Below are 107,665 nucleotides of genomic sequence, written 5' to 3' on the forward strand. Positions count from 1 at the left end.
AGAGAGAGAGAGAGAGAGAGAGAGCAAGTGGAGGAGAAGGGCAAAGGGAGAAAGAAATCCATGTTCAGCAAGGAGCCTGACCTGGGGCTTGGTCCCACGACCCTGGAATCATGACCTGAGCTGAAACTGAAATCAAGAGTCAGTCGCTCAACTGACTGAGCCACCCAGATGCCCCCATAATTCTTTTTTAATTCAAGTATAATTAACATACAGTGTTATACTAGTTTTATTATATTAGAATCAATATAATGATTCAGTAATTCCATACATTTCTCGCTGCTCATCAAGATGTGTGTACTCTGAACCCCCTTTATATCACCCAAAAAATGTGGAACATTTCACAAATTTGTGTGTCATCCTTGCTCAGGGGCCATTCTAATCTCTGTATCATTCCAATTTCGGTATATGTGCTACGGGAGCAAGCACTGCTGACCTCTGCTTCTGACCAAGACTTGGAACTTTCCCTCGCTCCCACGCCAGCTAGTTAGTGACTGAGCTGTGGAACCCTGAGCACTGGCTTAACTTCCGTGGGCCTCGGTCTCTTTATCCAGTGTGTTTTGACAGAATGGGGAGGAACAGAAACAAATGAAACAAAGTTCCTTTTAGCTATATTAGATTTCCTGAGTCTATTCTAGGAGTGTAAGTCAACACAAGCAATGTTATGTATGTGGAATAGAAATTAGTTAAGTTAAAGGAAACACATAAATCTTAATATTCTCAATGTGATTCTTTGTCCTAGTAAGAGGAGCAATGTCACCATCCTGGGAGCAAGACCAAAATTTGTAGCCTCCTATCTCTATTTGAAGGGTCACACCCTTTCTTTTTGTTTTGCCAATGCTATTCTTTTTCTTTCCTGGGTTTCTTTCTTTCTTTCTTTCTTTCTTTCTTTCTTTCTTTCTGGTGGGTGGGGAAAGTATGATCCCAGAGTTTATTGGAAAACGGAAATGTTTCTCCTTCAAAGATGTTATTTTAAAATGTTAATGTTTTGGGGGGTGCCTGGGTGGATCAGTTAAGCATCCAACTCTTGATTTCGGCTCAGGTCATGATCTCACAGTTTGTGGGTTCGAGTCCCACATTGGGCTCTGTGCTGAGAGTGTGGAGCCTGCTTGGGATTCTCTCTTTTTGCTGTTTCTCCCTCTCTCTCTTTCTACCCCCCTCTCTCCCTCTCTCTCTCTGTCCCCACCCCCCCTCTTGTGCACATATTCTCTCTTTCTCAAAATAAATAAATAAACTTAAAAAATTGTTAGTGTTTTTGCAACTTATTGGCAAGTATATTTTATAAGCTCTCTGCTACCGGATATACCTTATTGTAGGAGGTGATGACTGAGGGTTAGTAATCATTTTTACTGAAGCTCAGAAAAGAAAAAAATCACCAAACAGCTTACCCAACACGCTGATTTTTTTTTAAGGTGGAAGTATTTTCAGAACATATTCATTTCTTCATAAATCACATTCATGTATCCCTTTGTTTTTCCTTTTGTTCTTTGTATCAAATACCCCGTCAGTGTTCAAATTTCTCATAATTGTTTCGCATTTGGTTTGTTCAAATTAGGATCCAAGTAAGGTCTACACTAGCCATTGCATTAGTTAATAGCTCATTCTTTTTACTTTATGCTCTTCCCCTGCTTTGTTTTTCTCACCATAAATTTGTTATGAAGGCTCTGATTTTTTTTTTAATTTTCTTATTTATTTTTGAGAGGGAGAGAGACAGAGCATGAGCAGGGGAAGGGCAGAGAGAGAGGGAGACACAGAATCTGAAGCAGGCTCCAGGCTCCAAGCTGTCAGCACAGAACCAGATGTGGGGCTCGAACTCACAAACCGTGAGATCATGACCTGAGCCGAAGTCAGACGCTCAACCAGGAGCCACCCAGGAGCCCCAAGGCTCTGATGTTTTGAAAAACACTAGATTGCCAGCTGTCTGAGTGAATGGAAATGTTTCCTCCATCTTTGTGTCTTCCTCTTCATTTTAAACATCTTATTTATTTTGAGAGAGAGAGAGAGAGCAGCGGAAGGGCAGAGAGAGAGAGAGAGAGAATCCCACACAGGCTCCGCACTGTCTGCTCAGAGCCTGACCCTACAAACCATGAGATCATGACTGGAGCCGAAATCAAGAGTCGGCAGCTCAACGCTCAGCCGACTGAGCCCCCAGGGCACCCCTGTGTCTTCCTCTTTATTAACCAAAGCAGCACCTGGGATTTAGCAGGCTCAATAAGTATTTTTTTTCTTTCTTTTTTTCCTTATTTTTGAGAGCAGGAGAGAAGGGGGAGAGGGAAAGAGAGAGAGGGAGACAGAGGATTGGAAGCTGAATCCATGCTGACAGCAGAGAACCGATGTAGGGCTCAAACTCACGATGCTTAACCAACTGAGCCGCCCAGGCGCCCCAAGTACTTTTTCTTGTTGTATTATAGGTACTTCTACAAAGCCTCCTGTTCTATTTGGATGCTCTAGTGAACGCTGAATGAACTGCATCCATGCAGTCCCAAACCAGGGTTGGTTAGCACCGACTTGAACATCCAGTCGTTCCGTATCACACTGTTGTTCTTTAACCATCTTGTTCAGAGAACCGTTGTCTGGCTTTTGAGCCATGCTGGGGTTGGCGGGGGGGGGGGGGGGGGGAGGATTCTAGAAGGTACAGATGAACATGAGGTAATCCTGCATTCCTGTTAAGAAGCTTAAACAACTGGTAACAGGTAGCTTGTGAGAAGGGACAAAGCAACAGTTTGTTCCCCAATCCAAGACAATTTCAGTGTGTGACGGAAAAGACAGCATCTTTTCTCCCTTCCCTTCATACGAAAGCAAAGAAGAGGGGCACCTGGGTGGCTCAGTCAGTTAAAGCTCTGACTTCAGCTTAGGTCATGATCTCATGTTTCCTGGGTTAGAGCCCCACATCAGGCTCACCACTGTCCGTGTGCAGCCTGCTTGGGATCTTCTGTCCCCCTCTCTCCCTGCTTCTCCCCCACTTGCACTTTCTCTCTCTCTCAAAAAGAAACATTAAAAAAATTAAAAAAGAAAAAAAAAGAAAGTAGAGAAAAGAGACTCCTAGCTACAGGGTAGGGGCCTCACTGGAAACAGAGTTCCTTTGAGATCTGGGCATCTGGAGTGCGGCCAACTCATTTTTGAAGGGATTTGCATGGAAATAATGGATATGAGGCCCAGCTTTATACCCTGTGCTGTAATAAAACTAAAGAGAAGTGGTTTCTCCTTTAAAATCCTGAAACTAAGTTTGGCATCTTGCCTTAGGCCTGCATACTTTATTCCTTTTTTTTTTTTTTTTTTAAGGTGTAGGGAAAGAGTTAATTTGATTTTCCATGTTTCAGATAATAAGAATTTTGCTGACTTGCTCTGGTTCCAGGGAACTTCATTGCATGTTTTTTAAACAGGCTGGCGTTGCAGCTTTCCTTCTGGAAGTAATTTTTTCCAGCTCTGAGACCTGCCCTCTGACCCCAAGTTCAATGGGTAAGTGGAATGACAGAGTCTCTTCATTTTGTTTAGAAGGCTTAGTGGCACCGATGGCCCCAGTGCAGGAGAGCCAGCTGCCTTCACTTCTTTTAAAGTAAACATTATTGGGGCCTTAAAAAAAATTTTTTTTTGTAGGTATAGAAAAACTCAAAGAAAGAAATAAAAATTGCTTGCAATTCCACCTTCTAGAAATAATCTTTTGTAATATAATGATAAAATTCCAGTTCCCCCTCCCCAAACAAAAATAGGGTTATAGGGGCACCTGAATGGCTCAGTGGGTAGAACATATGACTCTTGATCTCAGGGCTGTGAGTTTGAGCCCTGAGCCCTACATTAGGGGTAGAGATTATTTAAAAAAAAAAAAAAAGAAAGGATTGGGGCGCCTGGGTGGCTCAGTCGGTTCAGCTTCCAACTTCAGCTCAGGTCATGATCTTGTGGTTCATGAGTTCAAGCCACTCATGCTTTGGATCCTCTGTCCCCCTCTCTGCCCCTTCCCTGCTTGCTCTCTCTCTCAAAAATGAATAAACATTAAAAAAAAATATTTTGAGGGTGTTTTAAATGTTTTCTGAGTGTTAGTTCCTTTAACCAGTGAGGAGGGGCAGAGTGCAGGAAGTTAGTATTAGTTCCTGACAAAGACTCTCCTTGACCAAACTTTGGGTCAGGCTCCTCTAAGCCTTCTTTCTTTTTTTTTTTTCTTTTTCTTTCTTTTTTTTTTTTTTTAATTTTTTTTTTCAACGTTTATTTATTTTTGGGACAGAGAGAGACAGAGCATGAACGGGGGAGGGGCAGAGAGAGAGGGAGACACAGAATCGGAAACAGGCTCCAGGCTCTGAGCCATCAGCCCAGAGCCTGATGCGGGGCTCGAACTCACGGACCGCGAGATCGCGACCTGGCTGAAGTCGGACGCTTAACCGACTGCGCCACCCAGGCGCCCCTCCTTTTTTTTTTTTTTTTTAAGTAGGCTCCACAGCCAAAGTGGGGCTTGAACTCAGGATCCTGAGATAAAGAGTCAGGTGCTCCACTGAGTCAGCCAGCCAGGTGCCTCTCCTCCAAGCCTTCTTTCTGGATAAGCCTCACCTTTGGGCCCCAAAGTGTCTTCTGCCTGCCCAGTCCAGCCTTAGCCAGAATCCTGCCAAGGTCAGTTTAGTATGAATCCCTGAGCCTTGATATCTGATCAAGTTCTTCACTCCCCACCTTTGATGTGTAAATCCTTGACCTGCCCTTAGCCAGGAGTCCTACTAGGTCAGTTTAGCAAGAAACCCCCTCCCCCGGAAGTCTTGTTAGTAATTTTCTATCCACTAACTCCCTCACTCTGCTTCTTGGCTGAAATCCCAAGCTCCTCTGCTATCTTTGCTTTACAACTCTCTGCTGTCTAGACTTTGCAAAGTTTTGAATAAAGTCTTCCTTACGAGTTTAGCAAGTGTTGGAATAATTTTTTCTTGAACACTTCTCACGTCAGAATCATGGGGCTTCCAATATTCTTAGCCTTTAAGTGTTCCAAACTAAGGATCCTCTTTTCTCCAATATTTATTTCTCTGTTGGCCTCTTGCCATTGGAGAGATAAAGTGGACTGTTCAAAGGCAAATCAGAATCAGCTTTGGGATATCCGGCTCTCAGCCTCTGAATTTGCGTCCCTTAGTGTCTCATTGGACTCAATGACTATTTAAACTACATTTGGGTTTCTATCTTTGGGTGTGAAAGTGGAGTTGTAGCATCAGGAAGCTGGAAGGGACCCTAAGACGTTCTTAGGTTGGCTAAGTATTTTTACTCTCTTTTTAAAGGAAAGGCTACCATGGTCCAGAGTCTTGTATTGTCTGAGGTCAGTGGCTAGAATAATGGAGCTAGAATAATGGAGGTAATTTGTGGTGTGTGTGTGTGTGTGTGTGTGTGTGTGTAAAGAAATGGTATTAAATGCCTTTCCCCTGCCCCCACCTCCTCTTCTCTGCTCTTTGCATCAACACAGTTGCTTAGCAAAGCCTCACATTGCTCCTTGAGAAATACAAACAAAAGTCTCCAGGATTTGTTCGTTTTTTCTTTTCTTTCTTTCTTTCTTTCTTTCCTTTTTTCTGGAACAGGGGAAAAAACATGCTGTGGAAGCAGAAATGGTCATAAATAAAGAGAAGCCAGACAGAAAATGATTTCTAAATCAGCCTTAGATGTCAAGGCATGATTGTCTTTTTAAAATTTTTAAAAAAGTTTTATTTATTTTTGAGAGAGAGAGACAGAGTGCGAGCCGGGGAAGGGCAGAGAGAGAAGGAGACACAGAATCTGAAGCAGGCTCCAGGCTCTGAGCTGTCAGCACAGAGCTGGATACTGGGCTTGAACTCATGAACTGCGAGAACATGACCTGAGCCAAAGTTAGCTGCTCAACCAACTGAGCCAGCCAGGTGCCCTAAAGCTTGATTTTCTGAGTTAAGGGGGAGGACCTTCAGCCCGATGAATTTTGGTATGGAAAAATATTTTGAAGCAGTTCATCAAAACATCATCCTCAGTGTAACATGTGTGCTGTAAACAGACTCCAGAGAAACCACTGCACTCCAAATGTGTGGGTATGGCCTGGGTGTGTCTCTTCCTTGAGGCTTTGCCCTGGCATTGGCTGTTGGATAACCAGGTCTTCCTGTGACTCACCCGCAACCCAGAAATGCTTTGGTGTGTGATGACCCCAGGCTAGTGGGAAGCAGCAAAAGTGGAGTTATTCTAGATGGAGTACTAGTTAAACTGGACTTGATGCAAGCAGAATGAATCTACGGCTCAGGTACTGGACTATGTGCTGGGTGACAGAGATGAGTCAGTCAGGAGCCTGGCCCTCCAGGAATCTCAGGTTGCCTGATGAGACAGATAATTAAGTATTACAGCCCTTAACACATAGGGGTTATAAAAGGGTTAACAATGTGCTCCAAGAACAGATGATACCTTGCTGGATTTGTCCCAGGCTTCACGAACTGAGCTTTGGAGGATATCACCTGGTGGAAAGGGGGAAAGCCTTCCAGGCAGATGGAATAATGTGAGCAAAAACATGGGAAGATGTGCAATTTTGTGTACCTGGAGTACCCCGCCGTCCTTGTGTGGATTGCAGGAGTAGAGCAAAGATAGAAATGGAGATGAAGCTAGAAAGACAGGCTGGGGTTAGAGTGTGAGAAGCATTGAATGCTCTACTCAGGACAGACCCCAGGAAGATATGAGCATCAAATGATCAGGTTTATCTTCCATAGCAATTACAAATGTAGCAGGCATGCTTTTGTTCCTCCTTCAGGTTGTTTTCTGAACCAAATGAAATCTTTTTTTTATGTTAATTTTTGAGAGAGAGAGAGAGAGAGAGAGCATACATGAGGGTGGGGGGAGGGCAGAGAGAGACAGAGGATCTTAAGCAGGCTCTGTGCTAACAGCAAAGAGCCCAATGCAGGGCTTCAACTCACGAACCGGGAGATCATGACCCGAGCTGAAGTCAGATGCTTAACTGACTGAGCCACCCAGGCGCCCCTTGAAAGTATTTTTTGAACAAGTATTTGCACATGGTAATACACAGTGAAAAATAAGCCTTCCTTTGATCTTGTTCCCCATTCCTCTCTCTACAGATGACCCCTGTGATGACCAGCCTCTTATGTACCCTTCCAGAGATTTTCCAGCCAAACATGAATATATATGCCCATTTCCCCCCACCCCCCATGTTTTAAATGCAAGTAGTGAGTCTACCTTTCTTTTTTACTTCAAAATATATTGGGGGGTGCCTGGCTGGCTCAGTCAGAAGAGCATGTGACCCTTGATCTCAGGGTCATGAGTTTGAGTCCCACGTTGGGTGTGGAGATTACTTTAAAAAATACATCTGGGGGAGTGGCGCCTGGGTGGCTCAGTCGGCTAAGGCTCCAACTCTTTTTTTTTTTTTTTTTTTAATGTTTATTGATTTTTGAGACAGAGACAGAGCATGAATTGGAGAGGGTCAGAGAGAGAGGGAGACACAGAATCTGAAACAGGCTGTCAGCACAGAGCCCAACGTGGGGCTCGAACTCACGGACTGTGAGATCATGACCTGAGCTGAGGTCGGACGCTCAACCAACTGAGCCACCCAGGCACCCCAAGGCTTCAACTCTTGATTTTGGTTCAGGTCATGATCTCAGCATCATGGGATCAGGTCCCTTGTCTGGCTCCATGCTGAGTGTGGAGCCTACTTGAGATTCTCTCCCTCTCTTTCTGCCTGTCCCCTACTCATGCGAGCACAGGCTCTCTCTCTCTAAATACATACATACATACATACATACATAAAACATCTATATCGATATAGATACAGATATAGCTTTCTGGGACACTGTCTTGTATCAATCAGTACATAAAGTTTTGTCTCAATCTTTTTAACTACATAGCATGTTCTTTAGATGTATATATAGTGTTAGAATGACTTTGTTCTTTCTCAGGCATAGATTTCACTGAAAAAAATTATTTAAGAATCCTTTTATCATGAGACTTTTTAGTGTACCTTTTAGTTTGACTACTGTGTCCCTCTTTAAGTGGAGAATGATACCAAATCTGTCTTCTAAAAACGTTTCCGTGTCTAGTCTCCAGAGATCGCAAAGACGGAGGGCCCCTGAGAAGATTCCGTTTCTCTAGTTTTGCCATGTAACACTGGCCATTCAGGTTGGAGACCTTGTTTTCCATGAACTCTTTTTTTTTTTTTTTAACGTTTTTTTATTTATTTTTGAGACAGAGGGAGACAGAGCGCAAGTTGGGGAGGGGCAGAGAGAGAGGGAGACACAGAATCTGAAACAGGCTCCAGGCTCCGAGCTGTCAGCACAGAGCCCGACGCGGGGCTCGAACTCACAGACCGCGAGATCGTGACCTGAGCCGAAGTTGGAAGCTTAACCGACTGAGCCACCCAGGCGCCCCTTTCCATGAACTCTTAAGACGTGTTCCATTTGGGAGGAATTTGGGGATATTTGTGAGGTAACTGATCCTTTGGGAAAACAAGTGGATGCATATTTGGCTGTAGTTTAAATTTCTCTCCGGGGCGCCTGGGTGGCGCAGTCGGTTAAGCGTCCGACTTCAGCCAGGTCACGATCTCGCGGTCCGGGAGTTCGAGCCCCGCGTCAGGCTCTGGGCTGATGGCTCAGAGCCTGGAGCCTGTTTCCGATTCTGTGTCTCCCTCTCTCTCTGCCCCTCCCCCGTTCATGCTCTGTCTCTCTCTGTCCCCAAAATAAATAAACGTTGAAAAAAAAAATTAAAAAAAAAAAATTTCTCTCCTTACAGGGGCACCTGGTTCCTGGTTGCTCAGTTGGAAGAGCGTGCAACTCTTGATCTCAGGATCATGAGCTTGAGCCCCACACTGGGTGTAGACATTACTTAAATAAATAAACTAGGGGTGCCCGAGTGGCTCAGCTGGTTGAGTGTCCGACTCTTGACCTCGGCTCAGGTCATCATGTCATCATGGTCTTGAGATCGAGCCCAAATGGGGTTCTCTGCTGGGTGTGGAGCCTGCTTGGGATTCTTTCTCTTCCTCTGCCCCTTCCCTCTGCTCTTTCTCTCTCAAAATATAATTTTTTTAATAAATAAATAAAAGAAACAAAATAAAAGTTAATAAACTTAAAATAAAAATAAATACAATTTTCCTCCTTACAGTCTTCCCCCTGGTTTTGTTAATTGGACTAGCTTAAGTAAAATGATAATGGAAATGTCACACATCTGAATGAATGTTTCCACAGTTTAAGACAGTTCTACCTCATAATTTCAGGCCGTGAAACCTCATAGCTGGGTCTACTTCACAGCATCCCTGTAGCTAACAAGGGCCTGATTGTATATTTCCAGTTCAAGTACTTGGGAGACAGAAGCAAGCTCAGGACAATTTTTCAGACCAGGCGACAGGTCCAGTGAGTCAGGGCATGGTGTCTGGGCTTCCTCATCTAGCCTGGTGTGTGGACAATGTTGGCATCTCTGCTTCACCGTCTATTAGCCTCGTCCTCATAGGCAAGTGGCCTAAGCTATCTAAGCTTTATTTTCCTTTCCTTTTCTCTTCTTTCTTTCTTGTTCTTTCTTTCTCTTCCTTCCTTTTTTCTTTTTTCCTAGTTTTTGTTTCTCTTGTGGAAGATGTGGCTTAATATTACCCTTTTCAGAAGGTAAAATTTGAGGATAAAATTAGATTGCACATGTAAAACCCTTAGTACAGTTCTAGGCATAGAGTGAGCCGAGAATAAACGAGAATTATCATTACCCTTATTATAATGGAAAAGACACTGTGCCAGATGCTAGAGATAACAGAGACAAAAGTTATAGTTCTCCAGGATGGGAAACACAGCAAAGGTATCCTTGATCCTGCAAGGTTAGGGCTACCATAGAGAGAACTCACCGGAAGAAACAGCCCTCACTGTGGAGCTTATACAGGCATAGGAGTGTAGGTCATTTAGACTCCCTGCTGTATTTACCCATCCATCGCCATCAGAGTCAGAATTCAGATGTGAGATGGTTGTCTCAGGTTTGCATGTTTATTTGAATTGAGAATGTGTCTGACTCGGGGCACCTGGCTGGCTCAGTTGATTAAGTCTCTGACTTTGGCTCAGGTCATGATCTTGAGGTTCGTAGGTTTGAGCCCCGCGTCGGGCTCTGTGCTGACAGCTCAGAGCCTGGAGCCTGCTGTGGATTCTGTGTCTCCCCCCTCTCTCTGTCCCTCCCCCACTCGTGCTCTGTCTCTCTCTCTCTCAAAAATAAATAAACAAAGAAAGAAAGAAAGAAAGAAAGAAAAAAAGAAAGAAAAGAAAAGAAAAGAAAGAAAGAAAGAAAGAAAAGAAAGAAAGAAAGAAAGAAAGAAAGAAAGAAAGAAAATTGTGTCTGACTTATTTGTCATAAGGAACCCTGATCAGTGGTTGCCCAACTCCATCTCTTATCACCTGTGTGATCAGGTCGCACTTCTTGATCAAACACGGCTTGCAGTTTCCTCATCTATAAAAAAATATAGAGATACTGGGGCGCCTGGGTGGCTCAGTCGGTTGAACATAAGATTCCTGGTTTTGGCTCAGGTCATGATCTCCTGGTTAGTGAGATCGAGCCCGCATCTGGCTCTGCACTGACAGTATGAAGCCTGCTTGGGATTCTCTCTCTCTCCCTTTCTCTGCACACCCCCGCCATCTCTGTCTCTCTCAAAATAAATAAGTAAACTTAAAAATACATAGAAATACTAACAGTAGTTAACACAGAGTTGTGAAATTAATGCCCCCAGTGTATAGTGTTCAATAAATGTTAGCTATCATCATTTAATAACATCATCTATCATTACAAGAATGATTTACAAGAAGCAGGGTATAGATGATCTCCGATTATTATGGTTGTTATTGATGATTGATGAGCTGAGGGAGCGGAAAGTCTGGAATGACCCCTGGGTCTGGCCAAGCATCCCTCCTCCCTCTTATAGGGCCAATTTCTAGTAGTAATAACAAACGCCCTACCTCTCATTAACCTGTCTTTCCTCCAGGAGCTCTCACCCAGTGCCCCAGTCAAGGTTCCAGCCTCTGTCCTCAGCATATGAGCTGGACCACCTCACTCAGAGGCTCTGGCTAGAGCCTGATAGATCACAAGCCCCTCTCCCTTCAGTCCTGGGAGCTCCTGGGACAAGACGGGTTCTCAGTCTTTTGGGAATGCCCGGAGCCACGCCAAGGCTGAATTCCACGGACTTCGCCACTGAGCCTCGCCAATCGGGGTGGCACCTCTGGAACACTTTACATCCCTCACCACCTAAGTGTATAGGATATCCGGGGGTTGGGGGGAGGGTGGGGAACTAGATCCCAGACCTCAGAAATTCATGTGTAGAAAGAATTTTAGAATTCTTAGATTTCAGTTCCAACTCTTCATTTTACAGGGCAGTAAACGGAGGCTCGGAGACAAGGGAAGTAGCGAGCAAAACAGCAGACCGAGACTCAAACCTGGGTCTACAGACTCCCGGGCCCGAGCGAGGTCCTTGACACCCGCGGGTTGTCCCTGGTCGCCTCTCTCACTAGGAAGGATCCCAAAGCCAGGGAGATGGCGGCCACTCCGGTCGGCTCAGCTCTGGGGACCAACTGGCCGTGCTACTCGCGCCGCGGTTGAAAGAGGCTCTCGGGGGCTGCGGGGGCCCCCGCAGGACTTTGAAAAGCCCCAGCGCGGCCCCCCCCGCCCCGGGGTAGGGGAGCTCTCGGTTGCCCCGGGAGCTGGGAAGTGCAGAGAGACACGGGGGTGGGGGAGGCAATGGGGGGCAGGGCGGCGGAGTCCTGCCTGGGGTGGAGCAAGTCCTGGTAACTCAGCCCTTGGAAACCCCCATTGGGCGCCGGCGGGCGGTCGAGGACCGTGGCCGCTCCCAGGCCTCGCGTCCCGCCCCACCCCCCGACCCGCCGAGCACAGCCGTCCCCGCCCCCAGGAGCCCGTTCCCCCGGCAGCCGGCGCCGCGCGCAGTAAGCCGATTCCTCCCGCCGCCGGTGCTCGCTCCCGACCATGCGCTAGGCTGCGGGCCCCGGCCACCCGTGGCGGCATGGCCCGGCCTGTGCAGCTGGCACCGGGCTCGCTGGCGCTGGTGCTGTGCAGGCTGGAGGCGGAGGAGGCGGCGGCGGCGGGCACGGAGGAGCCTGGCGGGCGCGCGATCTTCCGCGCGTTCCGCCGCGCCAACGCGCGCTGCTTCTGGAACTCGCGGCTGGCGCGCGCCGCCTCGCGGCTGGCCTTCCAGGGCTGGCTGCGGCGCGGGGTGCTGCTGGTGCACGCGCCTCCCGCTAGCCTGCAGGTGCTGCGCGACGCCTGGTGCCGCCGGGCGCTGCGCCCCCCGCGCGGCTTCCGCATCCGGGCGGTGGGTGAGTGCGGGACCCGGGCGGGAGGGGCGCCCCGCGCCGGCCGCGGGGACGGAGCCCTGGCCACCGGGGGCGTGTGCTGCCCGGGCTCTGCTCTGGGGCCGCGGGAGCCGGGGGAAGAGTGGATGGGCGGCCCGTGGGCTGCTGGAGGAGGGCCGTCCTCCCAAGACATTTCTTCCTGCCAGGACACTGAAGCTCAGCTCCCCCCAGGTCTGCCTGGCCGCTGCCCTGGGCCAACTCCGGGATGCCTCCATATCCCAAGTCTTTCAGCCAGTGGAGCCAACAGGTTCCCGGCCGAAGGAACTTTCTACTTAGAAAAGTGATGCTCTGGAGGAGCCACGGGCCACCCAGACTGGGGTCAGGGGACAGAGGCCTCTGCCCCTGCACCATGAGTATGCTTAGGAAGGATACTGTTTCTGAACTGGTTGCTGCTTTTTTTTAATGAATGAATGAATGTGCTTAGGAAGGATACTGATTCTGAACTGGTTGCTGCTTTTTTTTTAATGCATGAATGAATCAGTGAATCAATTTATTTATTTATTTATTTATTTATTTATTTATTTATTTATTTATATTTATTAAAGTTACAGGCTTGGAGCGGACAAGTCTGTGGTTTCTATGCCCTTCTGTACTGGGTGGTGTGGTGGTCTCGCGGTTCAGGGCCTCGTGGAAGGTTTGGGGTGATTAACTGCTTGGGAAAAAGAAATGACAAATGGTGCTCTGAACACAACCCATCCCATTAGCCTAAATAGAAGGAATTCCTCCTTTTCAGCCTTTTCAGAGAGCCCGTTTGTTAGAAGACAGACAGCAACTTTTTGCTTGTATCAAACAGCTTCATTTGAGAAACGAAAGCACTCCACCGTTGAGTGGTCTTTGACACCCACCACTAAACTCCGGAGGGCTTGTCAGCGCCCCGCCACAGTCTCGTTTGTTTGCATTTAAGAGTGGGGTTGTGACGACCATTTGATGGTGTGCTGTTGACAAGTCACCAGTTGTCCAGCCCTGAATTTTGACTCCTACCAAGGACACCCCTCCCCCCCACTCAGTCCATAAATCCTCCTCCTTCCGTGGAACAAATAAAACATTTGTTTTACATCCTCTGGGAGAAGGGAGGTGGGGTGGGGGTTGGGAGGGTACAAGAGGCACTTGATGTTGTGTATCATCTGCTCAGAGATGATGTCTCAATATCAGGGCCAGTGAGGCTAAATAAACCTTGGCTTTTCATCTCCGTGCGTTCCCATCTTTCTGGTACCCCTGCCCCACTTTTGTTGGGGGGCAGACCACTTTAACTCTTCTGTTAAAAGCAAAAGAGAGCTCATTTCAAAGCCACATACACACACTTCATCACCTTTGACTTGTGGGAATTATTGAAGAAAATCGGTTTCTGACTTTAATAGCAGAGAGCTAAGTAGCCAAGCCAAAATTCTCACAGGGAAGGGGTCTTTCAGACAGGCTGGATGAAAAACTCTTTTCAGCTCTGTGTCCTCTGTTTTTCTGGTTTGAATTAGTGGTTGCATTCTCTGTTCCCCCACCCCCTTTCAAAGGGTGAGAAAGAGTATTGCAGAGAAGGAGTGGATGGAGTTGGGGTCTGGACCTGAGGGTGACACAGAGCACTTGTGCTAAGCCAGAGGCAGCCATGGTACTACCTCCTGGGGCCCATCAAGCAGTGGAAAATGCTGGTTCCCGGGTTGGCCCTGTTTTCTGCCATTTGAACAGTGCGGTGGACAAAGAAAACACGTCACCAAGTACTCTGATTCTCCACCCACTAGATACTGCTGCCTTGTTGCAAAACTCAGGATGCTACAGACACTATAGCCTGTGGAGTGAACAGTAACAGGGGTCTTTATGCTGGGTCATCACCCCTGACTTGGGTCTCTTAGAAGGAATGGTGTTGAGGTTTTTAACAGAGTCCTGATAAGAATTTGGACATTTTAGCCGGAATTTGCACAAAACCACCTATTAGGACAATTTGGATAGCAGAATGGAGAAAGATCTTATTTGATGCAGGCCAATGGATGCACATGGGGAGGGGGGTTATTTTAAATAGAATTGATAATTACTGATTTAACTTGGGGTCCTGGGGTCACATCAGAGAACTGCATCAAGACAGCTCTCGGGCCATCTCAGTCCCAGAATGTGGTGAAGGAAGGAGGAGCTGCTTCCCCACAAAGAAATTGGAAGTTTCTGTTCACTTGCTTTCCTGAATCTGGCAGCATTGACTTTCAGAAGCAAATATGGGCTTCCAGGAAGGCAAGAAAGAACAATGGTGCACTCTTGTGGGTACTGTTACTTTGTGGTGAAGAGCAAAATGTTAGCAAAAAACAAAAAAGATCAATTTGGTCAGATCAATTTGGTTCCTTTGCTGTAGATTTTTTTTTTTTTTTACTCCCATATAAAAGTATTTGTGCATGGGGAATGCTGTTGGCCAGCTCAGACAAAGCGCAGGGAGGGAAGGAGAGGTGGCCACCAGCTTTATAAACCCATGGTACTCTGCTGGGTTCTCCTCCTGGGCTTCTGGACCTGGAACTCCTGGGGCCTCATAAAATATGAGGTAGGAGTGCCCTGGTTGAGCGGACAAGAGTGACTGGAGTTTCCACTTTCTGGTGCAGACCTGAATTTAAGGAGGAGTTTATATTTTCTCCTTGTTTTGTGTCTTTTCTTTCCCTCTTCACTCTCCACCTCAACTTCCCTCTGGTGAGAAAAATAGTTCCCAGACTGAGAGCATTCTCCTAAAAAGAGGGACATCTTTAACGTGTGGGCCAAGAGCTAACTCTTCTTTTGTGCTCCAGTCTTCCTGTCTCTTTTTGTTTGTTTGTTTGTTTGTTTCTAATAAGCAAGTGACATTAACAAATGAAAGGGGTGAGCTCTGGAAACTGGAGGGAAATATCTGCTCTGCAAGCTGAGCTACTGCAGGTGGTTAGGGGTGGGGGACACCTGTATTTGTTTGGCTGAATCAGTTGTTACTCTGGGACCACACCTCCTGGGGTGGTGAAAAGTTAATGATGGCTTCCCAGGGTAAGAGAGGGAAGGCCACTTGGCCAAACAGTTTGTTCCTTTCTCCTGAAATTTATAGCTGCGGTGTCCCTACTCTTTCACCCCTAGCATGGCCTTCCATCTGTTCTCATTGAATAAAAATGCCTGTGGCTCTTTCTAAATACTTGCTTCATTAATCCATTCATGTGTCAGGTGCTCTTCTGAGTGTGCTTGTGTTTTAATGCATACTTCATTAAGAGCTGCTCGTGTACAAGGTGAAAATAGAGTCAGCCTATTTCCTTCATGTTCACTTCAAGGGGGGATAGCTGAATGGGAGGCTATGTGCTAGAAGTTGGCTGGCTCAAGTGCCTGGGCGGCTTAGTTGGTTAAGGGTCTGACTCTTGATCTTGGCTGGAGTCATGATCTCATGCTTTGTGAGATCGAGCCCCACATCAGGCTCTGCTGTGTCAGCTCTGAGCCTGCTTGGGATTCTCTCTCTCCCTCTCTCTCTGCCCCTCAAGAGCACACTCTCTCAACTCTCTCTGTCTCTCAAAATAAATAAACATAGAGAGGTTGGCTGATTCACACAGAGTCTTTTCCATCCCACTGTGACATGTGTGGGCGCTGCAGGGTTGGCCTGTGATTTAGTTGGGCAAGAGTTCTCTGGCATGTGATTTGGGGGGCAGTCTGATCAGGCAGGTCAGACTGGTGAAAGGGAGGTGATAGAAGGATCTTTCCACCTCTCCCCATGTCCCTGATACATCCTGGTTTGCCTGAGACTGCCCTGACTTTAGAATTGATAGTCATGCATTTTGGGAACCCTTTTGGTCCCAGGCAAACTGGGATGATTGGTCATCCTAATTTGGGGGAGAATTGACATTTTAGCAATCCATGAACGTGGTATATCTATGTTTGAGTGTTCTTAATTTTTCTTACTAAGGGCTTGTACTTTTTAGGGTAGAGGGCATGAATATCATTTGTTAAATTTATGTTCCTAGGAACTGTATGCTTTTGGATGCTACCATAAATGGAGTTGTTTTACCTTTTTTTTTGAGAGAGAGAGAGCAGGAGTGTGATCAGGGAAGGGGCAGAAGGAGAGGAGAGAGGGAATCTTAAGCAGGCTCCATGCCCAGCTCTGAGCCCAATGAGGGGCCCAAGGCAGGGCTCCATCTCACGACTGTGAGTCATGACATGAGCTGAAATCAAGAGTCAGATGCTTAACTGAATGAGCCACCCAGGAGTCCCCCCTTAAGTTTTTATTTATTTTTTTAAAAAGATTTTTTAATGTTTGTTTATTTTTGAGAGAGACAGAGAGACAGAGAGAGAGAGAGAATCCCAAGGAGGCTCCACACTGTCAGCATAGAGCCTGATGCAGGGCTCGAACCCACAAACTGTGAGATAATGACTTGGGCCAAAGTCAGACATTTAACTGACTGAGCCACCCAGTCAGTCTTTGTTTTAAAGTCTAGTTTGTCCGACATATGTATCGCTACTTGGGCTTTCTTTTGATATGCATTTGCATGATAAATGTTTTTCCATTCTCTCACTTTTTTTTCTTTTTTCTTTAAAGTTATTTATTTATTTTGAGAGAGAGAGAGAGAGAGAGAACAGACACAGGATGGGCAGAGAGAGAGGGAGAGAGAGAGAGAATCCCAAGCAGGCTCTGCACTATCAGTGCAGAACCTGACGTGTGGCTCATACTTACGAACTGTGAGATCAGGACCTGAGATGAAACCAAGAATCAGACGCTTAACAGACTGAGCCACCAGGCATTCCTCCATCCCCTCACTTTCAATCTGCAGGTGTTCTTAGGTCTGAAGTGAGTCTCTTAATAGGCAGTTAGGCTGTCCTTTTTCACACCCTGTGTCTTTTGATTGGAGTATTTAGTCTCTTTACATTCAAAGTAATTATTGATAGATACGTATTTATTGCCGTTTTATCACTTGTTTTGTGATTGCTTCTGAAGATTTTCTCTGATCCTTTCTTGTCTTTTTCTCATGGTTGGCTGGTTTTCTTTATTTGAATTTCTTTCTCTTTATTCTTTACATATTTAAAAAATTTTTTCTAATTAATAGACTGTGTTTCTTTTTTTTTTAAGTTTATTTATTTTGAGATAGAGGGGGTAGGGAACAGAGAATCTGAAGTGGGCTCTGTGTTGATAGCCCAATGCGGGGCTCAAACTCATGAACCGTGAGATCATGACCTGAGCCAAGGTCAGATGCTTAACTGACTGAGCCATGCAGGTGCTCCAGTATTCTTTGCATACTTAGTCTGTCTTTTCCTCTTTTAAAATGTCATTCTAAGGTGCCTGGATGGCTCATTCGGTTAAGCATCTGACTCTTGGATTTCAGCTCAGGTCATGATTTCACAGTTTGTGAGATCGAGCCCCATGTTAGGCTCTATGCTGACAGCATGGAGCCTGCTTGGGATTCTCTCTCTCCTCTCTGTTGTTCCCCCCGCTCGTGCTCTCTTTTTCTCTCAAAATAAATAAGCTTTAAAAAAATGTCATTCTGGTGACGAGAAATGTCTAGCCTGCTGAGAAAATAATGGTCATGTCAAGATCATTTAGACAGTCACCAGGAACAAATATCTCTGTCCCATGTCTTCTTTCTCCCAAACACATCTTCATATCTCCCCAGTCTTTTGTAGCTTGATTATTCCTTTTCTTCTGTTAGGTGGTAAGCTGGAATAATTCTGTCCGTTTTGCAGACAGGAAATGGAAATTAGGACTGTCATGTGGGTGGTGGTGTGTGTGTTTCTTGCCTTCCTCTTTATTCACTACCAGTCTTCCCATGGTTCCTGTGAAGGTTCTGGCATTTTTCACAAGCCAGTGCCCTGGCCCTCACTCTCCCTGTGAGGCTATCAGATTGCCACCATGGCTTTGGTCCACTCCAAGGCCCAGGAAATGGCAGAAACAGCTGCTCGGACCATGCCCCTGCTCTTACCTCTCTCCTTTCTACCCAGGATCCTTCCACACATGTTTTTCTGGCTTTGTTCTGCCAGATGTTACCTTTCTCCTTATTCTGTGCTGAGACAGCTGAACAGTTCAGTCCGAAAGAGCCAAAGGGCTCACAACAGGGTGTCTTGTAGGCATATTGTTACCAAGCTGGATGATCTGTATGTAGCATCTGGGCAGTTAATGAGTGTTTCTGGCTCCATGTTTTGAATTAGCAACTGGTGGATAAGAAAAGACACCTCGAGTTGCTGCCATGTAGCATTGAGGCCCAGTGGGATGAAAAGAACCATTAATCTGAAAATCAGCTTGGACTCCTCTGCCTTCTTTCTCATACCCCAGGCCAGTAGGTCACCAAGCTCGGGGAAGCTTAACTCCTCAGTGTTTCTTTTTTTTTTAAATTTTTTTTTTTCAACGTTTATTTATTTTTGGGACAGAGAGAGACAGAGCATGAACGGAGGAGAAACAGGCTCCAGGCTCTGAGCCATCAGCCCAGAGCCCGACGCGGGGCTTGAACTCACGGACCGCAAGATCGTGACCTGGCTGAAGTCGGACGCTTAACCGACTGCGCCACCCAGGCGCCCCCTCAGTGTTTCTTAAACTCAGTTCTTTCTCTCCATTTCCCCTGCTAGGCCTTTGTCCACCCAAGATCTTACCATTTCCTACCTGAGTTTTGACTTCAGCTTCTTGCCTTTTTTGTGGTGCCTCCTCTTGGCTGGCTCCGTGCCCTTCAGTCCATTCGCCACCTCACAGGTAGATGGACTAATGGCATCTAAAATGCGTATCTAATTCTGCTCTTCCTCTGCTCAGATACCTCTGCTGCTCCCCTTTGCTTTTCAGAAGAAGTCCAGAGCCCTTAACATGCATCACAGTGCTTCTAATCCCATTCCAGCCAGAGCCTCCTTTTTCTCCCCACCTTCTGAAAGGTGCCTGCCTTCCTGTTACCAGTCAAGGTTCAGTCAGATACAGAACCGGTATGAGATATATATATATTCAGAGATTTATTACCAGGAATTGACTTTTGCATGATTGTGGGGGCCAGGGAGGCAAGTCCAGAATCTGCAGTTCTCGCCATCATGCAGGGCAGGCGGGGACTCTGAGGCACAGCCAAAGCTGCTGTGTATAGGTAGAATTTCTTCTTTTGAGAAGCCTCAGTTCTACTCGTAAGGCCTTTCAGCTGATTGAAATCTAGATTAGGTAGGATCATCTCCCTTACCTAAAATCAACTGAGTGTAAACTTTAATCACATCTATAAAATATGTTCACAGCAGCCCCTGGGTCAGCGTTTGATTGAATTACGGAGCTGTAGCCTAGCCAGAGTGATGGTCGAGACTGACCATCACACCACCCTTCGGCCAGACCTGAGTGCCACCCTCTGAACAAGCTGGGCTGTCACCGAGGGTGTCCGCATGCTGTACCCTCTGCCGGGTGCCCAAAGTGGGTGCTCTTTGGTCTCCCCCATGCCAGCCATTGGCAGGCTTCCCATCACTGGCTGTACTTACGTGCCTGTTGCTCTTCAAGGAAAAGCCAGTTATTGAGTTATCCTTGAGTTTTAGACACCTCTGTTCTTACCTCTGTTGCTGACTGAGGGGTGAATGTCCCAGAAGGTCAGCTCCACACTGTTTGTTTGTTTGTTTGTAAAAGATGGTCATCTTCCTTCTCCCATTGTGCCATGCATCGAGCCTTTTATTTCTTTTTGTATTTTAGAGAGAGAGCAGGGGAGGGGCAGAGGGAGAGAGAAAATCTCAAGCAAGCTCCACGCTCTGAACATGGAGCTGACGCGGGGCTGGATCCCACGACCCTGGAATCATGACCTGAGCCGAAATCAAAGAGTCTGACACTCAACCGACTGAGCCACCCTGGCACCCCAGAGAAGCACATTTTAATAAAGCAAAGGGGGAGGGCCTGTGTCGCAGGGCATGGCCCACATGGGGAACCACAGGCAGCCGGGCACGGCCGGAGCGTGGAGTGGCACGTGGGCAGTGGCGTGAAGGGCCTAGAGAGGGGCTGGCCTGTGACAGACTCTGACCACCATACTGAGGGGTGTGGATTTGAGCCTGAGGCCACTGAAGAGTATCAAGTTGTGGGGTGAATAATGCGTACGTTACACATTACATTTGACATGGTGCGTAGGAAATCTTTCCCAGCCTTATGTGGGCATTATCTTTCCTCCAGAGTGTTTTCTGCAGTGGTGGTTCTTTTGGAGGGTTACATAGCCTGTGGACCTACTGTAGTTTGTGCCGTTTGCGCCCGTGAGGTGGTGGTCTGCCCTCCGAGTAAAGCTGTAGGGAGAGGCCGAGGGCCATTTAGGACACCCAGATCTAATCCTCTGCCACTAAGCAGCTGAGTGACCAGCTTCTGATCCAGTCCTCTGGGTGCCTCGGTTGCTTCCTGTTGGCAAGCATCCTACCTGCCCTTTCTGCAGAGTTGGCCTCAGGCTCAGATGGGACACCCTCTGGGAGAACACTTTGGAAAGTACAGAGTGCAAGAACCCAAGAACCAAGCCTTTCCATTTATTTATAAATCTTTTTTATCTTTCATCAATTTTTGTTAGTTTTCAGTGTACAAATCTTTCACTTCCTCAGTTCAGTTTGCTCCTAAGGATTTTATTCTCTTTGATGCTATTGTCAATGGGATTGTTTTCCTAATTTTCTTTTTGGATACTTGTTAGTGTATAGAAATGCAACTGATTTGTGTATGTTGATTTTGTTCCCTGTAACTTTACTGAATTTGTCAATTAGTTCTAGCAGTTCTTTTGTGGAATCTTTTCGAGTTTTCTACGTGTATGATCATGTCAAAAAGTGATTCCTCTCCTTCTTCTCCTCCTCCTTCTCCCCCTCCCCCTCCCCACCTTTTTTTTTAAAAGTACTCTGCCCTCAATGTAGGGCTTGAACTCAGCGCTGAGATCAAGAGTTGCATCCTCGGGGCGCCTGGGTGGCGCAGTCGGTTAAGCGTCCGACTTCAGCCAGGTCACGATCTCGCGGTCCGTGAGTTCGAGCCCCGCGTCGGGTTCTGGGCTGATGGCTCAGAGCCTGGAGCCTGTTTCCGATTCTGTGTCTCCCTCTCTCTCTGCCCCTCCCCTGTTCATGCTCTGTCTCTCTCTGTCCCAAAAATAAATAAACGTTGAAAAAAAAAATTAAAAAAAAAAGAGTTGCATCCTCTATCAACTGAGCCGGCCAAGTGCCCTGTACTTCTTCCATTTCAATTTAGATGCCTTTTATTTCTTTTTCTTGCCTAATATCTCTGGCTAGGCTGAATAGACGTGATGAGAGTGGCCATACTTGTCTTGTTCCTGATCTTAGAGGCAAGGCTTTCCGTTTTTCCTCATTCATTATGACCTTAGCTATGGGCTTCTCATAAATGGCCTTTATTGTGTTAATTTAATAAGGCTAGTTTAAGGTAATTTTTTCCTGTGTTCATGGATTGGAAGACCTGATGTGGTCTACAGATTCATTGCAACCTGTCAAACTCTCAATGACATTTTTTACAGAAACAAAAAAACATTCTAAAATTCATATGGGATCACAGAGGATCCTGGATAGCCAAAACAATCTTGAACGAGAAAAACAAAGCTGGAGGCATCACGATTCCTGATTTTAATGTGTTATAAAGCTATAATAATTAAAACATTTATGGTACTGGCATAAAGGTAGACATATACACCAGTGGAACAAAATAGAAAGGCCAGAAATAAGCCCACACATACACAGTTAGCTGGTTTCTGATAAGGGTGCCAAGAATACACAATGGGGAAAGGCTCATCTCTTCAACAAATGGTGTTGGGAGAACTGGATATCCACTTGTGAAAGAATAAAATTGGACTCTTTTCTTAGACCATACACAGAAACCAACTCAAAATGAATTAAAAACTTGGGGCACCTGGGTAGTTCAGTTGGTTAATAAGCATCTAACTCTTGATTTTGGCTCAGGTTATGATCTCATATTTTGTGGTTTCAAGCCCCTTGTGGGACTCTGTTCTGTGAGCAGAGACTCACTCTCTTCTTCTCTCTCTGCCCCTCCCCTGCTCACACACACACACTCTCTCTCAAAATAGATAAAGTTAAAAAAAAAAAAAAGATTCTCTCTTTCTCCCTCTGCTCCTCTTCCCCACTTGCACTCTCTCTAAAATAAAATAAAATAAAAAAAAATGGATTAAAGTCTTTTTTTTTTTTTTTCAACGTTTATTTATTTTTGGGACAGAGAGAGACAGAGCATGAACGGGGGAGGGGCAGAGAGAGAGGGAGACACAGAATCGGAAACAGGCTCCAGGCTCTGAGCCATCAGCCCAGAGCCTGACGCGGGGCTCGAACTCACGGACCGCGAGATTGTGACCTGGCTGAAGTCGGACGCTTAACCAACTGCGCCACCCAGGCGCCCCAAAATGGATTAAAGTCTTAAATGTAAGACCTGAAATTGTAAAACTCCTAAAAAAAACAAAAAACAAAAACCTAGAGGAAAAGCTTCATGACATAGGTCTTGGCAATGATTTCTTGAATAGGACACCAAAAGTACAGTCAACAAAAGCAAAAAAAGGCAAGTGGGACTAAAGTACAAGCACCAAATATTCACAGTGGCTGTGTTCTCTCTTGTATTGATTATGGTTGGGGTGTTCTGTGTGCATGTGTGTGCTCATGCGCTTCTGGAATACTTTTTATATTTTTAAGATATTACCTTTTTTTAGCGCCTGTTATTTTGATTTAATGGGTTGCTTAGGGTAACATATGCACCTGGTACAAAAGGGCACATAGTAAAACGTCTCTTTTCGCTGCCCCCAGCCGTATTTAGTTTCTCGGGGAACAGCTGCCGTGCCTGGTTTCCTAATCCTTCCAGAGATAGTTTATACATCTACAAGCAATACAAAGGTATATATTTGCCCCCATTTTTTACATAAATGTTAGCATGTTACAGGTATCTTTTTTTCTTGGAAACACAAGGTTTCTAGAAAGGTCGTTAAAAAAAAAGTATAAATGCAAGGAAGCTAACAGCACTGATCCCGTTGCGTGTGGAAACACTAGCTGTGTGGCATGTAGACAGGTATTACATGGAAGAGTTTCCTAGGTAAGTGCGTATAGAAACCACATTTAAACAGGTTTTGTTACTGCAAAGACTTCTGGGAGAACTTAGTCTGTTGACTGCCTGCATCTAGGAGGCAGGAGAAAGATCTGAGTGCTCCAAGCTTGTTCTACCATTGAAACCTCTTTTGCCAAACTCTTTCTCAGGGAGACGTTTGAGGAATTCTTGGGAAATTCTGGGTTCCTATGGAGCGTCTTGTAGAAGGAGTTGATAGGCTCATCAGGTGGGCCCAGAGGCCTGTAGAGGGCCTCTGTCTCTGAGCTGTTGTGATAGTGGGATGGAGAGAGAGAAAGTAAAAACTGCCAAAGCACACCTACCCTGGGGAGTCTGAGCCATGGAGTATGGAAGGTTGGGAGGGGAAATGGGGAACATGGACAGAGTCTGGGCTGTTTGAAGAGTACTAAAAAAAATTTCTTTTTAACATTTATTTATTTTTGAGAGAGAGAGACAGTGTGAGCAGAGGAGGGGCAGACACAGAATCTGAAGCAGGCTCCAGGCTGTCTGCACAGAGTTCGACTCAGGATTCGAACTCATAAACCGTGAGATCAAAACCTGAGCCAAAGTCAGACGCTTAACCGACTGAGCCACCCAGGTGCCCCTATTTGAAGGGTATTAATCATGGGACTTGGGACTGAGTTTTCCCAGCATTCTGATCCTGCAGCCCTCCTTTTATTAATGACAGTCACCATGCCTGCCCTGCCCCCAGAGTTGTTGGGGCTTTGGATATGGAAATGCCCTAATCAGATATTACACACACACACACACACACACACACACACACACACACACACACACGCACACAATTAATGGAAGAAGTTTCAAGGAGTTGAGTTTGACTTCACAGGTTTTATAGGTCAGAGGGCTTTCAAAGGCTCCCTGGGGGTTCAGCTAAATTGTGCTAGTTAGGGAAAGTCAGACTTTAAATTTTAATGCAGGGTACTCTTTAGATCAGCTGACTTTTTACAGATGAGGAAACAGAAACTGCTTGCCCAAGATCATTTGCAGAATTAAGGTTTTTACATGATAATTTAACTTAAAAAAATTATCTGTTGGGGCAAGAATGTTCAAAATGATCCCCTTGCTGAGTCATGGCACCTCTCTATGGCTCTGCCGCATTTCTTTAGCTGTGATTAAGGATCAGTAAGTCCCTTGTGAAATTCTTTTTCTCTTTTAATTTTTATTATTTTTTTATGTTGATTTTTTGACAGAGAGAGAGAGAGAGAGAGCAAGCTGTGAAGGGGCGGAGAGAGGGAGAGAGAATCCCAAGCAGGCTCCACACTGTTAGCACAGACCCTGATGAGGCTCCATCTCACAAATGGTGAGGTCGTGAACTGAGCCAAAATCAGGAGTGGGACGTTTAACCGACTGAGCTACCCAGGCACCCCATATATTTTTTAAGTGTTTATTTTTGAGAGAAAGAGAGACAAAGAGAGAGAGAGAGAGAGAGAGAGAGAGAGAGAGAGAGAGAGAGGATCCGAAGTGGACTCCACACTGACAGCAGAGAGCCTGATGTGGGTCTTGAACTCATGAAACGTGAGACAGAGACCTGAGCCTGTCAGAAGCTTAACTGACTGAGCCACCCAGGTGCCCCGTGAAAATTCTTTTTAAATCAAAACAGCTTTTGTCTCCTCAAGTCTAAAACCATCAGTTGTAAGTGTATTTATTTGATGGAAGGGTCTGGCAACACAAATTTTTCCATGGCTGATTAGTCTTACATAAGTGCAATTGCTTATAAGTTACATTTTAAAAATGAAATATTTGGCTTCTTTTTGGGGGGTTTAGTGAGGCATAATTTACATACAGAAAAATTTATTCTTTTTAGGTATACAAGTTTGAGTTTGGACAAATGTAAACAGGTAACCACTACCACAATTAAGATATAGGGTATTTCTGGGACGCCTGGGTGGCTTAGTTAGCTAAGCGTCCAACTCTTGGTTTCAGCTCGGGTCATGATCTCATGGTTTCGTGAGTTTGAGCCTCTCGTCGAGATCTGAGCTGGCAGCTCGGAGCCTGATTGAGATTCCCTCTCTCTCTGCCTCTACCCAACTCACACTATCTCTGTCTCTCTCAAAATAAATAAATAAACAAACTTGAACTTAAAGGTATAGTGTATTTCCATCACCTCCCCCCCCAAATTTCCCTAGAGTCCCTTTGTGATCAGTTCCATCCTTCCACCCTGATCCCGACAGCCACTGATCTGATTTCTGTCCCCATAGTTTTGCCTTTTTTGGAATGTCATAAATGAAGCATTTTGAGTCGGGCTTCTTTCACTTTGGATAATGCTTTTGAGATTCATCAGCATGTGTATCAGTAATTCATTCCTTTTGTTGCTGAGTAGTATTGTAACTTGTAGATGTTCCTCAATGTGTCCTTCCATTCACCCAGTTGATGGATACTTGGGTTGCTTACAGATTTTAGTGATTATGAATAAAGCTGCAACGAACATTAACTAACCACAGGTCTTGGTGTGGGTATGTGTTTTTATTTCTCTTGAGTAAATACCTAGTGGGATTAGAGAGCTGTTTTCCCCAGTGGCAAAGCATTTTGCATTCCCAATGTAGGAGTATTCTAGTCTAGCATTTGATACTGTCTTTTGTTTAGTTTGATAGTTTTTGGCTATTCTAATAGATGGATAGTGGTACTTCATTGTGGTTTTAATTTGTATTTCTCTCATGCCTAGTGAGCTGAGTATCTTTTCATGTGTTTATTTGCCATTTGTATCTTCTTTGGTAAAGTGTCTGCTAAGATCTTTTGCCCATTAAAAAAAAATGTTTTTTCCCTTATTGGATTGTACAAGTTCTTCATATATGTTAGATACAAGTCCTTTATCATATATGTGTTTTGCAAACGTTTTCTCCCAGTCTTTTTTTAAAATTTCTTAGAAAATGTTTATTTGTTGAGTGCCTGGGTGGCTCAGTTGGTTGAGCGTCTAACTCTTGATTTCGGCTCAGGTCACGATCCCAGGGTTGTGGGATGGAGCTGTGAATCAGACTCCACGCTGACTGTGCAGCCTGCTTGAGATTATCTCTCTCTGTTTTTCTGGCTCTCTCCCCAGCTTGCGCACTCTCTCTCTCTCTTTCTCTCAAATAAATAAAATGTAAAAAATTTAATAAATATGTTTATTTTTGAGAGAGAGAGAGAGAGAGAGAGAGAGAGAGAACGAATGGAGGAGGGACAGAGAGAGAAGGAGACACAGAATCTGAAGCATGCTCCAGGCTCTGAGCTGTCAGCACAGAGCCTGACTTGGGACTTGAACTCAGCAAATGGGAGATCATGAACTGAGCTGAAGCTGGATGCTTAACCAGCTGAGCCACCTAGGCACCCCTCTCCCAGTCTTTGTTTTGTGTATTATTCTTTTTACCAGCACCTTATGAAAATCAGAATTTTTAATTTTAATGAAGTACAATTTATCAATTTTTCCTTTGTGTGTTTGTTGTGTCCTAAGAAATCTTTGCCTTACTAAGATCATAAAGATTTTTGTCCAAGAAATTTTTAAAAATTTTATACTTCTGGTTTATGTTTGGTTTTCTGATGCATGTCATGTATGTGTTTGTATATGATATATGTGTTGGGGTTCATTTTTCTGCATATGTATGTCCAATTTTTTAAGAACTATTTGTTGAAGAGACTGTCCTTTCTCCATTGGCCCTTTGTTGAATGGAAATTGACCACATATTCCTGGACTATGTTCTCTTCCTTTGATGTCTATAACCTGTCATTTCACCAAAACTACAATGTTTTGATGACTAGCTATATAGTAGATCTTGAAATCCAACTTTCTTTCTTTTGTTTGTCTGTGATGGGTCCTTTTCTTCTCTTTTCTTTTTCTTCTTTTTTTAAAGGGTCGTGTCACAGTAACTGCGTATTAGGACAATGTCTCAGTTACATGGGTTGATTTGTTTATTTTTTAAAGATTTTTGTTTTTTTAAGTTTATGTAAGCGTTCTACACCCAACATAGGGCTTCAACTCATTACCTGAAGATCAAGAGCCATATGCTCTACTGACTGAGCCAGCCAGGCACCCCCCCCTTTACTTTTCTGTACAAACATTAGACTCAGCTTGTCAATTTCTACAAAGAATAAAATCCTGCTAGAATGTTTATTAGGATTGTGTTAAATCTACAGATTAATTTGAGGAGGCTTTATATCTTAACAACATTGAATCTTCTGATGTATATATCTCTCTCCTAAATCTTCTTTTTTTCTGACTGTGTGTTACAAATGTAAGTGTTAACCTTTGACCTCTGGAGTCTTTGAAAACCTGTGAAATCAAATGCCTTCCAGATACCAAGGAGTAAGCAAGGTAGGTGCAGGAGGAAGCAGAGGAAAGAGAAACCGCAGAAGACCTATTTAAATTCTGGAGAGGCACAGGGGCACTGAGGATCAAAAAGGAACAGATCCTTTAGGAAAAATTAGAAAATCCGTATCAACTAAGGGGAAAAGTATTTTGAAAGGCAACTAAAGATGATGCTAACTTAAGTTTTAAGAGCATCAGCAGATACCTGTTTATTGTGGTGATTTGGGTTGGTGGGGGGTTTTGTCCGGTTGGGAGTGGGTTTGGGGATTGGAGGGTAGAAACGTTTTCAAGGAGGCGACTGGGTGGCTCAGTAGGTTAAGAGTCTGACTCCTGCTCAGGTCATGATCTTGTGGCTCATGGTTTGAGTTCCGCGTTGGGCTCTGTGCTGACAGCTCAGAGCCTGGAGCCTGCTTCCAATTCTGTGTCTCTCTCTTTCTCTGTCCCTGCCCCTGCCCCATTCATGCTCTGTCTCTGTCTCTCTCTCAAAAATAAATATTTAAAAAAATTAAAAAAAGGAAAAAGAAGTGTTTTCAGGTCTTTTTCCTGTCTGCACCCTGCCTGGAACTGATCAAGGCCTTTCCTTTAGTTGTTGATCAAGAACCATGCTAGGCCAGCTCTGACCTGGGTGCCAGGAGGGCACAGTGAGCAGTGCAAGGTCTCCTAGCCCTGTGGACATAGGCCAAGTGGCATTTCCTGCACTGAGAAACATACCTGTCATTTTATTCTCAGTTCTCCTTCAAGGCAGAGGCTAGGAGGCCACCCCCAGTTCCTGCTAATTGACCCAAATTAAAAGGTGCTAATTCTGGCCAGACTTTATCCAGGTCAGGCCCAACCCAGCTTCACTGCTGCCTTCCACCAAAGCCCAAGTGGGTTACAGGCCTCCTTCTCCCAGCCTTTGCTTGGGCTCTTTGGGGGCCTCTGATGCCACTGGTTAGGGCCAATATTTAAGAAGGAGGAAGAGCGGTGTGCCTGAGTGGCTTAGTTGGTTAAGCCTCCAACTTCAACTCAGGTCATGATCCCATGGTTCATGGGGTCAAGCCCATGTCAGGCTCTGTGCTGACAGCTCAGGCCTGGAGCCTGCTTTGGATTCCGTTTCTCCCTCTCTCTCTGCCCCTCCCCCGCTCAAGCTCTTGAGAGCGCGCACTCTCTCTCTCTCTCTCTCTCTCTTTTTTTTTAACGTTTATTTATTTTTGAGACAGAGAGAGACAGAGCATGAACGGGGGAGGGTCAGAGAGAGGGAGACACAGAATCTGGAACAGGCTGCGGGCTCTGAGCTGTCAGCACAGAGCCCGACGCGGGGTTCGAACTCACGGACCGCGAGATCATGACCTGAGCCGAAGTCGACCGCTTAACCGACTGAGCCACCCAGGCACCCCTCTCTCTTTCTTAAAAAAATAAACATTAAAAAATTAAAAAAAAAAAAAAAAGAAGGAGGAAGAGGGATTTCAGAACATAGTGCTCAATAAATACCAGTGGTCAAGAACACTGGCTCTGGAGCTAGACTGCCTGGCTTCACATCATATCAAGGCTACTGAGACAGTGGACAGTGTGTTTAACTCTCCATAGCTCTACCTCCCCGTCTGTAAAACTTACATACTACGACTACATTGGGTTGTTGGAGTAGTAAATGAAACAATGCAGGTAAAGCACTTAGAAAAGTGCCCAGCCAGCAATGATGAATCCTCAGTAAATGCTAGCAATTCATTATTATTGTGGATCACACAGAGTGCCAGGCCAGGCACTTGGGCAGTACTCGAATCTGCCATCAAACCGTCCTGGAGGCCTCATTCTGTCACTCTGGAGGGTGTACTTTGGCCATCTTGGTTCCATGTGACAAAAGATCACTACTGTGTTGAAACAGACACAGAAACAACTTTTTCTCTATTACGGCTGCACTAATATTTATTAGTGTGCCCCAGGCTTTGCTTTCTCAGATTCAATCAGGCATTAGTGGCCTCTGAGTCCGTGAGACCTGGCTTCCATTCCTAACTTGTCCTTGCACTGGCCAGTTCCCGGCTGCCTCTGGACTTGAGCTTCAGTCTGTAGAGTGGGCGTGTTTCCTACCGTGTTGTGCTGTTCTCGTCCCACTGAATCACTGAATGATTCTCGCAGGCCAGTAATTCCTGGCCTTTTCTGACTGTTTGATATATAAATCATTATTTCCTAAAAATAGGGAACAATCTACATTACTTTTAATCTAGAGTGAATAAAAATTACATTTGAAAAATTGAAAATTGCATGGTTTTGTTATGCCCAGAATTCGCGATCCCCAAAGACCACCAGGGAGCCGAGTCCGATGCAAAAGCAAAGGCCTTTATTCGAGCTAGCTCGAGCTCAATCTCCTACCTGCACCGACGCAGCGGTGAGATGCCAGAGAGAGAGAGCGAGTTTCAAAAGCACAAAGGTTTTATAGGGGTCTAGGGGCAGTTGGTGCGGTGATGGTCGTGGCCTTAGCCAATTGGCTGGGGAAGGATCAGAGTCCCCTTGCGCAGGTTGCCGGGTGTGGTTTGAACGGGAAGTTTGAACGGGTGAGCGAGAAGTTACTCAAGGGGAGGGGGTTTTAGCGGGTGAGCGGGAATTTCTTTCTGCGGTTTGCCTGGAAAAGGGGGCCATGTCGGGGACATAGTCACTCAAGATGGAGGACACAGAACAAAATGGAGTCGGCCGGCCTAGGTCCACTCTTTCAGTTTCTGCCCACTTCCCATCTGACAGAGGCACTTGCAGCTTCTGGGAGCTACAGAAGGAGTCCTAACCAGGGTCGTTCATCGCTGCATCAGACTGCAGAGAACCATGATGCTCAAGGCGAGCCCCTGCCTTGTCTTCTGTGTGGGAGGCCTCTCATGTCTCTTTGACCCGAAGGTTCTGTGCACAGAGATGGCAAGCCAGTAAGGCTGGGAGCCTGGTCTTTCCATCCCTCTACACCAGACTGTGATTCCTATTGGAAGAGAGGTAAAAAAAAAATTACCTGCAGGGAGCAGTTTGATATTTGCTTTGTTTTTGTTTCGTTTTTGCCCCAGCCTTTGCCAGAATCCATTCTAAACTTTTCATCATCTCACTTCTCCATAACTGTAAGAAAGGGAATAAAAGAATGGTGTGGCCTTTAAATGGTAATTGTGGGTCACATAACCTGGCTGTCCCTGGAGAGCAGTGGCATTTGGTGATGGTGCTTTTCAGAAAGCCCAGGGCTGTGTTTTTTGTTTTTAAACTGAGCTTAATTGTCTAGCCCTGCAGTTGCCTCTAATTGTATTTGCTGGTTGAAAGCCCTGGTAATATATTTTTTTTAATTTTAAAATTTTTAAAAATTTAGTGTTCTAACTGAATGCACTGTAAAGGTATTTCCTTGATGTGCCTTGAGAAGAAAGGCAAAGACAGTCTCCTCAGAGGGAAGCCTGATTCTCAAACCCAGGGCGCTTCACAAAGACAGTGTCTTCTGTTTCTGTTCTCACCCTTTCATCCCACACAATGGATTAGGGCAAGGTGTGGCATATATAGGATTGGTGATGGCACACAAGTTGATTTAGATATACATTTATTTTTTTAATTTGTTTATTTAAGTAATCTACACCCAACATGGGGATCGAACTCATGACCCTGAGATCAAGAATTGCGTGCTCTACTGACTGAGCCAGATAGGTGCCCCTAGATACACATTTAACCATTAAGCTTTTTTTTTAATGAAGTAAGGTGTATCTTCTGTTAATAGCTAATAATACTGATTTTCCACTTACAGTTGGGACATAAAGTTTCTTTAGTAATGATTTTAATACAGTTGATTTTAAGATAAATATTATATATGTAGATAGGTCCCAAATCCCAAATGTGACCCAAATAATTGATGTTTAGGAAACGAAGGCTTAGGGTTTCTGAAACACTAACTTTTCAACTTCCCTAAACCATAAGGAGCCCTGGTGGGTTTGGTGTTGCAGAAGAAGCTTCCTTGGAGTTGAATACTGTGTACATGCTCATTGTATGTATGTGTGTATGTATGTATGTATTTATCATACTCACTTTAAAGTTGACACTTTTGTCATTAGCTGAGATTCCATGACATTGCATTTGTTTGTTTTTTAATATAATTTATTATCACATTGGCTTACATACAACACCCAGTGCTCATCCCAAGTGCCCTCCTCAATGCCCATCACCCATTTTCCCCTCATCTCATTTGTTTGCACTTAGACTTTTGTGTAGTTTTGCCAGCTTCTTGAAGGGGGGGGGGGCTGTGGGAGGGCTGGAGTCATAGGGACCTTCCTGACCAAGGAGGCAGGAGTGAGAGGTGTGGTTCCTCTGGACACCAACTGATTCTCTGCAGATGCCAACTGGGTGTGTCCCACAATTCTGACACTGCCCGGAGTTAGCATCAGACTCCACACGTTTTAGGGTTCAGTCTCACAAGATTGGCCCCCCTTTCAGATAACTGTTGTAAGTATTGGGTCCCCCAGGTTACCAACACTCCTAACTTGACTATAAAATCAGGAGTTACCTGGGGTGCCTGAGTGGCTCAGTTAAACGTCCGTCTGACTCTTGATTTCAGCTCAGGTCATGATCTCGTAGTCCTGAGATACAGCCCTGTATCAGGCTCCACGCCCAGTTTAAGATTCTCTCAATCTCCCTCTGCCTCCCAAAAAAAACAAAAAACAAAAAACAAAAAAAACCCCAACAAAACCACGCATTCTCACAATCACCTCATGTTCATTAATTTGCTAGAATAACTCAGAACTCAGGAAAAGTGCACTGTTACGGCTTGTTACATATTTTTTTAATGTTTATTTTGAGAGAGAGGGCACTGATAGAATCCCAAGCAGGCTCTGCGCTGTCAGCACAGAGTCAGACTTGGGGCTCAATCCCATGAATTTTGAGATCACGACCTGAAATCAAAGAGTCCGATGCTTAATCGACTGAGCCACCCAGGTGCCCCTCAGCTTATTATAAAGGGTACAACACAGGAAACAGCCAAACAGAAGGGATGCATAGGGCAAGGTGTCGGGGAGAGGAGTTCAGTGGTTCATGCCCTCTCCAGCACCTTGGTCTATTCACTAATCCAAAAACTCTCCCAACTTCGTTTTCATGGAGGTTTCATTACATAGACGTGACTTACTAAATTATCGGCCATTGGTGAAGAATGAGATGTCCAGTCCCTCACTCATCCCCAGAGGTTCGGGAGTGGGGCTGAAAGTTCCAAACTTGTAATCAAGGCTTGTTCTGGCAACCAGGCCCCATCCTGAGGCTATCTAAAGGGGCCTGGAAGTCACCCTTATCATTTAGGGAATTCCAAAGGTTTTAGGAACCAGGAACTACGCCAGGAACTGGGGATAGAGACCAAATATCTTTCCATGTATGATAAGGGGCAACACACAAAGTCAAACACAACTCTATCCTTGCAAAAAGGATGGAGGAAGAGGGAGCCTCAACATTATAGGAAATTTGAGTGCTCCATGAGCATAATGAATCATGTGGATCTTAACTCACTTTCTGATACACTCGACATCCAATTGTGGCAGTAAAAAGTCATCAAATTTTAAAATCTTTTAATTAGAGTATTGTTTGGTTTTTAATATTCATCTTTATTAATTTTATCTGGAATGCACACCTGAAGTGTTCTGGGTCAGAGACAATTTATTCTTTTTATTTTTTTTAAGGTTATTTATTTTGAGAGAGAGAGAAAGAGAGCATTATGTGCAGGGGAGGGGCAGGGAAAGGGGGAGAGAGAGAGAGAATCCCAAGCAGGCTCCTCGATGTCAGCTCAGAGCCGGACTCGGGGCTCTGATCCCACGAACTGTGAGATCATGACCTGAGCTGAAATCAAGAGTCGGTTGCTCAACCAGCTGAGCCACCCAGGTGCCCTAGACACGGTTTATTCTTTCATCACTTTCAATATGTTGTACACTGAGAAAATAAAAATAAATCTGTATGCACTGCCTTCTGGCCTCTGTTGTTTTGGGTGAGAAGTCAGCTGTTCATCTGTTTGGACCTCCCTTGTATGTGAGTTGTTTTTCTCTGGCTGCTTTCAAGGTTTTCTTCTTGTCTTTGGCTTTTGGTACTTTCACTCCACTGTGTTGTGTGAAGCATTATCTTACTTGAAGTTCTTTGAACTTCTCAGGTATGTAGATTGGTTTTCAAAATTTGGGAACATTTTACCATTAATTCTTCAAATCTTTCTGCTCCTTTCTCCTCCTCCCGAACTTGTGGTATTCCTCCTCAGACATACACTGGTGTACTTATTTTTTTTTTTATTTTTTTTTTAATGTTTATTTACTTTTGAGAGAGAGATAGAAACAGAGTGTGAGCAGGGGAGGGGCAGAGAGAGAGGGAGACACAGAGTCCAAAGGAGACTCCAGGCTCTGAGCTGTCAGCACAGAGCCCGACGCGGGGCTCGAACTCACAAACTGTGAGATCATGACCTGAGCCGAAGCCGGACGCTCACCCGACTGAGCCACCCAGGCGCCCCTACACTGGTGTACTTAAAGACGTCTTGCATTTCTCTGAAGCTCTGTTCATTTATCTTTGTTCTGTTTTCTGTTCTTTGGCTTGCTCATGTGATCTCTACTGATCTTCAAGTTCCCTGGCTCTTCTGCCATTGCAAATCTGCTGTTGAGCCCCTCACATGAATGTTTAAGTTGGGTCATTGTACTTTTCAACTCCAGAATTTGTGTTTGGTTTTTATAGTTTCTCTTCATTGATACTGTCTATTTGGTGAGACGTTGTCTTTATACTTTACTTCTTTAAGCATGGTTTCCTTTGGTTCTTAGAACATATAATGGCCACTTTGAAGTCTAAATCTGTCATCTGGTCCCTGTAGGCAGTTTCTGTTGCCTACTTTCCCCCCTGCATGTGGGTCACAGGTTCCTCGTTCTTTGCAGGTCTTATGTTGAAAACTGGACCTTTCTGGTAATCTATTATAGCAACTCTTTCCCCTTTCTGGGACTTGTATTTGATTTTGTGGCTTGACTAGGCTAGGTTAGTGAAGCCTGTTTCCCCCCAGCAAGAAGCCACCCTGAGGTGAGGTGCGCAGCCTGAGTGGTGACAGTTCCCAGGGATAACGGTGGCTTTAGCAGAGTCTCTTTCCCTGATCCCCAGTTAAGAGGTCTGCTCTGTGAGGTGCCGCACCACTCTGATTAGGCTCCAATGACAACTGATTGCTCTTTTGTCTTCAACAATGCCCCAGGGCAAACTTGCCAGCAGGCTGGTCCAATTAAATTCCGGCAGGGATTGTTTTTTGAGGTCAGTCTTTTGAATTTTCTCCTGACCCCAGGAGTTTGGTTGTTGTTGTTGTTGTTTTTAGCTATCTCTTTTTCTGGTTCACTCTGGTGCACTAGCTGGTCTATAGTTTATTCGTTGTTCTTATGAGGAACTGTTGTTTTTAGGAGTGCCCTAAGGCTTGAACTTTCCAACAGTCTTAAATAAAGTCTGTTCCTTCAGGGAGTGCTTTGGAACTCTTTTGGACTGCCTCTGTCCTGCTGTGGGTGCTGGGTACCATGGTAGCCTCTGGTCTTCTGTTTGCTCTCCCAGGGTGGGACCTATGCCCTGTGAGTGAGTTGGGGTGAAGGTGTTGGGGTCCCAGTGTTCTTGGCTTGCTGCTCCTGGAGTGGAGCCTGGACTAGGTGGGTAGGCACTGGGTAAGAGGAAAAGAACCCTTAATCCTTCAGCCACACTCACCAGTAATTGAAATTTAGCCTCTTCAGCTTGAAATTGGAGGGGATGGAAAATGCTGGCAGCCTGCCTCTCCCAGTGAGACATGGTAAACCTTGATTGGGAGCTGAGGGAGGGGGAGCCCAGACTTCTTGACCATATTTACCTGTAGTGGAGCCCTCATCAAACTGAGCTGGGGTTTGGAAGGGTGGGGTAGGGAGGGGGTTGTGGCTTAATTGCCACAGACTCTGTTCTTACCAAATTGTACTAGATTTTCTCGAATAAATGTTTCCTCATTTGGCATAGGACCTGAGAAGAATTTCCAGGGACTTTGGCGGTTCTTTTTTATGGTTGCCACCAGCTTGTTTTGCTAGGAGTGGTCCAAAGAATTTCTCACACTGACATCCCGAAGTGGATTAGTTATTACTTCCGTAACAACTACATCAGTCCTGGGCAACACCATGGGAAGCAGTGGAGAAAACCACCCACACAAGGAGCTGGACGTTCCATAGACGTGGGACTGAGAAAAATCAATTTTCTCTGACTTTCCACAGGAGAAGGGCAGCAGCCCCTCCTCTCCCTCCCGAAAGGAGAAAAACATTTGCTACTTGGAGACAGGGCAGAAAGCATTCTGGGTTCTCTAACCTTATGCAATGTAAACACATCTCTCTAGGGTCAGATAAACTCCAGCTTTTTGACCTAGAGAAGTCTCCAGGGTTGTGGGTTTCATTCCCCTTGAAATAGAAACACATACCTTCAGAATTAGGTGAATCTCTCTGGAGCTCCCTACCTATACAGTTGAAAATTAATTTTCCAAGACTTGGCTCTTAGCTGATTTTCAGCAAATTTATTCAGGAAATCCCAACAGTGCAGAAACACAAAAACTATTTTCTCTCTACCCAGTGATCCCACCTCTTATGTTTCTCCCTAGATGGCTCCTGGTAAGTTTTTCTAGAATATGCCACTCCGTTGGTCATTTTCTTTTAATCTGACTGGCAGGAGACAGGACCAAATCCACTGGATTTGTCTTAAACAGCACATACCCAGCTATTGTTATGCCCAGAATTCGTGATCCCCAAAGACCACCAGGGAGCCGAGTCTGATGCAAAAGCAAAAGAGCCTTTATTCGAGCTAGCTCGAGCTCAGTCCCCTACCTGCACCGACGCAGTGGTGAGATACGGGGGAGAGAGAGCGAGTTTCAAAAGGACAAAGGTTTTATTGGGGCCTAGGGGCAGTTGGTGAGGTAATGGCTATGGCCTCAGCCGATTGGCTGGGGAAGGGTCCGAGTCCTGTTAGGCAGGTGAGGGGGGTGGTTACTCAAGGGGAGGAGGTGTGGTGAAGGTGAAGGACACAGAACAAGATGGAGTCAGCCGGCGTAGGCCCGCCCTTTCACTATTTCCCCCAGAACTCCAAGGGCAGGATGAGGTCATTCCCACTCCAGTGGTCTTCGCCTCAGCCTCTGAGGTCCTTCTGGTTTTAGTCAATTGAACAAAATCTCATTTACCATCAAGGTCTACCTTAGAATGGCTGGTGGCTTCCTCAGGTTTCTGAATCAACCTTGCCTACCTGGCCCGAGGCATATACCCAGGTTCAGCTGGATGTATTAATACTTTGTATGGACTTTGCCACAGCCTGCAAGAAGGAAATCTAGAGCAAATTCCGTCATCCTTGTAATTGGCCCCAGTGAGTTGAAGCTGACCTGAATGTCTTTGAGGCTGAGATGGGGCCGTAAAGCCCTTCAACTAAAATGTGAGGAATAAATTTCATACCATCTTTCTAATGGAATAACACTGTAGGCAAGCTGCCCTAAGAGTATGTGTCTGAGGGCTCTTTGGTCTACCTGCAGTGTTTCTATAAACACTTGAACATTCCTGATAACCGTGTCTAGGTGTAGGTCAGTGTTTTCACCAGAGAGAAGTTAATGCCTGCCTTTCGAAAACACAGCCCCAGAGGGCACGCGGGGGATTATACATCAGTTAGGCAGCATAAGTGCACAAGATCCCTAATGTGGCCTTCCACCAGTTAATAGGTTTTGGGGTTCCCCACTTCAGCCCAAATAAATCAGTTCAGTTCTTGTTTTCAGAGGGATTGCCTTCAGGCAATCAGTTTCAAGCAGTCCAGCTTGCTCGCGACACCCGATCATCTGTTCCCGAGGTGCAGACGGTACCTGGAGTTGTTATACGTGGACCATGTGGAAGCTGGGCCCACCCCCTCCTGTCCGGTCAGCTGTCAGGCAGCAGGAGCACGCTCAGTGGTCAGTTTGAATTTGGAGTGCTCACAGCAGCAAGGAAGGCAGTTGAGAAGAGGAGTACAGGGCAGCAGGTCAGGAGAGCGTCTGGGAGGAGGGCTCCAGGAGCAGATTCTGGAAAACAAGCGTCATTAATCCCCTGCCCTCCATCTCCTGGGTGTGAAGTTCTTCCTTCTCTAGGGCCTTGCTTTTGACTTTCCTTTCATCGTTACTGAGTCAGTGTGTCTCCTTACTGTGACTTCACGAAGTTTTTCCCATCATACACTCCTCTCATCCAGACATTTTGTCCACAAGGGTTGGGTGTGAGAGAGACAAAAAGCCTTTTCACAGAACATTTGCACACAATTCAAACAGACTTAATTATGAAATCTGCATCTCCTGAGACCCTTTGCAGGCAAGCTTACCTGGGATGATTGTCGGGGGGAGAAAGATACATCATATGCAGGAGACTGGTCAGGGCAGAATTCTGAATGAAAACATTTTTTGAAATAGATCTATACTGCCCTCACTCCTACCTTTCTGACCACGAGCCAGTGAAAAGCTCAGAGAATCTGCCCTCCCTGGTGACGGCTGCATTGATCATCAAGCTGCCTTCTTGAGGTGTGCGCACTGGGAGAAGGCGAATCCGACCAGCAGCTGATGGTTAAGTGACCTCTGCCAGAACCAGAGAAGGCACAAATGACCCGACTGCAAAGGTCAGAAAGGCTGACTGCAAAAAGCCAACAGCAATGAGATCCCACCGAGGGAGGTCCCAGAGTCCCCTCTGATTCCGTCCACCTGAGCGGGCGGAGGGGCTGCTAGGGATGGGGCAGACTCCGCCAGCGGTGGCCTCCTGGACAACAGCCCTTTCCGTGGGCACCTGTGTGCGATCCAGACAGGTCCGCCCGTATTCAGGATTCGTTTCTGCAGCTCACAGCCTCACAGAAGGATGTCTTTGAACATTCTCAGAGTTCAGCTCACAAAGCGGGGTAGGAGAGAGGCACCACACCTCTTTTTAGCTTAGGAGAGCTGAAAACCTGACTCTCCGCCCCTAAAAGCCAGTGGCTTTTCCTTGCTTGGGGCGGCTAGAGGAGATCGCTCTGCCCCTTTCTCATGCAAAGCAGAACCGCTGCTCGGCTAGCAAGGCCTTTCTTACAAGGATTTTTGTAAAAGCTCCTTTTACCTGTCGGTCATGGAGTGTGAGTTGACCCATTCCACGAATGGGCACATCTGAATTCCACAAGAGCTCCTTAACAAGCTCATAAGCTGCTTTTCAAAAAAGATACTATGTTGTATCCATGTCAAAAACTTCTACTACGGTGTACCTGACTCTGGAAGCTGTCCCCCTTCTTGCTTTGGCCTTACTACCTTTCCTAAGGCAAGCATCACAGCAAGAATCTGGCATGGAGACTTGTTCTGTCTCTCACACCTATAATCTAGTAAGATTTCAGGTCTCCAAATTAATGGTAAGAAGCCAACAGTTTTCTCCCTGTTGCCAGAGAACCTCAGGGCTAAGAGACATCCATTCCACTCACAGGTGACAAAAGGCAAGGGCAGCTTTCTCTTTGCAGCCTTCCGTGATGGAGGAGGTGAGATGATCCCTCTCGAGCACTTAGGACAAGCTTATAACCTCCAAATCAAGTTCTGCCATACATTCAGGTGTAACAGCACAGACAACAATACAAAGTCATTTTTAAGCTCCTCTTTTTTCCCCACTGCAAATTTTTCCACAAACTCCTAACAGTTAAAATCAGCATTTACAGGGATAAAATCACAGCTGCAGGGAGAAGCTGTTTCCTCCCCGGTGGGGAATGTAGAAGTGGGGCAAAATGCAGGCAGCAGGGTGGTGTTTTATAACAGCCCTCTCCTTTCTCTTTGGCCTATGTGAGAATGCTCCAGGACTCCTTCTGCTAGCTCACAGGCCAGGCCAGGCGTTCCACTCTGCATTCCTCAGCATCTCCATTTACCCCCGAGTCCTCTCTCCACAGAACTGTCAACATTCCAGGCTCCCTGTCCCCTGGTGGGTGTAAAGGGATTAGTGCAGTGCCTTCTGAGACAGGAAAGTCAGCTGGAGTCTGGAGTCGCAGGGGAACTAAGGAGCAGAGGGGAGCAAGGAAGCCTCTCCAAGGTGGTTCTCCACACCCTTCCCTGTAGTGTTGACTCAATACCTGTAGCTGTGCAGTCCTCCCAGTCTTGCTCTTGCCTTGGGAGCTGAGTAAGTCTCTCTTCTCACCTGCAGGAGAGCAACACGAGCTTCTCCTGTCCCACCTGAAGCCCACCGTTAAGGATTTCTGGGTCCACCCAGAGCAGAGAGCAAAATCCCAATCCTCACTTTCCAAGCCTATCTCCTAATCCCTGCCTAACAAATTTCTCAATCTTTTTAACAGATCTGATTCCTGTGGATATCCTTTAAATCCTGCTAACCAGCCTTGGGGCTCTGTCTCTTCCAGTCAACCACGTGACAAATAGGATACCATCACCTTTGCTGCCGTAATAACTGTTGGGCTTTTTGTATGCACCTTTATCAATGAAAGCCAGTTGGCAAAATCTCCAGCATAGGTGGTGAGACACTCCCTAGGTGAGGGATGGAGAAGAATGGATTTTCCTTGCTTCTATACAGAAGAGGCAACTGCTTCCTTCTCTTCTCCCAGAAGGGAGAAAAACCTTTGTTGCTTGCAAACAGAATGGAAAGGATCCGGGGTTCTCCTTCTAACCTTTTGGAACATAAATACATCTCTGCAGGAGCCAGAGCAACCCTGGTGGCTCCAGTTTTTATGACCTAGAGCTATTTCCAAGGTCATGGGTCTCATTTGCCCTTGAAATGTAAACACACCTTCGGAGTTAGGTCAGTCTTCCGAGAGTTCTCTCACTACATAGTTGTAAATTAACTTAGCTGAGGATCTCAAGATTTCAGCAACATTTCTCCAGGAAGTCCCAGCTCTTCAAAGTCAAAGATTCTACTTCTCTTGCTGACAGTTTGCTCCACTGTGCAATGTTGGAAGCTGGACAGATGCGTGACTCTCGTGACCCAGAGGTCTGTGCTGCTCCAGGCACTTCCACAGGAATTGTCTTTGCTCTCCTACAGCTGAATTCAGGCACCATGCATTGGGCTGCCGGCAAAGATGTGAGGTGGCAGCGGCCTGAGTAAGAGGGTTGGTGAAATGAGCAGTGTGTGGGTAGCAGGAGTACGGTCTGTGCCGCATTTGCAAGAGGGGATATTTCATAAGTGAAAGGAGAATGTCAGTCTTAGACTCCTAGGTAGGAAGAAGAGGGGACCAGAGAAGCAATAAGCTGGGAAGTAGTATGTCTAAAAGATGTGTTGGAGGCTCCTTTTCTGGGCTGAGACCAAAGAGAGTGAGGAAAAGAGTGCATTTGTTTTGAGTGGGGTAGGGAAGCCATGTCCATGTGGAAGGTGAAGGGAAAAGTCAGCTAACCGTCGCAGGCGGACCCTAGCAGTTTCTGCCTGGACACACAACGTGATGTGCATGAACCCACACTCTTTTTTTTTTAATGTTTTATTTATTTTTTAAGAGAGAGAGAGCAGGAGTGGGGGAGGGTAGAGAGAGAAGGGACAGAGGATCCAAGGCAGGCTCTGCGCAGACGATAGAGAACCTGATGCAGGGCTCGAACCCACGAACTGTGAAATCATGACCTGAGCCAAAGGCAGATGCTTAACCGACTGAGCCATCCAGGTGACCCACAAACCCACACTCTTTCTGCCGGCATGTAACCTAAGCAAACATCTGGCTGCCTTGGGTCAGAGGTGCAGGAATGGACAGCTTAGTATGAAGCAGGTGGTTCGCTCCCAGAGGCAGTGGTCCTATGACCCCACATGTAAAAATCAGAGCCATGGATGGTAAGCAAGGCCTACAGCCTCTTTTAAGATTTCTCAGGTGGTGAACTTTTCATTTCTAAGGCAATGACCTCGTGAAAAGGTGCTAAAGGCCTGCTGAGGTATGGGCACATCTGCCCAAACGTAACGTGAAGCCTTCTGGGCCGAATAAAAGGGAATTCACAATCTTAGAATCGACAAGTTTATGTCATTAAAGTCTCTAACAGCCTGGAAGTGCTTCTCAGTAAAACTACGTTTCTATGAATTGTTTCCCCGGAGTGGCTTTTATCTTTAAAAGTTGATATTTCAGGAGGCCAGAGGAATCTGTAATCAACTTGAAAGCAGCTGGGGCATAGCAGATAGTCTGGGAGGAGTGAAAGAGACCATTGATTTAGAAACGCAGTGATGCTTTCCTGATTGGGGCAGGAGCGGTTCCCAGGTGGGAGAAAGGGTGGCTGACTTCGCTGAGTGCCCTGTTCCGGGGGCCTGGGCAGGAGCCTGCGGCAGGGATTATCCTCCCTGGATTCTGGGGGCAGGTCCCGTTCATTATTCTGGGTCGCCTCATCAATAGGAAGAGGCCCAGGCCAGGCTACAATTTTTGTGATGCTTTTAGTAAAGTATACGTGTGTGTGTGTGTGTGGCCTGGAGTATAAGTCAGCACTAAGTTTGTATCTCATGATGTAAATAAAGTAGAGCCTTCTCCCAGGTCCCGTCACCACAGAACCCAACTATCTTCAACAAATGGCAGGGATTACCTACTCCTGAAATAGAAGTGGTGTTGTTATTCATTATTTGCCTCTTCACGTGCTGAGTTAATCTTACATCGACGTGAGTGGTGATACTGACTTATTGGCTGCATTTCACAAGACTTCCTTTCAGGAGAGATTGAAAGGCATCCCGTTCTCAGGGCTGTAACTGTAGATATCCATTTGGAGAGCGAGCTGTACAGCTGTGACTGTTCTTATCTCCCCCTCTGTGGTTTCTACAAGCAATGACGAAATCCTTCCTCATCCCGAGGAGAGTGCCTATTGTAGCCTCTTTAGGACAGATTTCCCCGAGCAGTTAAAACGTAGCAGTACTAGCTAAAGTTGCTGCTTCTCATCCTTCTCGTGGCGTGTTCCAGACCTGGCATGATAGGAGGAAAGCAGCAGAAGCCCTGACACCTTTCTTGTGAAGACCCGTCAGTATAGCATTTTGGCTTAAAGTCACCCAGCTGCCGTAGAATCCAGAAGCTTCACTCCAGCCCTTGGCAGGGCAAACATTTTGCCCACAGTGGAAAACCTGAAGGGGAAACAAATGTCAAAAGCCCCTGACTAAACATGTGTTTTGCTGCAGATTATAGAAAACCCTCTCAAAATGGCATGAACACGTGAAGGGTGGATTTGTCTCAGAACAAGAAGGGACAGGTCTGGCTCTTCTCATTCATGATGATCCTGCCCAGGCATCCACAAACTTCTGAGAATGGCATTCAGGAGGGGGACCAGGAAGACTGAGTCCCCGTCCTACCAATGATAGCCCTCCTCTTGGGCTGTGATTGCCTCCAACCACTGTTCTTCCACTAGAATCAGAGCCCCTGGAGGCCAAAACTGTATTCTGTTCACTGTTGTATCTCCAGGAACTGGCATATAGTAGGTACTCAATAAATATTTGCAGGATAAGGAATGATTGAATGACTGTGTTGTTACAATATTACGAATACCTAAGCTACACCATGGGAGCCGCTCATTCAATGTTTCTTTAAGTGGTCCCTGTAGGAGGGAGAATGTAACTCTAGCTGATGGGTTCCGAGAACAGTTCAGGGGAGAGTCAGTCAGCATTTGGGCCAGTCCTCCTGACGGGATTTTGAAACACGGGCACGGGGAGATGAGAGTACAGACTATTCAGGGAGAAGTCACAGCTGAAGGGTAATACTAGGTTTTGGAGAAAGATTGCTGCCAGGTATGACTGGGAAACACGGGGTTAAATAAACTAGATTGTCCATAACAGTTCTCAGAGCTTTTAACAATGCCACTGTGACTCCAGGCAGTGTTTCTTAAACATTTGGCCTTGGGACCCTTGCAGAGCATTTTATGGAATGAATTTTCCACAGAACACATCTTGGGAAACACTGATCTAGCTCGGTCCCACATTCAGAGACAAGGAAACTGAGACTCAAGAGAAGTGGTTTAGCCAGAGCCACATAGCAGAACCAGGTCCCTTGCCCACCAATATAATGCTCATTTGTAATACGAAGACTGCATAATAAAGGACAGCTTCTTCGTCACGGGGAACTTTTTATTTATCTGTTATCCAAGCAACAACCTCGGTGCTAAACATTTCCCCCAGTTTTGCACAGTGGTATTTTATATTCATCACCATGACTCTCAGCTGCCAGTCACAGCCATTGTGTGTGTGGCCTCCAGACTCTTGGGGAGAAGGTTCACCTTAAATCAGTCCCAGGTTTGCCTCGAGGGCAAAGAAAAGATTTTCTCCTGCATGGCCATTTTTAGGGAGATCCAGGACCATTGCAGTTTACAACCTGCGCCTCTCTTCTCAGGTGTTCCTGGTCCCCAGCCCTTACATCTGCTGAGGTAGGCAGAGCGGTGCCCCAGACTTGTCCGCCTCCAAATCCCTGGAACCTGTGAATATGTTACCTTACATGGCAGAAGGGACTTTGCAGATGCAATTTTATGTCATGGACTTTAGGAAGATTATCCTGGATTATCTGGGTGGGCGCAATCTAATCACATGAGCCCTTAAAAGCAGAGAACTTTATCTGGCTGGAACAGAAGTGAAGCCACAGGAGGGCAAGTCAGAATCGCGGTGTGCAGAAGACTCCATGCTGTCTTTGAAGATGAAGGGGGCAACAGGACAAATATAGATGGCTTTAAGTTGCTGAGAAGAGGCTCCCTTGTGACAGCCATCAAGCAGATGGAGACCTGAGTCGTAAGTCCTCTAATCAGAAGAAAATGAATTCTGCCAAAAACCTGAATGAGCATGGAAAGAGACTCTCTCTAGAGCCTCTAGTTAGAGCCTCGGCCAAGGGACCCGGAGCAGAGGAACCATTGTAGCCCAGGGGACTACTGATGTGTAGACTGTGAGATAATAAATTTCTGTTGTTTTAAGCGAGTAAATTTATGGTACTTAATTTTGACAGCCTGAGAAAACAGACACCCCTGGGATAAAATCTTGAACATCCAAAGTGGAAGCCTTAAGGGAAGAGAGGTTAGGGAAGGGCACCAAAGGGCCTGGAGGGCTTTGGGGCTGAGTGCTGAGTTTCAGTGTTTTTTAAAAAACCAGCCAGTTTGAGTCATGCACATCTTCCCCGTCACCCCCCACCTCCCCACCGGCCAGGTGTCCTTGTATCTCTACCCAAAATGAGGTGGTCATGGCGGAAGGGTGCTAGAGGCCAAAGGGCTCCCCAAAGTAGGACCACCTCTGTCTTTTCTATACCCCATGTACTGTCTGATGACTGAATCATGGAGTCTGTCATAAATGGCCCAAAGCCTCTGCAACTCGTTTGAAAGTGGTTATTAGTGGCTATATCAGTTGAAAAGAAAGGGGCTGCTAATTCACAAAGACTGACAGGTTGAAGTGTGGTTATTACAGAAGACAACACTAAGGACTCCTGGTGTTGGACTGGCCCAGGCTTCCAAGGCAAAGCCTTTAGCTTTTCAACAGAGGGCATGTCCCAGAAGGGAAAGCATTTGTCTAGGATTTCAAAATAAACATCACCGTGCTTGAGAAAAGATTTCAGCTTCCATGGCAGATAACCTGACTAACCTTAGATCTACAGCCTGTTTCTGAGTCTTGGTACTCTTCAGTTTCTAAATGTGGAGGAAAGTGTTTGCATTCTTTTATTTTACTGAAGTAAAAGGGAGACATGGAGAGGGACTTGGTATTGCTGGTCTGAAACCTTTTTGTTCCTATTTTGTTTGATTTTCTGAACCTATTTAAGGTTCTAACACAAGAGATCTAATTATTTAAAGCTATGGAGATTTTTGCACAGTGTCTTATCTCTGATGAGATACACATTGTTACAAAATACTTTCATTTTTAAAAGAACAGGATTAATTTTAATGTTAAAGGAATCTGGAAATTCTGCCTTGGATAAAAGTGGAGTTAAAAAATCAGGGAAGCTTCTTGGATTACTTAGAACAAAACATCCTTTTTTTTTTTTTTTTTTAATTAAACTTGAGTGTATTTGCAGACTGTTTTATTCATGCTCCATTGTCATCTCTAATGCACGTAGAAGATACCTTTCCCACAGTGTGATTCAATACAGGCACCCAAAAAGATGGTCTCAGATTTCATGTGTCCGGGTAATTAGCTGAGTTTGAGCGGCTCAGTTAAACCCTTTGAAGGTCAATAATGCATGAATTTCTGGCAGACTGCCTAGCACGGAGTCCATAAACTTGTATAGGGACTAAACATTGTTATAGTAGAGAAAATTTTGTGTTTGAAATATGAACTAAATGATCTTAGCATCAGTTTTGCCTAGAATTTTATGGCAAATTCATGTTTTAGTGGGACAACAAAAAAGTTCTGATGTGAGTGCTTTCCAAATTTTCAAAGAAGTCTTTCCTCTGTTTTGCATATTTGGTAGCACAGTCTCTTGTGAACCTTAAAATCGTATTTTAGTACTCCCAATTAAAATGTCAGGATTTAGATTCCACGAGGCGGCCCTCTGGGAATGTGTCTAGGTGTCTTGAAAACATAAATGTAAATATTACATGGTATTTAACTTTTTTCCCCTAAAGGTAAAGGTTTTATAGAAAACTTTAATTTTGGCCCTGAGATTTAACTGGAGCATTCAGATAGCAAAATAAAACTCAGTTTCGATAAAGATGGGTTTTTCTTCCCAAGTTTTCTCAGTGGACAAGGCAAACGTGGGATTGGGCCAGGCAGATTGCTGCTTGATTTTGGTTCTGCCTTTCTCACTTGGGAGGCCTAGGATCACACGGTTTCTTTGCATCTGGCTCTTTCCTCCAAAATGGTTATGATTCCAAACCTCCCCTTCAAGATGTGGAGCGAGTATGTTGTTTGAACCCCAGTACTGCTGCGTGGCATCCGACGCTCACTCTGGGTGCCGGGACTGATCACTGTCACACTTCTGTTGGCTTGTGCCCCCCACACCCACTAACCCTGGAAAACTAACCTCACCGGACCGGCCACTAGGCTGACACCAGTGCTCCCAGTTATGAGAGTGCAAAGTTGAGGCTCGCTTAATTTTACTAAAGCTTCCAACTGATGATCTGTAACTGGCAGATTTAGGAGTCTGCTGTCCCTGGTTGGAGGTTTCTCTAGTACCAACAGCGTTGGGGGACAGTTTGCTTGGTCGACTCCAGCTGCCTTACCTGGGTCCGGTGAAAGGCAGTCTTGCTGTATCCATATTTGTCATGAGTGTACCTCCTGACATTTTACACTGGGGTGTGAGTATTTACGCCTCATGAATTAGCCAGGAAATGACTTTTTTGTAGCCACTTTGCTGATAGAAAACAGCCAAGATAGGGTATTCTTCTAGAGGCCTTCCACCAGAGGCATATGGACGAGGCCTTTTGTCTTGACATAAAGAAGCCACCTCCTTTTCTTCAGTTTTGTTTGATTTGTGTTTTGTTTTGTTTTCCTCTCAGAGTTTTGATGAGGAGTTTGCACTGGATCCTCATAGAGCTATTGTCACCAACTCCAGTAGCAAGCTGCACTTCAGGCTTCTGCCATCAGCTAGGGGCTTTCTAGGCCACTATTATTAGGCATCAGGGGCAGAGATTGATTGCCTGGGGTTGTATTTTTTTTTTTTTTTAACTTTTTTTTTGCGGGGGGGGGGTTATATGAATTTATATCCTTCGCACAGGAGTGCAATTCCAGTCACAGTTGTTGGATCCCAAGCCGTAAGGGGCCTGCTTGTCAACCTGTGACAGTTCAGAACTCCATACTTTCATTTCTGATTGGACTTCTACACACCACATCTATTTAATTTGCCTTGTGCTGTTTTTTTTTCTTCTCCCCCAAAGTGGACTTTTAAAGAATAATTGTTTTAGAACTCATAATTTGGAAACTCAAAAAATATATAAATAGCAACTAAATCCTTTGGGAGTACAGCAAGTTAGTAACAGAAAGTCCTTTCGGAAAAGATGGCATTAAATGTAGTAGGCACCAATATATATGGTTCGACTTTGTTGGTGTTTTGGTCAAACCAGTCTTTCAGCCTAAATGCTTTTCCCATTTCTGCAGCACCCAAGAGTGCAAGACTGTGTAAACAGAGAGAACATTGTTGGGAACTGTTTACTCTGGCACACAGCCTCTCCCAGCCTTCTGATCACTGCTACAGGTCAAGGGTCAAAGGTCCACGACAGGCCTGGGCTTAAGGGTGCTCTTCAATTACTCCATAGTAATTGAGGATAAAGCCAAAGGATTGCCTTTTCCTCACTGTGAAATCTGGTCACATCTGTAAGTGGGCTCTTCTACACAGAAAGTTAATATTTGGTGGAAATCTCTGTTAAGGGTTATTTACTGAAAGAAAAAAGATGGCTGTAGCGTGAAAATGATTCCTGCGTCTGTCACAAATGTTCCCATGTCAGGGTTCACTCTGCTTTCCTGCACAAACAACTCTTGATGATTTATGCACCTGAAGACGTATCTTACCAATGGCTATGAAGGAAATGTTCTGAGAAACGTTCTCTAGGCTTTGTTTAGAGGGAGCTCCGAAGCAGAGGTTAAATGCAATTTAACATGTTCCTCCAAAATGCAATTGACATATTGCTGTATTAATTTTAAGGAGAAAAAAAAGGCCACTTGACTTCCTGGTTGATAGATTTGTTGACTCTTAAAATACTCATTCCCACACCGTGGTAGGAATTATGAGTACAATTTCTGAGAGTGTCTTTGGATTTGGCAAGCAGTGTCAGGATTCTTTAAAAGAAGTTGCTTGGGATTTTTTAAATGTAAGAAAAAAGTTCTGTTTCTCATTTATATCTGCTTGTTAACTAAAAGTGATCGTTGATTATCTGCTTGATTTTATTTTTATGTAATCTCTACACCAAGTGTGGGGCTGGAACTCACAACCCTGAGATCAAGAGTTGCACACTCCATGGACTGAACCAACCAGGTGCCCCTAAAAGTAGTGCCTTCTGAAGAATCTATATTTAACTTTTATTTTGAAATAATTTTAGATATACGGGAGATTGCAAAGAAATGTACAGGAATATCCCGTGCATCCCTCCCACCAGCCCCATGAAAAATCCATTTTGACTATTTTTCCTGTGAAAAGAGGAAATAAATTTAAGGGTTGAGCTAAAAAACGGGCTGCTTCAGTGTATCCCGAAGGCATAGTGGAGATCAGAGTATTGGACCCCCACCCTTCCTACAGCTTCCTTGTTTCATTTGCCAAAAAATGGACAGTACCGGCAGAGGGCGCGATAGGGATGCTGACGCTCTAGCCACTCATCTCCTTCCTTTTAATGCTTCCTCCTCCTCCCATCTCAAAGTTCAAAGTGACTGGGTTTAGGGTAGGGATGAGGTGAGGCTTGAGAGTGGATTGTGTGGTTGAGCAAAACTTTTGAAGTTTTGCCTTATACTTCGCCAATACTCTAGCCCTAAACTTTCTAGGAGAGACCTTTCTCCTCCCTCTTTTTTAAAAATTTTTTTTTTCAACGTTTATTTATTTTGGGACAGAGAGAGCATGAACGGGGGAGGGGCAGAGAGAGAGGGAGACACAGAATCGGAAACAGGCTCCAGGCTCCGAGCCATCAGCCCAGAGCCCGACGCGGGGCTCGAACTCCCGGACCGCGAGATCGTGACCTGGCTGAAGTCGGACGCTTAACCGACTGCGCCACCCAGGCGCCCCATCTCCTCCCTCTTTTTGAATGAAGGACTTCTAGTCCACATGAAAGTGCGGGGGGAGGGTGCGGGGGGCAGGTAACCAATATAAAATCACATACAAGAAAAAAGTCACCTAAGAGTGTTTTGGGAGATGAGGAAGAAAGATACCGAAAAGTCACTTATTTCAAATTAAGCACATAGAGTTATGTTAAAGAAGCATGGAACTATTTGAAATTGTACCTATATTTTTTCTGGTTGAGGAGGGAGATGAAAGAAAAGAAGGTAAATCCCAAATTCTGAGGGAAGAAAGAAAGGCAAAGAGGGAATGAAGAAAGGCAGAGACTTATTACACTCAGCTTAGAGGTAGAGTCTCTAGGAGGAATTTGAGGTTTAGGTCAGCTATCGTCCCTCTGGACAGTAAGCTTCAGAGCATCATCTCTTATCACTGCCCTTAGAAACGTTAATCGATTAGCCATTCATCCTAGCTTCTCAGAATGCTGTAAGTATCCTGGCATGACCCAGTGGAAGAGCCACAAGTACACAAGAGGAGAACCTAACCTCAGTTGCCTCGGTGGCAGACGGCAATTCTGCCCTGTTGTGACCTTCCAAGTTCGGAGATGCCCCAGTCTGCCAGATAGAGAAGCTAAAGTACACAGGGAAACAGACCAATGTTATGTATAACAGCAAACTGTTTACCAGTTTCCTTATGACAGCCCTTTTTCTTCATGCAGATACAGTGAGTACTGTGGGCCTCTCACCAGCTGGCTACAACCTTTCATACCTTGCCAGCCCTCACCACCTTCCTTCCCCCTCAATAACCAGTACAATGTACTGGCTTCTCCACTATCACTAGGGGAATCAACTGCAGGGCATAACCAGGTTTTCTCAATTCTTTGCCTTCCTTTTGGCTACACTTGACTCCCTGTGCCTCAGGGCCATGTTTATTTGTTGAATGGTTACCTACTTTAACATTGCTGTCATTACCACCCTAACCCTCTACCATTCCCAAGTGGACCTCACCTGGGAAGTTGTTAGAAATGCAGAATCAGAGGCTCAGCTTCAGACCTTCTGAATCAGAATCTGCACGTTAGCACAATCTCCTGGGGATTCTCATATGCACATTAAAATTCGAGAAGCCCTGCTGGCCTCCCTGGCTCTCACCCTTTTCTATTGCAGATTGCCACTTCACCTGCCAGAAACCATACTTCCATCATCTTGAGACCCAGGGCTCCTTCATAATCTTTGTATTCATTTTTTTTTAATTTAGTATACTCCAAGAATAGCTCTTCCAACCCCCTTTCCACTCTTCCTCTCTTCATTCCTGTTTTTTTTTCTCCTATTCCTATCCTTTCTTTCCCTGCCTTAACTTTACAGAGATCAGATGACCTTGCTGTGCTAATGTTTTGTTTTGTTTGTTTTTTTTTCCTTTATGCTTCAGTATATTTCTGGTGTTCTACCACCCTCTATTTTCAGATCTCAGATGATAATATCTTCCCTGTTTCTAAGGCAGTTCTTCTACCTGTGCCTTTTGTGCATTGTCCTATGCCTCTCTTCTGGGATCTTGCTGTCTCCCTGGTCTTCTGTCTCCCAGAATCATGTACATTGTTTCCGCTAAGCCTTTCTTTTTTGCATCCAAATGTGCAGAGATCTTCTTTTAAGAAAATCACAAGATACACACACATTCATATTCACTTGATCCTACTCCTTGCTGGTTTGCATTCGATTTTTCCTCTTTCACAATCGATTTTTCCAACAAATGGTATAGAACAATGGCTTGTAGTTGGGACAGTCTTGCCTTCCCCTGCCTCTGGAGACATTTGGCAATGTCTGGAAGTATGGTTGCTGCAACCGTGGGAGATGCTACTGGCATCTAGAAGTGGGTGGAGACCAAGGATGCGACTAAACATGCTACAGTGCACAAGACAGCCCCACACAACAAAGAATTATGTGGCTATGGTGACCAACCATCTTGGTTTGCCTTTGACTTTCTCAGTTATCACATTGAAAATCCTATGTCCCAGGAAACCCCTGAGTTTTAGTCATCCTGGGATGGTTGGTCACCCTATTATCATGCCACAAATGTCAAAAATGCTGAAGTTAAGAAACCCTGCTTTAGAAGGAGGATCCATTAACTTTACTTTTTTCTCACCAACTCCCTTCCCTTCAACTTGACATTTAGTTTTGGTATTCTTTTCTATGGAAACAACTCTTAATGAAAGTCACCAGTGGTCCCCTTCTCATCACGAAATTCAATGGCCGTTTTGTCTCCTCCCTCAACCTTTTGATCTCATTCAAACATTTTGACACTGTTGCTTTACTATTCACTTTGGAGCATTTTATTCTACTTTTGGTTCTCTCCCTTCTACTCCCATTATGGGGCCTTCTCTCTTTTGTGGGTCCCTATTTCTATTATCTCTCTCTTTTTTATGGGATTAGTGGCTTTTATTTATTTATTTAGAGAGAGAGAGAGAGCGCGCGCACCTATGAGCAGGGTAGAGGGCCTGAGGGGGAGAGAGAATCTTGAGCAGACTCCATGCTCAGTGTGGAGCCTCATGTGGAGCTCCATCCCTTGACCCTGGGATCATGACCTGAGCTGAAATCAAGAGTGGGACACTCAACTGACTGAGCCACCCAGGTGCCCCTATTGTCTCTTAACTGTAGATAGTCCTGTAGTTAAGTGTTCCTTGGCTCTCTTCCTTACTCTCCCACTGAAGAATTTACTCCACTCCATAGTTTCAGATCTCATCTGTATTAGTTGATTCCCAAATCTCTTTCCTGAGTCCTAGTCTTTCATGTCCAAGTAACTGAGGGATTCCCTTGGATGTTCAGCAGAATCTAAAACTCTAATGTGAGTAATAGCAAGTTAAGGACATTTATTTAATACGTTAGCAAGGAGGAAGGACAATATGGTCTAGCTTCCATTTCCAGTCGGTCTTCCACTTGGGTCTGATATAACCCTTCAGCTCTATCCAACCAGGATAATTCTGTTCATGCTTTTATATACCTTGTGCTTTCCTCCTTCCATGGTTTTGTTCCGTGGCTTTATGCTTGTGAAAAACATTTCTGCACTTTCTTTCCTTCCTAATCATTCCAATCAGGAAAATGTGGAATGATGAAAATACTGAATTAGGAGTCAGAAGACCTATTTCTGTCACTCTACTTGCTGTCTGACCTTGGGACAATTTCTTGAGCTTTCAGAAGGTTTTCTATATATGTTTTAAATTTTATTTATTTAAAAAAGTTTTTAAATTTAAAAAATTTTTAATTTTTAATTTTTTTTAATTTTTTTTATTTTTTTTATTTTATTTTTTTTAATTTTTTTTAATTTTTAATTTTTTTTTTAATTTTTAAATTTAATTTTTAAATTCTTTAAACTTAATTTTGAGAGAGAGACAGAGACAGAAACAGAGCATGAGTTGGGGAGGGGCAGAGAGAGAGGGAGACACAGAATCCAAAGCAGGCTCCAGGCTTCAAGCTGTCAGCACAGAGCCCTATGCGGGGCATGAACCCATGAACCACGAGATCATGACCTGAGCCAAAGTCAGATGCTCAACCGACTGAGCCACCCAGGTACCCCGAAGGTTTTCTGTATTATAAAGAAGAATCCCATCCCCGCCTGCCTCAGATAGCTAATGTGGAAAAAAAAATGCTTTGAAAGATGAGAATTACCATATAAGCATTGTCCAACCTGTACTCTGATAGCACTTTGTGCCTTTAATCTGGGGACTTACTATCTCTTACATGTAAAGCAGTGACAAAGTCTACAAACTTCTCAAAAAGTAGGGACCCTAATGCAAAACTTTTCTTCTATGCTCTCTATCATTGTACATATCATGTTAACAGATTCTGAGGAAAAAGTGATGAAAAAAATAGCAATTCCATGTACTATTCAGTTTTTATTCTTGATTCACTAATTTCAAATATTAAAAAAAATTTTTTTTAATGTTTTATTTATTTCTGAGAGAGAGAGAGTATGAGTGGGGGAGGGGCAGAGAGAGAGGGAGACACAGAATCTGAAGTAGGCTCCAGGCTCTGAGCTGTCAGCACAAGAGGCCAATATGGGGCTTGAGCCCACGAGCTGTGAGATCATGACCTGAGCCGAAGTCAGATGCTCAGCTGACTGAGTGACCTGCAGACGCCCCCCTAAACATTTTTTACTACAAATTTATCACCTTTCCTTTTTTTTTTTTAAACCTCCAATTTAGGTGATGTCTTTCCAGTGCAAATGAATCCAATAGCTCAATCTCAGTTTATACCTTTGGCTGAAGTTCTTTGCTGTGCTATATCTGATATGAATGTTGCTCAGATTGTGGTGACACAGGAATCACTATTGGAGCATTTGATGAAACATTACCCAGGTAGGACAGCAAGTTTCTCTATTAGTTCATTGTATGTGTTTGCTTTCTATTTATAAGTCATTTTTTTTAAAGAGGTTTTTCAGCAACTTAAAAAAAATTTTTTTAATGTGTATTTATTATTTATTTGAGAGACAGCACGAGCTGGGGAGGGGCAGAGAGAGGGAGACAGAGAATCCCAAGCAGGCTCTGTGCTGTCGGTGCAAAACCCGACATGGGACTCAAACCCATGAACCATAAGATCGAGACCTGAGCTGAAGTCAGACACTCAACCAACTGAGCCTCCCAGGCGCCCCTATTTAGAAATCATCTTAAACATGTGAATAAACTGGGCGATATCTACTTTTTTTTTTTTTTTTATTGTAGACCCTTGTATTAGAGCCCTGCTAGGAAAAGGCCTGCATCAACAAATTTAATAAGGGTATTTCTTTTACTTTCCGAAGGAACTTTTTCAAAAATTATGCTTATGGGTTTAAAAAAAAATTTTTTTTTAATGTTTATTTATTTTTGAGACAGAGAGAGACAGAGCATGAAGGGGGGAGGGTCAGAAAGAGAGGGAGACACAGAATCTGAAGCAGGCTCCAGGCTCTGAGCTGTCAGCACAGAGCCCGACGTGGGGCTCGAACTCACGGACCGCGAGATCATGACCTGAGCCGAAGTCAGACGCTTAACCGACTGAGCCACCCAGGCGCCCCTCAAAAATTATGCTTATGACAACAAATCAGATTATAGAAAGGAGTGCAGAGCAAAACAAGGGAAAGTTCATCTTCTCCCCCCCTCTCCCAGCCAGTCACATCCTTCCATTGCCACCTCCCAAGGGCAACAGCTTCTAGTCTCTTTTCCTGTGTATACTTTCATAAATTGTATTTGAGCATATGTGTTCTATTTTTATAACATAGATTGGATCATTTTTTTAAATGTTTATTTATTTTTGAAGGACAGAGAGACAGAGCATGAGCCAGGGAGGGGCAGAGAGAGGGGGAGACACAGAATCTGAAGCAGGCTCCAGGCCCCGAGCTGTCAGCACAGAGCCTGACGCAGGGCTCCAACTCACAAGCCGTGAGATCATGACCTGAGCCGAAGTCGGGCGCCTAACTGACTGAGCCACCTAGCAACCCCAAATTAGATCTTTACATTCTCTCTGCCCCTTGCCTAGGTTAAAAACATATTTTAGAAATCTTTCTGTATTATTATATATCGATCTATCTCATTCTTACACAGCTGCCATGATATCCCAGTGCATGAATGTAGGAGAGTATTTTTTGATTAATTAATAATATTATTATTATCTTTAAAATAATTTTAAGGATTTTATTTTTAAGTAATCTGCACCCAACATGCAGTCAGGCACCCCTGCAGAAGAGTATTTAAAAAAATTTCCCATTGTAAAATATGCTCATTGTAGAAAATCGAGAACATCTAGAGAAGTAACCACTTATGGTACCACCACTCAAGGAAATCAATGTTAATATATGATGTATTTTCTTCCAGTGTTATTCAAAAATGTTTTCACAACATAAATACAGTTTTGAACGCTGCTATTTGGAAAAGGGAAAATTTTAAAGTTTATTTTGAGAGAGGCAGAGACAATATGAACAGGAGAGGAGCAGAAAGAGAGGGAGAGAGAGAATCCCAAGCAGGCCTGGCACTGCCAGCTCTGGAGCCTGATGCGGGGCTCGAACCCACAAACTGTGAGATAACGACCTGAGCTGAAACCGAGAGATGGACACAACTGACTGGGCCACCCAGGCACCCCAGGAATTTCTTTTAATTTAATTTAATTTAATTTAATTTAATTTAATTTAATTTAATTTAATTTAATTTAATGTTTAATTTAATGTTTAATGTTTATTTATTTATTTAAAAAATTTTTTTTAACGTTTATTTATTTTTGAGACAGAGAGAGACAGAGCATGAACAGAGGAGGGGCAGAGAGAGAGGGAGACACAGAATCTGAAGCACGTTCCAGGCTCTGAACTGTGAGATCATGACCTGAGCCGATGTCAGATGAGTAACTGACTGAGCCACCCAGGTGCCCCCCCTCACCCCCGGGGATTTCTTTTAAAAAGATTTGTTACCTTCCTAGTTTGAAAAACTATCATAATATTGATGTTAGATAGTTTGCCCTCCCCCTGACACAAGCTGGTTTTCATTTTGTCTTTAGATTATTAAGATTTAAGCTAGGAGACTGTGATTATTTTTAAAAACTCTTCAAGAATGCTTTCTTGAAGTGAACATTTAAATTTGTGATGGGTGGGGCACCTGGGTGGCTCAGTCATTTGAGGGCCAGACTTTGACTCAGGTCACCATCTCATGGTTCATGAGTTCGAGGCCCACATCGGGCTCTCTGGTGTCAGTGCAGAGCTGGCTTCGGATCCTCTGTCTTGCTCTGCCCGTCCCCCACTTACGCTCTCTCAAAAATAAACATTTAAAAAAATAAAATAAATTTATGATGGGGTTATATAGCTTAGTGTTTGTATTTGAGTGGACTCATTTTTTTTCTCTATTTAAACATTAACTTAGCCCTATGTCTTTGTGTGGGCCAAAATATATTCCCATTTTTCAATTAAGTTATGATTATTATTAATGCCTCTTTGGCATTTTAATCACATATATTAATTGTGTTACAGTCAGCTCTGGGTTCATCAGGCAAATGTGTGGTCATTTCTGACTTACTGACTTCAGGCATTGAAATGTTTTTCATTCAAAATCTATCAGTGTAATAAAATGCTTGTTTGTTTCAGGCATCGCAGTTCCACCTCAAGATATTCTCTATACCACTCTGGGAACTCTGATTAAAGAAAGGAAAATTTATCACACTGGAGAAGGATACTTCATAGTCACTCCTCAGACTTACTTCATTACGAATATAACGCCCCATGAAAATAAGAGAGACCTATCGGATGAAAGCTGCCAGATGCCAACTTGCGTTACTTATCTGGTGAGCGTGGAGAGCTGTGCAGAGTTGGCCCAAGAAAAGGCTGCCCCCATTTCTCACTGTCAGTCTTGCCGGTGTTTCCCTGATCTGTGCACTCAGGATGTACAGGAAACACTGGCTGCTGCAGAAGTGACTAGAAAAAGCCAGAAAGGTCTGCGGGAATCCAAATCTTTGGGACAGAATCAAGCAGTTTCCCTGTCTGAGGGGAATCACGTCTGTGAAAGCACCAAACCTTTACCATACACAAAAGACAGAGAAAAAGGCAGGAAGTTTGGCTTTAGCCTCTTTTGGCGTAGTATATCCAGAAAGGAGAAATCCAGAATAGAGCACAGTAGTTTCTCTGCCCAGTTTCCACCAGAAGAATGGCCTGTTCGAGATGAAGATAACTTGGACAATATCCCTCGAGACATTGAACATGAGATTATCAAACGAATTAATCCCATTCTGACTGTTGACAATTTAATCAAACATACCGTCCTAATGCAAAAATACGAAGAACAGAAAAAATACAATAGCCAGGGCACTTCCACTGATCTGCTGACAGTCAGGCATAAATATCCTTCAAAAGAGGGAGTTAAGAAAAAACGGGGCCGGTCTGCAAGGCCTCGAAGGCGGGGCCATTCTCATAGGGATAGACACAAAGCCAGAAGTCAGGGAAGTGAGCCTCCTCCAGGAAGCCTTAGACTGGAGAAACATCCCAAGTCCCCTGCTGCACAGCCCACCTCCAGAATTCAAAGCCCAAATGAAGCACTAGTTCAGAAACCACTTGATGAGAATCCATCAATGCTAGGTTCCCATTTGCTTTACAAGAAGCGGATTAGTAATCCTTTCCAGGGTTTGTCTTACCGAGGGAACCCAACAACCAAAGGGCACGACATCCAGACCAGTGATCTGAAACCAGGTCAGATTGGACCAAAGGGAAAGCCTTTCCAAAGGTCAAGGTCTTTGGATTCCTCAAGAATCTTTGAGAGTAAAGGCAAACAGCCACGTGCTGAACAGTATGAAGATAAACTGACAGCAGAATCCATTTCTATGAATAACTCTACCGTCAAGCCTATCAGTGATGACTTTAGAGATCCCCTCTCAAATCACTCTCAAGGTAGTGTTTTGCAAAATGGTAGTAAATGTTTTTCCTTTAGGGAAAGCCTGAGGAGACACGATGTGTATGGTGGAAAAAATGAGGTAATCCCTGAAGTCTTGAGGAAAAGTTATTCTCACTTTGACGCATTAGGGGACGCAAAAGAAACACAGTATGTGCTGCCATCACAAGGTTCCTCCTCTCTAGGCCATGCTTCCTCTGCGTGTAGACTAGTTGATAAAACAATACACCAGTTCCAAAATCTTGGTATTTTGGATTACCCAGTTAGTATGAACTGTTTGAGACAACCTGAGAGACAAGAGGGAGACTCAGAAGAAACACGAGTAAGAAAGGCATTTGTCCAGGAAACAAAGACTGTGAGTCCAGAAAACGAAGGGCTTTCTGAGGATAACCAGGCCTTGTATCAGAAGGAAGTGGAAGATGATGATGGAGCCTGTAGTTCATTATATCTAGATGAGGAGGACTTTTCTGAGAATGATGACTTATGTCAAATGCTGCCTGGCCGCATTCAGTATTCCTTTACAGGGGGAAGCAAGTGGAATCATTTAGGAAAACAAAAGGGGACTGAAAGATTTCTGACTGAGTACAACCGCAGAATACACAGGTCTGAGCCTCAGGTGCTTAAAGGAAATGAGTGTTACAAACCCACTGGGTTGTTCACTAACCCAGGTGAAAGCCAAACACCTAAACTCTCTGCTGAAAGCTGTGGCCTCAATTCAGGGACTCGGTCCAGTTTTAACTATGAAGACGGACCCAGTGTTGCTACATGTGTGCAAGCCTCAGCAGATACTGATGGAAGTGTATTTGATTACTATAGCACAAGGAAAGCCACTTCTGAGACTGAAACCCTACAAGACTTGGTTGGTGACATAGGAAAGAAACCAGCTAGCTGGAGTCAGGGTGCTCAGAATCAGGAAGTGAGAAAACAGTTCATGCAAAAGTTAGAACTTTTCAGCCCTTCACACATGCCAGTGTTGGCTCAGGATGTCCAACATGAACACAGTCATCTGGAAGGAACAGAAAATCACAGCATGGCGGGAGACAGTGGAATAGATTCTCCACGGTAAGTGTATGTAAAAGTGTTTGATTAGCCACTATTCCTCAGGAATTATTACACTCAAGGGAGTACTGAATGACCCAGTAGGAGACTCCCCTGAATACACTTTTTATAGTGATAGAATTCTGCCAGCCTTTACTGAATGAATTGTATAAAGTTAAAATGAAATCTCTTACATAATAGGATAGAGTTCATTTTGAATGTGAACCAAAATTTGTTCCACTACTACTAAATCTTGAATTATTTCTAAATATAGGAAGGAACTGCTATAAATGAAGCACTTCCTGAACTGAGGGCTAGAAGTTTTCACTTATATTTCTGGTTCTACGCAGTTCAGAAAGAGATGCAGCTATTTTCCACTAATCTTTTCCATGTTTGTTTAAATTTTTTGTTTACATTTATTTATTTTTGAGAGACAGAGAAAGACAGAACATAAGTGGGAGAGGGGCAGAGAGAGGAGGAGACACAAAATCCGAAGCAGGCTCCAGGCTCCAAGCTGTCAGCACAGAGCCCAACGCGGGGCTCAAACTCACAAACCGTGAGATCATGACGTAAGCCAAAGTCGGAGGCTTAACCGACTGGGCCACCAGGGCGCCCCTCCATGTTTATTTGTTTAAATTAAACATTGTACGTGTTATGAAAGTAATATGCACATAATAGAACATTTGAGAAGTACTGAAAAGCGTTTTAAAAAACACCTATAATCACCCTACCGTTTAGATGTGTTTAAAAAATCCTTTTATATTTGGTATATTTATAACACTTCAGTCTGAACATATTGATCTATGTATTTTGTCTAAATGTTTTCCCTATACTGTCATTACTGTTTTGCATAGTGCTTTTTTCAGGGTACAGTGTGAACATTCCCCTGAGGTTATTTAATAGTTTTCAAAAAGGTCGTCTTAAAATTTGGCATATATCTTTACCAGTTTTTTATTATACAAAATTATTATATACTTCCTTCTGAAAAAGTAATACAGAAATGTAAAAGGTGAAACTGACAGTCTGCATTCCCCAACCTTTTCCATTGCCTTTCCGTTGAGGTGACCTAAACATTGTTGACAGTGTGGTTTATATTCTTTCGGACTTTTTTCTGTGCATTTAGAAATATAATTATTTTTTTTAAAAAAGAAGAAATATAATTATTTTTTAACAACAGATCATACAGAGCTGTGACTTTCTTTTTTCACTTAACGTATCATGCATATCCTGCAATCAATACATACGGATCCAACTCATTCGTTTTAATGGCTGCTTAGTATTCTGTTATGTGGACTCTAGTATTTATATAACTATTATTGTCCCTCCTTTGACATTTAGATTCCCATTTTTTTTGCCGTAATAAATCAATCTTCAGTGGATTGTTTTCACATATAAATGCTTACAGACATTTCTGACTCTACCTTAGGCTAAATTCCTAGAGGTCTGCAGTTTAAAAATATATCTTTACTTCTTATTGGGAAACGGATCTTTTCTGCTTGAAAGAATTGTTTAATTCATATCAAGTCTTTTTTTTTTCTGGTTTTGTTTTGTTTTTGTTTTCTGAGAGAGAGAGCACAAGCAAGGGAGGGGCAGAAAGAGAGGAAGAGACAGAGAATCCCAAGCAGGTTCCGCACTGCCAGTGCAACCCCAACGGGGGGCTCGAACCCACGAACTGTGAGATCACAACCCAAGTCAAAACCAAGAGTTAGAGGCTTAACCGACTGAGCCATCCAGGTGCTCTTCATATCAAGTCTTGAAAGTATCAACACATAGTGTCTCCAAAGTAAACAATGGTAGTGTAAACCAACAAGCTATGGGTCCCCTTTCACTTTGGCAAAAGCAGAAACAGAGGGCTGACCAGAACCTCATAAAACAAGGACCCTTGCCTATAGTCCTTGGGCATTTACTTTCAAATGTCCCCTCTCTGTAAAGAGAGCTTTTCTACTATTCTTCCTTTCTAATCTTATATTCTAATAAACCTTTGCCTGCTGCTAAAAAAAAAAAAAAAAAGCAGAAACAAAAATAAAATCAAACCCAAAACAGGTAAGGGCAATTGCTCCTTGACTTGCATGTCAAGGACATGCAAGAATTTAAATTTGTCAGGAATATGCGTGAGAATTTAAATTTGTGAAATCTTGAGAAATTTGATTTCTTTTTTTAAAAAAAATTTTTTAATGTTTATTTATTTTTGAGAGAGTGAGAGAGACAGAGCATGAGTGGGGGAGGAGCAGAGAGAGAGAGGGAGACACAGAATCCAAGGCAGGCTCCAGGCTCTGAGCTGTCAGTACAGAGCCTGATGCGGGGCTCGAACTCACAGACTGTGAGATCATGACCTGCGCTGAAGTAGGACGCTTAACCGACTGAGCCACCCAGGCTCCCCGAGAAATTTGATTTCTTAAAAAATTGCGTATAATATGGTTCTCTTAAAAGACTTTTAAGTATAATCAAGAAAAGGAAGAGAAGATAGCATTTGAACATCAACTCTGTGCCATAATTGTTACGAATTAGAGGGACAGAGAAGACCCACAAGATGTTGCTACCCATAGGAGATTTGCACTTTAGTTGAGTAGACCAACAAAACATAAGTAGCCGAATTGAACTCAAGAACAAAGTGGAGGGTGCCTGGCTGGCTCAGGTGAAACCCACACTGGGGGTAGAGTTTACTTTAAAAAAAAAAAAAATGAAGTGGAAACTCTCTGTAATTACTGAAGAGATGTGGAATTAAAAGTAGTGAAATGTTTGGGGGGACACTTATTGGAGGATACATTTTTGAGGCATCTCTCTTTTTTTTTTAAAGTATGGTGATATTAGTTTTTTTTTTTTTTTTTTAAGTTTATTTGTTTTGAGAGACAGAGAGCGAGAGCAGGACAGGGGCAGAGACAGAGGGAGAGAGGAGAAAAAGAATCCCAAGTAGACTCTGCACTGTCAGCACAGAGCCTGATGTGGAGCTCCGTCTCAGGAACCATGAGATCATGACCTGAGCCAAAACCAAGAGTCCTACACTTAACCAACTGAGCCACCTAGGAGCCCCAAGGCATATCTTACTGTAATGAGCAAGTGATGGAGAGGATGCAAGGTGAGAAAAGGGGAATGTCAAAAGCAAAATGCCCAAATAGTAATGTGACTTGGCTGAAGCAAGGCAGATGTGTTAGATAAGGGACTAACCTAGCCTACAGCTCCTTAGAAAGGAATCTTGTCAATATGAAAAATGTTATGGGCTTTTCTCTTTCATATGACGTCTCAAAAAAGAAATTACTCAAGAAGGTATGGGTTACTTCACTTGTAGGGAAGAGTTTTTTAGGGAACTTGTTATTTCTTTTTGTTTCTTTTTTGTTAAATTTGTGTATTTATTTAAGTAATCTCTACACCCAGCGTGGGGCTTGAACTCACAACCCCAAGATCAAGAGTGACACACTCTTCTGACTGAGCCAGCCAGCCACCAAGGAACTTACTGTTTCTGACTAGAATATACTTGATATTGGATCTGAGAAGATGTTCAAAAAATATGAACTTCTTGGAAAGCAGCTGCCAAATAATCGAGGTGCTATTGTGAAGCCTTTAAAATATAAGGAGCACTTTAGGGGCACCTGGGTGGCTCAGTCAGTTAAGCATCTGACTTTGGCTCAGGTCACGATCCCACAGTTGGTGGGTTCAAGCCCGGCGTTGGGCTCTGTGCTGACAGCTCAGAGCCTGGAACGTGCTTCAGATTCTGTGTCTCCCTCTGTCTCTGCCCTACCCTGCTCATGCTCTTTCTCTGTCTCTCTCTCAAAAATAAATCAACATTAAAAAATAAAATATAAGGAGCACTTTAGATTTTTAAAGGTTAACTTCTAAGCGTGCTTTAGTGTTAGAAAATGTTATATTGCTTCAAAGTAACAGATGAAGGTATGATGCCTTGATTAGAAGCCCAAGCCCCTTTGGAAGGTAATAATTCTGTTATTTTTAATATCTTTAGGACACAGAGTCTGGCATCTAATAATTCAGTCATTTTGGATGGACTAAAAAGAAGACAGAATTTTCTGCAGAACATTGAAGGCACAAAGAGCGGTCAAACACTCACATCCAATTCCTTACTACAACTAACTCCAGTCATAAATGTTTAATTCTTATTTTTCTTTTGGAAACTCTTTGGTAAAAAGGTACAGCATTAATATAGAATATTTTAATTAACCGAATATGTAAGAATTCTTTAAAGCCAAGTATGAGATTCTGTTAATCTCATTACATATTTTGTTCTAGTTGCTGTTTTTCCCCCTTTTTTTTTTGACATTTTAAAGCTTTTTTAAAAGATTATTTTACTATGAACTTATTGGGAATATACAGATTATTTTGCAATTAAACCATAAAATACATGGTCCTTTTCCAATTAAATGTGATTAACTCAAATTTTCAGATATTCATTAATTTCCCAATTACATAGGATGTTAATTTACTATACTCAGTAGTGAATTTCTCTACCTACACTAATCCACTCTTATGTTAAGTGCATTTCACCAGATTTCAACACAAAACTCCCGAAAGTAGTGTATTAAGGTTGCTTAGATACTTTGTTTGCAACTAAAGTCTTTTATCATTATCAAAGTTTATATAGATGTATTGGGTACTTTGCAACAAGAATTTTTTCTCTCTAGTCATTGCTGCCAAAGATCTTTTCTGCAACCACCTTGAACGTGAACAGATGGCCCCACATCATACTGACTGGCAATGTCCAAATACGTGTGGCAGCAACTGGGTCTACTGTTTTTCTGGTTCCTCCTCACATTCAAGGCACTCTCTGTAGCATGGCAGTGAGAAATCAGGATGTTCTCAGAGGGTAGAGATAGAAAGGAAGCAGAATGGTTGCAGAATGGCTCGTGAGTGCAAGGAGGTTCTGAATTAGAGATTTAGAGAAAAGATGGAAGATGGATGATAGTTCATTTACATCTGGTCTATTTCCACTAAGACTTAGACAGCTTTGCCAGAATTTTTTCTGGCTGGCCTTTTCAGGCAGGTAGTGGAATGGTCCGTTCTCTCAGGTTTGGGGAATATGGAGCAGTCAGGACTGGTTTCAGCATATTGGATAGATGCTAATGCTGACTTATGGTTCAGGGGATGTTTCTTCTGAGAGGTTTCTAAGGGTTGTCAAGGCCTTAGATCTCAAGCATGACTGAATGATTGGAGAGTGCCTCTTTCCAACTGTCACCAGTGAAGACAAGATAACAGTGAAGGCAAGATGAAGCTTGGCACCATAGAGAGCTGTCTCCAGGCTCTGGGGGAGTACAGAGAAGGAGAGGTCACATATGCCCATGTGCAAAAGTAGCGGTTGGCCCACTCAATTCTGACTATTGGCTTGTAGTGGCTCTGAGCAACCTATTATGGCATTTCCAAGAAGATCAGCTGTGGTCACAAGGACATTTGAAACCCTGGGCAAAGCACCAAGAAGGGTAATTTGTATAGAAAGGCCTTGTGTGGGAGGCATTTTTTTAGGGGGTGTGACAGCTTGGAATCATCGTCAGTGAATGAAAGTTAGAATAAAGATTTCAGCTCAGATAAAGAACTTCCCACTAGTCAAAACTACCCATAGATGAAATAGACATTTTATAAATGAAAGCATTTCCCATTATTTAGGGTATTCAAGCAGAGACTTAGTGATCCTTTGATTGGTATATACTTAGCATAACAGGATAGCTGAACTAGATGATTTTTTAAATTAAAATTTTTTAGTGTTTATTTTTGTAAGAGAGAGAGACTGAGCATGAGCAGGGGAGAGGCAGAGAGAGAGGAAGACACAGAATCTGAAGCAGGCTCCAGGCTCTGAACTGTCAGCACAGAGCCTGATGTGGGGCTTGAACTCACGAACCATGAGATCATGACCTGAGTCGAAGTTGGACGCTTAACCGACTGAGCCACCCAGACATCCCAAAAATTCCTCTCGACTGTAAGGTTTTGTTCTTACAAGATTCAGTGAGGGTTATAGGTCAAATATGCCTCAAGGGCGGGGGGAAAAGATTAAGTGAGGATCCTACAAAACACTGAACTCCTGCAAGATTCCAGAGTTCTTCCACTTCTCCATTTCTGTACTATCCTTGTTACTCCTTGGCAAAGGGAGCAGCAACAACTCGTTCTATCTTTGATATTGGACCTGGACAAGTTTCTTAACAGAATGAGGAATCCAAAGTATTTTGTGGCTCTAGTCACATGTAGGGACCAATGAAATCCGTCTAATTTTGCCACTGGATGCATTATGACACTCTCTAGATGTATTAAATGAAACCTATTGTGAGACCAATAAAACCTTTCTTCTAAAAGTTGTGTTTCTTCTAAAACACAACATATGACAACAGATATTAAAGATGGGTATGCGTGTTGTTTGGGAGGTTATTCTCTAAATAGGTGGCTTGCATTTTCCCCCCCAATATTGTGTGTGATGACATTAGTTCTTGATTTTTCCTCCACATGACGGTTCCCTTGAGGTAGCATGATGACCTGAGTTTAGAATTCAGACAAATTTGTTGTTGTTGTCGTTGTTGTTTTAATGTTTATTTTTGAGAGAGAGAGACAGAGCATGAACAGGGGAGGGAAAGAGAGAGAGGGAGACACAGAGTCTGAAGCAGGCTCTAGGCTCTGGGCTGTCAGCACAGAGCCTGATGAGGGGCTCAAACTCGTGGACCATGAGATCATGCATGACCTGACTCAAAGTCAGATGCTTAACCGACTGAGCCACCCAGGTGCCCCTGTTTTGTCTTTTTTTTTTTTTTTCCCTTTTAATGTTTGAGAAAGAGAGAAACAGAGACAGAGACAGAGTGCACGTTGGGAGGTGGGGAGGGAAGGGAACACAGAATCTGAAGCAGGCTCCAGGGTCCGAGCTGTCAGCACAAAGCACAGAACCCATTGTGGGACTCAAAACTCAGGAACCGTGAGATCATGACCTGAGCCAAAGTCTGATGCCCACCCAACTGAGCCATGCAGGCACCCCAGATTCAGACAAATTTGAATCCCAGTTACAATCCTTGGGAGCTGTGTGATGGAGAGAGATTCCAAACTTCTCTGATTCAGTTTTCTCATCTGTAAGATATCTACCTTTCAGAACTGTTGTAAGATCTAAGGCTCATCTATTCAAAGTGCCCAATGCAGGAGGCACCTGATATTGTTATAAATATACATATGCATATTTTTATATCCACAAAACTGGTCTGAATACATGGCCTTCTATATAGGTCTCCTGTTTTTGCTAAGTTGTCCTGAATTCCTCCATTTAGAGATTCAATCCTTTAAGATTTTTTTTTTGTAATAAAGTATTTTTTATTCTTTTTTAAAAAAATGTTTATTTTGAGAGAGAGGGAGGGAGAGGCAGAGAGGAGAGAGAGAATCTCAAGCAGGCTCTATGATGCTGTCAGCAAAGAGCCCGACATGGGGCTCAATCCTATGAACTGAGACCTAATGACCTAAGCCGTTAAATCAAGAGTCAGACACTTAACCGACTGAGCCACGCAGGTGCCCCTAAATTAAGATTATAAGAAATTTCATCCCAATCCAAATCTGGATTTGCCTGGGGAGTTATTATGTCTTGGCTAATAGGAAATATTATGCCTGATGCTATAGGAATAAAATATGCAAATCATGGGGTTAATTTAGACATTTCATACAAGATCATCCTCTCTCATCTGGGATCTCAGACCCCTAGGAATCCTCAGAGAGTAGCTGGGTTCTGCAAGCTATTTTCAATATTTCAAAGATTCTAATAGAAATTGTATATTTCCTTTGCTTAACTCCTTACTAATTAAAACCTCAAGTTTCTTTGGCAGTGGCTGAAATTACACCAGCCCCGTAATAGAACACCATCACATGCTGGTGTGACATTGCTAAGCTGCATTTGTATCTTATTTATAGATTAGAATGATCATGAGTCTATTACTAAATGCAATTTAGCAGACAGAGGTTTCAAAATGTCAGATATGTCAGGAAAAAAAAATGGAGAGAACAAGAACAGTAGTAGTGTTGAAAACTGGGAACGACTACATTTTGAGAATCCCTCCTACAGCTGAGAAGGCTTTGGGGGAATGCGGGAGAAAGACTACTGCCAAAATGGAGTGGGGAAGAGAGACACGGGAGTCATGAAACAAGAATGGGGGGGTGGGTATCAAAAACTCATGATTACTTTGCTGGCCTCTACAGATCTGTCTTCCTTTTAAACCTTAGATGCAAGCAGCTTCCGTTAGTAGTAGCAGCTTCCATTTTTTGGGTAACAGTGCCCTCTCTGGGTAGCTGATGTCACTACTCTTCCACCATTTGATTCAAAGCATTTACGAAGTAATTGGCTAAAAAACCAGTAAGACCTCTCTCTAAAAGTTAAAAAGCCCACCCCCCCCCCAGGTGTGCGTGGCTGGTTCAGTTGGTGGAGCGTGGGACTCTTTTAATCTTGGGGTTGTGAGTTCAAGCCCCACATTAGGTGCAGAGATTACTTAAAAATAAAACCTTAAAAAAATTCCACCTTTGAATTAGGAGCTACATACATTAAGTGTACATGTGCTAAACGTACAAAAGCTGTGTCTTCCTCGAGGCTGTTAAAACCTTGACCTAAAGGTAGAAATGTAAGCAGCTCTGTATATCATCTTCTCTACAGTACTGTTTCATCAGCTGATCCTTCCAATTTCCCTGCACTACCAGCAGGGAAGGCATGTTTGTCCCCACATTACTAACAAAAAGACCAGATTTTATTTATTTAAAAAAATTTTTTTTAACATTTATTTATTTTTGAGAGACAGAGAGAGACAGAGTATGAGCAGGGGAGGGGCAGAGAGAGAGGGAGACACAGAATTCGAAGCAGGCTCCGGGCTCCGAGCTGTCAGCACAGAGCCCGACGCGGGGCCCGAACCCACACACTGCGAGATCATGACCTGAGCCGAAGTCGGACACTTAACCGACTGAGCCACCCAGGCGCCCCACAAAAGACTAGATTTTAGAGTTGAGTTGGCCAAGGTCATGTGGCTAGCAATGGAGGAAACATGTCCTGTTCCCTCTTTCATTTTCTCCTTACTTCTTTATACTCTAAACATTCATTCTATGCAACAGTGTCTCTTCATCAATTTATAACTGCTCCTTAAACTGTTTCCATGTCCTAACATTTAAGCATGGTAGTTCAGTTCCTTTTGTCACATAAAACTGAAATGCAGATGCAAAATGACTTTTTCTTTTTAACTTTCTATTTTTTAACTATAGAGTAAAAAAACCAAAAAGCAAAAAAACCCCTAGCCCTGTAGGCTTGAGAATGACCAGAGAGAGGCAAGTGTAAGTCCCCTTTCTATCTTCCAAGATCAGACAAGATTGGGCATGTTCAGGGTAGTATGGTCGTAGACCTCTTATTTTTATATCTTAAGGTCATAGAGTTTAAGGAGCTGAAGCCAAAGGCAAGATAAATCTTTATAGAATCGAGAAACAGATGAGGTATTCTCTTAAATTTTAAGAAATTATATCAGTGATTTTGGTAAGATATTTTGGAAAATAAACATGTTCTAATATTATATTTCGAATTACTTGTACATTTAAATTATGCTACTCCTTCATGTCCTCTCCAATAGATTTTACTATCAGATACAAATCTCTTGAGAGTTATAGTGGGAACAAATATGAAAGAAAAAAAAGAATTCTCCATCCCTTCATTACCATTCCCAAGTTTTCTAGTTGAGGTCCCTGGAGAACATATAGCTACCCAAATTTGGTAGCACCTAATTTTTTTCCAGCTAAGCCACAGCTTGGTGAAGTTACTTATGACTTGGTTTAAGACACCAGACAGAGATTTGATTCAAGGAGTTTGGGGCTTAGAAAGGCAAGGGTTGTAGAATGTCCTAAATCACAGAAGGTCATTCTGAAAAACACTAATATGCTTGTTAGTCTCTGGCATAGGGAGAGTTGAACAGTCTAGTCCTTTTTCTTTACATACCTGCTATAAGATCTCTGATAGAAAAATGAATGCCAAAAATAGAATCTAGAGGAGCTAAAACCTTTACTTCATCTATATTTGGTCTTTAACCACAACATACTAACATCTGTCCCTATTATTTTCCCAATTTTACATGTGTGAAGTTGCCACATCCACTCCGTGTTCCTATGCACCTCATGCTCTGTTGTAGGGCTACAAAGACCTTCCAATGGTAGAATTGGGGTGGGTGTACGAGAATGGTAGAAAAGGATTTACATCTAGAGATGCACAGCGATTCTCATACTCTAGAGAGATGCATTTTTTCCACGATCTTTTGCTGACACTCTTTGTTCACAGTATGGAACCCATAAGGTGACTTTTAGATACACAGTCCTTTGACTTCAGGCCAATTCACAATAGGGCAGAAGGCCTGTAGCAATCATTTGTGGTTTCAGCTATTCTGGACCAATAGTTTGGGGCAACTCCATGATGTATATAGCAATATGTAATGTTGCTAAGACACAAGTCTGATGCCGAGGTAACAAGGCTGGTGTCTTAGAAATTGTCAAGTGGTCGTGAAGTGCTCCTGCACCTACAATCTCAGTTTGGGTTCTCATTCTCCACTCAAGGGTAGCTGAGGTGAAGAGATCATGAAGAGATAAAGAAATGGCTTTGAAAAAGAACGCTAACCAGCCAGCACCAGTGGCGGAAGAAAAGAAGCATGCTAAGGAATCAACCTTTTGTATTGTCGAAAGGTTTCCAGTTTTGTATGAGGTTGTAATTTAGGGGCGGTTAATCTCCAATAAAATAAAATCCTTTTATTCGCTGCAACTACGTCATCTGTCGAAGACATTTAGGCTTGTTTTTCTCTCTACGTTTCTCCCGAGTTTTCCTAGTTATTATTTCATGGGAGCATCTTCCCCCAAACGCTTTGCGAAACAAAGTCTTTATGATGGTGTGGCAAGAGAGCACTGATCTCAGATTCAGAAGCGTTCTCTCTAGTCCTGACTATGCCACGAGCTGGTTTTGTGTCTTCAGACATGTAAATCCCTTTCTCGGGGTTTAGTTTCCCCTCAGTCACTGGGGAGTGTGGAAAGAAACTAAAATGAACCAAGGACCTATTTCCTGACTAAAACTTAAGACTTGAGAAACGACTGTCCAGCCCTGACCCTCACTTCAAGCCCCCCTAGCCCACTCCGGACCCCACCAACCCCTTCCCAACAGCCCCGGACCGCCGGCTTCGCGCAAAGCCGTTAGACGTTAACGCCTCACCCCGAAATGGGCGGGCTGAGGCCTGCAGCTTCCGGCGGCAAATGGCGAGGAGGCGCGTGGCGCTCCCCACCGGCCCTGCTCGGGCCTGCCCACGCGCCATCCCGCAGCGGGCGGGCCCCTCTCCGCCGCAGTTCAGGGCCTTCTCAGCCCCAGCAGTGCTCCCTGGAAAGCCCCAAAGCGACTCCGCAGGGCCGAGGAAGACTGTTCGGAGTGGGGGAGGGGGAGAGAAGGAGAGGAAAGAAAACCCGCATCATTTTATGCTAATCAGTTTGCTCATCCTTTATGGAGACTGGCCAGGGTTTTACCCTAGCAGCCAATCACTTTAGACCAAGGGTGGGCCAGTCGAGATCGCTCACACTCATTGGATGGAAGGTTGCAACGCAAAGGATGAGTTTAAACCGAGAGTATCCGGGATTATTTTTCCCCGCCGCGCGGTGCGTGTCCCGGAAGTGACGTAGGCCCCGGCCGGGCGGCCGCCCTGCCCCCGCTTCCTTTCACGCTGCCGCTGCCCGTAGGTGGTTGTGGCCACCGAGCCCAGAAGGAGGCGGCGGCGGCGAATGATGCCTGGGAAACTCCTCTGGGGGGACATTATGGAGCTGGAGGCACCCTTGGAGGAGACCGAGAGCCAAAGGAAGGAGAGGCAAAAGGTGCGCTGGATGGGCCGCGCCTCCTTTTGGGCTGCGCCGGCTTGGGCGGGGAGGGGAGCTGTCTCTGATCTGATGGCCTGTCAGAACCTGGCCGGAGCATCCCAGGGCCTCCCCTCGCGCAGCCGTCGTCCCTCCTGAATGGTCATTCCGGAACCATTCCCATCTCCACACCCCGAACCTGGAGAAGGGCTGCACTAGGCTTTGGCCGGGCCTCCAGTGCTCCCTCAGCCCTTCCCGTCGGCGACTACGAGATGGGCAGACTCAAGTTCCCATCGCCGTGGAATCTGTTCTTTCTTTCCTCTCCTTGCTTAAGCAGCGAGGCCTGTTACTTGGTTCTTGTTGGCCGCGTTAGAAGATGGTTAAGAAAATGGTTGCCTTGAATATGTGTTACTTCTCCGTCAGCCCGACCTGTGAGCGAGAATCTTGGGGAAAGCGATCTTAGGTTTACAAACCTCGAGAGCCAGTCTTTAGAGGCTTAAGGAAAAGTGTCACAGCCGACATTCCCAGGATTTGGCTGTGATGGAGACCGTGTGGGTTGTTTTACTAGTAGGCTTTACTGTTAGTATTTTCATTTAGACCCCAAGTGTTTAATGAGCTTAATTTGTGCCACACTCTTTGCTGGGCACCACAGGATTTAAATAAGTCCCTGCCCTCAAGGACCCCGTAGAGGAGTTGTTGAGAATTCCCACCCTAAACCTCAAAAAAAAAAAAAAAAAAAGAGACCCAGAGAAAAGAAAACAGAGCTAAGGTGGGTGAGGAAGCTGTATTTGAAGGCTGACATTTGACAAAAAAAATGAAAATACTCTGTATAGCCCCAGAGAGCAGAACCTACCTTACCTTATCACCAAGGTAAACTTTGCCATTCCAGCCAAGTGGTTATTTTTTTTAGTCATGGTGAAATACATATGACATAAAATTTGCCATTTTAACTATCTTAGAGTGTAGAGTTTTGTAGCATTAAGTACATTCACATTGTTCTGCAGCCATCACCACCATGCATCTCCAGAACTTTTCCATCCTCTAAACTGAAACTCTGTTCTCGTTAAACACCAACTCCCCGTTGCCCACTCCCCTCAGTCCCTAACAATCTCCATTTTACTGTCTTTCTCTGTGAATTTGACTTCTCTAGATCCCTTATGTAAGTGGAATCACCAAGCAGTTATTTTAATTTTGGCTCCTCCTGAAATACCTCTCCTTTTGCATTCAAATCCTGTCTCTCTGTCAAGGTTTAGTTTATATGTGTTTTCTAAACACTCCAGTGTACACATCCAGTAATCTCATTCCCCTCTGAAGTCTTGTTCCAGTGCTATCTTTATCATTCGATTGGTATCTATTCTGTGCTGCTTTGTAAAGTTAGCTCACTTTTCTTGTGTGTTCTTCTCAGATGTTTCCAGAGATTCTTGGGGTAAGTGGCCATATATTTGTCCATCCTTACATATTAGTACATTCTTGTAAATTGATGGCTTTCACATTGTACATTCTCCAGAAATACTTGTTGATTTTTCTTTAACTGTGAGGGATAACTAAAGATTTGGAAACACATCAGAGTACCAACTAACAAAAACAGAGCATTTGGGTAGTGATCTGGCATTGAGTTGAAGACAATTTTGGATTTGGATTTGTAGAACTATGAAGCTGGGCTGTATGTTCTCAAAACTGGAGTGCAGGGGAGGAAGGAATCATGGAAATGTTGAAACCATGAAAATGATATGAAAGCGTACACAGAGAACTTAGACTTAAGGAGCATCTACAGAAGGAGGCGGGAGAGGAATCATTAGGGTAGAGGTAAGAGGATAAGGAGGGAATCTGGAGTGTCATGGAAGCCAAGGAAGTGAAGAGTGTCAAGCACTATGGATCTGATGTGGAACAGTGTATTTCATCACCTTGCGATATCTCTGGGCTTGGACTTAGAGTCCTCTCTTTACCTTGCTTCATTTCCCTCAAGTACATGGCCCCAAAGCATTTCTAACCCCAAGGCTGGCTCTGTAAATAACCTTGTTTTTCTTTGGAACTTATTGATTTGGGGAGATGTGGGTTAGTTCAGTTATGAAAGATCAAATGTATAACATGTAACTGTATAATTTATGTTAATGTAAAGCTCTACTGTTTACAAAGCATTTTCACATATGTTACTCCGTTTTCACAACATCTCCATTTTATGGATGAGAAAATTGTATGTGAAAGTACTTTGTAAAATTTATGTAAATCATGGTCAAAATTTTGGTGGCAGTAGTGTTTGTTATCACTAATAACTATTACCTAATTTATTTTGAACATTTGACCAGGTAATTCTGAAGTGCTAAATTGCCAAATAATTTTTGCTGTTTGCAAATATTAAAACACGGGTCACCAGTTTGGCATTTTAGAAGTAAAGTTGCAGAGTAGTCTTTTTTTCTTTTTTTAAAGTTGTATTAACAAAAAAACTTTTTTAAAAGCTTCCAGGGTTACTAATATACTTGTCTTTCCATGGGAATATAACGATTGGAGCTTTACATGAATTATTTAGGTTTTTTGTTTTGTTTTGTTTATTCATTAACCTATTAATTATCAGAGTTCAGAGAGGAAGCATGATGTGAAAAGAGCATGGGCTTTCAAATCAGACAGAGCTTGATTTCTAGAACTTCCACTTGAAGGAAATCCTGCATGTGAGTCTTTGGCAAGTTATTTACCTCTAATAACTTCCGTTTCCTCATCTGTACTATGGCAAACGTAATACAGGTTCGCTATCCCTTATCCAAAATCCTTGGGGCTAGATTTGTTTTGGAATTCAGAATTTTGGGGGCTTTTAAAAGGGTAACACCCCAGTAGGGCTTGGGGCCCCCAACCTATGATCAAACACCTTAATATTAAATATGAATATGCATACTAAGTGGAATAAGTAAAGGTTAAAAATAGCCTCACATCAGTTTGAGTCAAATTTTTCCATCAATGAGTTCAGGTTAGGTAAGGTTTTGTCTCCAAATAAGTTACCAAAAAACTTTCGGTTTTCAGAGCTTTATGGATATCGGAATTTCGGATAAGGGATTATGGACCTGTACTTCCCTTATAGGGTTGTTATGAAGATTTAAACAAGATAAGCCGAAAGCATTACACAGTGCTGGGTAGGTACTCAATAATATTAACTTTTTTTTTTTTCTCTTGGAGATATTAGAAGTTTTTGTTTTTGGATTTGGATATGTTTTTTAATTTACAGATCTCGGGTTCTCATCTTTTTCTGAAAGGAGGTATTTTGATTTCCCTTAAATCATGTAATTGGATTAGAGAGGGGCTAGAGGCCAAGTCTTGAGAATGCAAGAGATGGGATGAGAAAGAAAGCAATAGGTGAGGCTTAGGCTCGGCATTAGCAACCAGTTGATTTTTACCAGGTAACTTTTCAAGGTGGTTGGGGGTCACTCTCTAACTTCTCTAGAGTCTTAGGAGACCTTGTGACCCTCTTGTCACTGCTTCTTTGTTTTTCCACAGAGTGATAGAAGGAAATCAAGGCACCATTATGACTCAGACGAGAAATCAGAAACAAGAGAAAATGGTGTGGCAGATAACTTGGATGCTCCCAAGCCCAAAAAAGCTAAAATGAAAGAGAAGCTAAATGGAGACACTGAAGAAGGATGTAATAATAGACTTTCAGATGAATTTTCTAAATCTCATAAGTCAAGAAGAAAAGATCTGTCAAATGGAGATATTGATGAATATGAAAAAAAATCAAAGCGAGTGTCATCCTTAGATAGTTCTACTCATAAATCAAGTGATAATAAACTAGAGGAGGTATGGATACTTTTTGTTTTGCATTTGCCTTTATCCTTGAAATACAGGTTAATTTGATTTTTTAGACTAATTAGAATTGATTCCATGATGTTTCCTGCTTAGTGTCCAATACCCTCAATTGGACGGGGAATCTGTACAACTGAAACTGGAAACTTTTTTCCTTTGTCCCTTGTTTCTGTCATTGTATTTTGTTTTTCTTGGGGTGGAGGTTGGGGGAATGGTCAAATGTAAACCTTTCCTATGCATTTGGGTTCCTAAATAGTTTTTCCAAATTGCTTATTGATGGTGATCTGCTTGCATTTCTTATGGTTATTTCAGTCCCTACCAGTACTCATGAATTGACATCTGACTTCCTGAAACAAGGTACATAAAGCCTCTTGACTTTGTGTATTTTGCCTTCTGCTTTTTGTGCTTCTGTAACAATAGCAACTTTAAGTGATCTTTAGGTCATATTGTAACTCAAAAGCTGTTTGCATTTTTAAACAGAAATGAACCGTATAAAAATGAACTGAAGAAATCTGTTTTCCAGGGTATTAATTTTTGTGGAGTTTAGAAAACATGCTTAGTATAGAATTTGTATTCCTGAACCCATTGCTTTTGCCTTTATCTGTTAGAATAGATATTTTCTTGCACAGAATTTGTCCAATTTGTTCTTGCAGTTTTCCTCTAGCAGAGTTCATAGGTTTACCTAGGTATTATAAACTGTCAGTTACTCAGGTCTTCAGACAGAAACAACTTTTGATAGTCTTAGTAATTCTTGGTATTAATAATTCCTTATATTTAATTTTCAAAAAATACTTATTTTTGGGAGAATGCAAGTGGGGTGGGGCAGAGAGAGTGGGACAGAGGATTGGAAGTGGGCTCCACACTGACAGGCTGATAGCAGCAAGCCTGTTGTGGGGCTTGAACTCACAATCGGTGAGATCATGACCTGAGCTGAAGTTGGACGTTCAACTGACAGAGCCACCTAGATGCCCCAATAATTCTTTATATTTTAAAATCTGATGGTTGCCGATAATTTAAATAGGTCTTAGCCTAGCTTATTGTGTAAACTTTGGGGAAACATACTGAATTTTTGCCTTAAAATATGGTGTTTCTTTTACTTGGGAATTTGGTATTTGTCAGGAAGCACATATGTTGAGAGTTGATCTAAATAAGGCCCTCCAGGGAACCTGGAGTGGTTCAGTCGATTGTGCATCCAACTTTTGATTTCGGCTGATGTCATGATCTCAATGTTGTGAGATCAAGTCCCATTTTGGGCTCTGTGCTGAATGTGGAGTCTGCTTGGGATTCTCTCTCTCCCTCTCTCTTTGCTCCTGCCACGCTCACACATGCTGTCACTCTTTCTCTCTTTCAAAATAAATAAATAAATAAACATTAAAATAAATAAACGAGGCCCTACAAGTTTGTATTGCTAGTGGCAAAATGTACAGAGTTGCTTTTGCTCTGTTGCGATTTTATCTGGTATAATGCTCTGTATTATAATAGGCTTAATTGTTTATTATTTTATTTAGATCATATTAGGGTTCAGGAATTCTATTCGTAGGCATGTGTCTTAAGGAGATAATCATGAGGTGTATAGGGTTGTATGAAACTCTTACTATGATGTTGATAATAGTGGAAAATTTATGCATTCTAAATGCATACTAAATGCCTGATAGTAGGCAATTGGTTTTAGAAAATATGCTACATTTATGCAATACATGACATCTATCCTGAAGGTCATAGAAGAATGTTAAAAAGGTGTTTAGTGTATCTTATTAAATGAAAAACACAGATTATAGAACAATATATACAGTATTATTGTATTTTAAAAAATTTATATGTGCATAGAGTGAGGATTAGAGGAGTGTCTGTTTCAAATGTGGTATCAGCTGACTGGATTATAGTTTTATTTCTGTTTATATGTGGTTTCTATAATGAAAATGTATTACTTTTGTAATAAAATTTTTTCTTTTAATTAAAAAATGATAGCTTTGAGGTTGCTTAAATAGCTTACAATTTCAGTTTGATATTATGTCTTTTATCTGGTTCTCTGTTTGAAAATTGCTATTGTGTATGGTTTTGGAACAACTTTCTTTAAACACACCAATAATAAACTTAACAGGTAGATAATATTGTCTTTCTTCTATATACATATTGACCAGTACACAAAGTTTCCAATAGATGTTAAATGATAATATCATGCTAACCTATGTATATGTTAAAGAAACTTTCAAGCTTGCAGGAACTTTGCTTTGTTTTGGTGACCTAAAACATGCTTTTTAGAGCCATAGAACAACTTTTTAACATTTATTTTTAGAAACAATCTATTTTTCTCATTGTGTAATATTTTTTTAGGATGGTTTATAGGCTTCTGCTAGTCCTTGTAATTAATACTGCCTGTATCTGTGAATATGGCTTAGATGATCAAATAGTGTTTTTGTAATGTTTCAGTCAAATGAAAATATATTTTAATTTATGTAGTAGCTGTATTTCCAAAGGGAGTTTTATGTGTGAGTGAATCATTTTTAAATGTACTATGGGAAAATGTATTAAGTAAACTTGGTATTTAAAGGGATGCTTTTGAAATTAAAAGAATTTTCCACTAATTGGTTGTGTAAGTTAATCTATACAATTTTTGCAAGTAGTAACTAACTTTGATTTGTTAGCTCATTTAGTAAAGCTAAAATTGGTAAATGAGTAAGAATCTAAATGCCTAGTTGAATATGAACTATTATTAGTTAGAACTTTGATTTCATTTTGACAGAGCCTAACACGTGAACAGAAAGAAGGAGCCTTCTCCAATTTCCCTATTTCTGAAGAAACTATAAAGCTTCTAAAAGGTACTATGAACTTTAATGGCTATACAACTGAAAATCTACAACTAGATTTTATAAAAATCTTTGCCTCTTCTTACCAAAAAGAGAATATAGAAAGTGTAAGAGAAATAAGCCCTTCTTTAATTGCAGTTATTTCTACATCATCCTTTTTGATATTCAGACCGGTTTTTGACTTTAATTGTATGTATCTGTCAAGAGTTCAGACCAATTTTTAAAAAATTCCTCTTTGGGGTAGGAATAACTGTAAATGTCACTAGGTGGTATATTTTTAGGCTGACATAGAGGAATCTGGATTGTCATTTTCAAATAAATATATTTTTTCCTAACGCTAGTCTTAAATATATTTCAATGAAATCTCATTTTACAGGTCGAGGGGTAACATATCTCTTTCCTATTCAAGTTAAGACCTTTGGTCCTGTATATGAAGGAAAAGATTTAATTGCTCAAGCACGGACAGGAACAGGAAAGACATTTTCTTTTGCTATCCCCTTGATTGAAAGACTCCAAAGAAATCAAGAGACAATTAAAAAAAGCCGCTCACCAAAGGTAACCATTATAGGGAGTAAAAGGTTTAAACATTACTCTAATGGTTAGGGAAAGAAAGAGTATACTGATCTTAAGTTCAAGAACCCCCGAGATAGAAAAGTTAGCTCTGTGGCATAAAGTAAAAATTTAGGTCCTAAAGCAAAAATTAGTGGATTTTTTAATATAAATCTCAAGGTGAATGAAGTAGTTATTACATATGAGTGTAATGTGTATGGATCCATAGATGTTTTTGATAAAGATGTTTGTAAACATAGATGTTATAAAGCCAGCATGTCTAATTTTAGGTGTATTTATAGGGAATATATTTAGTGACCTTGTCTTCTTTTTTTTCAGTCTTGACCTTTGCTTTTAAACAATGAATTTGCTAAAGAGGTATTCATTTATTTGGTCATTTAGTTAATAATCAATATCATTTATTTCACTGGTTGATTTTTTTAAAGAAGAGATTATAGAAATGATATTGCTAGTCCATATGTTATTGGGGTATTAGAGATCTGTCTTAATGTATAAGTAGGAGAGAGCAGAGAGGACCTAATGAAATTTTAGCCTGAAATTTGATGTTTTTAGAACCTGTGTTCACTTTAAGGTTAATAAAATAAAAAAGAAAAAATCAGCATCATGATTTGAACAGATAATGTGACTAAAAGTAATTTGTTCTTTGAGATTCCTAAATGGTATTGCAATATGAAAGTAAATTCACATGTATGAGTATAATTAAGTCATAAAGGCCAACAGGAAAAACCTTTTTTAGAGAGTTTTGTTTCTTTGGTGAAATTAGGAAAGACTGCAAGTAGTAGAAATAGGACCCTGCCTTAAAAAGCTTTTATGCTAGAAGGGCGTTATTGGAGATTCCAGCTCCACCACTTCTAGCTGTTTGACCTTGGACAAGACTCAACTTCTCTAAGACTCAGGTTCCTCATCTGTAAAATTGTGATAATAATGCCACCTCACAGGGTTTTTGTGAGGCTCAAATTCTGTAATTTGGCCAAAGCACTAGTGGTTGGCTCGTAAACGTTTGTGTATTCATTTCACAAATATTTTTTGGGTATCTGTTCTGTGCCAGGCATGGTCTCAAGTGTAAGGAATTCAGTAACTTAAATTGACATAAATCCTTGCCTTCATGGCAGCTTATATTTTAGTGGGTGAGACAGACAATAAACAAAAAGGTAAAATATGAATATTTAATATGACATAAGTGCTCGGGAGAGACAGTTAAGGAGGGGTGGAGGATATGAAAAGAGTTAAGAATCTCCTTGAGAAAGTGAGTTTTGAAAAAAAAAAAAAAACCTGAAGGAAGTGGGGAGGATATTATCAATATAAGCTGTTCTTGTTGGCATTGGTGCTGTGTCTTTAAATACTACGACTTTAATGTTTAGATTTCTAGTTTTAAATGCGCCTTAAAAAAAAAATCTTCTCATTTTGAATTTAGTTGTCTTTAGAAAAGTATCTTTTTATTTTTTAAATCTCTTGCTTAGGTACTTGTTTTGGCTCCTACAAGGGAACTGGCAAACCAAGTAGCCAAAGACTTCAAAGATATCACTAGGAAACTCAGTGTGGCGTGTTTTTATGGTGGAACATCCTATCAAAGCCAAAGTGAGTAAATATGTAAGAGGGTAGTGCAAAGATCTACTTGCTACTTAAATCTAAGGAAATAATGTGAAAACGTATATTTGATTTTTATATGTTACGGTATTTCTCTCCTCTAACAGTTAATCATATTCGAAATGGTATTGACATCTTGGTTGGGACTCCTGGTCGTATCAAAGACCATCTGCAGAGTGGCCGATTAGATCTTTCTAAACTGCGCCATGTTGTACTTGATGAAGTGGATCAAATGTTAGATTTAGGATTTGCTGAACAAGTTGAAGATATCATCCATGAATCCTACAAAACTGGTATATCCTAATTCCAAATAAACACATTAGCAATTATTCTTTATCTAAAAGTTATGAATTTTTTATTTCATAATTATTATTACACTGTCCCCAGCCTTTAAACAAAACTAAAGTTATTTGGTATGTGTTCTCTTCCTAAACAAGAGAGTATGGTGACGTACTTTAGCATATTTGTTAGCTTCCTACAGTTTCTTTCGTGTATTATTTTTTATAGTCCATAGTTAGATTTACTAACTCATTTTCACTGATTTCTTTGGTCATTGTCCCTTCTTAAATTCTCACCTTTTTTTCTGGGTTCAGTTTTCTTCATTTTTTTCCCCTAATTTTGAAAGTTGAAAGTTTTAATAATTGCAGTGAAGTTCGTATGTTCAAATTTTACCCCAAGTTTTGAATTTTTAATTATTTCTTTGAAGTTTGGGGGGGGGTTCAAGAGCTGACTACATCATGGATATTAAGAAAGCATTTGAATTCTTTTTGTTTATTTAAGATTCTGAAGACAATCCTCAGACTTTACTTTTTTCTGCAACTTGCCCACAATGGGTATACAAAGTTGCAAAAAAATACATGAAATCCAGATATGAACAGGTTGACCTTGTTGGAAAAATGACTCAAAAGGCTGCAACTACTGTGGAAGTAAGTAGCTTTCTAGCATGAGAGATTGTAGCTTTTAGTTGGTATTTGAAATTTGTTGAAGCTAAACTTTTAAGTTTTAGATACCAGTTCAGGCCAAATCTCTTTTTTCACCTTTAGTCAGTAAGATACCTATGTATTTCTATGGTCTGAGATTAAGGAGCAGAATAGAATAAGTAGAAGAAAATATGTAAATAAGCAAGTCCTAACAAGAGATACTCTACAAGCAGCCATAGAGAAGCACTTAAAATATGTAGAAAGTGACAAAGGAGACAGTTTATATCAATATGAAGAGAATAGTGCTGATAATAGTTAGAGCTTCATCTCATACCCTATACCAAAAAAGGTCTCAAAAGAGTTTTAAAAAGTGAACCATAAAATTTAAAGCAGGTGTAGATGAACAATTTTTTGATTTCATGGAAGGGAAAGCTTTTCTAAACATAAAGTCAGAAGGAAAATGTTGATAATTTTCACTCCATAAAAATTTAAACCAGTAGTGTATATATTTTTAAAAAGAATGAAAGGGGTGCCTGACTGGCTCAGTTGGTAGTGCATGTGACGTTTGATCTCAGGGTTTTGAGTTCCAGCCCTGCATCGGACTTAGAGCTGACTTGCAAAAACAAAAAAACAAACAAACAAAAGACACAAAAAAGAAAGGATTAAAGATGGCATTTGCATTATTTATGGTGGGTACCGTGTATGTCACTTTCTGTTTAATAGATGTACATATATATGTATGTATATATATATATGCAAATAAAAATGGCTAAACAATGGTATAATGTATAAGTACAATGGAATGGTTAAAAAGAATGAATTTGAGTGATAAAAGCCAAATTACAAAGTGATATGTACAGAATTACACTGTATTTTTGTGTGTACAAAAAATACACAAATAATGCTAAATGGATTCTTTAGGTATTTATGTAAATGTATAAAGATAGTCTGGAAGGATAAACATCAAACCAATAATTACTTTTGGGAAAGAAGATTTTTATAGTATGGGATAGTCAAAGGAAACTCTTACATTTTGTAATGGTTGAAAATTTTATAAGAATACAATGCATCAGTGAAAAAAATTTATTAAGGAAGTTTTCAAACATATGCAGAAATCGAATATTATGAGGGACTCGATGTACCCATCACCAGGCTTTTTTTTTTTTCTTTTAATGTTTATTTTATTTTTGAGAGAGAGAGAGAGACAGCAAGAGCAGGGGAGGGGCAGAGAGAGAGGGAGACTGAGAATCCCACGCAGGCTCTGTGCTGTCAGCGCAGAACCTGCTGTGGGGCTCAAATCCATGAACTGTGCGGCCATGACCTGAGCTGAATCCAAGAGTCTGACGCTTAACCTGCTGAGCCACCCAGGGGCCCTCATCACTAGGCTTTAATGATGATCTTTTCTATACCCCCATACATTCTTCATTCCTACATTGGAAGCAATCTTGTCGTCATTTCATCTTCATGTAATTGTTTATATTTTGAAAAGAATAAGTGTTCTTTAAAAAACAAAACAAAAATTACAAAGTTATCACATTAGAAAAAAACCCAATAATTTAATATTATTGAATATCTAGTGCCCTTGTTACCTTAGTTGTCTTTTTTTTTTTTATATAGTTTCAGTTTGGATCCAAATAAGATCTTTGAATTGCCACTGGTTTATATTTCTCTTAAATCTTATAATCTACAGGTTCCTCTGTCACTTTATTTTTACAATTTTTTTTTGTTAAAAGGACATGATCATTTTTCAAATGATACATTTCCCACAGTCTTAATTTTGGTAATTGGCAACCCTGTGGTGTTATTTAACATGTTATTCCGCTTTCATTTTTCTGTGAATTGATGTTTGGATTGTGAGGCTTGGTCAGATTTAGGTTCTTGTTTTGTTTTTGTTTTTTTTTGAACCATGGTGAAGAAGCAGGAGTGTCATAGGTGGTACAAAAGATTCTTCATTTTCTTTGTTCTTTTCTCTATTTTCCAGGTGCTGTATAATTAATGTGTATTATATTTTATAATTTTTTTAAAGTTTATTTTGAGAGAGAATGCGTGCGCACACCTGTGGGAGCAGGGAAGGGGCAGAGAGAGAGGGTGAGAGAGAGAATCCCAAGCAGGCTCTGCCCTATCAGCATGGAACCTGACTTGGGGCTCGAACCATAAATCACATCATGACCTGAGCTGACATCAATTATTGGCCACTTAACAGACTGAGAGCCACCCAGATGCCCTATTTTTATTATTATTATTTTAAATGTTTATTTATTTTGAGAGAGAGAGAGAGAGAGAGAGAGAGAGAGCATGCACATACCTGCACAAGTGGGTAAGGGCAGAGAGAGAATCTCAAACTGAGCGTGGAGCCTGACCTGGGGCTTGATTTTATGTCTGTGAGATACAAGATCACGACCTGAGCTGATATCAAGTCTCATGTTTTTTTTGTTTTTCTTGTTTTCTTTTTAAATGTTTATTTTTGAGAGGGAGACAGAGACAGAGTGCAAGTGGGGATGGGCAGAGAGAGAGGGAGACACAGAATCTGAAGCAGGCTTCAGGCTCTGAGCTGTCAGCACAGAGCCCGAGGCAGGGCTTGAACTCATGCCACGAGATCATGACCTGAGCTGCAGTTGGACGCTCAACCAATTGAGCCACCCAAGTGCTCCAAGAGTCGGATGTTTAACCTACTAAGCCATCCAGGTGCCCCTGTATTACATTGTAAAAACAATTTTATTGAGATATAATACATGTTAAAGTGCACAGATTTAGAATATACAATAGCAATTGAAATATAATACATGTTAAAATGCACAGATTTAGAATACACAATTTTATCCCGAGCGTTTTTAAAAGATTTTTATTTTTACTTTTTAAAATATTTTTTAAGTTTATTTATTTATTTATTTTGAGAGAAAGAAAGCCTGTGAGAGTGGGGGAGGCAGAGAGCAATTGAGAGAGAGAGAGAATGAATCTCAAGCAGACTCCATACTCAGTGTGGAGCCTGATTAAAGATTTTATTTTCTTTAAAAATTTTTTTTTTTTTTTTTTTTTTTTAAATTTTTTTTTCAACGTTTATTTATTTTTGGGACAGAGAGAGACAGAGCATGAACGGGGGAGGGGCAGAGAGAGAGGGAGACACAGAATCGGAAACAGGCTCCAGGCTCTGAGCCATCAGCCCAGAGCCCGACGCGGGGCTCGAACTCACAGACTGCGAGATCGTGACCTGGCTGAAGTCGGACGCTTAACCGACTGCGCCACCCAGGCGCCCCTAAAAAATTTTTTTTTAATGTTTATTTTTTTGGGAGAGCGTGAGCAGGGGAAAGGCAGAGAGAGAAGGAAACCCAGAATCTGAAGCAGGCTCCAGGCTCAGAGCTGTCAGCACAGAGCCTGACGTGGGGCTCAAACTCACAGACCGCGAGATCATGACCTGAGCCGAAGCTGGATGCTTAACTGACTGAGCCACCCATGCGCCCCTACAGATTTTATTTTTTAAGTTATCTCTATGCCCAGGATGGGGCTTGAACTCACAACCTGGAGTTTAAGTGTCGCATGCTCTACTAACTGAGCCAGCCAGGTACCCCTCCCAACATTTTGTCATGAAAATTTTCAAACACTGAAAAGTCAAAACAATTTTACAGTGAGCACCCATATGCTCATATTATAAATTTGTTATTTATTTATTTATTTATTTATTTATTTATTTATTTATTTATATTTGAGAGAGTGTGCAAGAGGGGCAGAGGGAGAGAGAGAATCTTAAGCATGTTCCAAAGCTCAGTGCAGAGTCTGATGCAGGGCTTAATCCCACTACCCTGGGATCATGACCTGAGCCAAAATCAAGAGTCAGATGTTCAGCCAACTGAAACACCCAGTTTCAGTAGGCACCCCTACAAAGTTTCTGAGGCAAAATTCACAAAATTAACTGTATAACATGTATATATTCATGATGTTGTGCAACCATAGCTTTTGTCTACTTCCAAAACACATCATCACCCCAAAAGGAAACCCAATAATCATTAAGCAGTTGCTCCCCATCATCCCCTTTGCATAGCCTCTGGCATCACCAATCTGCTTTCTGTCCCTATGGACTTACCTATTCTTGATGCTTCATAAAAATGTAGTCATACAGTACATGACCTTTTTGTGTTGGGCTTCTTTCCGTTAGCATATTTTTGGGTTTCATGTAATATTTGCAATTTTTAAAGGTGAGATTTACATATTAAAAAGCCAGAATTTCAAGTATATTTGTTTAGTTTTGACAAATTCATAAATGTATATAACCTGACCTCCTAACCACATGTAGAAATATTACCATCATCCCAGAAATTTCCCTCATGGCCCTGCTCAGTGAAGTCCCCCATCCAGGGACAGCCACTGTTCTGATTTTTTCCACATAGATTAGTTATGCCTATTCTAGAACTTGATATAAATGGAATCCTACTATGTGTGTTCTCTTTCTGTAAAACTTCATTTACCTAACGTGTTTTGAGATTAATCCATATTGTTGCATGTATCAGTAGTTGATTCTTTTCTCTTTTAGTTTTTAGTTCCTTTTAATTACTGAGTAGTATTACATTGTATAAATATACTAGTTTATATATCCCTTCACCTATTGATGGCCGTTTGTATATTGTTTTCAAATGGGGTTCAGAAGAATTGTCGTTTTATTGTCTCCCAGAAAGGCCAATTCTTGAACAGATTAGGAAAAAAATATACAAGGGAAGTCATTTTCACTAATTTTAATGAAACAGATAATTGGTATTTTCTTTCCTCAAAGCATTTGGCCATCCAGTGCCATTGGTCTCAGAGGCCAGCAGTTATTGGAGATGTCCTTCAAGTCTACAGTGGGTCTGAAGGGAGGGCTATTATTTTCTGTGAGACCAAAAAGAATGTAACTGAAATGGCCATGAATCCACACATAAAACAGGTAAGTCTTTTCTGATGCTTCTCTAATTGAGATTATAGGGATGACTCACTGAAGAAAAATATTGTCCTTTGTGGACCAGGTTTGACAGTATTTTTAGAATCGAATCTAATTCAGAAGGAAGTTATAGCCAACCTTTCATGATCTTTTAAGTGAGGATAGAATTCTACCCATTTTCATGAGAAGGTTTTTCAAGACTTTGCATAAATTGATCTTGAAAATATAAAGCTTGAAACAAAATGAATTCCTATGGGTAAGAGTGGGTAATAGTTGAAAGCTGTGTTATAAAATGAATTACAAATGTTTATTGAATGAATGGATCAACTGCAACAATTAACCTTATTTCATCCAAATGCCCACTCACTTCCTGCTCCTGAATTATTTTTATGCAAACCCTAGATAACATATTATTACATATTATAAATTTTTGGGTATGTGTCTCTAAAAGAAAAGAATTTTTTTAAACCTATAATAATGTTACCACATCTAAAAAATTAATAGTAATTAATATTTTCAAATGTCAATTTGTGTTCAAATTGTGAATTGCCTCATGATTGCTTTTTTTCTTTTATAGTTTTTGTTTAAAAACATTTTTTTAAATGTTTGTTTAGTTTTGAGAGAGAGAGAGAGAGAGAGAGAGTACATGAGCAGGTGAGAGCCAGAGAGAGAGGGAGACACAGAATCTGAAGCAGGCTCCAGACTCTGAGCTGTCCCCACAGAGCCCCACGTGGGGCTCGAACTCATAAACTGTGAGATCATGACCTGAGCTGAAGCTGGATGCTCAACCGACTGAGCCACCTAGGGGCCCCTATAGTTTTTGTTTTTATAGTTTTCTTTTGTAGATTCAAATAAGATTCGTAAATTGTGTGATTTTATTATATCTCTTTCTTTTTTTACTTTTTTTAATGTTTATTTTTGAGAGGGAGAGCATGAGTGGGGAGGGGCAGAGAGTGAGGGGGGACAGAGGATCTGAAGCTGGCTCTGTGCTGACAGCAGAGAGCCTGATGCGGGGTTTGAACTCAGGAACCGTGAGATCATGACCTGAGCTGAAGTTAGTCGCTTATCCAGCTGAGCCACCCAGGAACCCCTCAATATATATCTTTAATGTATAGATTCCTTTCTCAACTGTTTTTTCTTGTAGCTTTTTTTTCGTGTATTTTTTTATTTTTTGAGAGCACAAGAGAGGCAGAGGGAGAGAGAGAATCTTAAGAATGTGGGGCTCAGTCTCACGAGTGTGAGATCATGACTTGAGCCAAGATTCAGACTTGGATGCTTAACCAACTAAGCCACTCAGGTGCATCATCTTTTTTGTTATTTAAGAAACCCAAGTTTCCATCCTCTAGAGTATTGTTTCCCTGTGAAGTCATTTAACATGTTCCTCTGTCTTCTTCTGTATTTCCTGGAAATTCAGGTTTGTTTGTTTATTTAGGGCAAAACTATGTTATAAGAGTGTATAATGCATAGTTCTTTCTCTTTAAAAACTCTTAAAAAAGTTTTTAAACTTAAAAAAAACTCATAAAAAACTCCTTAGTTTTTATGTCAGTGTCTCTCCAGTCAATTTTGTTGTCTGAGAGTGGCATAGTAGATTCTTGAAGAAGGGCTTATGGAAATAATATTACCTGTTGATAATAGATTGTTTGTGATTTGTAATGATACCTGAAAATTATTTGGCTGGATATTAAAATACTTGGTTCATATTTCCTTTCCTTCAGTATCTTAAATATGTTTTGCCATTGTTTTTGGAGTAAAGCATATCCCACTTTCTGAGCTCTGGCTGTCTTTTCCCTAACTTTTTTTTAAAGTTATTTATTTTGAGAGGGTGGGGGGAGGAGGGGCAGAGAATGAGAAAGAGAGAATCCCAAGCAGGCTCTGTACTGTCTGTGTAGAGCCTGACACAGGGCTCAAACCCACAAACTGTGAGATCATGACCTGAGCCCTGAAATCAAGAGTTGGACGCTTCAACTGAACCACTCAGGCGCCCCTTCCCTCATTTTTATGCGGATCTTCTATTCCTTTGCTTCTGTAATCCCTGGTATCCTCAGTTTGGATCCTAGGTCCAACACTTTCTCCTCAGTGTGGAGCTCTTCCTGGCAAGGAAACATTGGCTTATTAGTTTTGAAAGTTCACATAGGGTCCAGGCTGCTCCAGCCTCTTCCAGATCTTACCTCTGGATTCTTAGAATCCTCTGGAATCACCATTGAGTGTACAAAAACTCTGCCACGTTCAGCTGCTGTTCTCAAATTGGTCCGTTAGGCTTTGCAGGGAGTATCTGTTCTTAGGACCAGCAAATCTCCCCACCTCATACATACACACACATCTGTCCCTACCTGCTCATGTTTTGGAAATCATGAAAATACTTTCACTTAGTTTTGTCATAGATGTCTGTGGATTTTTAATTTTGTTATACAGTTGCTCTATTTGTTTTTATGGGAGAACGAGAGATTCAAAGACTATTCTGTCAACATCTTCCTCAGTATCATTTTAACTAATTGTGTAGTTTTAGCTTTGTATACGGTATACACAGATGCCAAATGGTGAAAGTGATTGAGGGTGGTTGATTCACCTTTCCTGGTACTGCCTTAGAACACCTAGCAGCAGCAGTGTTGCAGCCGCTCTTGTTCTGTCTCCTAGAGAGGAACTGCCTTGCTGCAGAAGCTGGGTAAGAATTCCCCTGCTTACTGGACGATAATCAGCTTCTGTGGCTGAGAGCAATGCAGTTTCTGCTCTGCTGGTTTACTGTTTAGGTCAAAAATAGTAGCATATCATTATAGGTGATACAGGATTTTAGGGACTGTTGAGGGAACTTCAGTGGTTATTTTCTTTGTTTTTAACTATTTTTTTCCTTAAGGTCAGATTTTACCAAGAAAAATGCTTTCTTAATTCTAAACAAACCTACACACACACACGTGTGTGTGCATATGCGCACACACACACAAACTTTTGGAAAATAATTTACTCAGATGTTAGAGACCTGGAAACTATCACTGTGTTTTTTGTTTTTGTTTTTTTTAATTATCACTACACCAACATGGGGCTCCAACTCAAAACCTCAAGATCAAGAGTCGTATGCTCACCAACTGAACCAGCCAGGTACCCCCATCATTGGCATTATTAATGTATTATGTCCCTTCTTAGGACTAATTATCAAGAAAAAAATCAATGTTTTATCAAATTTTTTTAAAGGGAATTTGAGGGGTGCCTGGGTGGCTCAGTTGGTTGAGCATCTGACTTTGGCTCGGGTCAGGATCTCGCAGTTGATGAGTTCGAGCCCTGCAACAAGGGCTCTGTGCTGACAGCTCAGAGCATGGAGCCTGTTTTGGATTCTGTGTCTCCCTCTCTCTGCCCCTTCCCTGCTCATGCTCTGTCTCTCTCTGTCTCTCAAAAATGAATAAACGTTAAAAAAAATTTTTTTGAAAAAAATTAAGGGAATTTGAAAATTTCACTATGAAAAACTGTCCCAACTGTTTAACATATGTTTGCTTTTGACTTCTTTTTAAAGTGTTTATTTATTCTTGGGAGAGAGAGAGCATCTGGGGAATGTCAGAGAGGGAGGAATGTCAGAGAGGAATCCGAACCAGGCTCCAGGCTCTGAGCTGTCAGCACAAAGTCCAACATGGGACTCGAACTTGTGTATTTTTTAGATTCTATCTTCCATGGCTGAAAATGGTCCATTTCTTTCTTACTACTGTTGCAGAAAATTAAAATCTGGGAGTCAAGAATAATGCTTCTTTCCTTTCTACCTCATTTCTCCTTTCTTCACCAGGTCCCCCCAGTTTCATCTGACAGTAGTTCTTGAATTCATTTATGGCTTAACCCCCTACTTACCTTTCCAACTTCATCTTATTATACTTTCCTGTCATTTCTGTACACTCTTCCATGTCTGCCATGTTTCCTCACACCACAGGGCTCTTGAACTTGTAATCTTCCTTGCCTAGCAACTCCTACTTATCTTTCAGATAAAAGTCTAGAGCACCACTCTCAGGGAATTCTTCCTTGCTCCAAACTAGGTCAGATTGTCCTTTTTTTTTTTTTTTTTTTTTAACAGATAAACAGTTTTTATATTCCTCCTCCCCCGCCTCCTCTGCCTCCTCCTCCTCCTCCTCCTCCTCTTCCTCATCTTCTTCCACCTTTTCCCGGCAACTTTAGCAGGACCCTTTGTGCCATCAAACTTTCCTTGGGACTTATAGTCAGCGACATCCTTCTTCTCTACTTCTCCTTCAGTTTTCATGCCTTATTGTTGTAAGGCTGCTTTTCACTGTCACTTAAGTTATTCCCCATTTCACCCAGCTTCTTTGCTGTGTCTCCAATGGAGATACCAGGGTTTGTAGATTTGATCTTGGGGCAGAATTCTGAACAGAACAGGAAGAATCCAGACGGCCTTTGGGGGCATTAGGGTCCTTCTTCTTGCCTCCCTTAGCTGGTCCATAATTCTTCATTTTCCAATAATAGTGCATTTCATCTGCCTTTGCCATTTCATCAACTTTAGACTTTTCTTTCCCAGATGTTATCTTCCACCTCTCAGAGCACTTCTTGGAAAATTCTGCAAAATTGACAGGGACCTCTGGGTTTTTCTTCTTAGGTTCCTCTCTGCATGTCTGCACAAAGAAGGCATAAGCAGACATCTTGCTCTTTGGTTTCTTGTGATCACCTTTAGCCATCCTGACTTTACAACATTTATCTTGCTGATTGACAAGCTCCCCATCAAACAGTGGCCATGTGAGGGCAGCGACCTCTGTTCTCTTATCTGCTGTTTCCCCAGTATAGGATTGCCCTCTTATAAATGCTCTTTGCCTCTTATACCCGTGCATCGATTACGGTTGTTGGCTAAATTTGTGTGTCTCATAATTTGATTAACTTCCATCTCCCCTACCAGAGTATAAAGACCATGAGGACAGAGGCAGTCTTATTTTTGTTTGCAATTTTATCCCTGGTGTCTGACATTTCGTAGGTTATAAAGTATTAGTTGAATGCATAAAGGGTGATTGGCACTGCCTTGGTGAGGCCACTGATACGTCTTTTGAGTTCTACAACAGCCTGCTACCTAGGTCTCTAGCTTTTGTCTTTCTGTTTTGCCATTTTCTAATACATTCTATACATTATAATCAGAGTGTTCCTTCTATAATGCAAATATGTTCATGATAATCTGAATATGTTCATGATAATCCTGTTTACAATCATTCAGTTGTTTCATATTGTTCTCAGGATATAATTCATATTCCTTTCCAGCCTCATCTCTCATCACTTTTCCCTTTACACACTATGCTTTATCAATACTCAAATATTGTAGATCCTCAAGACACCCTGTTCATGTATGAAGTTTGTTTGCCCAAAACTCCCTAGCCTCCTGCTCTCCTTCTACCTGACTACTGGTTCCTTATTATCTGCCAGGCCTCAGCTTCAGTGCTGCCTTACCCTTAAACAAAATTAAGTTAGGCTTCCCTTGTAAGTATTCCTATAGCAGCCTGCACCCGGTCATAGTATATATCATCATACTGTATCGAAAATGCCTGTCAGCTTGTGTATCCCAGGGCTGTTGCTTCGTGATTGTTCCAGAATCTGGTGCACACCAAGTATGTGAATTCATTCATGAATGCTTAAGACTTGGTTACTAAGGTTTAGATGTGGACTGTTACGAACTTTTTAATTTTAATAGTGTCTAGAATTCTAGGAAATATGTTTATAATAGTAGGAAAATTATTTTCAGTACAAATGAAAGGTAATATATAAATCACATAAAGAAGGCTCAACTTCACTAAATACTATAGAAATGTAAATTAAAACATTGGGAAATCATTTTTTGCCTAAATGATTAGATTTACAAAGATGGTAATGATTCACAATACACAGGGTAGGCAGGTTATGATGAAGTAAAGACTCATAAAGGTTGAAGAGTAAATGGGCACAACCTCTTTTTATAATACACTTTTACAATAGCTATTAAAGTGTTAAATGTTTATAATTTTAAATATTATTTATTTATTTTTAGTGGGGTGATGGGGAGAGGGGTAGAGGGAAAGAGGGAGAGATTCTTAAGCTCAGCATGGAACCTGATGCAGGGCTTAGTCCCATGACCCTGGGATCATGACCTGAGCTGAAATTGAGTCAGACCTGCAACCGACTGAGCCACTCAGGTGCACCAAATGTTTATAATTTTTGACCCCAAAATTCAACTTCTAGATATGTTTCCTACTGAAATACACATATACTGAGTGGTCCAGAGGTATAAGTACAAAGTACTTATAGTAGAGTATAGTACTTGTAGTATTATGAAAGATGAAAACTTGGATATGACCCAAACATCAGTAGGATATTGCTAAAATATATGACATTGCATCCATATGAAGAAATCATATCCAGTTTTTAAAGATTAAGTAGAGTTATATCTATAGATGTAGAAAAATGGCTAAGGTAGTAAATTTATAAAGTATTTCATTGTTTTGAAACAATACATATATGTATATAGTATGATCCCATTTTTATAAATAAATATATAATATTATAGTATATGCCGTTATGTGTGGGTTGTGTGTCTTGTATGTTTTTTTAAAATATCTGGAGGAATATTCACCAAATGGTTAGTCAATTATTATGAGGCTGATATTAAGGGAAGCTTTTACATTTTATATTAAATATTTAGTTTCTGTAATATTTGGTCTTTTTGAACAATAAGCATGCATCATGTAATTACCAGAAAATAAGATTGGGGCACCTGGCTGGCTCAGTCAGTGGAGCATCTGATTCTTGATCTTGGGGTTGTGAGTTCAAGCCCTACACTGGGTGTAGAGATTATTTAAAAAAAAATTTTTTTTTTAAAGTAACAAAAAAAGAGTACAGACTGTATGCTGTTATGGTGCTATCAATTGCAAGTGTGAGTTGTACACTTACTTTTTCTCTTTTGTCAAATAGAATGCCCAGTGTTTACATGGGGACATAGCACAGTCACAAAGAGAAATTACCCTGAAAGGCTTCAGAGAAGGTAGTTTTAAAGTTTTGGTGGCAACCAATGTGGCTGCCCGTGGTTTGGACATACCTGAGGTGGACCTGGTGATTCAAAGTTCTCCTCCCCAGGTAAGAAATGAGATTTTATTTAGGGAATAGAAGAACAACTGTATAAATTGCCATTTTGCTTATTTACAAGATGTTGCCTGGGATATGCAAAATATGTTATCTGTTCTTCCTCTTAGCCATTTTTTTATTAATGCAGTGTTAAATTAGTCAGAATCTGATGCCTTAGCAAATGATTAACTTTCCTTTTTGGATTTAAAGCGTGGAATCATGCAAAGGAATTATAAAAAGTTGTCATATGAAGAGCCCTGGGATTAGGTGGATTAAAAAAAATCCTATTTCTTTTATCCAAAAATTCAGCATAAAAGTTCTTTGGAATGTTGACAGAGCAACAAGATTGAAATAATATATTTATTGGTGGTAGTAGTTTTGTTATTATTAGCATTATTTTTTGAATGTTGGAATGACTGTGTTTACTTGCCAGATTTTTTTAAGAAGTATTAAAAAATGCCTCTTTTATTTTTAGGATGTTGAGTCCTATATTCATCGTTCTGGACGCACAGGTAGAGCTGGCCGGACAGGGATTTGCATATGTTTTTATCAACCAAGAGAAAGAGGTCAACTACGATATGTGGAACAAAAAGCAGTAAGTAGAGTTAAATTATTTCAGGCTTATTATCTAAACGGTGCCTTAGAGCTCTTTTTATATTTGTTCTCACAAATAGATCCTTATAACTATTTTCTCAGTTTAAGCTGCATTTGGATGTGAAGCATGTGGAGAGCTAAATTTATATGAGCTGCAAGACTTTGTTTTGATACAGCTTTTATTGTGAAGACAGAAGAGCTGACTTTCTCATTTTTCCCTTGAATTTCTCCCTTGATTCTAAAATCAGAAGCACATTGTGATTTCAGTATCTCATAGTCCAGCATTGTGAAGGGGTGACTGTGACATAGTCTTGGTGTATTTATAAGATTATATTGAATAATAGTACAATGGCCAGTTTCTATAAGAAATTATGTACATTTTTTTGTGGCCTGTATTGTTTTGTGGTATTTTACATTTTTTTCGTATTTTTATGATGTGTGTTCTTTGTTTTTCTTTCTTTTTTTTTTTTACATTTATTTATTTTTGAGAGACAGAGCACCAGTGGGGGAGGGGCAGAGAGAAAATGAGACACAGAATCCGAAGCAGTCTCCAGGCTCCGAGCTGTCAGCACAGAGCCCGACATGGGACTCGAACTCACAAACTGTGAGATCGTGACCTGAACCCAAGTGAGATGCTTAACCGACTGAGCCACTCAGGCGCCCCTTTGATGTGTGTTTTTTAAACACTATTTCATCTACTTTGTAAAATGAGATAGGGTAATAAGAAAAAAAAGTTGATAGACATAAACAGCATCTTTTTTCCTCTTTTAGAATCAGCTTTATTTTGTAAGTGAAATTTCATGATTGTAACTAAGGGCAATTAAATTTTTTTTCTCTTTCTAGAATTTGTAATTGATGATTTATTAGAAAAAAAGCAGGTCTTTTGATCTACTGGGGCTTGGAAATCTTTAAGTCCAAGAAATGGAAATTCAACAAACTATATTAATTTAGGAATTAATTGTAAAGACTTCCATTTTTCTTTAATGTAATTCTTTCATTTTCAGGGAATTACTTTTAAACGTGTAGGTGTTCCTTCTACAATGGATTTAGTTAAATCTAAAAGCATGGATGCCATCAGGTATGCTTTCTGACCTTGCTGAATAAGTTTTTCTTTTGTATTAGGCTATTCATCTTTAAGCTCTCCTAGTTCAAATATCAGAAAACTTAATCACCAGTTTTACCAGCAGACTTTTAGTTATATTAAAATACGAAAACGTTGCTCTTTCTTTTCCCATTCATTCTCTTATCTTTAATTTTTTACATTTGTCTTGACCAAGAAAATGTACTATTTTTAAACCATAGGTCTCTGGCTTCCGTTTCTTATGCTGCTGTTGATTTTTTCCGACCATCAGCTCAGAGATTGATTGAAGAGAAAGGGGCAGTTGATGCATTGGCTGCAGCATTAGCCCACATCTCTGGTGCATCAAGTTTTGAACCACGATCTTTGATCACCTCTGATAAGGTAGAAATCTATGAGAAAATTATGTGATTGAGAAAAGATTAAAATTGAACCATAGATAATTCATCTATCTGGAGAGAAAACCATGAAACCTTTACTTTGCCAGTACTGTGTTAACTGAAACTTACATACCAGAATCTATTCTTTATTTTGTAAGTTGCCATGGAACCATGCAAATCAAAGCATAGACGCTATGCAGTTCACACAGTACCACGGAAAGGAAGGATTGCCTGTATATGTGGAGGGGTGTGTGCATGGTGTGACACTACTGATCTAGTCCCCTGCTAGATCAGTGTCAGATGTCAAAACAAATCACATCAGAGCTATTGGTTGCAAGTAGTTAAAAGGTACTCACCATGGTATAAGTGAGGAGAGTCCCTGGATGACCGGACCCATCAATAAGAGAGCACTCTGATGTCTGGGTGGAGAGAGAAAGATTGAGAGAAGGAGTTGGTGGGAGAGGGGAACAAAAAGAGCAGGGCAGATAAAGTTACTTGGGACTATTTGGTGGTGTAGGATAAATGAGTACATCTGGTGTGTCTGAGGTTTTCCATCTGGCAAGTGTTAATGGTTTAGCCAAATGTCATTTTGCTGGGAGTGACTTCATGTGTCCATCTCCCCCCCACCAGCACACTGTGTATTTCTAAAAAACATCAGGATTTGGGGCACCTGAGTGGCTCAGTCGGTTGAGTGTCTGACTCTTGATCTAGGCTTAAGTCATGATATCACAGTTTATAAGTTGGAGCCCCACAGTTTGTTAGTTCAAGCCCTACATAGCACCCTGCACTGACAGCATGGAGCCTACTTGGGATTCTCTCTCTCCCTCTCTGTCTGCCTTTCCCCTGCTCACTTGCTCTTGTTCTCTCTAAATAAATGAACATTTTTAAAAAACCATCTGGATCCAATTCAAGTTCATATGTTACATTTGGTGTTAATGTTTCTCTTTTAATCTGGAACTATTTTCCCATCATTTTTATTTTTATTTTTTTAAAGAGTATAGATTAGTTGTCTAGATCAGAGTCTGAAACTTCTCACCTGGATTTTTCTGGTTTTCTCTTTTTCATACATCATGTAACTTTTCTCTTTATTCAGCTTTTCCTGTAAACTGGAAGTAACGTCAAAGCATGATTTTATATTCAGGTTAGATAGTTTTGGCCAAAGTACCCTGTGGGTGATATTATATATATATGTATTATATATTATATATTATATTGTATATAGCATATATATGTATTTTATACTACATTACATCAGGAGGCATATGATGTCAGATTGTTCCAGTACTAAAATTGCTTAGTTTGATCACTTGTTTACAGTGGAAACTGCCATGTATTCCCTTTGTGAAGGTATCTTACTCTCTGTAGTTGGGGTTTTGTTTTTTGTGTGTGTGTTTTGTTTTGTTTTTTATTTGAGAGAGACAGAGAGAGTGTGAGTTGGGGAGGGGCAAAGAGAGAGAGTCCCAAGCAGGCTCCAGTGTCAGCACAGAGCCTGATGCAGGGATCGAACTCACAAAACTGAGATCATGACCTGAGCCAAAATCAAGAGTCAGTTGCTTAACCCACTGAGCCACCCAGTCACCCTGCCACCAAATACTTTTTAGGAAATTACTTAAGCCATATTTTTTAGGAAAATGTTGATAGACTTTTAGGCTAAGAAGTACCTAAGAGATCATTTATTCCCAGCCCTTATCTAATAAAGGAATCCCTCTTTGGCAGATGGGTCATCTAATTTCTGATTAAATATCTTAGAAACAATGTTAGTGGGTTTGAAATTTTTTTATAGTTTAAACCAAAATCCAGAGTCTTTACCACAAATGAACTACAGGGTCTTCCCCTTTGTACCTCTTTGACCTCATCTCATCATTCTCCCCTTGTTTCAGCTACCCTAACCTACTTGTTACTCAAACATAAACCTACTTTCACATAAGACCTTTGCACTTACTTGTACTGTTTCATATGTTCTTTCTTTTTACCACGTGGGTTCCTCCCTCACTTTATTTAGGTCTCATCATAGATCACTGTATTATAGAGGTCTTTCCTGATCACCCTGTCTAAAATAGCTTACCTTTCCCTTTACTCTCGATTCCCTTGTCTTGCTTTATTTTTCTTCATGATGCTTATTACTATCTAGTGTTTATGTTTGCTTATTTACTGTCTACCTCACCTCATCACCACCACTTCTATTCCCAACACTAGAATATAACCTTCATGAGAGAAAGGACTATTTACTGCTAAATCTTGAGCACCTACTATGTCTCTGGCACATACATAGGGGACACTCAGTGGATATTTGTTAGATAGATGAGAGGATCCTGGCTGGCTCAGTCAGTAGAGTATGCAACCCTTGATCTCAGGGTTGTGAGTTCAAGTTGCATGGTGGGCATACAGCTTACTTAAAAAAGTAGATGAATCCCTCCCTATATCTTCTTCATGCTGATCCTTTTGCTGTCCAGTGAAGTTTTACAGAACAAGTAATCTTTGCATATGTAATAGTCCTTCAAAAGTTTAGAGATTTATGTCTTCTTGTTTTTCCACTCCAAGCTTTGACTCTTTCAGCATTTCCTTAATTCTTTACAACTTTTTCTCTGATGCTCTAGGTTTTTTTTTTTTTTTTAACATTTATTCATTTTTGATAGAGAGACGAGCATAAGCGGAGGGGTGGGCAGAGAGAGAGGGAGACATAGAATCCAAAGCAGGCTCCAGGCTCCGAGCTTCAGCACAGGGCCCGACATGGGGCTCGAACTCACAGAGTGTGAGATCATGACTTGAGCTGAAGTCAGACGCTTAACTGACTGAGCCACCCAGGTGCCCCTCTGGTGCTCTAGTTTAATTATTTCTTAAAGCATGAGTCTTTACAGCAACACAAAGAAGAATTGTTCTTTCAAATATCTGTAAGCATTAGTCTTCTATTAATACGGTTTTAAAGAAGTTATTTTTCTTTTTTTTTTTTCAACTTTTTAATTTTTTTATTTTTTTATTTTTTTTTATTTTTGGGACAGAGAGAGACAGAGCATGAACGGGGGAGGGGCAGAGAGAGAGGGAGACACAGAATCGGAAACAGGCTCCAGGCTCCGAGCCATCAGCCCAGAGCCTGACGCGGGGCTCGAACTCACGGACCGTGAGATCGTGACCTGGCTGAAGTCGGACGCTTAACCGACTGCGCCACCCAGGCGCCCCTAAAGAAGTTATTTTTCTTTAGCAGCCATGTTATACTGATGTCTCATGAAAAATGTAGTTAAGTCATGAAGTTAGAACTTCATTGTCCTACTTTTGCTGCCTTTTTCCCAAAGATAATGTGACTTTTAATTTTTAAGGGGTTTGTGACCATGACTCTGGAAAGCCCGGAAGAAATACAAGATGTCAGTTGCGCTTGGAAAGAACTTAACAGAAAGCTGAGTAGTAATGCTGTGTCCCAAATTACCAGAATGTGCCTCCTAAAAGGAAATATGGTAGGTTTTTCTAGACAAATAAAAAGCTTTTTAATCAACTACTATAAATGTTTCTAAAGCTCAGTAGATTTTCTTTTCTTTTTTTTTTTTTTTTTAAAGGCTAATAGGGTGCATAATACGGTTTTCTCTGTGTGATGGTTTGTTTCCAGTTGTAAATTTGGGGAGTTTTATAAAAATAATTTACTCTCTAGAAAGCTGTAAGTCATTCTGCTTAGTTTGTCTAATAACCAAGTTATCTAAGTTTCTGCTTTTGTGCACATATTATCTGTGGTTGTATGTGTTTTACTCTATGACTAAGTAACTTATAATTTCAACAGCTGAACAGCTCTGTTATTTAGAGAATATGCAGTGTTGACTTTTAAGTGGCCTGCTTTGGTTGTTAATGAGGATAATGAAGTAAAGTAAGAATTTCAATACATTTTTGAAACAGCAAAGTTAAAACTATCTCTAATATTAGTGACTGTTTCTTCTAATGGTTTTGAGGAAAGATGTTATATTTATTCATCCAACTTTGCTACATAGGTTTATTCTAGCCTAGAATTTATTAACTTTATTATTTATTGGAAATAATCATTTCTCTCAAAGTTTAATATTACTTAAAGTTTTGTGGCAAATCTGAGACAAACGCATTCAGAAAAAATATGAAGGGCATGGAAAATCTAACAAAATCTTTAGGCCAGGCTAGTTGCTGTACTTGAGAATTAAATTAACTTTCAGTTTATTGACAACCAGTACCAAAGAAGAAGCATCTTGGGTTATATCATTCCCATTATCCGATAAATACTGCATCTCTTCAGGATAGAAATTTTCCAGCACTAAATTTTCCAAAGAATTTATTACGTGGATCATTTTACAGTGGACATGGAACAACATTAAAGTGTCTACAAGAACTTTTCTAGAGAGTAGTCTATATTTTTAGTAGTAGATTCCTGTTAGATATTTTTTTTACTTTTCAGATTTAGAAAATAAAATAAGCAGCCACTCTCATGCATTATTTATATGTTAGTTGTTTTAATCTTATAAGCATTCATGGGACACACCCTATCTTTTCTTTCTTTTTTTTTAGCTGTAAGATTACCAGCAAGTACTAGTGTATTAGTAAAAATTGAACTCATCTGCATCTAAATAAAAATTTTTTCATTTTGCTTTTAGGGTGTTTGCTTTGACGTTCCTACAACTGAGTCAGAAAGGTTACAGGTATTTTAAAAATTTTATCTGTTAAATAGTTGAATATTTAACCATTTAAAATAGTAATTTAAAAGAAGTCATTTAAAAGAAGTCACAATATCATTATGATGCCTAAGTCAATTAATTTTCCTTTATAGAATATATCTAGGCTATATCATAATTTAAAACATTTATTATAATTTCAAATATAAAAAATAGAATTGCATAATAAATATTCATGTACCCATCACCCAGCTGCAGTTGTGATCAGCTCACAGCTGTTTGTTTCATGTCACTTCCATCCATTTTCCTACTCTCCTGTATGTATGCTTTTGAGAGAAATTGTAGGTATTCTGTCATTTCAACCATAAATATTTCCACATATCTACTAGGGATACTTTTTAAAAACATAATCATAATGCCATAGTTCAAATACCTAAAATAATAATTCCTTAATATCATCTAATTTTGTGTTTAAAATTTCCCTATTGTCTCCTAAATATTTTTTATTTTTTTGTCTCCTGAATATCTTAGAATATAAGACCCATACATTATAATTTGATGTTTCTTAAGTCTCTTTTAATCTGCAGTTTCTTGCTCCTTTCTTTGTCACTTTAAAAAATTTTTCTTGTATTTTATCTGTTGCAGAAAGCGATTGTCTACCAGATTCCTACACTATAGAATTTGACTGTTGCACTACTGTGCATATTTATAGATGTATTTGGGGGTGATTCTGTTTTTTAAGTCTTTTTAAAAATTAAGAATATATCATGAACACATTCCTTTGTCAACTATACAGTTATTTTTTAACAGCTCCCTGCATTTGGCCATGTGGGTGGTCAACTTTTCTTTTCTTTTGTTTTTTAAAAATTTTTATTTTAAGTAGGCTCTATGCCCAACGTGGGGCTTGAACTCATGAAGCTGAGATCAAGAGTCGCGTGCTCTACTGACTGAGCCAGCCAGGCACCCCTGGTCAACTTTTCTTAATGTTCTGTTTTCTGACATTTAGGTTATTTCCAGTAATATACTGTTATAAACAGGACAGCCATGAATGATGGTATAGCTAGCTCCGTTTTTTTGGTTTTTTGGGTGTTTTTTTGTATCCAAATATGTTTATTAGGATAGTTTCCCACTCATGCTAATTCAGGGTGCTTTTACTGCCGTTGCTGTCTGAAGGAGCATCCTTCTGTAAGCCTTGCTTTTCTTCCTGTTGGCTGGCACAGGACGGTGGAGCAGCTCACAGACACACCACTGTTTGTGTGTGGTTGAAGATGGTGGTGATTTTGTAGCACCCAGGGTACCTCATATCCATGAAGTAGGAGTTGGGGCCCCGCACCAGGCGCTTCTTTTTGCCCTTCCTCTTCTCTTCTGGGGACGGGTACAGGAGGTCCTTCACAAAGGGCTTGTTCTTGTGGGCAAGTTGTCATCGCTAAAAAGGGGTAGCATAGCTAACTCTTTATGCATTGCCATGTTTATCTCTTCAAGATGAATTTTTTTTTTAAATGTTTATTTTTTTGAAAGAGAGAGCAGGGAAGGGGCAGAGATAGAGAGGGAAAGAGAGACAGTCCCAAGCAGGCTCCTTGCTGCCAGCACAGAGACCTACACAGGGCGTGAACCCACCAACTGTGAGATTATGACCTGCACTGAAACCAAGAGTTGAACACTTAACCAGCTGAGCCACCCAGGTGCCCCTACGTGAATTTTTTTAAGTTTATTTATTTATTTTAAGAGAGAGAGAAAATACGCGAGTGGAGGAAGGGCAGAGGGAGAGATAGAGAATCCAAAGCAGGCTTCTAGCTGCCAGCGCAGAGCCCAGCATGGGGCTCAGACTCACGAACCGTGAGAACATGACCCAAGCTGAAATCAAGAGTCCAAGACACTTAACTGACTGAGCCACCCAGGGCCCCAAGCTGAAATTTTTTTTTAATGTTTATTTACTTACTTAGAGAGAGAGAGAGAGCACACAGGGGAGGGGCATAGAGAGGGAGAGAGAGAATCCCAAGCAGGCTCTGAGCTGTCAGCACAGAGTATGATGTGGCGCTCAGCCGCATTAACTTGTGAGATCATGACCAAAATCAAGAGTCGGACACTTAATTGACTGAGCCACCAATGCACCCTTAAGATGAATTTTTTATTTTTATTTCTATTTTTATTTTTATTTAATTAATTATTGTTTATTACTATAATATATTGTCAGGTTAACTAACATATAGTGTACACAGTGTGCTCTTGGCTTCGGGAGTAGATTCCCATACTTTATTGCTTCCATACAACACCCAGTGCTTGTCCCAACAAGTGCCCTCCTCAATGCCCATCACCCATTTTCCCCACCCTCCCCCCCCACCCCCGCTCCTTGCCCTCCCTCAACCCTGTTTGCTCTCTGTATCTAAGAGTCTCTTACAGTTTGCCTCCTTCTCTGTTTGAAACTATTTTTTTCCCCTTCTCTTCCCCCCCGCCATGGTCCTCTGTTAAGTTTCTCAAATTCCACATGAATGAAACCATATGGTATAAGATGAATTTTTTAAGATGATTGCTTGGCCAGAAGGTTTGTGCATTTTTAAGGCTTTGGTCATATATTGCCACTAGTTGTATGTGTTTGTCTCTGCTCACTCTTACCAACAGGGTATTTTAATATTTACTTTCCTTGGCAACTCATGATTACAATGAACAGTTAATGTAGCAGGATATAACATAGTGATGCTCTTAGGAGCGTTGATTTGTATATCTTGAGTTGTTTACCCTGACCAAATTATTTCCAATGGCTATGTATTTTTGTCCTCACCTGTGTTGACAGGTTTTAATCTTCATCACTAGCTCTCACTTCTTGCTTCTGTCAATATAACTGCTGAAAGAAATGCACTACTTGTTAATGGCCTACTTGTTTCATGCCAAGAAATCAGTGCTCTCTTTTAGAGTGTATAAACTGAGTATGAAATAATGAGCCTCAAAATAAGCCTGAGAATTTCTCCTAAGACTAAAATTTAGGAACTTTAATGGATGTACTTTGAATATGTTTTTGGTTTTGTTTTCTGGCTTTCAGTTTTGTTCCAGAAACTTTGAATTTAATGGGAAGATTAATTAGCTAATAGTTAATGGACATTAAAAAAAGAATCTCCTGTACTCAGTGTACTTGCTTATGGTTTCTATTTTGCATTTATATTAATCCTCTAAATTCCCCCAACAGGCAGAGTGGCATGATTCAGACTGGATACTTTCATTGCCAGCCAAGTTACCTGAAATTGAAGAATATTATGATGGAAACACATCTTCTAACTCCAGGCAGAGGAGTGGCTGGTCAAGTGGCCGGTCTGGCCGATCTGGCCGGTCAGGTGGTCGATCTGGTGGCCGGTCAGGTAGACAGAGTCGACAGGGGAGTCGGTCAGGAAGTCGACAAGATGGTAGAAGACGAAGTGGGAATAGAAATCGATCAAGAAGCGGGGGCCACAAACGGAGTTTTGACTGAGTATTTGATAGTTAATCTACCAGTGTGAGCTTGCCTATTTCTGCCTAATCATGTACATTATCCACCAAAAATTAGGTCATCATAGTTGAGGTATGTGTCTGCTCTTTGCAAAGAAGTTGGTCATATTTTTTTAAAAAGTGTTTCACAAGAATGGTTGTAAACAAATCTACTTATCCAGTTATACCTTTGAATAAAAAAACCTCCTTTTATTGTCTCTTTTCACTATGTGTTAAGAATTTTGTCAGTGTAATCTTCTACAGTTTCTTCTAAAACATGACAGTCAAATTAATCTTAAGATTACTTGCATTTTGAAAAATGTGGTGTATTTGTATTGAGATCATTCCTTCCATAGGCTATGTAGTAGAAAAGAAATCCCTTCTACATTAAAGGGATATATAAACCATATATATATATATGGTTAGGTATATATATATATACCTGGTTGGGTATATATATATGGTTGACTGGTTAGGTATAACATTTAAATTCTAGATACAGTTAATTAAAAAGGTGTGCAAGCAGTGTACGCTCAATAATTTATTCACCAGATAATGATTGAAGTCTACTATGTGCCTATCACTGTGTTGATCACTAGGGATTTAGTTGGTGAACAAGGCACAGCACTATCTTCAAGGAACTTACAGTCTAAAGACAAACAGTTTTGAATGAAATTAACATCTAAAGGCTAAGATGGATGGATGGTAGGCTAAGATCCTACCTGGATGGAATGTTAAGGACCTAGTTCGGGTACATCAAACCAGTCTTAGGAGTCAGAAAGGCTTACAAGCAGTGATACCCAAAAAAAGAAGTAAAGCAAAAGTAGCCATTGATCTAAGCAAGTATGTGTGAATGGTTGGAAGAAGCGTTCAGAAGGGAGAGGGTTTACAGGCAGGGAAAACAGAATATGCAAATAACCAGAGCCAAAGAATACCATAGCAAGTCTGAGGACCTACAGTTCAGTATGGTTTGCATGTGACAGGCAGAGGGAAGGAATAAGAGAGAGTGAGTTAGTATTTAACAGGGACCTTATTTTAAAGGCCTTGTGTGCATTAAGTTTAAACGTTCTCTTGAAGACTGGTGAACCATTAAAAGATTTAAGGTAAGGAATGACATAATGAGATTTGTGTTTTAGAAAAGATTATTGGCTACACTGAAGGGACTGGATCAGAGAAGGGCCAGATTGGAGGTAAGGAGACCTCTTATGATGCTGTTGGAACAATCTAAGGTAGAGGTGATGATGGTCTGCATTACTAGTAGGTAACATGTTTTGATGATAAGAACTGAGGCATTTGGGAGCTTATTACTTGGTCAGAATCCCAGCTGGATCAATGTAATGGAATGAGGATTTAAACCCAGATAAGTCTACCTTCTGAACCAGCATTCTTAACCACTGTGCTAAATAGTTGGTGGGTGACACTGAGAAACATGCATAGATTTCCAAAGTTTTTTTTTTTTTTAAGTTTATTATTATTTTTTAGTAATCTCTATACCCAATGTGGGGCTTGAACTCATGACCCCAAGATTAAGAGTTATGTGCTCCTCCAATAAGCCAGCCAGGCATCCCCAAAGTTTTTAGGAAATAAAATGGTTAGGACTCAGTACTTGATTGAATTGGAAGATGAGAGAGATGCAGAAGTATAAAACAGGTTTTTGTCACTGAGATAAGGTACTAGGAGGAAGAATAAGAAAAGTTATGTGGGGAGGGAGGGGGGATATGATTAGTTCAATATTAGATATATTTTAATATTGAATAGCCCATGAGATCTTAAAAGAAGATGTAAGAGGAGGTTAACAGTATACAGTTGGATTTGTAAGTTTGAAGCAGAGAGAGATTTGTTCTAGAGGTGTAAAGATTTGGGAATAATAAAACAATGGTAATTATAGTTAAGGCAGTGGAAGAGTATATCTAGTGAAAGTATAGTAAGAAAAGAGGACTAAGGAGTAAACCCAGAGGCAAACTAATGTATTCACTACATAACAGAGGAAGGGAATCCCATCACTATCAATAAGAGGTAAGAAGAAGGCAGAAAGTCCAGAAGTATGAGGCTTTCAAAGGAACCAGAAGATGAGCCTGAGATGGCCATTGGATTTGGCAAAAAGGAGACGTTTGACGTGGGGAACACCCAGAGTAATAAAGTGTTGAAAGTAGAAACCATTGGAACAGTGGGTTCAGGTGGAAATGAGAGATAAAGAAGTAGACACGACAAATCTGTCTTCCAGAAATTTGTCTGTGAATAGAGAAGAATAAGCTAAAGCTGGAGTGAAAGAAAGGACATGAGATGACAGTTTTTTGTATGTGTGGGCTGGGGGAGGATGAAGGAAATTAGAGCATGGACTACTACTACAGGAAGGAGCCAGAAAGGAGGGAGGAAGAGAAAGAACATATGATGGAGCACTATCTCTATGAAGACCCAGAAGGATGAGCTTAGGCAGACAGAATTTAGCCTTAGAGGTAGAAGCACATTTTGCCAGGAGGGAAGTATGGTTATCATGTAGGTGAGTTTGCAGGTGATAAGGTAAAAATTAAGGGAGTGCCTGCCTGATGTCTTCTATTTTTTTTTCTGTGGTATTCTTTCATGGTCATCTACTAAGGGTGAAGAGGGAAGTAGCAGGCTAGGAGATCTGAGAAAATGGGAGAAACACTGAGGTATCAACTGTAGAACAAGATAGCTTACTAGGGAAACTGAGGGTCACAGGCAGCTTTGAGGATCCAGCTGAGATTAGAGACTTCATTTATTCTGGCAGCAATTAGAGCACTTGAGTGACTTCCTGTAATAACATTTCAGTATTCTGTTGTAGGAATGGAGATGGCAGATACCTGCTTGATCCAGGATTGGGGTTTTGCTCTGTGAGATGAAAGGATGAAGAACTTTGGCAAAAGTGATCGGAGTAATGGTCCGTGGAGTCTAGACTGCCTAGGCATTGAAGTGGAGGTAGGGTTGATAACTGGGAGAATATAGAAGGAGCAAAGACCTGAAGGTCACTGAAAGTTCTCTAAATTTGAGATTTCAAGAGTGGAGCAGTTGGGGAGAAGACAAGTTCAGGTTTTGGTAGCAGGCCTGTTCAGGGGCAAAGGTCACTTCAGATGAGATGGTCAAAGAACTGAGAATCTAGCATTCTTTGGGTGTTTTCATGGATAATGAAGTCTTTAGGACTGAGGAGGGAGAGGAAGACTGAGCCAATGAATGGTAGAGTTTAAGTTATGGAACAAGAAAGCGTATAGGGTGATATTGCCACATATCTTCAAGGGGAAAAGGGCATTTGCATGATAGTGAAGGAGTAATAGTTTGGAAATGGTTTTGAAGAAAAGAAGAGGACATGGATACCAGGGTACGTGGGATATGAGGGAATGAGCAACGTGTGAGGGAAAGCTGCAAGAATAGTATTTTTCAGCAAACCCAGATTTCAGTTAAGCCGGGGTGTGTGGGGGGAGGACTCAGTGCTGGATTGAGAAAGGGAGAGGTTTTGATTATGGGAAATGATTAGGTTCCAGATAGCCATGACTCGGGGGAAACGTGTCAGTTGGCTCTGCATATGAGTAGCTGTGAGCTCTGCATTTATACTGAAGATGAAATCGGGGCTCATTCCTACAAAGGTGCATGAATCCTAGTACTTTAGTCAGAGTAAGTTGTATACCTACAGTGCCCCAGGCACCATGTTCAGGGTACAAAGGTGAATAATGTGTGCCTGGTCTCTGCCCTCAGGAACTCAGAATCTAGTGAAGTAAATGGCCACAGAAACCTAGGTCCAGGGCAATGACTAGTGCAATAATTTGAGAGCTCTGCACAAGGGCACCTAGCCCAGCCCAGGAAACGGGGGTGGGAGTTCAGAGAAAGCTTTTTGGACATGATGATTGAAAATGGATTAAGTCAGGTAAAAGGAGCAAAGTGGGAATGGACATCGAGGCAAAGGCATAGAATAGCTAATAAAACAAGGTCTAAGCATGGTGAATGAGAAATAGCTCTCTTTGCTGGGCTTCTCACTTCACGGAAAGCAGTGATGAGAACAAGGTAAGGTCCTATCTCGGAAGGCTTTGTAGGCCTTGTTTTGAAACCCATTGAAGGCTTTCAGGGAAGTGAGTGAAAAAGATAAGCACGTAGGTGCATGCTAGCAGGGTGGAGGTAGATTTTAGGGGTCCACTTGCTAAAGGCTGGCTTCCCTATTAGCAAGGAAGATGGGGCAGTTCCTAAAAAAGATTAAGTAATAGCCTTCCATACCTTCTAGAAGAAGGTGGGGGCAGAATTCTCCTCTTTGGGCTGCATTTAGCCCCTTATTTTTGCTCTTTCTTCATAGAGCCCAGCACCTTCATGCTTCCACCTTTTGGCCATTCAGAGCCTCCTGTTTGGTATTTGTGCCCTAGTGTGGTCACTTAACAGCTATGAATTTAATTAAATCAGTTACCCTGATCTTCAGTTTTTGAACTTGTAAATGTCTGTCTTATTAGAAATTTGAATAATGAATTCACATTTATGTGTGAATGTCTGAGAGCTTCCTCTCACACTGTTTTTGTTTCACATGTCTTGTGGGTAGTGTTTAATGTTTTTTTAAACCATATTCCTTTTTCATATTAGTAATATGCATCCATTGTTGAAAATTTGAAAAAAATAGAGGAGCAAATGGAAGAAAATAAAAACCATCCATAATTACATCACTCAGATAATTACTGCTAACATATTGTTGTGTAGACTTTTGAATCAGTGTGTATGTGTATGTATGCATATTTTTTGAAACAGAAATTCTCCCCCCATTTTATGAAAACACGACATTATCTACATCAGAGGAAACTGGTCTGGCGAAATCAATACCCAGAACTTCACATTTCCAATCAAATGTATGTATAAGACCTATTTTTTTCCTACTTGTTGCTGAATTTTTTTTTTTATTTTTTTTTTAATGTTTATTTATTTTTGAGACAGAGAGAGACAGAGCATGAACGGGGGAGGGGCAGAGAGAGAGGGAGACACAGAATTGGAAGCAGGCTCCAGGCTCTGAGCCATCAGCCCAGAGCCCGACGCGGGGCTCAAACTCACGGACTGCGAGATCGTGACCTGAGCCGAAGTCGGACCCTCAACCAACTGAGCCTCCCAGGCGCCCCTTGTTGCTGAATTTTATACTGATAACTAGATTTAATGCAGTAATTTGGCTGCCTTTGACCCAAAAAGGGCCTTTGCAGGCTTCCTCTGAGATTTTTGGCCTTATGCCTATGTGTGGGTATATTACAAAGGAACTTACATATTTTATAAACCTTGACTACAGTTTTCCATTAAGGAGTGTTCTGGGCTCACTCAGTTGTCGAACATCTACTGGTAATAAAAATGTCCCTGTATGGTTTATAGCAGTATCACAGAGGTTCCTTAAGGGAGGGACTGGGCCTTCACTAAAGGTACTCCAAACTCCCACGTACAATGCTGAAATCCTAGATGTTAAGCATTTTATCAGTTGGTTGATTGCATTCATGCTTCCTCCCCCTTCTACACCTAATACCAGGATGATTGAATTGCTTTCCTCTGTGGGCATAGAGCTAAAATTTATTTCAAGGGATTTCTCTGTCTTCCCCACACCCCAACATTGCCATTTTAATGGTCAATCAACTTTTAGTGTCAATCTACCATGTGCCTATGTACCAGGCGCTGTTTGAAA

The 107,665-nt window shown here is 41.8% G+C and overlaps 2 protein-coding genes, 1 non-coding gene and 2 pseudogenes across 6 annotated transcripts; 2 read left to right on the forward strand and 3 right to left on the reverse strand.

Annotated features, from left to right (window-relative positions):
• Positions 1–322: 322 nt before the first annotated feature.
• LOC124507333 (U6 spliceosomal RNA) lies at positions 323–426 on the reverse strand. The gene has a single exon (XR_006960988.1). It is a non-coding gene; the product is annotated as a U6 spliceosomal RNA (small nuclear RNA).
• Positions 427–11,938: 11,512 nt separating this feature from the next.
• On the forward strand, positions 11,939–62,707 carry STOX1 (storkhead box 1). Of its 3 annotated transcripts, none has more exons than XM_047071909.1 (4): positions 11,939–12,251; positions 53,235–53,387; positions 56,129–58,484; positions 62,416–62,707. In XM_047071909.1, the coding sequence occupies exons 1-4, from the start codon at positions 11,939–11,941 to the stop codon at positions 62,561–62,563; spliced, it is 2,970 nt and encodes a 989-aa protein (XP_046927865.1). In that variant the 3' UTR covers positions 62,564–62,707. The 3 variants fall into 3 exon arrangements, with proteins under 3 accessions (XP_046927865.1, XP_046927872.1, XP_046927880.1); XM_047071916.1 differs by having other exon boundaries at positions 56,129–56,325; positions 62,416–62,531; XM_047071924.1 differs by lacking the exon at positions 56,129–58,484 and having other exon boundaries at positions 62,416–62,548.
• Positions 62,708–70,116: 7,409 nt separating this feature from the next.
• DDX50 (DExD-box helicase 50) lies at positions 70,117–102,247 on the forward strand. Of its 2 annotated transcripts, XM_047072866.1 has the most exons (16): positions 70,189–70,277; positions 73,269–73,378; positions 73,740–74,039; positions 76,789–76,864; positions 77,229–77,407; positions 78,883–79,000; positions 79,117–79,302; positions 79,790–79,935; positions 84,692–84,841; positions 91,745–91,906; positions 92,370–92,489; positions 93,493–93,566; positions 93,791–93,950; positions 97,261–97,395; positions 98,548–98,592; positions 101,747–102,247. In XM_047072866.1, exons 3-16 carry the CDS (start codon positions 73,848–73,850, stop codon positions 102,023–102,025), a joined length of 2,022 nt encoding a protein of 673 aa, XP_046928822.1. In that variant the 5' UTR covers positions 70,189–70,277; positions 73,269–73,378; positions 73,740–73,847; the 3' UTR covers positions 102,026–102,247. The 2 variants fall into 2 exon arrangements, with proteins under 2 accessions (XP_046928821.1, XP_046928822.1); XM_047072865.1 differs by lacking the exon at positions 73,269–73,378 and having other exon boundaries at positions 70,117–70,277.
• LOC124507272 (high mobility group protein B3-like) lies at positions 88,780–89,499 on the reverse strand (annotated as a pseudogene).
• On the reverse strand, positions 99,717–101,449 carry LOC124507273 (40S ribosomal protein S27-like; annotated as a pseudogene).
• Positions 102,248–107,665: the final 5,418 nt, after the last annotated feature.

The sequence above is a fragment of the Lynx rufus genome, unplaced genomic scaffold (assembly GCF_022079265.1).
Source record: "Lynx rufus isolate CCGP_SWC_20201006 ecotype Redwood Valley unplaced genomic scaffold, mLynRuf1.p SCAF_11, whole genome shotgun sequence".
NCBI classification, from domain to species: domain Eukaryota; kingdom Metazoa; phylum Chordata; class Mammalia; order Carnivora; family Felidae; genus Lynx; species Lynx rufus.

Excerpts from the sequence above, each read along its gene's own strand:
- STOX1 (XM_047071909.1), top strand. The coding sequence starts at position 11,939 with ATGGCCCGGCCTGTGCAGCTGGCACCGGGCTCGCTGGCGCTGGTGCTG. Across the intron at positions 53,388-56,128 it reads TTTGATGAAACATTACCCAG|GCATCGCAGTTCCACCTCAA; the intron begins GTAGGACAGCAA and ends TGTTTGTTTCAG. Across the intron at positions 58,485-62,415 it reads AGTGGAATAGATTCTCCACG|GACACAGAGTCTGGCATCTA; the intron begins GTAAGTGTATGT and ends TAATATCTTTAG.
- DDX50 (XM_047072865.1), top strand. The coding sequence starts at position 70,188 with ATGATGCCTGGGAAACTCCTCTGGGGGGACATTATGGAGCTGGAGGCA. Across the intron at positions 79,936-84,691 it reads AGGCTGCAACTACTGTGGAA|CATTTGGCCATCCAGTGCCA; the intron begins GTAAGTAGCTTT and ends CTTTCCTCAAAG. Across the intron at positions 93,567-93,790 it reads AAAAGCATGGATGCCATCAG|GTCTCTGGCTTCCGTTTCTT; the intron begins GTATGCTTTCTG and ends TTTAAACCATAG.